Source organism: Salvelinus alpinus, chromosome 3 (assembly GCF_045679555.1).
Source record: "Salvelinus alpinus chromosome 3, SLU_Salpinus.1, whole genome shotgun sequence".
NCBI lineage: Eukaryota > Metazoa > Chordata > Actinopteri > Salmoniformes > Salmonidae > Salvelinus > Salvelinus alpinus.
The window spans coordinates 45,421,959-45,566,137 of record NC_092088.1 but is presented as its reverse complement, the minus strand read 5'-3'; the positions used below and the strand labels follow the sequence as shown (position 1 = coordinate 45,566,137).

At 43.0% G+C, this 144,179-nt stretch overlaps 4 protein-coding genes across 7 annotated transcripts in view; 2 read left to right on the top strand and 2 right to left on the bottom strand.

The window, feature by feature from the left end:
* Positions 1-13,051: 13,051 nt before the first annotated feature.
* On the bottom strand, positions 13,052-14,803 carry LOC139570815 (putative nuclease HARBI1). Of its 2 annotated transcripts, XM_071393014.1 has the most exons (4): positions 14,309-14,803; positions 14,126-14,239; positions 13,918-14,029; positions 13,052-13,823 (listed from the first exon to the last, which is right to left on the bottom strand). In XM_071393014.1, the coding sequence occupies exons 1-4, from the start codon at positions 14,375-14,377 to the stop codon at positions 13,765-13,767; spliced, it is 354 nt and encodes a 117-aa protein (XP_071249115.1). In that variant the 5' UTR covers positions 14,378-14,803; the 3' UTR covers positions 13,052-13,764. The 2 variants fall into 2 exon arrangements, 1 of the variants encoding a protein (XP_071249115.1); XR_011674171.1 differs by lacking the exon at positions 14,126-14,239 and having other exon boundaries at positions 14,309-14,779.
* A 2-nt stretch (positions 14,804-14,805) lies between these two features.
* LOC139570814 (myb/SANT-like DNA-binding domain-containing protein 4) lies at positions 14,806-17,035 on the bottom strand. Of its 3 annotated transcripts, XM_071393012.1 has the most exons (9): positions 16,635-17,035; positions 16,031-16,101; positions 15,767-15,943; positions 15,615-15,676; positions 15,446-15,532; positions 15,317-15,358; positions 15,074-15,248; positions 14,959-14,994; positions 14,806-14,855 (listed from the first exon to the last, which is right to left on the bottom strand). In XM_071393012.1, exons 1-7 carry the CDS (start codon positions 16,790-16,792, stop codon positions 15,081-15,083), a joined length of 765 nt encoding a protein of 254 aa, XP_071249113.1. In that variant the 5' UTR covers positions 16,793-17,035; the 3' UTR covers positions 14,806-14,855; positions 14,959-14,994; positions 15,074-15,080. The 3 variants fall into 3 exon arrangements, with proteins under 3 accessions (XP_071249113.1, XP_071249112.1, XP_071249114.1); XM_071393011.1 differs by lacking the exon at positions 14,806-14,855 and having other exon boundaries at positions 14,876-14,994; positions 16,635-17,034; XM_071393013.1 differs by lacking the exons at positions 14,806-14,855; positions 16,635-17,035 and having other exon boundaries at positions 14,876-14,994; positions 16,031-16,206.
* A 54,918-nt stretch (positions 17,036-71,953) lies between these two features.
* On the top strand, positions 71,954-128,087 carry LOC139570816 (collagen alpha-1(XIII) chain-like). The gene is made up of 39 exons (XM_071393015.1): positions 71,954-72,012; positions 74,822-74,857; positions 76,494-76,520; positions 86,740-86,790; positions 89,135-89,170; positions 89,806-89,832; positions 90,133-90,159; positions 92,942-92,968; positions 93,114-93,140; positions 93,230-93,256; positions 96,832-96,897; positions 98,735-98,827; positions 98,986-99,027; positions 99,150-99,167; positions 99,750-99,776; positions 100,287-100,322; positions 102,073-102,099; positions 106,201-106,245; positions 107,639-107,674; positions 107,762-107,815; positions 108,473-108,559; positions 108,667-108,693; positions 108,884-108,919; positions 109,025-109,081; positions 109,188-109,211; positions 109,829-109,918; positions 110,068-110,202; positions 110,898-110,969; positions 111,161-111,205; positions 111,354-111,404; positions 111,539-111,565; positions 111,724-111,810; positions 114,373-114,408; positions 115,742-115,795; positions 115,952-116,005; positions 116,310-116,345; positions 120,910-120,996; positions 126,454-126,492; positions 126,739-128,087. The coding sequence occupies exons 2-39, from the start codon at positions 74,837-74,839 to the stop codon at positions 126,739-126,741; spliced, it is 1,761 nt and encodes a 586-aa protein (XP_071249116.1). The 5' UTR covers positions 71,954-72,012; positions 74,822-74,836; the 3' UTR covers positions 126,742-128,087.
* Positions 128,088-134,004: 5,917 nt separating this feature from the next.
* Positions 134,005-144,179, top strand: part of LOC139570813 (cGMP-dependent protein kinase 2-like) — a 19,997-nt gene continuing 9,822 nt past the window's right edge. Inside the window, exons 1-12 of the mRNA XM_071393010.1 lie at positions 134,005-134,184; positions 136,170-136,734; positions 138,273-138,439; positions 138,520-138,633; positions 139,053-139,158; positions 140,334-140,397; positions 140,485-140,562; positions 140,757-140,851; positions 141,223-141,291; positions 141,384-141,482; positions 141,669-141,819; positions 141,951-142,087. Of these exons, the coding sequence (XP_071249111.1) occupies positions 136,238-136,734; positions 138,273-138,439; positions 138,520-138,633; positions 139,053-139,158; positions 140,334-140,397; positions 140,485-140,562; positions 140,757-140,851; positions 141,223-141,291; positions 141,384-141,482; positions 141,669-141,819; positions 141,951-142,087 (1,577 nt within the window). The 5' untranslated portion in view covers positions 134,005-134,184; positions 136,170-136,237. The remainder of the gene's footprint in view (positions 134,185-136,169; positions 136,735-138,272; positions 138,440-138,519; positions 138,634-139,052; positions 139,159-140,333; positions 140,398-140,484; positions 140,563-140,756; positions 140,852-141,222; positions 141,292-141,383; positions 141,483-141,668; positions 141,820-141,950; positions 142,088-144,179) is intronic.

The following is a 144,179-nucleotide window of genomic DNA, read 5'->3' as shown; positions in this document are numbered from 1 at the left end:
TGGTTGAAGTCATCCATCTTGACTCAGGTGGCCGACGAGATTCATCTGCGCTCGAAGCCACAGTGGTAGTTGAGTGGTAGTTGCTACAGACAGTTGCTACAGCGCAACAGCAAACAAATGCTCCCGTTATTAAAACAGACGTGCTCTGCAATTGGAAGGATTAATCAATATCCAGTGGATATGATTAGAGAACGCAATATTTAGGGGGACATATTCCTAAATTTGAACCTGTCTCACAAAAGAATGGAAACATATGGTTTTACTTTTGAAAGACTGCTTACCTAGTAAACATGCACTCTGGTGAGGCTAATCTGGAAAATTATTTGACATAAATTACAATAAACACTGACCAATAACTAAATCACAAGACATTTTTCAATGTGTTGTGGCATTAATCAAGATACTCTTGCTGCAGTATGTTCGCTAAGGGCTGGATTCAATCTGTATTGCAGAAGTATCGTGGAAGATCCGCGTTATAGCTTGATTGAAATTGAAAGGCAATGTTCCCGCGTTCGCGGAGACTGCATTCACGGTAAACGCTGCATATGTTGGCTCAATCGGAAATTACCTTTACATTATTACGCAGATACGGCCCAAGTGACAATGGCTATGTACAACTGACTACAATTCCTGGCAGGCATTGGAAAGTGCTAACACACCCCACAAATGCCCTCACCAAACTTAGGCACACACACACACACACACACACACACACACACACACACACACACACACACACACACACACACACACACACACACACACACACACACACACACACACACACACACACACACGCACACGCATACTCACACTTCTATGCTCTTCCTCTCTCTCTCTCCAATAATTTCAGTGTCTGATTCAGATGCAGTTCTGCTCCTCTCCTGCTCCTTGGCTGTGCCAAATACTGTCCTGGGTGCCATCTTTCACATGCACTCTGCATCCAGGGGACAAGTGTCCTTTTGTCCTCAGGCTAACAGGGAGCACTGCTACTCTCTGTGCCCTGTTAGAGATACTGCAAATAAGGGTCCCAATTTGGATTTAACTTAATGGCATCTCCGATGGATATTGAAAATGGTTGCATAGGGTCAGGTCCCCATAGCACATGCACTACCTGATCAAACAAAGTGGCACAAACAGAACCCAGCTCAGCAATATTATTTTGCCTCTGGCTGGATAGTCATTTTAATGCGGTGGGAGCCCTCAAAGAGCCCTCAGACTGAACTAAACACTATTATTTGGCTGTGGGTGAAACAATGAATGCAAACTAGTCAAAGGGGGAGGGATGTTTGTCTTTCTCTGACAGGGCAACCAGATCCATGAGGTATTCATACCTACTCTCAACTTGCTCAATTTCCACATTATTTATTACAAGATTTAGTTGAGGTTTAGGGTTTAGTGAATGATTTGTCCCAAATACAATGCTTTTAGTTTTAGAAATATGTAGGACTGACTTATTCCTTGCCCCCCACTCTGAAACTAACTGCAGCTCTTTGTTAAGTGTTGCCGTCATTGCCGTCACTGTAGTAGCTGACATGTATAGTGTTGAGTCATCCGCTTTACTCAAAGCCAGTGGAATGTCGTTAGTAAAGATTGAAAAAAAAGTAAGGGACCTAGACAGCTGCCCTGGGGAATTCCTGATTCTACATGGATTATGTTGCAGAGGCTTCCATTAAATAACACCCTCTGTGTTCTGTTAGACAGGTAAGTCTTTATCCTCAATATAGCAGGGGGTGTAAAGCCATAACACATACGTTTTTCCAGCAGCAGACTATGATCGATAATGTCAAAAGCCGCACTGAAGTCTAACAAAACCGCCCCCACAATCTTTTTATAATTTGTGTAAGTGCTGTGCTTGTTGAATATCCTTCCCGATAAGCGTGCTGAAAGTCTGTTTGTTTACTGTAAAATAGCATTGTATCTGGTCAAACACAATTTTTTCAAAAAGATTACTAAGGGTTGGTAACAGGCTGATTGGTCGGCTATTTGAGCCAGTAAAGGGGGCTTTACTATTTTTAGTTTCTTCTTATTTTTATTCAGTTTAGTCACATGATTTCTCAATTTGCAATACATTTGTCAATCGGTTGTGCAACCAGACTTATTTGCCATTCCTTTTGCCTCATCCCTCTCAAACATAAACATTTTAAATTCATCATCAATCCAAGGGGATTTAAACATTTTTACAGTCATTTTCTTAATGGGTGCATGCTTCTTAGTAACTGGAATAAGCAATTTAATAAATGTGTTATGTGCAGCATCTGTTTGCTCCTCATTACACACCAAGGACCAACAAATATTCTTTACATCAACAACATAGGAATCACTACAAATCATATTGTATGACCTCTCATACACTATATTAGGCCCAGATATGGCTAATATATTGTGATCACTACATCCGATGGATCTGGATGCTGCTTTCAAGCAAATTTCTGCAGCGTTAGTAAAGATGTGATCAATACATATTGATGATTTCCTTCCTGTGCTGTTTGTAACTACCCTGGTAGGTTGACTGATAACCTGAACCAGGTTGCAGGCACTGGTTACAGTTTTAAGCTTTTTCTTGAGTGGGCAGCTTTATTGAAAGCCATATGTTAACATGGGCTATTTTGAGCACTTTTCTTTTGGGATTCTTACTTGTTTTCATTGCTTTACTGGGAAGCTTAGCAGAAGTAGATATGCTCATGTTATTTATGTTAGTGCAGGGTGAGCTGCACACAGTGGACTTTCTACTAGGGCACACCGGCTCAATGCTAACAGTATAAATCTGGTTCATAGGCACATAGTTACTGCATACAATAGCTGTAGGATCAGCAGAGGCATTCAGGGCAGTTAGAGGTACATACATTAGGTTACTTACATTGTGTCTACCAACACCCCTGGTATAATGTACATTTGCTGAAGCATCATGACAACACAGCGTCACAATGGTAGTGGTGATTAACTGAGCTGGGCTTGGGTCATTGGTAAGTCATTGTCTCAACACATCCTTATAATGCTGTGAAAAGTGATTTGGGTGGATCCCATCCTCCTTTTAAGACGTGTTTTGTTTCCAAAATGTATCGAAATTGTCCACAAAAGTTACACCCATTGAGCTGCAATAATCACGTAGCCAGTTGTGAAGAGAAAGAATCGTGCTAAAGTGTTCAATGCCACGATTCAGAAAGGGCACAGGGCCAGATATGATGGGTCTTTTATTAGTGTCTAGCAGAGAGTCAATCAGCTCTTTGAAATCCAGTTTCAACTGTTCAGAGCTAATGTCATAACGTCATTAAAACCCACATGGACTACGATAGAATCGCTATTCATGTCCTGACGTAGTGCATTCGGGAGCAGCTTAGTAATGTAATTTACTCGAGCTCTGTGATAGGACATTATTTTTGCACCAGGAATGGTCACATTCCTTACCATGGAGCTCCCCAAAATCATGGCTGGCGAGAAGGATAAGGAAATCCACCCACTCCCACGCTTCACAGGATTCAGAGAACCTTTTATGGATGGGCGAGAGGCAGGATAACTTGAGCTCGTTGCACCTTGTGAAGGCCTCCGACAGATGGAGAAGCCGGGATGGAAGGTTGCCAACATCAACTTCGAAATCGTAGGAGTAGGCACTGCGGCCACAGACACTGGTACCCTCACCGACGAAGGTGCCGGAAGATCAGGCTCCAGGACAGAGAAACTATTTGTTGTTTGTATTCGCTCCGGGCCTCTCGTTAGGAGTGTAGAGTTGCTTTGTGGGAGGCCAGTGTCTTCGCCTTCCACGGCTCGTGACATGCGACCATCGTTGATTACCTTGCTCCTCTTGCTGTGCTCCTTTGACTCTGCTATCAGATGGGGAAGCTCCAGGCAACAACGGCCAGTCGGATAACGACAAACAACAATGCGGAGATGCATCCAACAAGCGTGAACGCCGTCCAGTCACCGGCGTAGAAAAGGTAAGCATTCCACTCTGCGTTTTCCACAGTTTCTTACGTAGGCTGGCGACCTGCGTGATCAAGGGAGCCACCTCAAGCCTATAATCCTCGGCAAGCAAACAGTTTTGAAACTTTAAGTGATCCGGTTTGTCCCGAAACAAAGCGTAGTAGATACAGCTCCTACATCGCTGGAACCGTTCATTTATTTCTCCAGAAAAAGAGGGCTCCATTGCAAAACTCATCTGGGACTAACTTCGTTAGTTTGATGGCTAGCAGCTTAGCGGCTCTGTCAAGCAGGCGTCAAACTGTCTGTTATACGGGATTCCGGGACAAGAAATAGCGGTCCTAGCTGTTAAAAGATAACATGTCAAGGAATCCACGCAAAAACAAGTTTGGTATTTATATTTAATGTTTTAGTCAAAAATAACCAGCCAAGTGTTTCCAGCATACAGTGTTCAGCTGCCGATGACGTCACAAGGGAGAGCCAACTGCCAAAGCACTCTTCATGAGAGTTTGACTGTTACGTCCGTCGTTAGAAGGAGACCAAGATGCAACGTGGTAGGCGTACATCTTACTTTTATTTAAAATGACACCAAAAAAACAAACGTAAAGCTCTGTACCACTAGACAGCAACTATACAAAGATAAGATCCCACAAACTAGGGTGGAAAACAGGCTGCCTAAGCATGATTCCCAATCAGAGATAACGATAGACAGCTGCCTCTGATTGGGAACCATACCCGGTGTAACGGCAGTCTATTTCTTCCTCCTCCTCGGACGAGGAGAGGCGAGAAGGATCGGAGGACCAATGTGCAGAGTGGTAAGTTTCCATGATTTTAATATGCACGAAAACAAGACACGATACAAAATAACAAACGAACTAACCGTAACAGTCCCGTGTGGCACAAACACTGACACAGGAAACAAACACCCACAAACACAAACCCCGGCTGCCTAAGTATGATTCTCAATCAGGGACAACGATTGACAGCTGCCTCTGATTGAGAATCATACCAGGCCGAACACAAAATCCCAACATAGATAAACACACAAAGACAACCCACCGCAACTCACGCCCTGACCACACTAAATAAATACAAAACAAGGGAAATAAGGTCAGGAACGTGACACCCGGCCAACAAAGAAATAGAAAACTAGAATGCCCACCCAAATCACACCCTGACCTAACCAAATAGATAAATAAAAAGGCTCTCTAAGGTCAGGGCGACATGGACTTAATGTTTAAGCCTAAGGATGAGTCTGAGTTGCATTTCACAGTTAGTTTTACCCAAAATAATTGTACATTTTCAGTTAATAAAATTGACAATTGTTTATTTTAGATGATGGGTGTACTTTTGCTTGTATGCGTTGTATGCGTGTGCTTACTCTGACTGTCACCCTGATATTGGCTACACTATAGCCCAGCTACTTCAGTTTTTGATGAGCTGGAGCGAAGATACTGTGTCCCGGTGTTGTTGCCATTCAGATGGTTATCAATATAAGTCATTTATTGTGTAGGATACTTTCCTACTTGAAATAAAATCAAGGGAGGGAAAAATTGACCATGTTAGCTAACACCGGCGATACCATGAATACAGTGAATGCGCCAAGTCGCTGTCTGGCTTCATAACGTCCAAACTCTTGTGGTATTTCAATGGTAAATCTCGTCCCTAGCTGTATTCCAAAATAGTTTTGTATAGGCTATACTATATATGGTGTAGTGTGGCTATACTATACTTTGTATCGTGTGGGTATAGCCACACCTGTAACTACAAGTATAATTGTCTGAAATGTTTTGGTTAAATCACATTAGCTGGTGTTACAATCTGTAGCTTGTGTTGATGGTGTTGGAATTCCTCTTCATTTTAATCAAACATAGGGTCAGGCATAAGCTATGCATTGTTCAACAAAATCACTATTCAGTTAACCGTATAGGCCTATTTCCTACTCTTCGATGTTATCAGAAACTGACTAGTCATCAGTGGTGTAAAGTACTTAAGTAAAAATACTTTAAAGTACTACTTAAGTCGTTTTTGGGGGTATATTTACTTTACTATTTATATTTTTGCCAACGTTTACTTTTACATTCCTAAAGAAAATAATGTACTTTTTACTCCATAGATTTTCCCTGACACCCAAAAGTACTCGTTACATTTTGACTGGAATATGGTCCAATTCACACACTTATGAAGAGAACATCCCTGGTCGTCCCTACTGCCTCAGATCTGGCTGACTCACTAAACACAATTGCTTCTTGTTTGTAAATTATGTCTGAGTGTTGGAGCGTGTCCCTGGCTATCTGTTAATAAAAATAACAAGAAAATGGTGCAGTCTGGTTTGCTTAATATAAGGAATTTGAAACGATTTATACTTTTACTTTTGATACTTAAGTACATTTCAGCAATTCCATTTACTTCTAATACGTAAGTGTATTTAAAACCAAATACTTTTAGACTTTTACTCAAGCAGTATTTTACTGGGTGACTTTAACTTTTACTTGAGTCATTTTCACTTCGGTTAGCAAGGGGTTACCATGTTCCCTTTCTCATCTCAACTGTGCTCACCTAAAAATATCCTCCGCTGGTACTGGATCAAAGGGGGCAGCAACACCGACGTGAATCCCGCCCCGCGATTTAGCCTAATAGGAGGAGCATGTAGGCAACTCGACAGTGGAGCAGAAGGCCCATGGTAACCACTTTAGCACAGAGGCGAGTGAGTGGGTAGGGTTTCAACCGTTCAGCGAGTGCTCTCTGGTGATCTCGCAGAGATAGTAGTCTAGAGCCGGTCGTCTAGGACACTGCAGGGCCGCTTTGAAGAGCTCACCAAATGGCAACGCTGAACCACACGGCAACTGAATAGAGCTCCCTTTCAAATAGGAAATGACTTATTGATTTATCCAAATCTACAGAATGCCTCACATGACTTTGATATAGACACTCACCTGAAGATAGTAAGGTGGTTGGAGAAGAAGACAGTTGCAACTTGCCCGAGGCAACCCCCCCCCCTGTCAAAAGTTAGGTCGTAAGGATTTTTATACCTTACGATTCGCTTTTCATCGTTCTCCCGATGAATATTGGAATTTCGTAGTGGATAAAAATCGAATAGACACTTACAACAAAAATGGAAGAAGATCAAAAGTGGGGAGTTGTTGATAAAAGTGTGCGGAGGACTTGCAGTGACCACCCTTGCAAAAAGCGCTTTTGGACGAATTGGAAAGATTTGTCCGGTATAACTGTCTGCATCGCATTATCTTTATTGTCTCTTGGATTTTGCGTTCTCGTTTACCTGAGGACCTCGGAGCTGAAGTCCAGGATACTAAACCTGGAAAAACAGAGAGATACGCAGCTCTCCGCGTGGATCACACCCGAGCAGGTGGAACCCGTTGTCTTTGGACGAATAGATCAGATTCTGGAAGAGGTAAGGGTTATGGACACATTATTCCATATGAAACACGTATTTATCCATATTCTTACTTTTTGTTCAAATGATACATTGAAAGTAGGCCTACTGTGTTGTTCAAATGATAATAGGTTATGGGAATTAAAAAAAAAAATACACACCTGTGGGGAAACAAGCTATTTAAAATGTATAGCCTATTTAATCATTCCGTTGGCTACGCTAATGAAAATATAAATTAAGCTACTTAAAAAATGTAGAATATGTATTTTGTTTACATGTCTTATTTTAAAGGGCATGGATAGGATGTGTAGCCTACCCCGCATATCGATGTCTCTCACTCATTCCACAAGTGTTTGAAGCAGCGGCAGTTCCGATTGGTATTAGACCAGCTGCTCATGTTAACATGCACGAGAATATAATATCCAAAGTTCAAATAAGTTTGTTTATAATAGCCTACGTTTCAATTAAGAATTTAGTCTAATATATATTTGATATTTTATTTAATCACGTGCACTCTCAGTCTACCTGTGTTACCTTAATATCTTTCTTTTAACTTTTTGGATTGGATGTATTGTTTTGTATTGCTTAATGTACTGTTTGAGCTAGAAACACAAGCATTTCTCTGCACCTGCGATAACATCTGCAAATCTGTGTACGCGACCAATAAACTTTGATTTTATTTTGATTTTATTTGTATATTCCATGGATGAAAACGTGTATGGGCCGCGCGCGTCACGTCCATAGCACGCTGGCTTTAGTTCAAAGTCTATTTTTATCCCCAAATGTAAACCGAATGGCAGGATGATTTTCGTCTGTCTTTGCGGCATCGTCATGGTTTAGATAACAGGACTGTGAATGGCCCTGGGATCAAATCTGTTGTTTTAAAATGTGCTTTTCAACGCGCCCTTGCGCTGGCCACTTCCAGTCATACCAACAACCTCTTCTCTTGTGATTGAAGTCCCGCAGGGCCCCCTATCCCCCCCCTGTTTACTTTAGGCTACCTTTGTTGCATATCCCCCCCCCAGCCCTCCACTTTTACTCGGGACATCATTGTAAATGCACTTATTGTAGGGACAGCAGTGCACCTCAAAGGGGTGCGTCAGAAGACTCCCTTTTCACTGCAATCATGGTCGCCACACTATTTTTAGGATGTTCTTATACAAAATGTACATAGGTTTGTCTTTTGTTCATCGCGGATTTCAAGAATGTATCTGTGTTGTTTCTTTATCAGTTATTATCAGAATATGATCAGACTTGACATTTTGCATGTCTCAAACAGCTATGGAATCGTATATGTTTGATACCTTCCTTGTCCTTATTGCAGTTATTGAATATCTGCTATTGAGCATGGAGCTAGTGGGGTCCTATAAACAAGCTTACTCCAGTCTTGCTGGAGGTATTGTGATTCACCCCTTTGTTTAGATCTGTTTATATATATGGCCATTATTAATATGACGCAACAGCAGATGTGGCCGCTTCTAGCTGACTGCCTTCGCGTGTTTCTGTCCAGAACCTCCAACACGTTCTATTCATTTACTGCAAGTTGGAATCCTCTCTGGAAAATGTAAGCTGCAGAGGCCTAAATTATTTCCCACTATTCACATTCTGATTTGTAGGAAATATCTCATACATTTGTTGGATAATGTTTGTGGTTCATGTTTTTGTACTCTAATCTTTGTTGCCTGAATATATATGTTCTGCTCTCCATCTCTCTATTTCTCTGAAAAAGCACAGTACCTGTACACTAAATACAACAATTGATCAAGTATTCTCCCACCTGGATAATGGCAAGAAAAAAATACAGTACAGAGTGCTGATGCCCTTGAATCTCAGCAGTCACATGTGACACGAAAAGGCTGCTGAAACCACATCCATGGTCCGGTTGACAACCACAGACACGTTACATCTCACTGAATAGAGAAGTCTGCTGGGAGGAGGAACATAGGTAACGAAAGGACTTCAAACGATCAATATTAACCCAACTTGTACCATCACAGACATATTATTTCTTTAGTCTAGGAATTAATATAGTGGTGTCTTTACTAGCAGACTGACTTGAGAGTGATAACAGGTATCATGATGTGGATGGATGGATGGTGAGGAGTCCGACTCAGTTATAGTCCATACATGGCAGCTCAGGCTCTCGCTCCTTTTTGGTTTAGGGGACAGAGAAAGGGAGGGTAAAGAGGGGGGTACATTCTCCGCCTCTCTGCCTCCCCACTTTAATGGTAACCCGATGCCAGAGTTTTTGATCTGGTTTTAACATTCTATTTTAAAAGGATGACAAAACATTTTACAGTCCCAAAGTCAGATTAATACTAAGACCCTCTGACTTTGCTGCCCAGGGGCCCTGCTATGGAGGCACTATAGTGAGCGCTGTCCCATTGCCCTGTCCTGTGGCTACATCTCTGTTACTGGACTGAGGGCCTTTGGGGCGTATTCTCCAAAATTCTGCTGTGAAACCTATACCCCACCTCACATCTCGCTGATTTCTCTAACAGACGTGCCACTAACACATGGGTATCATCAATCACATGGTCTTGAATCATTTAACACCAGGACATAAAATACATGATTGATCCTTTTGTTCTCATCAACAATCGACGTGTTGTTTCCATGTGTCATTAAGAGATTCGCCTCCACACTCTTGTTTGGCCTCTGTGAATTCTGATCCACCCCGGACCCAACGGACACACCAAATACCCGCTGGCATTGATTGCTAAATCAGCTGTACAGGAACTTGGCCCTTGCCTTCTTTGCTTTCCGAGGGGCCCTAAATCAATTCACATCTACAAATCAAATTGTATTCGTCACATGCGCCGAATACAACAGGTGTAGTAGACCTTACAGTGAAATGCTTAATTACAAGCCCTTAAACAATAATGCAGTTAAGAAGAAAAAAAGTGTAAAGAAAGTATTTACTAAATAAACTGAAGTAATCAATAAATAAATACAAATGAAAAAAAAATAAGAAAATGGGAAAAATAACTAATAATTAAAGAGCAACAATAAAATAACAGGATCGACACATCATCTGAGGCTGTGGTTGTTTTGAAATGACTTGGTTTCCGAAAGATTGAGATACAGTACAAGAGGAGAACTGTAAGGTGGTTCCATCATGCAAAAAGTTGGAGATCTCGTTCTTATCCACTTGTGTTCCACAGACCTCTCAGCCCTGATCCTTCCTGAGAACTGAACCTCTCACTGCTAAATCACTGTGAGAGGTTGAGCTCTGGTCTTGGCCTCAGCCCTACGGTGCCTGGCTTTGACTCTACCAGATAACTTTACTCTGACAGAGCACAAAGGCGTCTCTGGCACTTCTAGAGTGTGTTGTTTTAATTTCCCTGATTTATTAGCACATGTTGCGTTTATCCCCACTACTCCGCTGGTGCTTTCTGCTCTCTTGAACTGCAGCATTAGGTAACATGCAAAGAGATGGCGGGTGGCTGTGTGCTCAGCGATGGTCTGGCTGCCCAGAAAACCACATCTAGTTTACACACTGTGTGGTGACAGACCAGCAGGGACCAGAGCGAGGAAACCGGGGCAAGTGGAACCCCAGAATCTGGACTGAAACTCACACGAGCTTGAACAGGGAGAAATGTGCGCTAGGCCTCTGTCAAGCCTGCGGAGGCCACTTTGTGGTTAATTGTTCACGTTAAACAGGCCAGTTTTAAGGTGACATAATGATGTGTTCAGGGGAAGTCAGAGAAATTTCAAAGAATTAATGTCTCTCAAGACTTTTGATTTTGCTACATTCGATTTGACACCTGAGGTGTATTGTTGAAAGGTCAGCATCTGGGTTTTATGAGTAGGGAATGCTAGGCACTGAAAAGAAGAGTGTTTCAATCAGTGGAAGTGTCACACCTGCTCCCGCTCTTCCCCCCTGGTGCTCGAGGGCGCCAGGCTCCCCAGCATTGCGCACTCCTGCCACCATCATTACGCACACCTGCCTTCCCCCCGTCACGCGCGTTAGTGATTTTTGGACTGACCTGGACTCAATCACCTCTGTCATTATATGTCTGGTTCCCCGCTCTGTACCCTGCTTCAGTAATTGTCGTTTGTCTTTGTTTACCCGTGTGCTGACACTGTTTCTGTTCTGTTACCTGTCTGTTCCTGATTAAATGTTGACTCCCCGTACCTCCTTCTCATCTCCGGCGTCGGTCCTTACAGGAAGACATTTTCTATTTCTACATGAGTGGCTTAAACTGCATAGAAATAGCAGCTCACAAGTCATTTTTACTGTACAGCTACTGTGCTTTTCCAGAGCAATACAGAGAGATACAGAGCAGGAAATATGTATTCGGACAACAAAGCTTAGAGTACAAAAACATGAACCACAAACATTATCCAACAAATGTATGAGATATTTCCTAAAAATCAGAATGTGAACAGTGGGAAATAATTTAGCCCTCTGCAGCTTACATTTTCCAGAGAGGATTCCAACTTGCAGTAAATGAATAGAACGTGTTGGAGGTTCTGGACAGAAACACGCGAAGGCAGTCAGCTAGAAGCGGCCACATCTGCTGGACGTTTTTAGAAAGTTCTTGGGACGTTGTGTCATGGTCCCCAGGAGGTTTTTGTCACGTGATAGTCCCAGGTGTCCCAAGTAAAAGTAAAGTAATACAATGTAATGGGGGTTTTAAGGTAAGTGGTACGCTGTTCAGCTAAAATTGTGTAAAAGTCTTTCATCAATGACCATATGATTACATTTGACATGATCAGTTTGTACTGACTTTTCAATATGACCCCACCTGGGATTTTAATTAAAAAACTCTGGATTTGGGGTATAATGATATTTCTGCTGCGCCACAAAGTCTGTAGAATTTCAGAAGTCTCCTACACGTTCATTACTGTAACGGGTGTTCTCCTCCTCTTCGCTTGAAGAGGAGGAGTAGGGATTGGACCAAAGCGCAGCGTTGTTATAGGACATAACGATGTTTATTAAAGATAAAGACGAACACGAAAAAACTCTTAAACAAACTACAAAACAACAAACGATGTAGACAGACCTGGGGCCTGTTGCACAAAACTAGGATAAGGGATTAAGCCAGGATATCTTGGTGATCCTGGCTCAATTGATCCGTAATCCGGTTGCACTAAAGATGGATAGGGGGCAGGAGGATATGTTATGGTATAAATTACCATGGAGATTTATTCTGTGGAGCTAGCCTGCTCCAGACCAGGCTAAATTCCAGGATCTATTTAATCTCATCCCTAATGTCAGTCAGCAGTCACCACAAATGGAAACCAATAGTTATTTCACTGCTCACTATACATTGTTATCACATATAACTAGACCCACTGTTATTATTTAAACGTTTGTGATCATTAATTTCAATGATTTTGGATAAAAAATGATTTTTAGATGATGTTGCTATCATTAGATAATTTACAGTTTCCCATAGACTATAAGGCTATATATAAAATGATAGAATATTAGGGCCACAGAGGGGAAAAAAAACACAAGTCATAATATTGTAACCAGTTGTTTTAAAGGAGGACAGTTGTTAAAATGACAGATGTGGGGCATTTCGTGAAATTGTACTTCAGTATGGTTTCATAAACAAAGACATGCTGATGTGCCAGAATATTAAGTATCACATTGTCATAAGTATCAAAACTGTAAAAACAATATGTAGCTTTTCTGCAGAAAGAACCAGCCTCATAAATTTATGACTTTATCCTTTTTCTTCAGTGTGGCCCTAGTACTCTGTCATATAAACAAATACACATTCCATATGAATATAAAAACACAATGTGTAACATTATGTTCCTTTATTGAATAAGGACAAAACAAAGCAGGTAAACCATCAGCTCCTTTCGAAACTGAAGTCACAGTGACTCTACAAGATGGAAAGCACAGAATCCAAGCATATTATACAAAATGATACATACACATTCAAAGGTCTGTATATAACACACCCTGCATGTCTGCACACTAAAATAAATGCAGGACAAATCCATACACATCAACTGAACAGACAAATGAATGGATGCAGTAGCCTCCCTGCAGCCTTGTATTACACACAGTATACCGCACAAACATCATAAGAGGCCAAATTCGTCAAAAAACGAACCCAAAAAAAACCAAATTCCTCTGCCACCGCAGGACATATTTAACCAAAATTGAAAGCACACATACTAACTAAAATAATTCAACACATATTGGTCCCTCAGCAGCCGACCACTGTCGTCATCAGGGAAGATTGCCGGATTGTCCCAGTCCATGGCTGGTGGCACTCTGGGGGCCCTCTCCTTCCTCAGGCAGGCCACATTGTGGAGGACAGCACAAGCCACAGTAATATCACATGCCCTAACAGGGCTGACCCTTAATTTGTGAAGGCAGTGAAAGCGTGCCTTCAGGAGGCCAAAGGTCATTTCAACTCTGGCCCTTGTCCTGGCATGGGCATGGTTGTAGGCCTGCTGTGCTTCCTGGGGGTCTGTGAAAGGTGTCAGAGAAAAGGCTGGCAGCCATACCCCCTGTCTCCCAGCAACACACCAGAGAATTCACCTGTCAACACAAAATCTCATCATTACTACCTCATAAACACAGTGATATTCTTGACACAGCCATGATGGTTATAAATAGGGGTTGTGTGGCTTACCTTGTGATAGGCACTGATAGATTTCAGAGGCCCGAAAGATTCTGGAGTCATGGACTGAGCCAGGCCATTTTGCCACAACATTGCTGATCACACAGTCAGCATTGCAGACCATCTGAAATCATAAGATGAGGAATATTACACCAATCAATGCACATCACTGGCAATGCAGAGTGTTCGTCAATGGACAATATCAAAAAGTTATGTTCACCTGAACATTAATGCTGTGAAAGGATTTCCTATTCACAAAATCGGCCTCATGGGCACCTGAGGGGGCTTTTATCCTTGTGTGTGCAGTCCACTGCACCAATGACATTGGGGAAACCTGTCACACAAAGTAATGAGTATCCTACTATGTGTTAACAGTTGTCCTGTAATTTGTAGATCCTCTTACCTGCAATCCTATAGAACTCCTCTTTGATGTCACAGAGTCTTCTGTGGCCAGGGAAGGAGATGAAGACATCTGCTAATGCTTTGATAGCCAGACACACACTCCTTATTGTGCGGCAAATTGTGGCCTTGTTCAGCTGTTCTGCATCCCCCACTGAGTACAGGAAGGCTCCACTAGCAAAAAAGCGCAAGGCCACACAAACCATTTGCTCCACACTCAGTGCATGGCTCCGTGCAGTGCGGTGCTTAATCCTGGGACCCAGTAGTCTGCATAGATACCTGATGCCATCTGCAGAAAACCTGTATCTTTCATATAGATGGTCATCAGGGAAGGCCAGTGGGTCCAACCGGTCCCTGAAGACCCTTTCTCGCCTGAAGGCTCTCCTCAGCACAAGTGCTTCTTCATCCACCACATCTCGCACGAATGGGCATGCCATTGTCAGAGCAGAAAGGAACACACAATTTTGGGCCTTCATATAGGCTAGTGGCCACACCTGGTGCTGGGCAAAAGAGGGCGATGCCTTATAACGATGACTTGGTTGTACTGATTGCTGGGAAAATACCTTAGAAAAAACCTTAGAAAGATGCCACCGTCCTGTGTGCTCACAATAAGAGCTCATATGTCATGGCTCACTTGACTTTACGAGAATATACCTAATTTTTATTTTGAGCTGTGTCATCTTCTTGGAGCTGGGGGAGGAAATAAAAATAATGATTAATACATTTGTGTTACAGTTAGCATACAGTGTACATTGAAGGCATATCTCACCTCCCTCTCAAGTTTTTTTTATTTCAAGGTCCAGTTTCCTAATTGTCCTCTTTTTTATTTCGGACTCCAGTGCAAGATTTTCCATCTTTTTCTTCTTGTACTGAATGTCTATGTCTGCCAGTTCTATTTGGCGCCGGAGGTGGTTGCCATACAACTTTCTGATAGCTTGTGAGCTCTGTGAACACAATACAATTAGCGCAGCTGGAATTTGGCAGGATGTGGTGTCCTTTTATTAATACGCACTATGTTGCCAGGCTGGTTTTCCCACTGTATAGCATCTGGGTCCTGTAAAAGAAATTAGATTTTTTGATTTTGATGAGGACTCCTCACCATTGTAGAGTAAATAGTACTTTCACAGTCTTAACATGATACCTCATGCCTTCTGGAATCCAGAGAGATGGTCTCCTCCTCATCATCGTCTCCATCATGTGCTGTTGCTGCTGCACTGGGGCCTTCACCCTATCACATTTAATCGGATTCATATTGAAGCTAGTAGACAAGACATGCCAGGCCTACAGTATGCCTTTGATGGAGTACTCACTGGATCAGCATCGTCTGGTGCTTGTGCTGGTGGCTCTAACAGGAACACAGTGCTGCCAGACACTGCAAGGCAATAGGTAAACCAAAGTCAGACAGTCCAAATTGATTCAATATGAATGTGGTTGTATCCCATGTAGAGATGGAAGGACATACCTTGAATGAAGCGGGTGGCATCTTGGGAGGAACCTATGCTCGTCTCTTTCCCCCCAGGGATCCCCTCTAAGACGGGCCTGCCTTTATTTAGCTCCAAGGCCATGTCCTCTGCTGGGGTAAGGTCAGCCTTTGGTGACCCACCACCCGTGCCTTGTCTGTGGGTATTCTTTTTCACTGCTAAAACAGTACAGACAATGTGTGAGCAGGCACCTTCTGGGTACAATATATGCTTGTGCTTTGTTAAATATTAGTCAGGGACCATACCATTCTGCAGAATGTTCTTGTATTTGATTTTGACCTGCTGCCATGTCCGTTTTGGCCCGTTCATGTTTAATCTACACACACACACACACACACACACACACACACACACACACACACACACACACACACACACACACACACACACACACACACACACACACACACACACACACACACACACACACACACACACACACACACACACACACACACACACACACACACACACACACACACACACACACACACACACACACACACACACACACACACACACACACACACACACACACACACACACACACACACACACACACACACACACACACACACACACACACATTTAATGGAGTCACACTGCAAAAAATTACTTGGTATTTTTGTCTTGTTTTCAGTAAAAATATCAAAAAATGTATCATAGCTTTATACAGTGTGATGGAGTTACTTTACACAATTTCACTCATATCTGCAGTGCATTTCAATAAAAAATGTAACCGTTTCATAATTACAGTACAACTGCATTTTTGGAGATGTGAATTAAATATTTGAATTGTAATTGTGATGTTTCAGCGGAGCGGTGAGTGTGTAATTGTGCACTACTTACGCATTCAGGCGGTCTGCAATACTTTGCCACGCTTTTTCTCTTTGCTTTATCACTGTGGCGGTGTTGCCTTTCTTCTTAATTATATCTTTTACCTCCTCGTATGCCTCCATGAGGATTTGTGCTTCCGACGGGGAAAAGTACGCGGCTCTAGTTGCCATGGTAAATCAGTTAATCTGTGATCTGTGGCGGGGTCTATTTGAGTGAGCCGTGAGCGCGCACCTATCCAGGATTGGTTTCACCTGGCTTAATGAATCCGTGTCTGCTCATCCTGGCTTGGTCTTTGTGCAACCAATTAAGCCTGGACGCACATGTTTTGGCTTCATTGAGCTCAGCTGAGTCATTTATCCCGGATGTCTTAATTCTACTTTTGTGCAACAGGCCCCTGGACTTAGAACTTACATAACACGAAGAACGCACAAACAGGAAAATAGACTACACAAAACGAACAAACGAAACAGTCCCGTGTGGTGCAAACATACACAGACACGGAAGACAACCACCCACAACAAACAATGTGAAACAACCTACCTTAATATGGTTCTCAATCAGAGGAAACGTAAAACACCTGCCTCTAATTGAGAACCATATCAGGCAACCCATTAACCAACATAGAAACACATAACATAGAATGCCCACCCCAACTCACGCCCTGACCAACTAAACACATACAAAAACAACAGAAAACAGGTCAGGAACGTGACAATTACCTATGATGCATCTCTGCACTTAGCAAAATAGTGCCACCTGCCCTGCTATTTAAGTTATCAGTTAATCTGACTATTCTCTTATTGAGTTAATTTACTTCTTTCAGCAATTTGAGTTTGGATTTTCAGTCTAGTTGTCTAATGTTGTTGGGGTATATTATTCTGTTTTAATGTTACTCCTGATGTCATGTTCATTGAAAGGATCGGACCAAGGCACAGCGTGCGTAGAGTTCCACATTCTTTAATAGTGAAACTTACAACAAAGAATCTAACAAATGTGCAGTATTGCAGTGCACAAGGCAACTATACAAAAACAAGATCCCACAACACAAATGAGGGAAATGGCTACCTAAATATGATCCCCAATCAGAGAAAACGATAAACAGCTGTCTCTGATTTGGAACCATATCAGGCCAAGATAGACATACAAAACCCCCTAGACATACAAAAACCCTAGACATACATAAACTAGCGTACCCACCCTAGTCACACCCTGACCTAGCCAAAATATATAGAAAACAGAGATATCTAAGGTCAGGGCGTGACACCTGAATTACTATGATAAATATACTATTTTTTTTTCTGTGTATTTTTAACAGAGCTGAGATTTACTTTGAACAGCAAAGTGTAGGAATAAGCCTACAGGTGAAATCAGTCATTGATGCAGATATGGTGGCGTAGCAGGAAGTTTGTAAGGCTGTCAACAAAGAGGTTGTGAGTTCAAATCCCAGGTGAGAACATGTAAAATAAGAAATAATGTTTAAACGAACATACACAATTTAATCATGTACAGTACCAGTCGAAAGTTTGGACACACCTACTCATTCAAGGTTTTTTCTTTATTTTGACTATTTTCTACATTGTAGAATTATATTGAAGACAGCAAAACTATGAGATAACACATGGAATCATGTCTTAACCAAAAAAGCGTTAAACAAATGTTTTATATTTGTGATTCTTCAAAGTAGCCACCCTGTGTAAAACTATTATTTTTTTGAGGGGGAGACGGTTTCTTTGCGACCACCAGGTGCCGTCCCCGGTATAAACCGGAAACTAGACAAAACCTCCAGGGGACCACCACACAACGTCCTGACGACTTCAGGCGACCATTTCGTTCTAACGACTCATTATTGTTTGCAGGGGCTAGAACATATCCATTCATTTTAAGTTGTTGAATTAAAGTTGATACCAAGACTTTTCCATGACCAGTTTGCTCCATTCCCGAGTCTGTAGTGCAGTATCTTGGTTAGAGACCAGATAGGAACATTGAGCTAACATACACCGTTCCTTTATTGTACCCGATGCTTAGAATTACTGAACACTCATAACTATAACATGTCAACTCCAGCACCTGTTTGAGGCCTTTAAACAGCACACTGACATGCCTCTGATAGTAAGTACTATGAATTGTCTTGACTGCTATGCAGTGGGACAGTACTGGAAATTCTTTCTGGGTTCAGGGTTGAAAAGCTATACTCTGAATTCATCACAGACTAATATTATCTTCCGTTTTTTACCCACGTGCAGAAATTGGCGGCTCGACTTCCCAAAACACGAGAGACCAGAGAAGCGCCGCATAGCTGTGTCTGTCCACCAGGTAAGCCTCTGTCCCACCCACTTCTCACCTCTTACCCAACACCCACACTTTTGACTGATTCTAGCACACCCCTGCAGCTGTGCTCAGGTTTAATCAAGGGTTTTATCCACCGCGACTAATCTGTGCTGCTCAAATCCTGCTTTGGTTTCACCCCTCTGGGTGAGCTCAGTTTGCGCTGTTTAAATGGGTCACTACCCTGAGTACGTAAGCGTGGGAGGAGTGTAGGGTAGACGGTTGAGTACTGATAGTGAGATCCTCTCCTCAAGCCATTAGCTACCTGAGACTACCATAAAAGTAGCCAGGGTGCCTGTTTTTTTCTGCTTTCTTGTCAACTTCTTATGAAAATGTATTTGTATTTATTATGGCAGCAGCTACTCTTCCTGGGGTCCGGCAAAATTAAGGCAGTTATACAGAATTCACAACACACTAAGTGTGTGCCCTAAGGCCCATACTCCACTACCACATATCTACAACGCAAAATCCATATGTACGTGTGTGTATAGTGCATATGTTATCATGTGTGTGTATGCATGTGTCTGTGCCTATGTTTGTGTTACTTCACAGTCCCGCTGTTCCATAAGGTGTATTTTTACCTGCTTTTTGGAATCTGATTCTACTGCTTGCATCAATTACCTGATGTGGAATAGAGTTCAATGTAGTCATGGCTCTATGTAGTACTTTGCACCTCCCATAGTCTGTTCTGGACTTGGGGACTGTGAAGAGACCTCTGGTGGCATGTCTTGTGGGGTATGCATGGGAGTCCAAGCTGTGTGCTAGTATTTTAAACAGACAGCTCGGTACCTTCAGCTTATCAACACCTCTTACAAAAACAAGTAGTGTTGAAGTCAATCTCTCCTCCACTTTGAGCCATGAGAGATTGACATGCATGTCATTAATGTTAGCTCTCTGTGTACTTTTAAGGGTCAGCCGTGTTGCCCTGTTCTGAGCCAACTGCAATGTTCCCAAGTCCCTCTTTGTGGCACCTGACCACACTACTGAACAGTAGTCCCGATGCGACAAAACCAGGGCCTGTAGGACCTACCTTGTTGATAGCGTTGTTAAGAAGGCAGAGCAGCGCTTTATTATGGACAGACTTCTCCCCATCTTAGCTACTGTTGTATCAATAGTTTTTGACCATGACAGTTTACAATCCAGGGTAACTCCAAGCAGTTTAGTCACCTCAACATGCTCAATTTTCACATTATTCATTACGAGATGTAGTTGAGGTTTAGGGTTTAATGAATGATTTGCCCCAAATACAATGCTTTTAGTTTTGGAAATATTTAGGACTAACTTTTTCCTTGCTACCCATTCCGAAAACTAACTGCAGCTCTTTGTTAAGTGTTGCAGTCATTTCAGTCGCTGTAGTAGCTGACGTGTATAGTGTTGAGTCATCCGCATACAAAGACACACTGGCCTTACTCAAAGCCAGTGGCATGTTGTTAGTAAAGATAGAAAAAACAAGGGGCCTAAACAGCTACCCTGGGGAATTCCTGCTTCTACCTGGATTATGTTTGAGAGGCTTCCATTGAAGAACACCCTGTGTGTTCTTTTAGACAAGTAACTCTTTATCCACATTATAGCAGGGGGTGTAAAGCCATAACACATAAATTTTTCCAGCAGAAGAATATGATCAATAATGTCTAAAGCTTCACTGAAGTCTAACAAGACAGCCCCCACAATCATTTTATCATCAATTTCTCTCAGCCAATCATCAGTCATTTGTGTAAGTGCCGTGCTTGTTGAGTGTCCTTCCCTATAAGTGTGCTGAAAGTCTGTTGTCAATTTGTTTACTGTGAAATAGCATTGTATCTGGTCAAACACATTTTTTCCCAGAAGTTTACTAAGGGTTGATAACAGGCTGATTGGTCAGGTATTTGAGCCAGTAAAGGGGGCTTTACTATTCTTGGGTAGCGAAATGACTTTAGCTTCCCTCCAGGCCTAAGGGCACACACTTTCTAGTAGGCTTAAATTGAAGATGTGGCAGTATCGTCCGCTATTATCCTCAGTAATTTTCCATCCAGATTGTCAGACCCCGGTGGCTTGTCATTGTTGATAGACAACAATCCATTTTTCACCTCTTCCATACTGACTTTACGGAATTCAAAAGTACAATTCTTGTCTTTCATAATTTGGTCAGATATACTTGGATGTGTAGTGTCAGTACTTGTTGCTGGCATGTCATCTCTAAGTTTGTTTATCTTGCCAATGAAAAAGTAATCAAAGAAGTTGTCAATATCAGTGGGTTTTGTGATAAATGAGCAATCTGATTCAATGAATGATGGAGCCGAGTTGTCTTTTTTCCACAAAAAATTGAATTTAAGGTGCTACCAATCTTTTTACTATCATTCTTTATATCATTTATCTTTGTTTCATAGTATAATTTATTTTTATTTAGCTAAGGCAAATTATTTCTTAATTTGCACTACATTTGCCAATCAGTTGGGTTGCCAGACTTATTTGCCATATCTTTTGCCTCATCCCTCTCAACCATGCAATTTTTCAATTCCTCATCAATCCAAGGGGATTTAACAGTTTTTACAGTCATTTTCTTAATGGGTGCATGCTTATTAGTAACTGGAATAAGGAATTTCATAAATATGTCAAGTGCAGCATCTGGTTGCTCCTCATTACGCACCACAGACCAGCAAAGATTCTTTACAACATATGAATCACTACAAAACTTCTTGTATGACCTCTTATACACTATATTTGGCCCAGCCTTTAGAACTTTGGTTTTCCTAGATATGGCTATTATATTGTGATCACTACATCCTATGGATTTGGATACTGCTTTAAATCAAATTTATGCGGCATTAGTAAAGGTGTGATCAGTACATGTTGATGATTTCATTCCTGTGCTGTTTGTAAATACCCTGGTAGGTTGACTGACAACCTGCACCAGGTTGCAGCCACTGGTTATAATTAGATTTTTTGTTGTTGAGATCCAGTCAATATTGACATCACCCAGAAAATATACTTCTCTGTTGATATCACATACATTATCTAGCATATCACACATATTATCCAGACTACTGACTGTTGGCACTAGCAGCTTCCCACAAGAATGGGCTTTAGGTGAGGCAGATGAACCTGTAGCCATACTACTTCAACAGTATTTAACATTAGATCGTCTCTAATCTTAACAGGAATGTGGTTCTTTATATAGATCACAACACCGCCCCTGTTGGCATTTCTGTCTTTTCGGTAAACGTTATAACCATGTATTGCTACCACTGTATTATCTAAGTGAGTTTCAGAGATAGTCAGAATATGAATGTCATCTGTTACAAGCAAGTTATTGACTTCATGGACCTTGTTTTTCAGGCTGCATATGTTAATATGGTCTATTTTTAGCACTTTTATGGGTTACTTGATTGTTTTTAATGGTTTACTGGGAAGCTTATCAGAAGATGACTTGATAGTGCAGGGTGAGCTGCACAAAGTGATCTTCCTACTAGGGCACACCGCCTCAGTGCTAACAGTGTAACTCTGGTTCATAGACTCATGATTACTGCTTACAATAGCTGTAAGATTAACAAACGTATTCGGGATATTAGGGGGACATAAATTAAGTTACTTACATTGTGTCTGCCAATGCCCTTAGGATAATGTACATTTAATGCAGCATTATGATGACGCATTGACACAATGGTAGGGATTAACTGAGCTGGACTTGGGTCATTGATAAGTCATTGTTTCAACGCAGCTTTAGGGAGCACCCCCCTATCCACATCGACGGGACAGTAGTGGAGAGGGTAGTAAGTTCTAAGTTCCTCGGCGTACACATCACGGACAAACTGAATTGGTCCACCCACACAGACAGCGTTGTGAAGAAGGCGCAGCTGCGCCTCTTCAACCTCAGGAGGCTGAAGAAATTCGGCTTGTCACCAAAAGCACTCTTCTACAGATGCACAATCGAGAGCATCCTGTCGGGCTGTATCACCGCCTGGTACGGCAACTGCTCCGCCCACAACCGTAAGGCTCTCCAGAGGGTAGTGAGGTCTGCACAACGCATCAATGGGGGCAAACTACCTGGCCTCCAGGACACCTACACCACCCGATGTCACAGGAAGGCCATGAAGATCATCAAGGACAACAACCACCCGAGCCACTGCCTGTTCACCCCGCTATCATCCAGAAGGCGAGGTCAGTACAGGTGCATCAAAGCAGGGGACGAGAGACTGAAAAACAGCTTCTATCTCAAGACCATCAGACTGTTAAACAGCCACCACTAACATTGAGTGGCTGCTGCCAACATACTGACTCAACTCCAACTCACTTTAATAATGGAAATTGATGGGAATTGATCAAAAATGTATCACTAGCCACTTTAAACAATGCCACTTAATATAATGTATATGTATATACTGTACTCTATATCATCTACTGCATCTTGCCATCTTTATGTAATACATGTATCACTAGCCACTTTAAACTATGCCACTTTTATGTTTACATACCCTACATTACTCATCTCATATGTATATACTGTACTCGATACCATCTACTGCATCTTGCCTATGCCGTTTTGTACCATCACTTATTCATATATCTTTATGTACATATTCCTATCCCTTTACACTTGTGTGTATAAGTAGTTGTAGTTGTGGAACTGTTAGGTTAGATTACTCGTTGGTTATTACTGCATTGTCAGAACTAGAAGCACAAGCATTTCGCTACACTCGCATTAACATCTGCTAACCATGTGTATGTGACAAATACAATTTCATTTGATTTGATTTGATTTAAAATGCCAAGATGATTTGGATGGACTCCGTCATTCCTGTAGAGTATCTTCTGTTTCCAGAAGGTGTCAAAGTTATCTATAAAAGTGACTCCAGCAGAGCTACAATAATCTTTTAGCTAGATGTGTAAGGCCAGTAGCCTGCTGAATCTTTCACACCCGCGGCCCAACGATGGTACTGCACCTGGAATGATTAGCCGTTATTTTTGGAGTCTTTTAATGCTAAAATCAGTTCTTTAAAATCCATTTTCAGATGTTCCGAGCTAGCCCTCCTGATGTCGTTTGACCCCACATGGACAACGACAGTGTCAGCTCCCGGCATCTGTGGTAGAACGTTCGTTAGCAGCCTTGTGATGTCCTGTACTCGTGCTCCTGGGTAGCACAGGGTTTTTGCCTTGGGAACCGAGATGTTTCTCACCATAGAGCTGCCTATGATGACAGCTGGCGATGTCAAATGGGCCGGTCTTTGGCTTGACAATGACAATGAAGTAGTCAAAAGCACAAACAGATCTGGAACCAGGCTACCATATATGGATCTTTAAAGGCCCAGTGCATTTAAAGTTCTGTTTTACCTTTGTATCATATTGTACAACAGCTGATGAGGCTAACACTGTAAAAGTGTGAAAAAAAGTTAGCAGTGTTACATCCTGATAGTTGCTGGTTGAAAATGCAATCGAAAGACCTTCTAATCAGCGTGTTTCCATGGGCCGAAGTTTAGACTTTCCTGGTGACATCACCAGTTAAGATCACTTTATTGGCCAATTGCAGACAAAGTCCAACTGAAATTTGACTTCTGCTTTTAACCCCTCCAAAAGACACACATGCATAGGTTTTGGAGAGGTGCAGGGGGCTGCCACACTGGGAGCTGTTATTGTGGGGGGTTACGTGCCTTGCTCAAGGGAACAACGGCAGGCAATGGCCTCTAGGATTTGATACCAGCAACCCTCCGGTTGCCAGCTCACTTCCCGCCACTTCCCGAATTGTCAACTCTCCGGTTGCTGGCTCGCCTCTCTCCAACCTCTCGACTACAGTACCTGCCGCTTCTCTTGAATATTGGTTAATAGACCAATAACAAAGAGAGTTCCAAACCTCTCTGCCAATAAAAGCAAGTTTTAAGTTTCCCCTCCCCACTCAGACCACTCGCAGACAGTCCTAGCAAAACTTTTGCCTGAGAAATAGTTTTTTGATAAAAAGCAATTTTTGTCCAGAAATTATTTGATATTGATATAAAAATGGCTGCATTGGACCTTTAAAGTTCTCTAAAAGCATAATACTGCAGTGAGGCTTTTTGCATAATGGTGTTGCTATAGCAACGTTTCATTCAACGTTTCTCTTTCTAAGTGTGGTATTGAATTGAATTACTTTCTTTTTTCCAGAAGGATGACAAGTTGGATAAGATAAAGAGAACAAGAGTAAACACATGAACAGCAACATTCACACATGACAGATGCAAATGCTTACAAGGTATAGACAAGATCATTTCCTTAAAGAAATATGTTTATCTCGTGCTATACGAGATAAACATATATATATATATATATATATAAATATGTATATAAATATATTTGATTGCGGTCATTCACTGTACTTTGGTTGTCAATGGGACCAGTGTGCAACACCCATGCCATAAACGGATGATGAGAGAAGGACTTTAAATTAGGTTGCTCTCAGCTGCTTCATAACACCCTGTGAATGTAATGACACTTTCGTGATTCACTGGTGATTGATGTTGGGTACTGATAACTTGTTTGTATGGGCTTCTGCTGTTGAAATTGTGTAACCGACAGCCATTAACGATACAAAGCAAACGAAACAAACACTAAAGACGTCACGGCAAGGTTGGAGGGGGAAAAAACAAACATGATCAAAGCAAGTAAGGGAAGATTGTATTGATGCAGTAGCTGTGGCACTGCCGCACAATACAGGATTCCTTGTCTGAGTTTTAGGAGGGGCGACAGATGCAAGGATCCAACAGTTTTCACTGGTATATACTATGTGTACACTTGATCCTGTACATGCCAAATATTGCCCTCCTTTTGCACTTGTGCCCTCAGGCTAGCTTCATAATGACGACAGGTGTAGGTGTATTTCGGGCACAGTTGGCGGTGGTCGGCAGCGCAGGCGTTTTGTATCACATTGGGTAATGGTGCAAGCTGGTGTGACGAGGTACCATCATCAAGGCATTCCTAGGCAGGGACGACAGGGCACGACAGCCCACTGATAACTAGCCACATCCGCTACACAACTAACCCTGTAGTTAAAGTATGAGCGGATTGAAATGAACAGCAATGAACTGGCAACAAATCGTGTCTGTCTTTGTTCCATTAGAAAAAGTATGCCACAGAGAGCTTGCACCTTTGGCGCCAGTATGTTAGATTAATACCACATATTCTGGAACATACATTATCTTGGGCTGTCGGGCAAGCATGAAGCATTGTGTCTGACAATGAAAACGTGTGTCTGAAAAGGCTTTTCAGTCACCAAGCCCACCTGTTTCTCAGCTGTCAGTCATTAAGTAATTAGGTAGTGAAGAGTGTATCTGTGTGTTTGTGTTTGTGTGTGTGCGTGCCTGCATGTGTGTGAGTGGGCCTAAGCGGAACAGGCCTGTGAGAACCAGTGGAGGTGAGAGCGTACACACATTAGTGCTAATTTGTCTTGTCTGTAGGATGTCAGGGTCTTAACTGTCTTTGGAGGTCCCGTAAAAACCAGTTAAGGTGGACCTGCTGTCAGAGCTTCTGAGAGGAACCCTTTCTTTTCAGGTGTGAGAGCCTTCTAACTGGGAGACTGTTTTGGTAGTTCCTGGTCACACACCTCAGAAACAGGCTCTTAAAATGTACATCTGAGGCCTCGTTTCATTTTTTAGAATTTCTCTAAATGTATGTTTTCTAAATATTTCAGGCTAACCTTTCCTGAATATACTTCATGAAACAATTTGCCTTCGGTTTTTGGCTGTCAGGTTATGAAGACGACAGTTCCAAATGCCATCTTAGCCTGAAGAACTCAAGTTTTCCTTAGGGCAGGATCCATACTGTTCATCAACTGTCCCCCCAACATGCACCTCTCTATAAATAGCCCCTTAACAATGACAGAGGTCCCGGTTCGGTTCAGCATGGCAGGCTGCCCTCAGGACAATGAAGCAGTGCATTGTCGGATATGTGTATGTATATATGGCTATACAGTGCTCCCAGTGTCTACCTGGCCTCTGCCAATCAAGGCGGAACACAGTGTTAGCATGGCTCCGATTAATTTGTTTATTTTCAGTTCCCGGCGACAAGGTATAGTAAGCCCTCCCCTGTTCCTCAAGAGTCCCTGTACAGACACAGGAACCTAGGCACCTATTGTTCAATAAAACAGAGGAGGCGTTAGATGTTGAAAGGCTGGTTTACGTAATGGTCGCTGTAATGCCTTAAGAGGAACGCTTTTGTCCTGAAGAGCTTTCCAATTGTCCCTCAAAAATCAACAGATGTAGTATTTGATTGATTTCGACCTTGTCAGCTTTGCTTGACTGAAATGAACTACGGTTGGAACATTGTAAGTCTGCATAGTGTGGTGTTGAGTGGATGTTTTTATCTAGGGTCGGTGTGTGTGTTTCACTTGAAGGACATTAGGTATTATTCTGAGCTTGACATGTTTCATGAGAAGCTGTGAAAATGTACCTCTCTCTAGGACATGCTAAACAGAGCTGGGTAGTTAGCTAGCATGCGTTTACACATTTCAGTTTTCCTTTACACTGTGTCATGATTATAGACATATTTTTATAACAATTTGTGACACAACTCAATGCCGTTATAACACTGATGACTCTCTAATGTTGTTTCATAGCAAGTTGCCAGATATAAAAAGTCAGACATGGTCGTTGGTTGAGTTGTGCTTTTACAGCTGCATTGCTTGCTGTTTGGGGTTTTAGCCTGGGTTTCTGTACAGCACTTTGATATATCAGCTGATGTAAGAAGGGCTATATAAATGAATTTGATTTGATTTGTGCCCATGAACCGTCTGGGTATGCAGAGATGTGTACTGTACATCCCTGAGTTTGTAATAAGCGTCACATGCTGCCATAGCTAAACATGGCGAGGGGGTGAGTAAGACCCTCTATGTGTCACCATTCAATTACCTCATGTTAATGGTCACATGTTGACCAATGCCAAATAGAACGACAGTCATATTCTTAGCAGCATGGATTATAGTATTTCACAAAGCCTTGGGCTCGAGGACTGTTGTTTTGGTTGGCTGGAAATCAGACATGCTTAATGGCTTGGATGTTTGTGGTTTTTATCGAGAGGTGAACCATATGTAATAGATATTGAAAATGTGTTAGCTGAACTGTTGTTCATAACTCTGGTGAATTGATTATCACATTAAAGTCCACAGTTGCATAAATCAGGGATTCTTGAAAGATGGGAAAATCTTCTACTTTTCTTCACACTATTTAAAAAAAAAATGTATCTTTCGAAAGAACAAAGTATCAGCTATCACACCATGTAAAGTAATTGTAAAAAAAAAAAAAAAAAAAAGATAAAATGCAACCAACTGGATTTATGTAAACTCCGTCAGACACCATAAAAGGCATTTAATTTGAACATGTATTGTCCAACGAGTGTTTAAACGCTTTGATTGTTTATTTCTAATATTAGATTATTCAAATATTTAATACAAATCTCTCAAACTTATTTTTGTTTTATTTCACAGCACTATATAATGCTCCACATAATGCTAATTTCGTTAGCATTTTGCTATGTTTTTTAAGATACAGAACATAAAAAAAAATATATAAAGAAAACATTATCCCTTTGATCAGCAAATACGTCAATAGTTTAAGCATACAGTATGTTGCAGAACGGTGATTAAAATGTTTTTTTTCAGAATATTTACCAAAAGAAAATACATTTTAAGGAGGTTAGTTTATTTTAATGCATTTTTGTCAACTCCCTAAAATATCAACTTCATCATCTTTTTGTCTAACGTCAACTCCATCAGAGTGCTGAAAGAAAGGTTATATTTTTATTGGGGATTTTCAAATGAATCATTTTCTATATTTTAAAAATGTTTGTGCTGAACAAAAATATGTGTGTTTTGAGTACTTGTTGTCAGTATTTGGATATCCTATTTTAATCTATCGGGGAGATGGAGTTGACAGTTCACGGCTGTGACCCTAGTGATTTCAATATCGTTTGTTTAAATCTATCGACGCTACAGTTGTACTTTTGTTGTACTACATGTAATGAAGACATGAAGAAGGGGTCCTCATGGTGTGACTGACCCTGTTCATTCCTGATTCATTTAGGATTGTATACAAATCCGATGCAATTGACCAAATCTCTGGACATATTCTTTTGGAATCAGTTGAGAGATATATTCTTCAAAGTCAGAGAGGGCAATTGAAAGAAACTACATACGATCCTTTTCAGTTAATATTCATTATTGCCCATTTATTTTTATTTTTAAAAACTCATTTTTGGAGAGTTTGAAATTGGGATCCTTTGCTCCGGACAAGAGCATTTCCGGGCATAGAGCCGACATGGAAATTAATAATATTGAGAGAAAAAAATGAAAGTTCCAAAAGCAAATCGTTCCCCTTATAACATTCCCCTAAATGTAATCTTTAAACTCAAATAATGCAACCCCCCACCAAAAAAATGTCAACTATGAAAATAAAGTTTCCCTGCTGGACTAGGATTGTCCCGACTTTCAAGACTCCCTGAAATAAGATTTTTTTTATATGAAAATAAAACTTTCTCAAAGGTATAGGTAATTCAAGGAGAGATGGTCATAAACATGACTATACTGTGAGATGATCTTGGTAACAATGAGAGGGACATCGGGAAGAAACTTTCATTAACAGTGCTTACATTGATATCTATGCCATCAGAGGAGGCACGGATAGAGAAATTGTGGCTTTGTGCATATTTGTAGCAAATTAATGACATTCATATAAAGGCCTATTCATATTTTGCACCAAATTAATACAAGTAACTAATAATCTGTCAAAGTGTTGGGAAAATGTATGTGACAGGGAGATTGATCCAGGCCCATGTTGCCAGAGTTCGACTCCAGAGTTGACTTCAATCAACACATTATTGGCCGACAAGCTGAGTGGCACTTTCTTGGATCTAACATCAGGAAAAGAGAAAAGAGAGCGAGTCCACCCCCCTCTTGTCAATTGCATTTCCGCTTCACCAAAGAAGATAACTCCCTGGATTTAGCTGCTTTGTGGCCTGATATCACAGTAGTGACCAACATTGAGCTAGGAGGGAGGGGAAGAGTGAATGGGAGGCTAAAGGGGGATGCGGGGGGGGGTCTATCTTTGGAAGAGCATGTCACTGGCACTGGTTGGACAACTTCCTGGGACAGTTAGGCCAGAGTGGATCTATCCTCTCCACATTGCTTTGGAAAAGGGCAGGGTGCGAGCTCACATCCCATCCATCTGGGAGGATTAATCCCGGGGAATGGGGGATAGCAGGTAGGGGGCAGGGGATAAAGGCCTTTAATACCTGCTGCCCGAGAGGGAGGAAGAGGGCTTTGACAGTTTACCTGGCAGGGGTCCGAGGGGAAGCCATATGCAGGGACAGAGGAGAGTGTAATCAGAACCCCCTGCCAAAGAGCTGGCAGCTTTGCATGGTTGGCAAAGCGGACCCCTACTCTACCCCCTCTGCCCACGCTACCCACAGAATACTGGGCAATGAAGGAGCCAGCCAGGCAGGCAGGCGCTGCCACCCACAGGCCCTCACACAGCCACCATCTGGCCTGAGGCTGGGCATGTGGACAGACACACAGCACTGCATGACACAGGCAGAACTCTCTCCAACAACGATTGTTCTCCATACGCACAATAGCCTAATGCATAATTGGAATTCTTTATTTCCCTTCAAATATTATTATTTTGTTTTACAATATTTAGAGATGGTGTATTTGAATGAATGCATTTTAAAGTACAGTTTTAAATACAGATTTTAAATGCACATCTTGTGTATCAAAATGTGTCAGTGTTATGAAGACAATCCATTCCCTACATTAGCAGTGAAAGAGTTAATCCCGTGCTTGTCCATCAATCTAAATTGGACCTGGTTCGAGGAGATGGACCACTTGAGGAGACTACGCTATGTGTAAACATTATGACTTTTTTATTGCCCAAGGTACAAACACTTGTCAGAGTGGCTCCAGTGCTGGTTTCCCTTTGAGGATTGTGGCGCTCATTGGCCAACTGGCACGCTGGGCACTCAGAGCATAACCATAGCCTGCTTGCTGACAGATCGATGCATCACCTAGCATCGGATCAAAAGAGAGCTGGGACTGGGATGTTTGTGCGTGTGTGTGTATGTGAGAGGGAGAGAGGGAGACAGAAAGCAAGCAAGAGAAAGTAGGAGAGAGAGAGAGGAGAGACAGGGAGTGAGCACACACACACACACACACAGCAGCTAAATTAACCCAGTGCAGTAAAGCCAGTTAATCCAGAGCCTCTTTTTTTATAAATACTCTCCCTGCAGATGATAATGTAGTTCAACAAGATCCCTGTTGCCCTTGTAAACTGAGGTGGGGGTGAAGAGGTTGTGGGGCTGGTTATTTAAGGAGTCCCCAAGTTCACCTTGACATCTCTGCTGACAGGAAGAGGGGCTGGCGGATCCCCTTTCTTCGCCCATGATTAATTTTCAGCACAGCTGCCAGTGTGTGGCCATACTTGGAGAGGGCTGTTGCCTGCTGCAGACAGAGAAAGAGAGAGAGAAAGAGAGAACTGGGGAGTGGTCTTATGGGCACAGAAAGAAAGAGAGGAAGAAGAGAGGTGATGACTTAATAAGGTAGATGAGGTAGAGCACAGTAGAGCTAGCTGGCCATCTGGTTTCTAACAGTCTGGTCCTGACCAAAGAGCTTGCTGCCACCTGATCCCCCTCCCACTGGTCCAGCTACAACATAATTCACATCCTAAACGTGTTAGCATCTTGTTTGTTGAACTTACACAGCTAACTATTCACGTTCCACAAAAAAAAGAAAAAAAAAGAACAAGAAACGCCTTTATGGGCATTTGCCTTCCTTCCTGTTGTTTCCGTTTTGAATTTGAGAAAAGGTTGCGCTAATATAGAGAGTATGTTGTCTGCAATGTGTATACTGGATGCAATATCGAAAGTTTTTCTTCTGATATACAGTGCCTTCAGAAACTTTTCACACCCCTTGACTTTTTTTTCCACATTTTGTGTTACAGCCTGAATAAAAAAATTTATTCAATTGAGATGTTGTGTCACTGATCTAACACTTTACTCCAGAATGTCAATGTGGAATTCTGTTTGTAGAAAATGTTAGAAATGAATACAAAATGAAAAAGCTGAAATGCCTTGAGTCAATAAGTATTCAACCCCTTTGTTCTGGCAAGCATAAATAGGTTCAGGAGTGAAATGTGCTTAGCGCATCACATAATAAGTTGCATGGACTCATTATGTGTTCAATAATAGTGGTTAACATCGGCAAGGACTATGGAGTTTTTTATGATAAAAAGAAATGGAATAGAGCTAAGCACAGGCAAAAATCCTAGATGAAAACCTGGTTCAGTCTTCTTTCCGACAGATACTGGGAGACGAATTCACTCTTGCAGGACAATAACCTAAAACACAAGGCCAAATCTACACTGGAGTTGCTTACCAAAACAACATTGAATGTTCCTGAGTGTGCTAGTTACAGTTTTGACTTAAATCTGTTTGAAAATCTATGGTAAGACTTGAAAATGGCTTTCTAGCAATGATCAACAATCAATTTGACAGAGCTTGAAGAATTTTAAAAAGAATAATGGGAAAATATTGTACAATCCAGGTATGCAAAGCTCTTAAAGACTTACCCCCCAAAAGACTCACAGCTGTAATCGCTGCCAAGGGTGTTTCTAATATATGGGGGGCGGTATTTTCTGTAGAACAACAATTACATTCATTTTAATCTCACTTTGTAACACAACAAAATGTGGAAAAATTCAAGGGGTGAGAATACTTTCTGAAGGGCACTGTAAATACCAGTGAATCAGACACGTACTGAATTAGGACTTGTGCTATGTACATATAGATATATACATATTACAGTATGTATCCACGTTCACATTGTGTTTTCAGTCGGGCATGTTGTGTGAATTGGCTTTAGGAAATGCATGGTCATGAGTTGGCCTCCAGTGAGCACTAATTTGTGCTTTTACAAATACGAGCATGATAGTGAGTACATAGAGGTGAAATGAGATGTAATTCAAACTGGCCTCCAGGTTCCACCTATGAGCCACCAGAACAATTATAGTTAGCCTGCTTTGGATGGAATGCAGTGGAGTATGTCTGACTGTCTTGGCATGGAGAAGTTTAATCATGGGTAGAAAACCCAATACAGTACAATGCCATCCTGCTGCGGTGACCCTAGAGGATTGAGGAATTGTTTACATGAATGTATCTCTATGTTTTCTTGGAACATGCCAAGGGCTCTAGACTGTAGACGTACAATTGAAGTCGGAAGTTTACATACACTTGGAGTCATTAAAACTCGTTTTTCAACCACTCCACAAATTTCTTGTTAACAAACTATAGTTTTGTCAAGTTGGTTAGGACATCAACTTTGTGCATGACACAAGTCATTTTTCCAACAATTGTTTACAGACAGATTATTTCACTGTATCATAATTCCAGTGGGTCAGAAGATTACATACACTAAGTTGATTGTGCCTTTAAACAGCTTGGAAAATTCCAGAAAATGATGTCATGGCTTTAGAAGCTTATGATAGGCTAATTGACATAATTTGAGTCAATTGGAAGTGTACCTGTGGATGTATTTCAAGGCCGACCTTCAAACTCAGTGCCTCTTTGCTTGACATCATGAGAAAATCAAAAGAAATCAGCCAAGACCTCAGAAAAAGAATTGTAGACCTCCACAAGTCTGGTTCATCCTTGGGAGCAATTTACAAACGCCTGAAGGTGCCACGTTCATCTGTACAAACAATAGTACGCATGTATAAACACCATGGGACCACGCAGCTGTCATACTGCTCAGGAAGGAGACGCCTTCTGTCTCCTAGAGATGAATGTACTGGTGCGAAATTGCAAATCAATCGCAGAACAACAGCATAGGACCTTGTGAAGATGCTGGAGGAAACAGGTACAAAAGTATCTATATCCACAGTCAAAATGAGTCCTATATCGACATAACCTGAAAGGCCGCTCAGCAAGGAAGAAGCCACTGCTCCAAAACCGCCATAAAAAAGCCAGACTACGGTTTGCAACTGCACATGGGGACGAAGATCGTACTTTTTGGAGAAATGTCCTCTGGTCTGATGAAACAAAAATAGAACTGTTTGGCCATAATGACCATCGTTATGTTTGGAGGAAAAAGGGGGAGGCTTGCAAGCCGAAGAACACCATCCCAACCGTGAAGCACGGGGGTGGCAGCATCATGTTGTGGGGGTGCTTTGCTACAGGAGTGACTGGTGCACGTCACAAAATAGATGGCATCATGAAGTAGGAAAATGATGTGGATATATTGAAGCAACATCTCAAGACATCAGTCAGGAAGTTAAAGCTTGGCCGCAAATGGTTCTTCCAAATGGACAATGACCCCAAGCATACTTCCAAAGTTGTGCAAAATGGCTTAAGGACAACAAAGTCAAGGTATTGGAGTGGCCATCACAAAGCCCTGACCTCAATCCTATAGAAAATGTGTGGGCAGAACTGAAAACGAGTGTGTGCGAGCAAGGAGGCCTACACACCTGACTCAGTTACACCAGCTCTGTCAGGAGGAATGAGCCAAAATTCACCGACTTATTGTGGGAAGCTTGTGGAAGGCTACCCGAAACGTTTGACCCAAGTTAAACAATTTAAAGGCAGTGCTACCAAATGCTAATTTAGTGTATGTTAACTTCTCACCCACTGGGAATGTGATGAAAGAAATAAAAGCTGAAATAAATCATTCTCTCTACTATTATTCTGACATTTCACATTCTTAAAATAAAGTAGTGATCCTAACTGACCTAAGACAGGGAATTTTTACTAGGATTAAATGTCAGGAATTGTGAAAAACTGAGTTTAAATGTATTTGGCTAAGGTGTATGTAAACTTCCGACTCCAACTGTAAATGAGCTTGATAGCCAAGTCTGGTGCAGTGTGCATATTTTGCATGACAAATAAACAAAGAAAAGGAGGTGCCATTAGAAATGCAAAAACAGGTAGGGTTTAAGACCTAGCAGTAAAAAAAAAACGGTAACATTTGTGGTGAATTATGCCAAAATAAATTGCTCCTTTCCCAGTATCAATTATACTTGACAAAACGTTTTTCAAACTCCTGAGTCCTGCATTCTCAGAGGATTCACTGGAATACCAGGGCTATTTTCCAGTGTTCTGGAGAACATCACAGAAGTTTGGCCTATGAACATTCATGCACTGATGTATGTGACGATCTAAAAAACGTAAAACTTAGCAAGAGCAAAGAATTGATCATTTTCTTTGGATGGAGACCATCAAATACAAACATCTATGCTACAATTTCAAATTCACACGTGGGGGTTTGGAGAGGGTTGAGTAGTTCTGCAGATGGCACAGAAATTGGGAGAAACTCCTACCAGTTCAATACAATGGGACTCCAGTCTAAACAGAGGGGAGATATCGGATCGAAACGCTGCAAGATTTGTTCCATTGATTGTGAAGCAGAGATCTCAGTCATGTTTGAATGCCAGTATCGCAAAATAGCTGGCACTGGTCTGAGCTGAACCCACTGGGCACAAACAGGTCGAATCAACAATGTTTCGTGATGTGGAATCTACATTGAAAATATATTCGATTTGAACAAAGTCATCAACTGTTGTTTTGAGGGTGAAATTTCAACCACAGGATTATTTTATCATGGTAACCAAATTTCAACATAGACAAATAAAATACACTACCAAAAGTATGTGGACACCTGCTTGTCTAACATCTCATTCCAAAATGGGCATTAATATGGAGTTGGGCCCCTCTTTGCTGCTATAACAGCCTCCGATCTTCTGGGAAGGCTTCCAATTCATCCCAAAGGTGTTTGATGGGGTCTGTGCTGGCCAGTCAAGTTCTTCCACACCGATCTCGACAAGCCATTTCTGTATGGACCTCGCTTTGTGCACGGGGGCATAGTCACGCTGAAAAAGGAAAGGGCCTTCCCCAAACTGTTGCCACAAAGTTGTAAACACAGAACCATCTTGAATCTCATTGTGCACCTGTATTTGGGTAGTTTCTCCCATTCTTCTCTGCAGATCCTCTCAAGCTCTTTCAGGTTGGATGGGGAGCTTTGCTGCACAGCTATTGTCAGGTCTCTTCAGAGATGTTCGATTGGGTTCAAGTCCGGGCTCTGGCTGGGCCACTCAAGGACATTCAGAGACTTGTCCCGAAGCCACTCCTGTGTTGTGTTGTTGTGTCTGTGTGCTTAGGGTCGTTGTCCTGTTGGAAGGTGAACCTTTCCCCCAGTCTGAGGTCCTTCATCAGGCCAGAGAATCGTGTTTCTCATGGTCTGAGAGTCCTTTAGGTGCCTTTTGGAAAACTCCAAGGGGGCTGTCATGTTCCTTTTACTGAGGAGTGGCTTGCGTCTGGCCACTCTAGCATAAAGGCCTGATTGGTGGAGTGCTGCAGAGATGGTTGTCCTTCTGGAAGGTTCTCCCATCTCCACAGAGGAACTCTAGAGCTCTGTCAGAGCGACCAACGGGTTCTTGGTCACCTCCCTGACCAAAGCCTTTTTCCCCTGATTGCTCAGTTTGGCCAGGCAGCTAGCTCTAGGAAGAGTCTTGGTCGTTCCAAACTTCTTCCATTTAAGAATGATGAAGGCCACTGTGTTCTTGGAGACCTTCAATGTTGCAGATATGTGTATTTACCCTTCCCCAGATCTGTGATTCGACACAATCCTGTCTCAGAGCTCTACGGACAATTCCTTCAACCTCATGACTTGGTTTTTGCTCTGACATACACTGCCAACTGTGGGACCTTATGTAGACAGGTGTGTGCCTTTCCAAATCACGTCCAATCAATTGAATTTACCACAGGTGGACTCCAATTACGTTGTTGAAACGTCTGAAGGATGATCAATGGGAACAGGATGCACCCGAGCTAAATGTTTTGTCTCACAGCAAAGGGTCTGAGTACTTATGTAAATAAGGTATTTCTGTTTTTTTTGTTTATAAATGTGCAAACATTTCTAAAAACCTTTTTTCATTTTGTCATTATGGGATATTGTGTGTAGATTGCTTAGGATATTTAAAATTAATAATAATAATTTTAAAATAAGGCTGTAATGTAACAAAGTGTGGAAAAAGTCAAGGGGTCTGAATACTTTCCGATGGCACTGTATACAAATAACTATTAATAGAAAACAGGTCCAACGAAATGAATTGCACTTAGTTTGCGGTTTTCCAAGTTTCAGTTTGAAGTGATTTTGTTAGTTGTGTTGTTGGCCATCTCCTCTGAACAACAGTATCCTGAAGACAGAGCACATTTTCTATGCCAGGCGAAATCGTGCATCATTTGCTCATTGTTTTGCTGCTTGTTGCTTTTGGCAGCTTTGATACTTCAGAGAATTTTTTGTGTCGTGATTGGAAAGTATCAACTAGCCACCTCAACAGAGTTACTTCAACGTGGCATATACTGTACAGTTGCTTTCAACAATAACAACAGAATATGCCCCTTGTGCCTGTGTAGACAGGTTGATTATACTTACCTAATTTGTCATATTAAGATACTTATTAAGACACTGTGCTTACAGGAAACATGGGCCAAAACATGATACCAGGTGTCATGTGAGTGTGTGGCCCCGGGCCCTAGGGGGCCAGCTATAAGTTGACACCGTCCACAGCGGCCTCCTCGCTCGCTCCAGACTTCCTGTGGGCATCAGAGCAGACCACAGCCAGCGTACCACATGGACCACGCTCTTATGTTAACAGAGCTGGGACCCCTGCCAACAGCAACACATTTCATTGAAATTTAGCGGGGAAACAGTATTTTTGTGTACCTCCCGTCGGCTATGGAGGGCAACGGTAGTTGGAATTGCAGTAGCTCATTTGCTAAGGTCACGTATTACCTTTAGGAGTTCAGGCGTAATTAGGGAGTTGAAAGCTTTTGGGCAAGAAGAGACACCGTACACCGTAGAATGGCTCCCTGCCACCTCCCGCAGACGGATTGCGTAAATGTACGTGTTTAGCTCGCTAGCAGATTGGCCAAATGACAGCACTTCATTGCTGATTGTTAATAAGGGCTATTAGGAGCGTGGATGAGTATTCCTCTCGTCTAATGGGGCTGAAGAAGTGGGCCATCTGCTTCACATCACACTCTGATTGGGCGAAGGAGTGGAACCTTGAATAATATTATGTTCTGGGGGGAAAAAATATCTCTCCAGGACTATCCTCCAAGACCTCTGTGTTTGCCAGTTTCTCTCCAGCTGAAACATCAACATCCAATCGGAGGGGAATGAGTTTATTTAGCGTTGTGACCATGATGGATGTTGCCCTTCTCGTGAGGCATGGAGGAGTTTCGCTCGAGACGTTTCTGTTTTACACTCTCTTGCCTGACACGTCTTGCTAATGATAGTAGGCTAATATACAGGATGATAAGGCTGTGCCGGTGATTCTATTGAAGTGGTTTTGACCATATTATAACTGGGTTCTATTGACATGTGTAGGCCTATGGTTCATTACACATTCACATCAAACCATCAAAAAGTACTGTACTTTTTTGCAAAACAACCTCTGGAGTACTGGATATGATGTACAGGATATGATGCTACATCTGGGCCAAAAGTACATGTCGTGACGACTGTTGTCCGTAATGCTTTCCCCTCAACAAACAAGAGATCTAATGGTTGCAAATTTGCACCATGCAGTCAATACGTACCGATTATTTTTTAACCCTCTCTCTACTTGTTTTCAGTCCGTGGTACAGGAGGGCCTAAGAAAGCTATCAGTCAGCACTGGGAGTTCTTTATTTCCATATTCCCGAAGATGAAGGCTTTTGAGGGGAGCTTGCTCTTATGTTGGAGTGGAAACTCGGTGGAAATGTAACTCTTCAACAAATGTGACGTGACAACCTAATACCCTATGTTGACTGCACATTAAAGGGATCCGAATCAGTGTGCTCCCTCTCATTTTAGGATTATGTGTCTTTTGACTGACTTATTCCTGTGTCTGGTGCTGCAAATGCTCCATATAAGCATACAGGCAAATGGTTTTCAAAATCTATAAGTGGCCAAACGTATAGGCAATGGTGGTCACATCAGAGAGCGCTCTTTACCTTTCTGAAATATCAGACATTTTAAATCAAGGTCAAATCAATGAAGGGATCATTCTTTCTTAATAAAAGCCTGGCTTTCCTCCTGTCTTTATACCAATGAGGACTTTTCCAGATGTCAAATCCGAGAAAGGGCTCCCATAGATGGGTTACCTGTTGCTTTTGTGTTAACATCAGGCATTGATTTCGTAGACTTAGGCCTTGGGGCTTGGCTTATGCTATTCCCTCTTATGTTCAATTGCCTTTTCATATGAAACCATTACCCACAGGTTCTATGACGCACACAGCCACTTTATAGGGGTCACTTTTTAAACAGTGACATTGCCTGGTAAAAATGTGGATTTCTTAATATTACTTTAATTGCAGGACTGCGTATTTAAAAAAAAGAAAAAAAAAAGTTAAGGAAACGATTGCCCGCGTTACCTGATTTGACTTGAATGAGTATTACATACTTATTGCAGCTCAGTCCCAGTCTTTGTAAAGGCCAGTAATGTATTTCAGTCGAGTAGAGCAGGTATCGACAGAGTTCTCCCCCATACTGTACCTTTATATTCACAGTGACACATTGTGTCAGGAATACCAGTGACTTAAGGAGTGTCTCTCCTAGGAGTTTTAGTGGCCAGCCTATCACAGTCATACAAGGGTTCCTCTCAGAACACAGGCTTTTCCTGGAACATAGTAACTAGCTAGCAGGGCCCTGCTCCTGGAGGAGTTAAGTTGCATCACAAACAGACACCAAAGGGCTGCCGCCAGTCGAGGGGAGCGGGATCCATTTCAGGCCCAAGAATCTCTTACAGGTCGCTTTGACCTCTGCCCCTGCCCACCCCCCAGTTGCCTAAAATTACTCCCCATCACTTTGCAGAGTACACACACATTCTCTCTCTCTCTCTCTCTCTCTCTCTCTCTCTCTCTCTCTCTCTCTCTCTCTCTCTCTCTCTCTCTCTCTCTCTCTCTCTCTCTCTCTCTCTCTCTCTCAAACCCTCTCTATCTCTCACGTGTAGACATGTGTCTACATTTTCATTTGAGTCATTTAGCAGACGCTCTTATCCAGAGCGCACATTGACAGATTTTTCACCTAGTCGGCTCGGAGATTCAAGCGGTATGCAGGCCTGCTCTGCTCTGCTGGGAACGGATGTTTTTGTGCTCAGGCTGACCCCCATCAGCGCTTTCCACCTCCTTCCTTCCTCCCTCCATGCTTTGCCCCCCTTCCCGTAACCCCTTACACCCCTCTTCTGAACCCTTTAAGAGCTAATTAGGCCCATTAAACAGATAGGCTGCATTTCTTTCTTCTTTGTTTATGTTGGCCGCACTGCCAAAACTGTCACCCTCCACCTTGTCAGTTTGGTTTACTGCTTTTAACTCACCAGGACCCCCTCAACACACACACACAGAGAGACACACACACAGAGACAGACACGGACGCTTACATTAACGATATCTGAAGGGAATTATATGATGGTTATGCAAGTGTACCTTTGGGATGATACATGTACCAAAATATAAAATATATTGTAATTGCAGAATTCAATCAAGTTGAAAATAGCTTGTTTTGTTGGTGATCTAAACCACTTGTGATGGTAAGTTGGGACAACTTGATACTGTCTCCAAGCTGTTTTGTAAAAAACATCTGAAACAGACTTCTCTAAATGCTGGAAACGGTGTTGTTTTAGGGTGAACTGTAGCTCAGTTGGCCTATCCATGGACTTCCTAGGGCACAGTATTAATATTTCATTTTTTTTGGAGTGGAGGAGACTGGAGGAAAAGGTCAGGTCTTCATATTTCTCTCTAATTTGGTTTACTCTGCAGGTCTGTCACCCTTGCTCTTGACAGTTGATCCTTTCTGGAGTTCGTCATTGCTGGAACAGAGGAAGGAAAAGGACACGGATGTGCACACGTTTTCTAACATTTGTCCTGCAATCATAATACACGGAATTGTTGTTACATTCTGAAGTACACCTATGAGGTACCATACTTAATCCAACTGAAGAGCGCTTCTCGGAGTACTCGAAGTAGAGAGGTTAAGTTGTGTGACAACTTCAACACAAATAAATCATTGTAAGTAATTGGGTTTGATTCACAACACTCAATTGACTTCAAAAAATAAATATTGAAAGGTTCGTACACAAAAAAATAAATGGTTTCCTTAATTAAGGAAACAATCAGATCTCCACCTTCAATGGAAGCTTTGCTGCTGTTTTTGACGTGGAAGTAAGTCCAGAGTGCTTTGGATTCCTCTCGAGTCAAAGAATGCTCCTGCTCCCACGTAGGAGCTCCTTTTCCACTTTTCGCTTGTAAAGACGTTAGAGCCTCAATTCTCTGAGGTGAGGAGAAAAATGTGGAGGAGCTCTATACATTTAACAGGGACACTGGGTCCTGGCCTGGTTGTCGGTCCACCACAAGCCCAAAGCGGGGGACCCTGGTTGACTTACAGGGTTAACTGAGAAACAGTGAGAGAGGCTTTTAAATTGCTCGGATTCCATTGTTACATGAGATGCCAGTTACCTCAGAATTCTGCTCAGGCACCATTGGAGACAGACAGTTCATTCACACCTTACATATTGAGTATGGCTTATCATTGTCACCTCTGCATCATCAGAGGACCTGTTAAGGCCATTCCTGGTGCGGTCTGAGTCCATCCATCCACTTGTCTGTTAACGAACTCAACGGGAGCCATTTGGAAAGAGGAGAGGATGGGCTGTGCGGCCGAGGTCTGGGAAAGTGTATCGCGGGAGACGAGGGTAGAGGTCAGAAACGTAGTGCGAGGCTAATCATTTGCCCCTCTCACACACAGCAGAACGTATAATGGGCACTTTTCAATTACAGGGCCTAGGAGCCCTAACCCTGGGAAGGGTTTGACTGTCAGAGTTGCAGGCCTGTCAACACGGCTTCCCAGAGTCCTGCCATCAAAGGAAGGAGAAAATGTCTACCCACACTCCTTGTTGGGAAATTACATGAAACAATTTGTGAGATGGGGAGGTCATAATTGGCTTGGCGATTCCAGTAAAAGTTACTCGATGACTATGTTGACTGATCTCATAAAATGTGTCTATTTCCCATTACAAAGTAATTGGAAAGACATTGGTCTGCTTTTTAGCATGACAGTAGTATTTTATGACTGCAATATGTATATTTTGACGTCTTGTTACCTACGTTTTATTACGGTGCAATAATTGAAATCTGGTGGAACGAGACAACAACGACAAAGAGACTTCCTACTGTGGTTCCTAGTAGTCATAATGTCACATTCCATCAGATATCAGAGGGCATTGTCAGTTGTTGTCAATGAAGGTTATCTGGCTCCGTATTTCTGGTACCCGACGGCCCTTATCGAGGGGTGAGAGGTCAGGCCTGTTGCTGTGTCCCCCTGGGGCTGTGATAGAGGGGAGACGATGACACCAGCCCGTCACAATGACTTCCCCAGCTGTGAAATGAGAGAGCCTGTGGACCAAGAGAAGGGGGGGTGGGGGGGGGGGGGGTGAGGGAGTGGTGAGAGGGGCGATCCAACAGAGAGCCGTGCCAGGGGTTGGGAGAAAAAGGCCCCAATCCAGACAGTTGGTTTGCTCATCTAGCCGTTAAACAGACGTTTGATGCCCCCAAGATAAACAAGGTTATTTACAGTGCTGGAGAGCTGTGACAAGCCAGCAACGGTGGCCTCTCTTTACATAACAGCCCATCAGTGGGTTGTCAGGCAGACGTGTGTTTAAATGTTTGTACTATCAGTGTGTGTGTGTGTGTGTGTGTGTGTGTGTGTGTGTGTGTGTGTGTGTGTGTGTGTGTGTGTGTGTGTGTGTGTGTGTGTGTGTGTGTGTGTGTGTGTGTGTGTGTGTGTGTGTGTGTGTGTATATGTGTGTGTATATGTGTGTGTATATGTGTGTGTATATGTGTGTTATCTGAGAGCAGGGTTTAGTGTACAGGTCACATACGCTGTGTAAATTAGTTCTGTGTAAATTGGTTTGGTGTAAATTAGTGCGGTGACCTGAGTCTGCCCTTTTGACCTCGGGAGCCTCTGTCCCATTGTACTTCCGACAGGCCACTCTCCCAAAACAGTCATGTTCAGAGTAGTGAATGAGAGGGTAGCTAGCTGCTTAATTGTTAGAAGTCCCCTTTAATCTGAATGATAAGGAAGTCTCTGCCCCAAAATCTGTGACTGGGATAGTAAACGCATAAATAAGGACTTGAAGGTCCATGTTTATTCCCCTTTCTATGTGTGGGTCTTTTCCCAACAGTGAAGTGCCAGTGTGATGGCTCTTTAGTTGACATGGCCAGTGCTTTCCCCCTCCATGTTTTGGTGCCAAGAGCTGGGCCTCCCGGTGAAATCTAAAAGACCCTCCTGAGAAAGCACCCCCTCTGCTCTCCCAGGCACAGACCCACCAAACCTGATACCATCATTTACTGTAGTGCTGCACCCCCCCAGCTCCGGGCCAGGCCAGGAGGGGTAGACAGGCTTTCACAGCCAGGTCGAGGTGGTGATGGTGGGGACGGGGGGCGCAGGGCAGGGGGGAAAGTAGTGTTTTCAGCCGGTCAAGGCCCTTCATAGTAATCCTGGATTAGATCCCTCTGCGTGTGTGTGTGTGCGTGTGTGTGCGCGTGTGTGTGTGCACGCGTGTGTGTGTGTGTGTGCGTGTGCGTGTGCGTGTGCGTGCGTGTGTGTGCACGTGTGCGCGCAGCACTACAGGGAACTCATGAACTCATACAGGGAACTCATGATGGAGTCTAATCCAGGACTGGGTGTTGGTCGTAGAGGGGAGGGGAGAAGCGAAAAAGTCACAAATGATGTTTCTCTCTCGCCCATGGTAACAGTGGCCATCTAGAATACATTGAACACATTCAATTACCTAAGATGCCTAGATGGTAGAGACATCCCAAAGACAGGTATACCGTCAGATTTCTGTGTTTGAAATCGTGAACTCTCCATAAATTATAGAAAGATGTTGAGAAAAAAGGATGCTCTACTTTTTCAAAACTGAGGCATCATCATCAGCCCCTGTGGGCTATGTGACGAGAGGGCAATGGAGGCAGCAGGGAACAGTCTCAGGGCCTTTGTCCCAGGCCTGTCGGAAATGTTTGGCTGCAGTTCATGGGTGTCCATGACTCTGGAATGGAATGGACTGGGGAGATGTGAGAAATACGCAAACACCTGTGTTTGGCAACAGGTTCATCTCCCTGGCCCAACTTGGGATGTCAGCTCTGACCTAGTTACCAAAGTTTCTGTTTCCTTTTGTGAAACAGCCCTACACTGCCACCATAATATTTACTGTGTGTCTAAGAGATAACTACAAAACCAGTTATTTCAGTGAATTGGGAAGCTTAATAAAGATAGGCCTCTTTATCTGTCTTTGCTGTTCAGTATTTACGCTTGACCCTCCTGTGATTACTTATGCGTGGTGACATGGATATCCCAGATTACGAGGGATAACAGAGAGCTGGGTTGGACACTACTGTGTATCCATGGTGAATCGGTCTCGCTCCAGTGAGCCAAAATGGATTTCATGACTCCCTGGCAGCACTATTTCTATGTGGCAGTAGTTTGAGTGGAGGTAGGCACTGCAGTAGTGATGGCGGGCGTTTGGTCAAGGGTTCTGCTTGGCCGGTCTGAGATGCAGGGCTGAAGAGTGGGCGGGTGTTGCGTACAGAATTGTTTTGTTCCCGGGGATAACAATCGAACAGCAGATGGTTTGTGAGCCAATGTGGCCACCAGCGCCAGCCAGCACCATCAGAGAGAGGACCACTTCTATATCCTGGAGCTTCCTTTGTTCCGGAAACCTCCAGATTTGAGTTATCACCCCAAGGATTGCAATTTGGGATTGTTTTATTGGCGTCCACGTCAGGCCTGGGGTCCCGTGTTTCATGCTTTGAAGTCTATAATTCCTGGAAGTGCATGGCCAGTGACCGCCCTGCAGCCATTTACCCCCACCCCTTTCAGATCATGGATGGTTTACATTGAAAGGCCTTATTTTCCACAGTCAGGGATGATGACTGTGGTAAGATGAATGGTAGCCATGGATACAGCAGACAATTGTCATAATTTGGATCTGGTGAAGTAGGGAGAAGTAGCTGGAGACTGATTGGATGGTCTTGGTGCAAATGTGAATGATGTAATTCTACTATTGCATGTCTAGAAAGTGGGGAGGCTGTTTTTGAGTGTAATCAAACACCAATGTATGTTCAAGTTAAACTAAGAATGAAATGATTCTCAATACCCTCATAATACACAATAGGTAACATTGTTGGGGGGGAAATGACAACATCTAGATGTTCTCAGCCCAATTCCCTTTTTGACTGACCGACCTTTTCACATGGGCCATCAATTCAGAATTCCCTGAGCTTTCCCTCCTGTTCTGTGAAAGGAGATTCCTTTTCCTAGCCTAGCCTGAGGCTGTACCAACCTGAAGTTGATCTCTTTGGCTTTTGAGTGGAGCCTGTTCAGCCTTTAGAGGAGAGTGTAAGAGAGGGTCTGGACATATTTTCTCCGAAGAGCTGACTTTCCCCCTGTTTTAGAATGCCCTGTTGTTCCGTAGGGGAGTGTTCCCCCGAAACGAGACGTGCCTAATTTCTTCTGTGGACTGTGAGAGAGTCCACATGCTCCAGTTAAACGGTTGGAGGACAAATAAGGTGATGTAGTATAAGGATTTTTGAGTGTGTGTGTACATAAAGGTCACTACGCTACAGAGGTTTATTAGGGTCTGTGTACCGTGACGGGTCTTTTCACACTGGTGGGTATGTGTAAAGACATGGTATGTGCATCCATACAAACCTACTAGTTGGGTATTTCGACACTGTTTGGGCATCGATTTCATCCACTTTAGAACATCATGACGCACTTTCGATCGAATCGATATGTGCAAAGCATTGACGCTTTGTGGAGAAGCTGTAAACGGGTGTGGGTCTGTGTTTTAAGGGAGCCGTTCCAGTCCGTTTCCCGTTCTCTGGCCTTTTTGTCCACTTTGCATTCGTCCTACAGTGGAATGGGTTCCCAGGAGCAAAATGATCTGGGTCCTGTCTCCCAAAATGAGGGTGAGCTGGAGTCTATGCACCTTGTATTGACTCTCCTGGAATGCAATATCTGATTCAAACGTCTCCACCCCTTTGTCCATGTCACCCGTATCCATGGAGCACAACTGCTGTTGGCAGGGCAGGCCCAGAGGCCCATAGCAGCTCTATCTGCCAGTCTGAGCCCAGCGTCAGCAGTGTCTTTGAGAGAGACCAGTAGGCAGGTTTAGGGCATGTTTGGTTTATGGGAGAGATGCACTCTCAGGGGGACCCCTGGAATAGAACTGGTTTGGGTTTCAGGGGTTCACAGCTGGGGTTATAGGGTGACTTTATACCCAGCAGAGTGGTGAAGTTGTTTATATGTGTGTGTGTGTTCGGTTGGGGGTTTGGTCGGGTGAAGGGGGGGGGGTTGTGGTTTGCAGAGGTTTCTGTCTGAGCATTCAGTGGATGTGTAGGACATCTCTTGAAGATCACAGCAGGTCTGTCATCAAGGTAGCAGGGGAAGACATCTGGAAAGAGAGAAAAAGAGTGAGAGTGAGTGGTGAATGTCTGTGTTGACTGAGCAGGTTCTGGGAACTGACTCTGGTCAGTGTTGTCTGTAGTTACGGCCAGACAGGGACAGATGAGACTGAGACAAGATGTTCAGCTTTCTCCAAATCTCTACAGATTTAGAATGAATGCTGCCTCCCCTTTGGCATCCCCGTGGCAACGTGACGCAAATATAGGACAAACACAGAGATACTCAAAAAGATTCTGCCGTGCTCAGAAGTATGAACACACTACCATCCCATTTTAATTGAGTCCTCAAACTCAGATTTTTTTTCCCACCTCAAATATTTAATCCAATAATAACCGGATCATTTCTTCAGACACCTTTTCAAATCAAAAATCGAATCAAATCAAATTGTATTTGTCACATGCGCCGAATCCAACAGTGAAATGCTTACTTACAAGCCCTTAACCAACAATGCTTTAAGAAGTTTTAAGAAAAGTTAGGGGATCCTACCCCCCTTCATGTTGACCAGGTCACCAGCCATATAACTCACTGAAAATGTCAGTTTTATTTGGTCACACAGCTCAGAGATCATTACTGTGGTCCTTTACTCCAGTGTGGTTGTATAGAGTTTTATTTAGAGATGTAACGGAGAGCGGTGAAGAAAATGTTCTCATGTCCCCGGCAACAGTCCTTAACTAAGCCGTAGGGATCAGTGCACATAGCAGTAACAATTTACAAGCAGCATTATGCATGGTTCATGATTATTTTTGTTTTCTTGTTCAGTTTTCAGAGACAAATCTCAGAGCTTCTGTTTCTGGTTGAATGGGGAAGCGAGGAGGGAGGAAGGGAAGGGGGAAATGGGGTTCAAGGGGGTTGTGAGTTGAAGGTATGTGAGAATGTCTTGTCAGTCATAACTCCACTCTGCTGGACGTACGCTTGTGTTCGCGGCCAAGTCTGTTTTTCCCATTTAGGCTTCCACCTTCTCAAGGAAGAAACCCGATACTTTCATGTGATTTGGGTTTTCACTTTGTTTGTCTTTGCAGTGGATATGTCATTCTTCAACAGGCCTGTGTTTACTTTTGATATCCTGTTTTGGGGGAACAGAAATAAACAATTAATTGGGACACACGCTTTGATATTTCTCACGGGAGAGGCTATATGGACACGCCTGGTGCCCAAATTGATGACGTATGCCGTGCAGCTGAGAGTCGAGTGGAGACGAATCGATTCGTTTCAGTCAGTCGTCCTGATGAGCCCTTCCCAGCTAGCTAATTTATGCTGGCTAGCTGGCAACAACAGCAGCATGGCACTAGTTAAAACTTGTAAAAGAAAGTGATGCTTATTTCGATGGGCATGGGAGAAATAACTTGTAGTATTGGTCACCAGCTGGAATCTGGATGTCACCATGACATGTCAATTAGCTAACGTAACGACAAGCCAGTGTGAACGACCAGTGCAACGATGTTGTATCGAGGCCACTGTTGCTTCCCACTGGGCAGCAGTTGCTTCACCGTGCAGCTGTATCACATGTCGCTGGCGGTAGCTAACGTGGCCAATTCGTTCCATCCCACTTGATTATATCTCGAGGAAGGTAGCAGCCTACACAATAAATAACTTGTAATATTGGTAGTAGCCATCTGGATGCCACCATGACAGTCTACTGACTACTCAATGGGGAGAGTTGGCACTGCATGCCGGAAACACAATAACATGGGGGCACAGTGTGTCCTGAGTCCCGCTTGCCAAGCACTGCTGTCCTGTAGTAGTTTAGAGGGAAGTAGCTAGATATTGTAGCTAATACCTGGGCAGGGTGACAGCTAAAGCACATTTGTTGCTTTTGTAGTCTGATAAAAATGGAATGATTCTGAACATGTCCCAACTTCGGCAGACAAGTTTCACATTTTTCTGAAGTTTCTTGCCACAAGCATATCAGGGCTCATTGGGACAATTGACTGAACCGAATCCGTTTGTCCCCATTCAACTGGGGACATACTGTACGTCATACATTTTGGGCACCAGGCATGTCTGTATAGACTCTCCCATTTCTCAGAGGAAGTGCAGTGATATCCTGTGGTCTGAAGTCCTTCCTCTTGGTCTGAATGTGCTTCGTCATAATTTGTCAAAAATTATATAGCGGTACTAATGAAAAAAATATATATACAGTGGGGAGAACAAGTATTTGATACACTGCCGATTTTGCAGGTTTTCCTACTTACAAAGCATGTAGAGGTCTGTCATTTTTATCATAGGTACACTTCAACTGTGAGAGACGGAATCTAAAACAAAAATCCAGAAAATCACATTGTATGATTTTTAAGTAATTAATTTGCATTTTATTGCATGACATAAGTATTTGAACACCTACCAACCAGTAAGAATTCCGGCTCTCACAGACCTGTTAGTTTTTCTTTAAGAAGCCCTCCTGTTCTCCACTCATTACCTGTATTAACTGCACCTGTTTGAACTCGTTACCTGTATAAAAGACACCTGTCCACACACTCAATCAAACAGACTCCAACCTCTCCACAATGGCCAAGACCAGAGAGCTGTGTAAGGACATCAGGGATAAATTGTAGACCTGTACAAGGCTGGGATGGGCTACAGGACAATAGCCAAGCAGCTTGGTGAGAAGGCAACAACTGTTGGCACAATTATTAGAAAATGGAAGAAGTTCAAGATGACGGTCAATCACCCTCGGTCTGGGGCTCCATGCAAGATCTCACCTCGTGGGGCATCAATGATCATGAGGAATGTGAGGGATCAGCCCAGAACTACACGGCAGGACCTGGTCAATGACCTGAAGAGAGCTGGGACCACAGTCTCAAAGAAAACCATTAGTAACACACTACGCCGTCATGGATTAAAATCCTGCAGCGCACGCAAGGTCCCCCTGCTCAAGCCAGCGCATGTCCAGGCCCGTCTGAAGTTTGCCAATGACCATCTGGATGATCCAGAGGAGGAATGGGAGAAGGTCATGTGGTCTGATGAGACAAAAATAGAGCTTTTTGCTCTAAACTCCACTCGCCGTGTTTGGAGGAATAGAAGGATGAGTACAACCCCAAGAACACCATCCCAACCGTGAAGCATGGAGGTGGAAAGATCATTCTTTGGGGATGCTTTTCTGCAAAGGGGACAGGACGACTGCACCGTATTGAAGGGAGGATGGATGGGGCCATGTATCGCGAGATCTTGACCAACAACCTCCTTCCCTCAGTAAGAGCATTGAAGATGGGTCGTGGCTGGGTCTTCCAGCATGACAACGACCCGAAACACACAGCCAGGGCAACTAAGGAGTGGCTCCGTAAGAAGCATCTCAAGGTCCTGGAGTGGCCTAGCCAGTCTCCAGACCTGAACCCAATAGAAAATCTTTGGAGGGAGCCGAAAGTCCGCATTGCCCAGCGACAGCCCCGAAACCTGAAGGATCTGGAGAAGGTCTGTATGGAGGAGTGGGCCAAAATCCCTGCTGCAGTGTGTGCAAACCTGGTCAAGAACTACAGGAAACGTATGATCTCTGTAATTGCAAACTAAGGTTTCTGTACCAAATATTCAGTTCTGCTTTTCTGATGTATCAAATACTTATGTCATGCAATAAAATGCAAATTAATTAATTAAAAATCATACAATGTGATTTTCTGGATTTTTGTTTTAGATTCCTTCTCTCACAGTTGAAGTGTACCTATGATAAAAATTACAGACCTCTACATGCTTTGTAAGTAGGAAAACCTGCAAAATTGTCAGTGTATCAAATACTTGTTCTCCCCACTGTATATGGAAAAAATACAGAGTGACTGAGCAAGATTGTGATTCGTAGACAGACAGGACATATTTCTTTATTTCTCTGAAACCACACTAGACCCCTCTTTTTGCACAGTTCCTATTTTCATTCACTCGCTGATTATGTCTCAAACTCAGCAACACTTCGCATCTCAAATTAAGAGGTGTTGCTGCATTGTTTTGAAACGTTAGTAGATTGTTTACAGCCATCCCAGCTCAGTGTATTTGATTAATTTGTTTGGCCACAGGATCCGCTGCTTTGACTAATGTTTCAGTGTTCAACATTTTCCAACACATTGAGGTGCCCATGCTAATGACAAACAGCAGACTTAGTGCAATGGAACTTTTCCCAGCTCCTGACATTGCAACAGAAATGTGGCTGCATACCTGTGGCTTTACCATTGGATGCTTTCCTAATTCTAGGTCCTCTCTGACTTTCAGGGGTCTCAGATAAGGTGAGGCATGAGGTAGGAATGAGGGAGGTAGAGGGAAAGGGGGATACCTAGTCAGTTGTACAACTGAACGCATTCAACTGAAATGTGTCTTCCGCATTTAACCCAACCCCTCTGAAATCAGAGAGACAGGGCAGTTTGTAGACAGGGTGTTATTTCAGAGTGTCTGAAACTCAAGCTTCGCGGCGGTTCTTCTGTGAGGCAAATAGGCCCGGCAGGAGTTTAGATAGAATCACAATCTCATCTTTCTGTTCTCCGGGCTGCAGGAACACTTCAAGGACTCCAGCATCAGTGCCTGGATACATTCTGTTATATGTGAAGTCTACCCCAGTCAGTGGCAGTTAGCTTGATCACCACTGACAGTCTTTTCTGCTCAAATATCCAAGTGGCAAGAAAAAGTATGTGAACCCTGCTTAAAGAACAGTCTGCTTAAACTAATAACACACAAACAATTATACATTTTCATATCTTTATTGAACACACCGTGTAAACATTCACAGTGCAGAGTGGGAAAAGTATGTGAACCCTTGGATTTAATAACTGGTTGACCCTCCTTTGGCAGCAATACCCTCAACCAAACGTTTTCTGTAGTTGCGGTCAGAAGGAATTTTGGACCATTCCTCTTTCAAAACTGTTGAGCTTCAATTGGTGGACAGACATTCTCCTGCGAATGTATTGATAAACTTGGGAATTCATTTTTCTGTTGATGATAGCAAGCTGTCCAGGCCCTGAGGCAGCAAAGCAGCCCCAAACCATGATGCTCCCTCCACCATACTTTACAGTTGGGATGAGGTTTTGATGCTGGTGTGCTGCTTTTTTCTCCACACATAGTGTTGTGTGTTCCTTCCAAATAACTCAACTTTAGTTTCATCTGTCCACAGAATATTTTGCCAGTAGCGCTGTGGAACATCCAGGTGCTCTTTTGTGAACTTCAGACGTGCAGCAATGTTTTTTTTTTCTTCCGTGGTGTCCTCCCATGAACACCATTCTTGTTTAGTGTTTTACGTATTGTAGACTCGTCAACAGAGATGTTAGCATGTTCCAGAGATTTCTGTAAGTCTTTAGCTGACACTCTAGGATTCTTCTTAACCTCATTGAGCATTCTGCGCTGTGCTCTTGCAGTCATCTTTGCAGGATGGCCACTCCTAGGGAGCGTAGCAACAGTGCTGAACTTTTTTCATTTATAGACAGTTTGTCTTACCGTGGACTGATGAACATCAAGGCTTTTAGAAATACTTTTGTAACCCTTTCCAGCTTTATGCAAGTCAACAATTCTTAATCTTAGGTCTTCTGAGATCTCTTTTGTTGGAGACATGGTTCACATCAGGCAATGCTTCTTGTGAATTTTGTGAGTGTTTTTTAAATGGAAGGGCAGCTCTAACCAACATCTCCAATCTCGTCTCATTGATTGGACTCCAGGTTAGCTGACTCCTGACTCCAATTAGCTTTTGGAGAAGTCATTAGCCTAGGGGTTCACATACTTTTTCCAACCTACACTGTGAATGTTTTAATGATGTATTCAATATAGACAAGAAAAATAAATTGGTTTCTGTGCTATTAGTTTAAGCACACTGTGATAGTCTAATGTTGTGACAAATTTTACAACCAATTTATGCAGAAATCCGAAGGGTTCACATACTTTTTCTTGCCACTGTAGAGATAAGACAAGGTAAAATATTGTTTGCTCATACAATGTTTTCCCTTTCCAGATTCATTGGCCTACAATTCGGGGTTGTTCCTCTTATAATCAAACCCAGGCTGTGTTTTGGTCCCTTTAAGCTGATAGGTTAAAGACCCAAACTGTTACAGACCTATATCCATCCTGCCCTGCCTTTCTAAAGTCTTTGAAAGCCAAGTTAACAAACAGATCACTGACCATTTCGAATCCCACCGTACCTTCTCTGCTGTGCAATCCGGTTTCCGAGCTGGTCACGGGTGCACCTCAGCCACGCTCAAGGTACTAAACGATATCATAACCGCCATCAATAAAAGACAGTACTGTGCAGGCATCTTCATCGAACTGGCCAAGGCTTTCGACTCTGTCAATCACCGTATTCTTATCGGCAGACTCAACAGCCTTGGCTTCTCAAATGACTGCCTCGCCTGGTTCACCAACTACTTCTCAGACAGAGTTCAGTGTGTCAAATCGGAGGACCTGTTTTCCAGATCTCTGGCAGTCTCTATGGGGGTACCATAGGGTTCAATTCTCGGGCCGACTCTTTTCTCTGTATATATCAATGATGTCGCTCTTGCTGCGGGTGATTCCCTGATCCACCTCTACGCAGACGACACCATTCTGTATACATCTGGCCCTTCTGTGGACACTATGTTAATAAACCTCCAAACGAGCTTAAATGCCATACGACACTCCTTCCGTGGCCTCCAACTGCTCTTAAACGCTAGTAAAACTAAATGCAACCGATCGCTGCCCGCACCCACCCACCCGACTAGCATCACTACTCTGGATGGTTCTGACTTAGAATATGTGGACAACTACAAATACCTAGGTGTCTGGCTAGACTGTAAACTCTCCTTCCAGACTCACATTAAGCATCTCCAATCCAAAATTAAATCTAGAATCGGCTTCCTATTTCGCAACAAAGCCTCCGTCACTCATGCTGCCAACATACCCTCGTAAAACTGACTATCCTACCGATCCTCGATTTTGGCGATGTCATTGACAAAATAGCCTCCAACACTCTACTCAGCAAACTGGATTCAGTCTATCACAGTGCCATCCGTTTCGTCACCAAAGCCCCTACCACCCACCACTGCGTATGCTCTCGTCGGCTGGCCCTCGTTACATATTCGTCGCTAGACCCACTGGCTCCAGGTCATCTATACGTCTTTGCTAGGTTAAGCTCCGCCTCATCTCAGCTCACTGGTCATCATAACAACACCCACCCGTAGCACGCGCTCCAGCAGGTATATCTCACTGGTCATCCCCAAAGCCAACATTACAGTTCTCTGCTGCCAATGACTGGAACGAATTATAAAAATCGCTGAAGTTGGAGACTTATATCTCCCTCTTTAACTTTAAGCATCAGATATCTGAGCAGCTCACCGATCGCTGCATCTGTAAATAGCCAATCCAACTACCTACCTCATCCCCATATTGTTTTTATTTACTTTTTTAAATCTTTTGCACACCAGTATTTCTACTTGCACATCATCATCTGCACATATATCACTCCAGTGTTAATTTGCTAAATTGTAATTACTTGAGCAAACTACAGCTACTATTGGCCTATTTATTGCCTTACCTCCTTACTCCATTTGCACACACTGTATATATATTTTTGTATTGTGTTATTGACTGTACTTTTGTTTATTCCATGTGTAACTCTGTGTTGTTGTTTTTTGTCGCACTGCTTTGCTTTATCTTGGCCAGGTCGCAGTTGTAAATGAGACTGGCCTCAACTGGCCTACCTGGTTAAATAAAGGTGAAATAAAAAAGGTTATGGATTGTTTATGCCACTGGCTCTGTTCTTCAAGTTATCCAAAAGGCAATAATAATTTGATAGCCCCTTTTAACACGACTCAAGGTGTAGTCTGTATCTTTCCAAATGCCAATCCTTTAGCACACATGGTTAAAACATTAAGATCTTCCCTATTTATTTCAGCAATGCAACCAATGTATGCTCTTGGAGCTTCTGTTTTAATGACGTCTAGCACAGCAAGACCCCCCCCCCCCCTTCTTTCTCCTGGTAACCCAATATGAAGAGGTATTGGCTCCACAAATCGACATCGCACCTAATTTTTGCACTTGGCAGCCGAGTGGTTGGTTATGAATTGAAGTGGCGACTGAGCCTCCAACCCGGTGGTCCTAGGGGAGTTCTGATATCTGTGCTTTTTCACATTACCAGTGTGACATAGCTGGCCAAATGCATTTGTCTAACACAGCCGTGAAAGATGAGAGAAGTCCTTATGGAAGGGGGAACATAACACGTTTGTTTTGGTTAGTTTAAGAGCTGGAGGGATTATGAATGTGACTAATTGCCATGTAGAAGTCAAGCTGTTATTTGATTTTGGCCAAATTATGATATATGTCAGCAGCACACTGAGATATATGGACCACTGATGTCATGAACTGTAATATGCTAACTGCAGCAACCCTTTGTGGTCAGAGCCAAGCAAAGGTTATTTGCAGTAAATCCATCATGTAAGCTTAAATGTTTGCATAACACTCATTTGCAGGCATAACAAAATATTCCAAGCCATAGATATAGGGGAAATTATATATACACGATATATACTAAAGTATGTGGACACCCATTCAAATTTGTGAGTTCAGCTATTTCAGCCACACTCATTGCTGACAGGTGTATAAAATCAAGCACCCAGCCATATAATCTCCACAGACAAACATTGGTAGTAGAATGGCCTTACTGAAGAGCTCCGTGACTTTCAACGTGGCACTGTCATAGGATACCACCTTTCCAACAAGTCAGTTCGTCAAATTTCTGCCCTGCAAAAGCCGCGCCGGTCAACTATAAGTGCTGTTATTTTGAAGTGGAAACATCTAGGAGCAACAATGGCTCAGACGCAAAAGGTGTAGGCCACACAAGCTCACAGAACGGGACCGCCGAGGGCATAAAAATTCTCTGTCCTCGGTTGCAACACTCACTACCTACCGAGTTGCAAACTGTCTCCGGAAGTAACGTCAGCACAATAACTGTTTGTCGGGAGCTTCATGAAATAGATTTCCATGGCCGAGCAGCCTCACACAAGCCTAAGATCACCATGCGCAATGCCAAGCGTCGGCTGGAGTGATGTAAAGCTTGCCACCATTGGACTCTGGAGCAGTGGAAACACATTCTCTGGAGTGATGAATCATGCTTCACCATTTGGCAGTCCAATGGAGAAATCTAGGTTTGGCGGATGCCAGCAGAACGCTACCTGCCCGAATGCAAAGTTTGGTGGATGAGGAGGCCCCTTAGTTCCAGTGAAGGGAAATCTTAATGCTACAGCAAGGATGAAATTCTAGACGATTCTGTGCTTCCATCTTTGGGGCAACAGTTGGGGGAAGGCCCTTTCCTGTTTCAGCATGACAATGCCCCCGTTCACAAAGCGAGGTCCATACAGAAATGGTTTGTCGAGATCGGTGTGGAAGAACTTGACTGGCCTGCACAGAGCCCTGATCTCAACCCCATCGAACACCTTCGGGATGAATTGGTACACCGTTGGCGAGCAAGGCCTAATCTCCCAACATCAGTGCCCGACTTCACTAATGCTCTTGTGGCTGAATGGAAGCAAGTCCCCACAGCGATGTTCCAACATCTAGTGGAAAGCCTTCCCAGTAGATCGGAGGCTGTTATAGCAGCAAAAGGGGGGACCAACTCCATATTAATGCCCATGATTTTGGAATAAGATGTTCGACGAGCAGATGTCCACATACCTTTGGCCATGTAATGTATCTTGGCGAACTGTTGACATGATTTACTAACTGTACTCCACCTAGTTTGTTTTTGCAGGTCTGTTTTTACAGGGGTCAACTGTTGGTTCATTCATCAGATTTTGAAAACAATAACACACGCCTAGAGCGTCTCTCAGATCAGTCTCTCAGCAAGGTCGTCAGCGGATATGCATATACATTAGCCCTGAAAGGTTGAAGGAAGGAATGCTAGCTTGCACAATGCGTTTTAGCACAAGTACAGGTTTTCCAATGTCAATGGTGGACTTTTTAGCCCCTCGTTGTAAAGATGTTGTTTTAACCTTACCCACATTGCCATTTGTCTTGGGTAAATAATGTGTTCGTAGGTCAAGAAGTGGTGGGGTTTCCCCTCGGTGACGTCTCCTGTCTGTGCAGTAGCTAACACAGTAGCTACGTGCAGTAGCTAACAGTCGTGTGCTCTATGGCCCACCATACACACATGCCAGGGCTATTATTAGAGGCTGTAAGAGAGGAGGTACTGTAAATGAATGTCATTGTTACTAATCCAAATGTAGGTACTGGTATTGAGGTAACCTTTAGGTGGCAAACCGTTAAGACAGATTGAGTTAAGCTTTCCGAGATGATATCAAGACCGTAGCCTTTTATTTGGGGAAGTGGGCATGGTAAATAATCCAATCGCAATTGCTCCATCAGACAACAGGAAATCATTAGAGCCCTAACACATAGTTTCCCTATCATCTATCATAGGTTGTTTGCTCCATTCATTTTCTGCTAAGCATTGTATTTAGCTGTACCAAGGCCAGATCCCTCCGATTAGACCCCAGCAGACAGAACTCTCCACCTCTGACAACACTAAACCCACGCACCGCTTCGGGCCCCGGTCCAAAAACCACAGGATATGTCCAAATGACTCCTGATGATTTTAAACATAAGCAAATGAAATGTAGCTGCCACGTCCCAGCCACGCATTCAAATCACTCCACTTGGTTGTTTCCTTTGGCTGATGACGAACAGCTTAGGAAGTGCGCAGTGCATGACATATTGGTTTTCATGACAGAGGCCCGTGGACTTGTGAAGGCTATTTAACAGCTACAGTAGGGCTCTCTAGGGTTACAGTGGGAGCATCCTTGAGAAGGCGTTGAGGAGGCTTTTCCGGAGTTTGCTGGTAAAAACTCCTGAATCACAGGACGTATTTGCTCTGTGGATTTTCCCATTTTCCCGCGATCCCTCCCAGTTTTATAGTGAGTTGTAGTCTAATTACTTTAGCGTTTGCCAGATCTGGCAGGTGTTAATACATTCTTCCTCCTTTTAATCATGGATTTATTTGTGAGATGAACTGCAGACCAGTAGATGTGGTGTTTTGAAAAGGTTGAATGTTGGAGACCAGCTGCCCTCTACCTCTCCATTGGCATTCCTGTCTGTTCAAAGGCCTCCTTGTCTGGCAGTGAAGTCAAATAGTTTTTTCCCCCTGTGTCTCTTTTGTGTGCTTTTAATTCATGGCCTTAAAGTCCAACAACAGTTAAATCCGTACAAAAGCGAACCATGCCAGCCTGAATGAAACTTGCAATTTGAACGCAAACCCACTACCAAAGGGATAGTTCGGGATTTTGACAATGAGGCCCTTTATCTACTTCCCCATAGTGTGATAAACTCGTGGATAACTCGTGGATATTATTTGCATGCAGTTTGACGGAAGTTGCTAACTAAAGCAATTGCTAACTAAGGTTAGCTGTTCCTGTAGACTTCCAGTAGCGTTAGAGCACTGGCTCGTAAAATGACCTCTAACTTTCTTCATACTGGACACAGATACATAAAACTTGGATCCATGACATCATCTGACTTTTCTGAAGTATATAAGGGCCTTTTTCTCTCCCTAGTGGCGCAGCAGTCTAAGGCACTTTCATCACAGTGCTTGAGGCGTCACTACAGCCCCGAGTCCGATCTCAGGCTGTGTCACAGCCGGCCGTGACCGGGAGACCCATGAAGCGGCGCACAATTGGCCCAGCATCGTCTGGTTTAGGGGAGGGTTTGACTGGCCGGGATTTCCTTGTCCCATTGTGCTCTAGCGACTCCTTGTGGCGGGCCGGGTGCCTGCAAGCTGACTTCGGTTGGCAGTTTCCTCCGACACATTGGTGCGACTGGCTTCCGGGTTAAGCGAGCAGTGTGTCAAGAAGCAGTGCGGCTTGGCAGGGTCATGTTTCGGAGGATGCAAGGCCCTCAACCTTCGCCTCTCCCGAGTCCGTAAGGAAGTTACATTGATGGGACAAGACTGTAACTAGCAATTGGATATCACGAAATTGGGGAGAAAAAGGGGTAAAAGTAAAACAATTATATGGACTTGGTCTTTTACGAAATAGGGCTATCTTCTGTATACCACCCCTACCTTGTCACAACACAACTGATTGGCTCAATTCGCATTAAGAAGGAAATAAATTCCACAAATTAACTTTTAACAAGACACATCTGTTAATTGTAATGCATTCCAGGTGACTACCTCATGAAGCTGGTTGAGAGAATGACAAGAGTGTACAAAGTTATCAACAAGGTGGTTACTTTGAAGAATCTAAAATATATTCTGATTTTTTAACACTTTTGGTTACTACATGATTCCATCTGTGTTATTTCATAGTTTTGATGTCTTCACTATTATTCTACAATGTAGAAAATAGTACAAATAAAGAAAAACCCTTGAATGAGTAGGCGTGTCCAAACTTTTGACTGGTACTGTATATATACACACAAAAAAGGCCTCATTGCCAAAATGATCCCTTTAACTTTTTTCTTTAACTAGGCAAGATAGTTAAGAACAAATTCTTATTTTCAATGACGGCCTGGGTTAACTGCCTTGTTCAGGGGCAGAACAACAGATTTTTTACCTTGTGAGCTCGGGGAATCGATCTTGCAACATTTTGGTTACTAGTCCAACGCTCTAATCACTAGGCTACCTGCCACCCCAAGTTAATGAAATAGGAGACAGGGTGACCCCTAATTAACCCTATTAGTCCAAGCACAAATCAGCTTTTCATTTATCTGACTTTCATTTATCTTCATATATTTCCTCACAGTGAAGTGGTTTACCAAAACAATTTAACAAACAGTTGCATTCATTCGTTTTATTGACAAATGTCAATTAAAATGTAATGTCCGCCAAAGCAGAAACCTGATAAAAATGAATTTATGTCAATGCGGTAAGTACAGATATTGTTGCTCTGTGGGAAAATAATATCCAACTAGTTAGTGACTGTGAGGTGTTTGGAATTTGTAACAGCAACTACAGTATATAAAAGCCCCTTAGGATCTGTGAGAATATCTAACGGAAAATGCCCCTTTAGATATTAATTTAGAGTCCTCCAATCCTCTAAATGTAATTATTGGCGGAGAGTCACATCATTGACAAAAATATTTTCCGATGTACTCTAGGCCTACCAGGCAAAATGAGTCTCACTAGTGTTGAGTAATGTGCTGTATTATAGACACTATGTCATGGGATTTCCTATGAATTTCTATGTAGAAAAAACCCCTTACCTTCAAATCCAATTTGTATTTGTCACATGCGCCGAATACAATAGGTGTAGACCTTACTGTGAAGTGCTTACTTACAATGCTTCCTTACCCAACAATGCAGAATTTTTTTTTATGTGCGGACGTACAGGTTAGTCGAGGTAATTGAGGTAATATGTACATGTAGGTAGGGGTAAAGTGACTATGCATAGATAGTAAACAGCGAGTAGCAGCAGCGTATAAAAGGGGGTCAATGCAAATAGTCTGGGTAGCCATTTGATTAACTGTTTAGCAGTCTTATGGCTTGGGGGTAGAAGCTGTTAAGGAACTATTTGGACCTTGACTTGGCGCCGAGTGTAAAGCTTGCCATGCGGTAGCAGAGAGAACAGTCTATGACTAGGGTGGCTGGAGTCTTTGACCATTTTTAGTGCCTTCCTCTGACACCGCCTGGTATAGAGGTCCTGTAAGCAGGAAGCTTGGCTCCAGTGATATACTGGGTGGTACTCACTACCCTCTGTAGCGCCTTGTGGTCAGATGCCGAACAGTTACCATACCAAGTGGTGATGCAACTAGTCAGGATGCTCTCGATGGTGCAGCTGTAGAACTTTTTGAGGATCTAAGGACCCATGCCAAATCTTTTCAGTCTCCTGAGGGGGAATAGGTGTTGTCGTGCCCTCTTCACGACTGTCTTGGTCTGTTTGGACCATGATAGTTTGTTAGTAATAACGACTCTTGTGTAGCTTGTGAGCATCATAGAGAAAAACAAAAGTTTGTAACTCAAACTATTTCGGACTCAACAGACGTTTTTGTAAAAAAGACCCGGCCCCGGGCCCTTTCGGGATCCACCCTTGTCTCACAAACACTGCTCTATGTATAAAAGGGGTTAGAAGTCCTAAATCACGCCAGCGTTACAGTGGGACTCGTTGGGTTAAAACCAAAGCCCAGTTCCAAAGGCCTGACAGTGCATTTCCAATGATTATGTGAATGAGCAAATCAGGAAAATGTAACCTAGTATCCTGCAGCACTGCTGTTTAACCTCATTTTTCGAATGATATAGTTTAAACTGTATGTTTCAAATGCTCTGGGTAACGTTTTTGTGACATGGGAACACCAACATTACTGCTGCTCCTTATAATGTACAGCAGCCTACATTTATAGTATATTTTATCACTGGACATGCAAACTCGTTAATATACTGCATGTACGCGCTTAAAAGCAGACGAGTACAGCGAACTGAGGGTGTTCAAATAGATTCTGCTCCAGAACCTGTCATTGGGACTGGATTCCACTGGAGCCACAATTCAATTGTTGCTGTTTCACATCCATGATTTAAATAGAGGAAAATATGTCAGTTGCTAAAAACAAAGGGAGATTTATGCACCCCTCCATTAAACCACTTACTGCAATGGAGTGGAAGAGGAAGCCTTTCTTCTGCCCAGTCTGGAGGGCTGTTCAACTTTTAAATGTGTGCCTCTCCCGCCCGAGAGCAATTAGGGAGAATAATGGTAAAGTCAGGTTAATGGTGGCTTTTCTGGCGCAACCACAATGCCGTCTTTGTGGTGATCTGCTGTAAGAGGCACTGCGTAATTATTTAATCTCAGGGCTTAGTGACGTTCTGTGGTCCAACAGTTGTTTGGAAAAAATATTTCAGTCTCAACCCATTTTCTCTCTTTCAGACATTCCAGGAATGGTACAAAACAGAAACAGGATGGGATCGGGTTGTGAAAGGCTGAACAGAGATGTTTTATTTGTGTGCAGAAAGTGAAAGGCAGGTCTTCTGATTGGTGTTATCCAGCACGGATAACCTGCAACATAAAGTAATGCTTATTACATTGATGATTTACTTACACAGCATTTAATGATTTTCTCCCGATCTGGTATTGCAGTGTGTTTACATTTAGCTGTTCAATGTGGTCACTTCCCTCTGCACATGGCCTCTGAAGCTAGTACAGCATGTAAACCATGGAAGGCGACAGTCGAGGGCATTTGATTCGTGTACAGCATGTGGCGCCCCCACTCCCCCTTAGTTTATTGGCTCTTTACCTAAAGCTCTTTTCCCATGGCCTCCACATCCCATGGTAACTAACTAATGGAGCCAGAGTTTGTCATGCATCGACACCCACCTCTTCGCCATGAACAAGCTTATCCAAGCTAAATGACACCTAGACAATGTGTCTGGATGTGTATGTTTTGTGTTCCATTGAAAGGTATACACAATATTCTGCTTTTGTTTGACGACCAAAGCAATTTCACTCGTGGGGTTTAACGGTTGCCTCTCAGCGGTAGTAAAGAACGTCTTTTCATGAACGTTGGCCTCCCCTCTTTTCACTGTGACATTTTCTCATATCATGACATCAGCGGCTCACGAGCCCCCCAAAAAAATCACTAGCGCCTTTAAAACTATGAGTCATGTTTAACAAGGCAGCAAACCTACAAGGGCTCCTTGTGAACTGGTCTGTGAACTGTCACCTTTGGGTACACTGAGAGGATCGGGGAACCTCTGCATTGGATCTCTGTGGTTAGCATAGGCTCCCTCTGGCTAGCTGTCTACTGTTCTAGACATGCTGTCTTTTCACAAGGACTCTCTCCCCAGGACCAGTTGAAATGAGCAGAGGAAGGGGTGTGTGATGAACTGCTGATTTGTCTAGACGTGACATTTTTGTGGAGCGCTGGGAACCTGATAGGGCCGTTGTTAATCTTTATTGGTTCCCTGTGGACGGCAGAGGTGCAGGGAGAGGCCTATCCCATTCTTTCAAAGAACTAATCTCCCTCGCCTTTTGGACCAGTCACATACTGTAGTCATATTTTTATTTGGTTATGATTTTTCCAGATTTCAATAAGAAGAGGAGGTTTTTCTCTCAGTAGCTAGGTTTCCATCCAATTGGTGACAGATTTCCATACAAATATTCTAAAATCAAATGGAGTTTTTTGCGTGAAAAAATAAACTGGGCATGATGAAGTAGTGCACATAAAAATATATTTTGCGATTAAATTTCCATGTACCAAATAAAAAGTAAATGGGTTTTATCACATTTTCAACTCTACAGATCCTTATGTCACAAAACATGTTTTGTTATATAATGAATGTGCCCTCTCTGGTCTTTGCACGTGCGATCTAGCCAAAAGCTCTCAGATACAGTGTGGGTAGTTTATCTACATGATGAGAATCCTATAATAAACAAAAGAGCAAGATTATTTGTCAAACGGCAGCCAAGCATCGATCATCATGTCACCAGAATAAGACCCTTTTTATTTATTGGAAAGCAGCATCAAGCTCATTACCGTGCACTTTCACCGCCCTTTGAAATTCATCATAATGTATTTCATCTATAGCCTAATAAACTGCATGCTTTCCCGAGTCGTAGTGGGAGGACCACACAACATATAATCGTGTGACTCCAAGTTTACTTCGATATGATGGTTATTATATCAATATTTGCGCATAAAGGCGTTTCCGCCGCCATTGCTCGCATAATACATTTTACAGACTCAAAAAGATCCCACCTTGTCTAATGTATCTTGTTTTGTCGACATTTAAAAAGTTTACCGACGATTTGTTTCCATTAGGCCTGGTGTGACATTTTTTATCCAACATGTACTTTACTCACATGAAAAGGTTGGATGGAGACCTGGTTAATGACAGTAAATCCTGCCCTATGCTTGAACAACTGCAACTGAAAATCCTTTATGTGCAAAAAGGAAATTGGCAGAGAGCAAAATCAATTGATTGTTATTGCAAAGTATTAGTTTCCCCTCAAAATTATTATTATATATTTTTTTTTTTACGTTTCGTAGTATGAGCATTATAGTTCTATGCGGTTTATGCCCTTTAGTACTCGTGGTAGAGCAAGTTCTGTTGATAATGAACATTTTATCATTTTCTGCCTAAAATTGCATCGTTAAATTATCACCTGGCTGTGGCACAGACCCTGTTGTACTATTGGCTATTGAAAGTAGTGCCCCCTACTGGCTCTCCATCACCATTACCGGCAACAACCTGTCCCATGCGATCTTCAGTACAAATACCAACCAACCAACCAACCCAAAGCTGCTTTTAGATACTGGCTTTATGAATCTCAACAACAGGAAGAGAACAAGCGTGTTCTATGTCAGCACTAGCGCCGCTACATTCCATTCAATAGCATGGCTCCAGACTTACCACATCACAAAGCAGACTTTTTGAACGCTGCATGGTTGTCAACCTAAAAATGTCCAATGAGAGTGACCCCTGGGTTCTGGCTCTGTCTTGCTTGTGTTCTGGCACAGCACACTGTAGCCTTTTCCATATAACCCTGTGGTTTCCCCTGTCTGGTCTAGTGTATTGGGAACTCTCCACTACCCCTACAGTACATTTCACATTTGTGCCGGCCACTAGTGTGTGTTTAGAAGGGGAATTGGAGAAGCACGGAATCCAGGAGATTGGCTCAGGAAGAGGGGGTTGGGAGGGTATTTTCAGCACTGAAATTCCATAGGTTATTCCTGGATCTATATCGCAGGACACGGATCGTCTTAAGATGGTAACCCATAAGGCCTCTGATCCAGTGTACTCAACCGACTCAAAAGGTCATGTGAATTTAGCATCAATCCAAGGAAATGACAGCCTTTTTGAAGTTTTGAGTTAGTGTCGATGGTTATAAAATAAAGCCAGGATAAAGTGCTCAATTTACTGTTCACACACAAAAAAAGTTTGGGTTATTGGTGTTGTATGAGGAGGTGATGCTGTTGTGGAGTTCGAAACAGACATACACTACATGGCCAAATGTATGTGAACACCCCTTCAAAATAGTGACCACACAAGCTCACAGAACAGGACCGCCGAGTGCTGCAATTTTTTTTGTCTGTCCTCAGTTCTTTGGAGCAGCAAAGGAGGGACCAACTCCATATTAATGCCATGATTTTGTAACGAAATGTTCCACATACTTTTAACCACGTAGTGTAACTATCGCTCAAACTTAAGCTCAGTGTTGGGTAGATGCTTGCCCTCTGAATTATTATCAGTGGTGAGGGAGGGGGACACGCCCAAGAGTTTGCATGTGTGGCAGGCAACATTAGACCTCCATTTCCGACTGTCACCAGCTCAGGTCCTTACATAAGAAGGACAGCAGGTGTGAGTGGTACTTGGACAGCATTTTGTCCGACTGAGGAGGAGCTCGGCGTTTGGCATGCTCGATATAAATGCGTCAAAACAACTTCCTATTTTATGTGTGTCTGTATACGTGTTGAGTGTGTCGCCTTTGCCCCGTAGAGTGTAAAGCTTTGGCTTCATGGCCCTTGCATTGTACAACTGGAGTCTTGTGGGCGCCATCACATGAGCTATTTTTGCAACGCCATGCCTCCCAACGTGCCTTTGGACCAAGGTTGTCTATAGATGTCCCAGAGCGGCCTGCTGGCCTAGCCAACAGGATGTGATGGTGAGCCCAGAATGCTGTTGGAATCTGAGTCCATGCTTGCTTCCCCGTGCTTACGTGCAAGGGGTTTAGGCTTTCGCTTCTGGAGCTGCTCACCCCCACAAGAATTATTGGAGCACCCCAAAATGTTTTCTCCGCCCATCAGTGACTCAGCCTGCGGTGAGCAGGGTGGGCGTTTTTTGGCGAGCACCCCGTCTCTTAGCGCTGTACATGAGCTTGCAACCCAATGCTTAGTTTCTGGCTTTTTTAAATTTAATTATAATTTTTTGGACTGCATATTGAAGGCTGGCCAGCACTTCCACACATAGCTCAGCACAGTTTCTCTAGTTTCTAGTTTCATAAGCTGCCAATATCCCTTTCCAGGACATTCAGAGCTGCAAATACACAGTCAGCACAGATCTAGAATGACTGTGCAATATGTGAAGATGTTGGCTTGGTACGAGTAGGCCCAGCCTGGGTAAATGGGTATTGCTGAAGTGGGTGTGGAGTGCAACTAACTGCTGGTTGTTTTTCAACCAGGGCCTCCTGGGTCGAGGGGAAAGAGAGGTCACAATGGGGATCCAGGTAGGTTTACTGTACTGTACCTGCCCTCCACTCTGCATTAGACTGTAGGCCTGTAATGGAACAGGTGAAGAAACATCATAAACATAATACATTCAATGGAATCAGTCATCTCCTGTTATATGGCAACTCTGACAATTACCTTATTTGAGAAAGCAATTTAATACGTGTATGGGTGTTTTTTTGGTCGAATTTAGTTGTTTTTTTAGGAATTGAGTTGTTTTTTTAGGAATTGAGTTTAGTGGGGGGGGTTTTCAGAATTGAGTTTAGTGGGGTTTTTTGGAATTAAGTTTAGTGTTTTGATTCTGTATATTGTGATGAAGTGAAAGTAAAACGTATCTGAAAGGAACACATTCACTGCCCATTCTGGTTGGAACCAGACATCTCCTGTGGGTTTGACCCACTCAGGTTTGACATTTGCTTGTACTATAGTCTTTACTATAGGGTCGAGTCCAAAATAGCGCCTTCCCAGTAAGCAGAAGCTTAGGAAAATGCTAGAAATTGCTAGAAAAACAGAAAAGGAAAAATAATGCAACCCTCAAAGGGAAGGTTTTGTCATCCCTGATTGCATCATCTGTTTTTCCTGGATGTTATTGCTCATGTCAGAATGATCACAGGTCTGTAGGAGTGGCCTGACAGTCTCCCTCTGTCCGTTTAGAGAGTAATTCCTTTCAGGGCTGTTTCTCTAATGTCTATGACAGCTTCTTGCAGTATAATAAGTATGTATTAAGAGTGACCTTCAGACTCTGTCCTCCTTCATTACGGTGTGGCTCCATGGGGTTCTCGGTGTCCTGAGCCCACGGGTTTTTTACTCCTCCTCACTGAGCAGACTACTTGTCCAGCTACAGACCATTTAACAGAGAAACCATCATGTGCTTACTTCCATTCCCATTTTTCACGTTGTTTTTAATGCAAACCGTCTGGAAAACCCGTATGATCCAAAATAAATTATCCAGTTCCACTGCTTGGCTTGATTGTTAATGGGAATATTCCCCCCTGAACAAATTGGCCTGACAGCCGTCTTTTTTACTCATAGAGTCCTAAACTAGGACCAGACAAAATAAGCCATTGAGAAGCTAATGCTGGTGATTTGATGTGACGTTAAGGGAAGTGATTTGTCATCAGTAATTTTCCTCACTGTTCTGTGATTGATGTGATGCCATCTTGTGTGACCCTACCTTGGTTGACCCGGTCTTGATTTTGCGGTAATTGATTCTGTCTGGTGACTGAGGTCTTTCTGATGATCCCTCTAAACGGCCAGAGGAAGGTGTGCTCATAATGTAAGACATATACCTGCTCCTACGCTTTGAGTACTGCTGGAGTATTGCCTCTGTACCTGCCTTGTGTTCCTGATGAGAGTTTTAAAGTTTTATGTAACCCATCAGGGTTGTTCTTTATAGAACTTCAACTATCAGTTGTTCTACTTATAGAAAGGATTGATTCCATTAGTATCTCATCACTTCTGGTATTGTGATCTGTAATACAGCTCATGGAGTCCATCGTAGGAGTGAAATAAAATGTTGATTCAGGGAATCATTTTTAAAGAACTAGTTCCCAGGATTCAGTAAGCATGCTGAGAAGAGATACTCCATTGAAAGTGCTTCTTGTTCCAGGAGAAGACTTCATCTGGGTCCTGGAAAACTGCCTGTAATGTCACGTCTGTGTGGATGGTCTCTCCACAATGGAAAAAGTAAATGCAATAAGTAGTGCATTAATCTCAGCTGGGTGTGGAGGAAGCTCTTGAGGAGCGACACCGGTTTGGCGTTGGGCTCAGTCTCATGCTACAGGCGGTGTAGTGTCATCTGGCGTCTCCCTGGCCCGAGTTTCCCTCTCTGCATCCCTGTTCTCATCAATCCAGAAATTGCTAGGCAGACTATTTCCAACACTACCAGGGAGGGGAAAGGTCTCAAGGCCAGGAAGGACCGTCTCATGGGAGGGCTGAGGGAGAGTCCGGCTCCCAAAATGAGTACTTTTATGCACCAAATTTCTTGATGTGAAATATGACCTGCCTATATGCTCAGCGTATTCACAAGTTGTCTCAAGAGTGCTGATCTAGGATCAGTTTGACCTTTTAGATCATAATAAACAAGATTTTTACGGACTGATCCTAGATCAGCACTCCCACTCCGAGACGCTTTTGCGAATACGGGCCCAGTAGTCCCTTCTGTGTCTCTGAAGGTGGTTAGGGACAAAGACAAAGAGCATGAGCGAGGCAAAGAGCTGTCCCTCTGGGCACAAGACGTCAATTCAACGTCTATTCCACGTTGGTTCAGTGTAATTTCATTGAATTGATGTGGAAACAATGTTGATTCAGCCAGTGGGTGCCCAGTGGGGTGGGTCATGATGGTTTGGAAGAACTCCCCTTATCACTGGACTAATAAAGTCTTCTATACTTTCACGGAGCCGGCACCTTTGTGATTTGTGCTTTGTAGATGGAAGTGGTGAAAAACCTCTTCTCCTAACAGCAACAGAGATGTTTTGAGTCATGATTTTGACTGTTCTATAACTCAAAGGCAGGAAGGTTGTCGAGGTGACGCATTGTACCGGTACAGAACAAATCCAAAGCAGACCACCACCGTAAACTGAACTGAAGAACATTTCAAACTTTCCATCTCACATTGTCCTAACTCAATTTCTGTCATGACCTGATCAATGTTTTCCTATACTGAATGACTAATTGAATCTCTCTCTCTCTCTCTTTTGCAGGACCCCCTGTAAGTAGAGCTGATACCTTGTGTGACCATGCAGAGAGTGGTAAAGTGACTGTGTTTTTGTGTTTGGGAGTGTTTTTTTGTTGTGTGCAATGGGTATATGTATGTCCTTAAACGTACAATTCAATTTCAATTCAATTCAATTTTATTTTATATAGCCCTTCGTACATCAGCTAATATCTCGAAGTGCTGTACAGACACCCAGCCTAAAACCCCAAACAGCTAGTAATGCAGGTGTAGAAGCACCTCAGAGATATCACGTACAGTGATATCTCTGTTTGATAGCACCTAATCTTGCCTAAATGCACCCTTTTGGTGCTGCTGTGTGGTGTGTTTGCAGAGACCTTGTAAAGAGCGGCGACATGATGGTTTTGAAGGCATATCATTGAGCATATCAAGGCAATTAGTTAAACGTGGTCATTATAGTCGCTCTTACTTGCGTTGTTTGTGGGGGTGGAAAAACGGTGGATATTCGTCAGTTAGTCAGTTATCCTTATTCAAATGTACATTTTAAGTGAGTCTCCATTTAGTGCTACAGGACATCAATTACAGCTGCTATCAGCTGCTAAGCATTTTAGTGGTTCAGCTCAGTGAAATATCAAGTGGTCTTGACATTATGAATAGTACATTTACACAGGGGTGTGAATGTTATTATGCCTTCAACTTAAAGTCAACTCCTTGGAAAATATGAATCATAGGACCACTGAGGAGTGTTTAAAGGTACTCGCTAAATCAGGAGACCAGGCGTGTTTTCCACTCCCAAACTCCTCCACCGTGTCTCTATTTGACAACTAAGAAGCTTTCGGATGTCTGAGAGCACGTCTTCCCTGTCTCCCTTGTATCCTGCCAATACTCAGGGACCCTTAGCCATGTCAGCGTTAGCCTAGCATCTCTCGGCTTACCTGCTGGTCTTAGCCCAGGTCCTGTGGGAGGGCAGGATGTATGGAACATCTTGGGAATGGGGCTAAAATTGGGCGTAGCTGCGACAGCTGCGTCCTGGTGCTGAGTGGGGGGAGGAAGGTCGATGCCCAGCTATGGGCCATGGCAGTGATTGATTGGTCAGCAGCAGCCAAGCAGGGATGGATAGCCAGACCAGGGCCAGGGATAGCCAGAGACAGAAAGGCAGGCCTGGGAGGACTGGGCTCTGTGGGTTTCCCGGAGAAACACTCACACCTGGGCGGCTGCTTTGCACACTTGATGAAAAGTTCATGGCTGATTTCCAGTCAAGTCAAAAGTAACGACTTAATTATGAAATTGTTAGCTATTACACGAGGATGAAGTTGATAGCTATTTCGTATGATAAAAATAGATGCACGTTTCACAGGGTAGGTGTTCCTGTCACTTCTGCTTTCATTACGTCAACGAAGGAAGGACACTTCCCAAATTATTTAGTGGAGGTTTGAGTTGTGGTTGGAATCCTTTTGGAAGTTAAGTGCCATTATGTACTGTGGTGTCAAACCTCTCCACTTGAAATGCGTTAGCTATTCATACTAGAAGCACTCAGCTATACAGTAGAGACACAATAGCGCTACCACACAGGTCTCCATGAACCTGCAAGTGAACTTTCATGTAAGGAATAGCACTGGAGGTAATTGATCAAGTTACGTTTTAAATCACTGCCTATATATGAAAAGGGTATTTTAAGACAAATAAATCACCAACACATTTTCTTCATCCAGGTCAAGGATTAATTGAGAATCTCTCTCACTGTGACTAAATGCTAGTGTTTGTTTTCAGTAGTAAGAGGGAGCAATATGGCGCTTCCCCTTTTGTTTGATGAATCGCCTCAGCTTTTCTTAACACGCTGGTCCAGACGATCTGTATAAATACTCTTAGCCTCTATTTACATTGGGATATTAAAGCGAACGCAATTACCCCATGTGATTGCAACTGTAAAATGACATGAAATTGGTGCTTTCCTGTTCCCCCCGAAACCGAGGGCTTTGGTCCTTTTAAAAATATAATACTCCATCATTCATCATAGGTCATATCACAGGCGCTTGGCCTCGTGCATTTAACACACTCTAAAACAATCAGTGTTGATGGGAAACTCCTTCAGACTCAAATTAAACTGAACAGCATAAGAGCTCTCCATCGCTCCACCATTCTTAAGCTCAGATTCAGTGTTGCTCAACACACACAGTTGACCGCTATAAGTGTACATTTGTCTGAGAAGGACATATTGTTGAAAATGAATTGCTAACAGACCTGTTTCCAATAAACTAATTTGGTCTCCCCTTTTTGTGGCATTTTTTTGTCTGCCTTTTGGTTAGATTACAATCAGCTCAGATCTACAGTAAACCAAACCACTCTCCCACACCTTCACCCGTACTACTAAAGGTACAGGCGGGCCCCAGGGGCCACGGAAACCCCAAGAGGGGGACCTCTCATTCGTCCACCAGCACTCGGCCCAAATGGGAGCCACATGTGCCTGGCGTAATTCCAATGAGGGGTTCCTTCCGGAGGTAGGGCCCCTGACCCCTGCAGACGGCCCCCAGAGGCCCTGTAGCAGGCAGGCAAGCAGTCAGGCACCCATGTGCAGTATGTTCTCACTCAGCACCTGGCCTTGCACCTCACCTCGGCACTGCCCCAGACCTCCAGGGCCATGCAAGGTGCTCCACAGAAGCGCTGATCATTAGGCTTCCTAACAGCAGCCGCTTGATTCACTCCCCTGGGCTTGAACATCTATAAAATCTAGCTTCACTTAAGTAGATCAAATAGAATTATGATATGAGATGGGGTAGTGTGTTAACATCTTTTTCCTTTAGGATTGTTGATGGACTGTTGATGCAAGATTAATGACTTCCCGGCCAATAGTCGCCCACGCGCTCAGTATAGGAAGCAGACACAACCATTACTCTCGTTGGCTTTTCAGGGGAGATTAGAGTCAACATGTCAGTCTGTAAGCCATATAACTCCCCCGTAGAGATAACATACTCCTCTGTGGACAAACAATGGCCAGTGACTTTGGGAAATGTCAAGGGTTCCTCTTCCCGTTTAACCAGTCATTACCACTGTGTCCTTTACTGATACAGCACGGATAAAAGAGCCGTCGATTTCTGTTCCCTTAGCTCACCGAAAACAAAACACTCAGTGTTGGAGGAAATGTTCCTTTCTCCTTGAACATGGCAATATTGTACACAGTATCGGACATCCTCATGGCTTTGTTGGTTTGTGAAAGGCGCTAAGCCAAAATACGTTTTTTTCATTCGACTTAGTTAGCCACCAGCTGCATAAAGAGCTCTACGTAGATGAATCCATGGCATGCCTTCTCACAAGACCTATCTTTGCATGTATTTACATACTGATTGAAACAAATGGATGTCATTGGATGTTCTTTAATGTTGATGAGAATCTACCGTATGCTACAGATAATTAATAACTTAAACAGCTGTGGTATATGATTGATCCTCGACTTAAGGAAGCATGCTATCGTCTCTTTCATGTCAATGAGGTCTATCAAACCAAATGAAATGATGTAATGTTTTATTCGTTTTCTTATTTTGTTGTGGAATGCGGCCTTTGTTTTCTTTTGTGTCTGCCTGTTTTAACTGAACCTGACAAAATACAATGAGCACAGAAAACGACTTTTTAACATACAGTATTGGATACAATCCAAATACTCTGCATTGAGAAAGTTCAATAATGACATAATACAGTAGAAAACGCTCCAAAATCCATTTTATTCTGGCCTGGCTCAGTGTGATGTGAACTCTCTTTGTAATAATGTCACGTTCACTTTTTATGTTGTACCCATTTCTCTCACCCCTTTTCAGGGTCCGCCCGGACGATCAGGCTTTCCGGTAACTGTCTTTTAACTTCTGTCTGTCTGTCGGTCTGTGTGTTCTGAGATCTCTCTGATCTCTCTACTGAGAAGTTGTTTTTGTCCCACAAACTTTTTCCCCTAATCAACGAATGATCATTGGTAGAAGAAAAAAAATGCATAGTTGGACAATCAACCAATGAGTGAAAATGTGATTATGACAACTTCTCAGCTAAGATACCTCAGAGATATCTCCTTAACAGAGAGACTGAGTGCATTATATGCATACTTTATACACTCCTCTTGTGTGATTGTAATGTCTTTATAGACAAACGGTGCAGCCATTCAATAAGATGTGCAGCAGTCTTTACTAATACATTTTGATTGGACATATCATTTGCATTGAAAAGTTTATGCCCCTTTTCATGAAAGAGTCCATTAGGAACCCAATTTTATAAGAATGAGAGACCTTCACCTAGCATCCCAGACACAAGTGCAGTAGTTTTGTTATCACCTCAGGCCCTCTTTTGCCTCGCTCTTTGCTTTACTGTGTCCCTGTCAGCTTCCTGGTTACCCAGCTCTAACATGACTAACTCCCAACCAGTCAAATCCACATGGTCTCCATCATAGCATGGCAATAGGAGGCCATCTTAGAGCTGACCTTTGATCCCAGCTGCCAGTTCTAACCTGTGAACCCCCCTCAGTCCTGTCAGACTTACTGGTGATACAGGCCCATAAAACAGTTTGAAGCGGAAGGGAAGGCTCACAGGGTGAGATTTTCAAGGGAGATTAGCTGACAGGTTTTTGTCAAAGTACGGACATGATAAGTTCCCGGATTTTTGATTGATAACACTGTCAAAGAACTGGACATTTTATCACACGTGCTCTCCTCTCTTCTTGGAAAGGATGTGGTTTTGGAGGGGGAACGTGTCTGCGTATAAATCAGTAATGCCTCCCCTTTTTCCATAGAGTGTGGTATATCAGATGTGAGTTTTGAACAAAAGAGCAAAACCACCTCGCGTGATGTTGGAACTCTATACGGTCCTGTCACGCTAACACTTCACTATGTTCTACTTTCTACTCCAAGCCTGCTATATATTCATTTCACAATATCTCCATGCAGCTTCCACTAACTCATTCCCAGTGATTCATTATTCTACAATGACAACCGTCACGTAATTATCACATTACGCCACAAACTCTTAAGATGAGTGTTGACTATCATCATACTTTTAAGCCCTATACATCCTCCTTCAGTCATGCCTCATCTAAAGTAATCCACTGGGCTGAGTGTGTGTATACTGAAGCAGCAGCCGTGCTAGCGGTGGTGAGTGGAGCCGGTCCGTGGAGTGAGAGTGTGCTGGGCTCGAGCATATAGTCCAGCTGAGTCTCATTACTCCTGTTAATACACTTGTAAATCCTCCTGCAGGGGTGTGTGTGTCCGTGCGTAAGTGCATGCATGCATGTTTGTTCAGTGGGGGGGGGGGGTCATGGACCAGTGAATTTGAGACTGCCGCAGTCCCAGCAACTCTAAATCCCAGGCTGAGAGTGACAGGTGGGAGGGGGTCAGAGGGGACAGGGGGTGGGAGGTGAGGTGGAAGTGGTCGCCTAAACTCTTGTCTTTTTTAGGGCAACGGACTTCAACAATAGAAGGAAAACACAGTGGGGAATAGAGTGGGGAGTGATCAGATTTCTGTCTGAGATCTCTCGGAATGCTGCCTTGCACAATAACAGACTTGGCTCTGCGCGGGATAAAGGTTAGAGAGCCAGCTGTTCATGTGATGCTCGGGAATCAACAGTTTGAGCGAAAGCTGCATTAAGTGACCATAGGAAATGGCTCGTTCTGCTCCTTATAAAGGCATAAAACTGAATATAGGGGAATGTTGAGCAGGTATGATATTGCAAAGCCTTGTCTTGAATCAGAACCTTGGAGAGGGCATATAGAGCCCTGCCTTAAGCCAGAAAATCTATAGAGACCTGATAGTGATGTTCCAGCATGGGGGTCATTGTTTTTAATCACAGCGAGATTTGAAATAGAGGTTTGGTTTTAATAACAATCTTTTCTTTTTGTTTGTTATTGGGCAACTATTTTTCTTTATTTTCTTAAAAATAGCCATCACCTGTGGGACTCGCTAAAAGATAGTCAGCTTTATATTGATGACCACCCATGTTAGGTTAGTACTTAGGTCCATACTATATTGAGGGGGGTGGAGAGAGAGTGGAAGTCCAACCCAGGCCTCTCCCCCCAACATCCTTCACAGCTTCAGGTATCCAGCACATGTTGTGTCGCTGTGCGTTGTAACGACTTATGGGACTGGCCCCAAACTGGTCAGCTGGCAAACCTCATCTCTGACAAGCATCTGATGTTTAAGGGATTAAGGGAAAGTTACACAGTATATTAGTGAGTTCTGACATAATGTTTACCTTTATGAACCATTTGTTTCAAATCATCTCTGATGAGGCTTGTTTTCTGACCACCGTTGGTTCACTGCTGCACGGACTTATTTCAATGTCTGGCATACTGTAGCTAACCATGAGGGAAGCTACAGTTTTGAGCATGACTGCATCAAAATAGCTCAACCTACCAGAATGTTTGTGAATAGTTCCAAAGCTATACAGTGGTTTAACTTTACCAAAGTTGACCTCTAAAGCCTGACTGTCTGCCATCAATTTAAACACATACATCATCTGTATTTGCTGAGAAGAGCATCATGTAATATTTTGATGGCATGATAGGATGAAAGCTAGCTCAAGGTTGGCAAAGTTAACCTGTTGGCTATGATTGTAGTAGTTCTAGAAGATATCATCATTGTTTACCCCTTTCCTCTTGACTTTGCGTTGCTTATTAGGGTGACAAAGGAACAATGGGAATTCCTGGAAGAATGGTGAGTGACATGAAAATGTGCAACCGAGTAATGTGTAGAAACAGTCAAAGGGACATTGACCAAATAGAGGACACTTGAGTAGTGTCTTTAAACTTTTAAAGAAAAGACTGAAGAGAAAGGGCACCAAACGTCAAGCTATAACCAGATAAAGGTTTTTCTGAAATTTCTGACATTCTTTATTAATTCATATGTTTTGTATATGCATATGTAATTATTATAAACTTTAAAATTGCCCATTGCAGATTGCAACCTTTGGTGCCCGTTCATCAATTATAAAAACGGACATATCACAGAGTATCAAGATATATGAGGATTGGGTTGGGTATATTTTGACATAGCTAAAGATGTGTAGTTGTACTGTAACTTGACATGTTTGCATAATGCTGAAAATTCTACTTCACAAACAAAGCTCTTTTATGCGGTCATGTCATTCATAACCGCTCACATCACCTAATATTTGCACTTATAGTGTGTGGACATGGCCTGCATTTAAAGCGTCACGTCATGCTTAGAAAGTCATTTAACAAACATTGTATCATGTTAATGGAGCTGATCTTGTTAGCTGCGTACAAACATGCCAAATCACTGAAATGTCATACTCAAATATCTCAAAAGTCACAGATCAGAAAATGCTCTATTGTTGTGTAATGCATCATCCAATATTCCATTACTCCCTCTCCCCTTCCCACTCTCTCTCAAACTTGTAGCTTTCAATTTATTCATTAATTTAGTAGAACATAATGATGTTGCTATAAAAGCCAATCATTTTTGTATCTATTTTTTTTGTGTTAGAAACACAGCTTCCCCATATTTCATATTTGTCGCGTTTTTTGGCTTGATACATATTCACATGTTTTTATTATTCCGTGTGTAAACTATATTTTGAGGTTTTTGTCGTTTTTGGAATGTGGAATTGCCAAGAGACATGCACACATTTTTTTATTTAAAGATGAGGAAAACAGTTTGCACTGACAAGTGAAGGCTCTCCCTCATTTTGCGTGCAGACTTTTTATTTTCTCATTTATTTAGATTCGTTTATTTTAGCTCATTTCAAGGCAATCTTAAACCGCAACATCTGGATAACAGTACCTCGGCTCTCTCTGTTTTGCTGAGTCGTCGCACCGGAGGTGAATTTTCACAAATACGACTCCTGTTTGTGGCCTGAAAATTCTGGCTTTAAAAACACTCCCTCTCCAACGTGGGGCTTTCTGCAGCATCGCTCCAGCTGTGAAGCCCATGCAGAGCACTCAATATTTCACACAGTGTAGAGGAGTTAAGCTACTATGTGGTCCTCAAGCACCTCCTCAAAGGAAGTCCTTTTTTTCCCTGGCTTATCCCACGCTCCCAGCTCACTGCCTCTCCCTTTCCTTCAGTCACTACTACTTCTGTGAGAAAAGTACGTCTCGACACTAGACAGCTCCCCGTGGCCCTAGACTTCAGCCCAGCCAAAAGACCAGCCTCCTCTCTTCTCCCCACCCCTCCCTTCCCTTCCCCTCCCCGCCCCTCCCCTTGACCACTTCTGAGGCTGATGCATGCCCCGTGTCTCTCTGTGCCTGTCTAACCCCGGTTCCTCTCCCTCTCTGTCTCTCTCCTCCTTCACACTTTGCATGTGACTGTGTCTGCTGTGACTGACCAGGGGATAAAAGGACACGCAGGGGAGAAGGTAAGTGTATAGGGACGTCAGTAGGAACAGCCAACCTCCAAAGCCTGCAGGAGAGAAGGCAGGGAGAGAGGCTTCAACAGGCTTAGTGGTGATGGTGGTGGTGGTGGTTAGAAGCACACACTTGTTCACTGTACAGTAGTGTATGGAGGTAATAGTTGATTTATTTCAAGGGCCCTGGGCGTTAGGGTCACATTCTGAAAACCATTTCCCACCCTGGTTGGATTACCTGTGTTTTTTCACTCAATGAAACAGAGTAGCAAATAATTGTCACATAAGAGTCTCAGAGTTCTAATTTAAAGAGCGATTGCCCCTGAAAGGCTATTTTCAAAATGAGAAGTTGTTTGTCTGGCATTGATATGAGTCAGAAACATTTTATTCTAGTGTCAAAATTGACAATAATGTGTAAATAGCATAATTTTGGTCATAAAGTAATTATCGTCCCAAACAGAGTTTTGCGAGGTGATAGGGGGGGAAAAGAAGGTTATGGAACAGTTTGCCTTGGGTTGGGTTTATTTCAATCTTGCCTAGATGCACCCAGCTAGATGCGCCCATAATGCCCGTGGTAAATTTGGTTTGACATTCTATAACCCTACGGGGCTAGTTAGGGACTATCAGTAAATTACACAATGTACATGAGAAAATATTTGTTTATGTCAATAGCTCCTAATTTCAACGACTTGAAAACCAAATACAAATATTGAAAGCATTTAATGAGCAGTGGCGATTTAGCAAAATCGTGGGATGCATGTCAGCAAAGCCACTACACAACACTAAACAATACATTAATTGCACTATAACGGTGACAAACGGTGCCCACAAACAGTTAGGGCCTACATAAAGCTGTCCCAACAACAGAGCTTTCCTTTCAGCACCATGGAGTGAATCCTTACCACTGCTACACCTGGCTATCAGCAGAGTCTTGTCTGGCAGCGAAACAGATAATTCAGTCTCATTTACTGCCTTTAAAAAAACATGGCTGACTTGCTAAAACAGATGTGGTTTCTGCTGATAATTGAGATGTACAAATTATGGCATAAGGCACAGAGGAGCAGATATTATATATTACAATATTCAATGATTATATTTCTCTAAAACAAGCTATAGGCTACATGTGCACCACCAAGTCAGAACAGTAGTCTAAGTTATGAGGGGGAAAGGGACCAAATTATTAGGGTGAGGCACATGGGCTACTTACAGCTTACTACACAACATACACTTAGTAATACTTTCTTAGCTACAGTATACATTTTTGGACTCACCTCGTTGGGCTGTGCTCACTTGAACAGGAAGGTTGCATGGTGGTCATCAAACTTTGTCATCAAAGTCTGGCATTCTCTAGATTTATGGTGCTAAAAAGAGACCATGTTTGTACGCGGCTTAATTAACAAACAATGTTTTTTTTTTTTTTTACATTGTTTCATACTGATATGTTACACGTATTAATGCCAAAATAACATGCAAAAAGGCACAAAATATATATAGTATCCCACTATGTCCATGGCGATGCGTTCAAAGGGCAACCCGATGATCGGTAGGGGGACCAGCGGATTTCGGAAGTGTGCTTTTGGGGGCAGTGATTTGACACTCTTGGCAGTTGCGTCAATATTCTTCCACGCCTCTCCTCATCCCGGGCCAGTGGAACCGGGCGGTGATCCGTTCCCGGGTCTTCACCATTCCCAGTTGCGCCCCCAACAGATGGGTGTGGGCCAGTTGAAGAACAGTTCCCACGTACTGTTGGGGCAGCAACAGTACCTTTCAAAGTTCCCCCTGTTGGCGTGACACCTGATACAAAAGGTTATTCTTGATTTGGAAATGGGGGTATTGCCAGTCACTCACCCCTGGAAGTTCGAACTTCTAATTTTAAAAATTAATCTCTCCAGAAATAAGTCTCTCACTGTTGCCGCCTGCTACCGACCCCCCTCAGCTCCCAGCTGTGCCCTGGACACCATCTGTGAATTGATCGCTCCCCATCTAGCTTCAGAGTTTGTTCTGTTAGGTGACCTAAACTGGGATATGCTTAACACCCCGGCAGTCCTACAATCCAAGCTTGATGCCCTCAATCTCACACAAATCATCAAGGAACCCACCAGGTACAACCCTAAATCCGTAAACATGGGCACCCTAATAGACATTATCCTGACCAACCTGCCCTCCAAATACACCTCTGCTGTCTTCAATCAAGATCTCAGTGATCACTGCCTCATTGCCTGTATCCGCCACGGGTCCGCGGTCAAACGACCACCCCTCATCACTGTCAAACGCTCCCTAAAACACTTCTGCGAGCAGGCCTTTCTAATCGACCTGGCCCGGGTACCCTGGAAGGATATTGACCTCATCCCGTCAGTTGAGGATGCCTGGTCATTCTTTAAATGTTACTTCCTCACCATATTAGACAAGCATGCTCCGTTCAAAAAATGCAGAACCAAGAACAGATATAGCCCTTGGTTCACTCCAGACCTGACTGCCCTCGACCAGCACAAAAACATCCTGTGGCGAACTGCAATAGCATCGAAGAGCCCCCGCGATATGCAACTGTTCAGGGAAGTCAGGAACCAATACACGCAGTCAGTCAGGAAAGCAAAGGCCAGCTTTTTCAAGCAGAAATTTGCATCCTGTAGCTCTAACTCCAAAAAGTTCTGGGATACTGTAAAGTCCATGGAGAACAAGAGCACCTCCTCCCAGCTGCCCACTGCACTGAGGCTAGGTAACACGGTCACCACCGATAAATCCGTGATAATCGAAGACTTCAACAAGCATTTCTCAATGGCTGGCCATGCCTTCCTCCTGGCGACTCCAACCTTGGCCAACAGCCCCGCCCCCTCCGCTGCTACTCGCCCAAGCCTCCCCAGCTTCTCCTTTACCCAAATCCAGATAGCAGATGTTCTGAAAGAGCTGGAAAACCTGGACCCATACAAATCAGCTGGGCTTGACAATCTGGACCCCCTATTTCTGAAACTGTCCGCCGCCATTGTCGCACCCCCTATCACCAGCCTGTTCAACCTCTCCTTCGTATCATCTGAGATCCCCAAGGATTGGAAAGCTGCCGCGGTCATCCCCCTCTTCAAAGGGGGAGACACCCTGGACCCAAACTGTTACAGACCTATATCCATCCTGCCCTGCCTATCTAAGGTCTTCGAAAGCCAAGTCAACAAACAGATCACTGACCATCTCGAATCCCACCGTACCTTCTCCGCTGTGCAATCCGGTTTCCGAGCCGGTCATGGGTGCACCTCAGCCACGCTCAAGGTACTAAACGATATCATAACCGCCATCGATAAAAGACATTACTGTGCAGCCGTCTTCATCGACCTGGCCAAGGCTTTCGACTCTGTCAATCACCATATTCTTATCGGCAGACTCAGTAGCCTCGGTTTTTCTAATGACTGCCTTGCCTGGTTCACCAACTACTTTGCAGACAGAGTTCAGTGTGTCAAATCGGAGGGCATGTTGTCCGGTCCTCTGGCAGTCTCTATGGGGGTACCACAGGGTTCAATTCTCGGGCCGACTCTTTTCTCTGTATACATCAATGATGTTGCTCTTGCTGCGGGCGATTCCCTGATCCACCTCTACGCAGACGACACCATTCTATATACTTCCGGCCCTTCCTTGGACACTGTACTATCTAACCTCCAAACGAGCTTCAATGCCATACAACACTCCTTCCGTGGCCTCCAACTGCTCTTAAACGCTAGTAAAACCAAATGCATGCTTTTCAACCGTTCGCTGCCTGCACCCGCACGCCCGACTAGCATCACCACCCTGGACGGTTCCGACCTAGAATATGTGGACATCTATAAGTACCTAGGTGTCTGGCTAGACTGCAAACTCTCCTTCCAGACTCATATCAAACATCTCCAATCCAAAATCAAAGCAAGAATCGGCTTTCTATTCCGCAACAAAGCCTCCTTCACTCACGCCGCCAAACTTACCCTAGTAAAACTGACTATCCTACCGATCCTCGACTTCGGCGATGTCATCTACAAAATAGCTTCCAATACTCTACTCAGCAAACTGGATGCAGTTTATCACAGTGCCATTCGTTTTGTTACTAAAGCACCTTATACGACCCACCACTGCGACCTGTATGCCCTAGTCGGCTGGCCCTCGCTACATGTTCGTCGGCAGACCCACTGGCTCCAGGTCATCTACAAGGCTATGCTAGGTAAAGTGCCGCCTTATCTCAGTTCACTGGTCACGATGGCTACACCCACCCGCAACACGCGCTCCAGCAGGTGTATCTCACTGATCATCCCTAAAGCCAAAACCTCATTTGGACGCCTTTCCTTCCAGTTCTCTGCTGCCTGCGACTGGAACGAATTGCAAAAATCTCTGAAGTTGGAGACTTTTATCTCCCTCAACAACTTTAAAAATCTGCTATCCGAGCAGCTAACCGATCGCTGCAGCTGTACATAGTCCATCTGTAAACTACCCACCCAATTTACCTACCTCACCCCCCATACTGCTTTTATTTATTTACTTTTCTGCTCTTTTGCACACCAGTATCTCTTCTTGCACATGATCATCTGATGATTTATCACTCCAGTGTTAATCTGCTAAATTGTAATTATTCGATTTATTGCCTACCTCATGCCTTTTGCACACATTGTATATAGATTCTCTTTTTTTTTTTTCTACCATGTTATTGACTTGTTTATTGTTTACTCCATGTGTAACTCTGTGTTGTCTGTTCACACTGCTATGCTTTATCTTGGCCAGGTCGCAGTTGCAAATGAGAACTTGTTCTCAACTAGCCTACCTGGTTAAATAAAGGTGAAATAAAATTTAAAAAAATAAAAAATCCACCGCGATCACTTGGGCTGCGGCAGTTTTCAAGTTTGGATCCTCCCACTGAGCAGTCCCGAACTGTCCCCTCAGTTGGCCCATGGCAGGTGTCCCGACTGGTCCCTCGAAATCGATGAGGGGGAGGATGGACTACTCCTCCATTTGTTCACCAGAAGGGTCGGGTTCCGACACCCCCTGGGACTCCGAATCCAGACCCGTAGATACAGGTTTGTCAACCACTTGCTTCCGGGCCGCGCAGGCTACGGGTCGTCCTCGCTCTCGTCTCCCGCCAGCTCATACCATTTTTCCTCAGCTCGTGCCTCCACAGTGCCGCGGACAATCTCGTCCCACGAGAAGGGGTACCGGCAACTCCAGGATGGCACCCACCATCATCTGGCAGCTCCCTTGTGGTGTCACGATGTTGGCCTGTACGGTCAGATACCGCTTGGTGTCACCGTGGACACATGAAATGATCATCTCCCCACCACGTTCGGTCCCCTGGGCCAGCAGGCTCGTGGCTACGAGCGTAATCACACTCCCAGAGTCCAATAGTGCTTCGGTGTCGTGTCTGTTGACTTTCACCGGGACACCTCCTTTGGTCTCCATCTACCTGGGGTCGTCACCGGGGGGTACGCTCTCCCCCGGCCATCTCTCCATAGGTTTGCGGTCTTTTGGCCCCGCAGACTGTCGGTTTAGGGTATACGGCGGTGGGGGTGTTCTTTTGTCCCCTCGGACGGGTCCCCGATTTGGCCCGGCTCCCCTTCAGCAGTGCCCCGGTGTTCTGATGGTTCTCCACTGCTCCCAGGAGTTCCTCCAAGGTCTGGGGCACACGTAGACTCGCTGCACTCTTCATGTCGTGGGGTAGCGCCCGTAAGAAGCGATCCATGACCACTTTGTCTATGATGGAGAGGGTGGATACGTCAGTTAAGAGCCATGTTCTGGTGATGCACAGTAAGTCGCTCATCTAGGGTCGGGGGGAGGCGTCGGCCACGAACCTCCAGTCATCGACCAGTTGGGCTTGGTGGGCCAGGCTGTACCCGTAGCGGCTAAGTATCTCCTATTTGAGACCGTCATAGTTTGCCGCCTGTTCGTCGTTAAGGTCACAATAGAACGGGGCCAGACTTACCCACTTCAGCCTTGGCCATCCTTCCCGTAGCGCTGTCCGTTCAAACGTGCAGAGGTATGTTTCGATGTTGTCGTCCTCCGTTAGCTTGATTAAAAACTGGTTTGGATGTGATTCAGTAGGCGCTCCTCCTTGTAGCTTCCTGATTTCCTCAACTAGGTGGACATTTTGTAGCCTCTGTTCCTCCAGCGTTCGTTCCTGAACCGCCTGTTGTGTTTGTTGGAACTAGATGAACTGAGCTATCTACTTGTCGATGCTGATGCTGCGTAAATGTCAACCCTGATCTGACCACATTATCAGATTGCCACACATTCTCCACCACTTGTGGCAGACCAGGGGGTTTGGTTACTTCCGGGATGTGAACGACATCAGCTTGTTCGATGCCTACCACATGCCGAGGGTGGACGAGCTTATCGACCGATTGGGAAAGGCCCGGTACATCAGCACCCTCGACCTGACCAAAGGATATTGGCAGAAACCGTTGGCAGCATCCTCCCGGGAGAAGACAGCGTTTTTGGCACCGGGCAGCTTATATCAGTACCGGGTGCTCCCATTCGGTCTCCACGGAGCCCCGCCCGCATTCCAGCAGCTGATGGACCGAGTCCTCCGACCCCACCAACAGTATGCAGTTGGCCTATTTCGATGATATCATCATCCACAGCCAAGGTTGGGAAGAGCACCTGACGCACCTCCAGGCGGTGCTGGATGCGCTCAGGCAAGCCGGGTTGACAGCGAACCCCAAGAAATGCAAGCTATGGTTTGAGGAGTTGGAATACCTGGGGTATTTGATCAGACGGGGGAACGTGAAGCCCCAGGAGTGGAAGGTCCAATGTTGGTCCAGACTGACGCATGCAACACGGGACTCGGGGCCATCCTGTCCCACGTACACGATGGGGAGGAGCACCATCATGTACATAAGCCGAAAAAAGTACTTGGTTGTCGAGAAAGAGTGTATAGTGGTGAAGTGGGTGCTAGACACTCTCAAGTATTACCTGTTGGGCACCCACTTCAGCCTGGTCAAAGACCATGCTCCCCTGGTCTGGGTGGCCAGGGGAAGGGACATAAACGATCAGGTCACCAGGTGGTTCTTGTCCCTACAACGCTTCTTTTTTTCTGTTGTGCACAGGTCAGGGGCGAAGCATGGTAACACGGATGCCCTATCGAGAAGTGAGACATATGTCGCACTGACGATAGCCCCCTCCCCGACAGAGCTAGCCACCAGGGATGACTCATCGAGGCCTGGTCTCGACGGGCTCTCTGGCCAGGACTAATTTGGGACTGATTGTGGTTGGTGAGTAATCAAGTGGCTGATTGCTCACCAGCTGGACGAGTCCCATAAAGGCACTAGAAGGGCAGCAGATGGAGGTAGGGACTGGGGAAGAGAGGTTACTCCCGTATAGTTACGCTCAGTACCAGAGATAATGGAGGGACCTCGGTTTTGTTCCCCACAGGATACAGCAAGACCCCGGAGCCCAGAAGACAGTATCCCGTAGGAGGTCTCCTGGAGGAGACCTATTCTTTTCTCTTTGTTTATTATTTAAATAAACACCCTTGAAACCGAGCTAATACAATTCTGTCCGTGTCTGATCTGTGTAAATGTCTTAACCAAACCCCCTGGTCTGCCACAATATATATATTTGTTTTAATTGAACAGGTGCCCCACCTGCCCTGAATGACGGGTCGCCACTGTTAATGAGACAACTAAAAGATGTGCAACATGCAAATATTGTGCCATTTACATTGTGTAATTTATTGACGGTCCCTAACTAGCCCCAGAGATAGGCTATCCAATGTCAAACCAACTTTGCCACGGTCGCAGACCAGCCCAGCTGAAGCTAATTGGCGAAAGAAGTTGGCCTAAGCGGCTTCAAGACACAAGACCTGGTTGGACTGTTTCAAGTTATCTACAAGTGGAGTGACTATAACTGTGTAATTTTTTGGCAGAGTGAATTTACAAACGCTTGCCACGTGCGAACACACACACAAGACACCCACATTAAACCCCCACTATTTTCTGGTTGCTAAAAATTCTAACAGTTTGCCTCACTTCAGTTTATGTGACAAAACAAGCAAGTATAGTGTAGAGAATCATTGTACCATCTAAACCGCTGTGAAATATATTTTCCATAACCCAAAATACAGTATTTTCAGCTGTTTAAAGCTGGTGTACAAAACTGAAGGTAAAAGAGCAAAAATTAAAGAATGGCAAGCATAGAAATAGAGCATATAGAACAGATCTACTGCTCCTTAGACTTGCTTTCGATGCAAATGACAGATCTATAACACACACTTCTATGTGAATTTGGTCAGGTTGCCCAAAAAGTTACATATTACAGCTTTAAGGCTCCCTCTAGAAAGTTGAGAGACATTTATTGAGATCATGGTATACTCCAGATACACTAAGCAGATTCCACTAAGATGTAGGTTTCAGAACCCTACCTGAAATTATATACACTGATGACCAATCTGCGTTGGTGGTGGTGCATTGCATCACCATGAAATCTTATTTCCACCTCGAAGTTCTCAATATGTGTTCATTCCCTCAGATGGCCTATAGTAATCTGACCATGCAGACTTTTCCAGTCCACTAAATGGCCACAGTTGCAAAAGCGATCAGATCTGCCCTCTCTTTTATTCCAATCAAAGCCAGAGGCAACAGCTTTTTGGATTCACTTTCATCAAACCTGAGGTGATATGGGATGTGCAGAGCTGAATGTGCTGCTAGAGGAGAAACATGCGTTGCATTCTTCACTGTCATACTGTAGAGCGAGGCAAGCTAGCCAAACAACTTCAATATGGCTCAGCTAGTCCGCCTGCCGGTGGAGAACCTCAGGAGTTATGGGTGGACTTGTGAGGAAACAGAAATAGTAACCAAGACTGTAAATGTAGAACCAGACAACGGCACTGGCTTTGGGTGCTCTCAACAGATCTGGGTCCAAAACAATCCAATAGCTTAGCTCATATTTCTCTGCACCAATTGTTTTAGGAGTGTAATATTGTGGCCTGTATCCCCATGTGTGGTTAGCTCTGGCTGCCAGGAGAGAGGATGAAGAAACACAGGGGTTAGACAGGGAGGCTTGACTGCAAATCCTCATTAAATATGAAAACATCCTCTCCAGAACAAAGACAGAGAGCCAACACAAGGGGAACCTTAAAACAAATGAGTTCTGCGGGTTTGTGGGTGGGCCGTACTGTATGGGGCAAGTGACTGACAGAAGACCAGAGAAAAGGAAAACCACAATGAATCGGTTAAGCAGAGAGAGAAGCATTCACCCAAAGAACACTGACTTCATGGGTATGGGAAGATTTAATATTGGAGGAAATGAAATCTCAAAAGGCTGTCTCTATTCTTGGTGTTTCATAGTCCTGGGTTGTAAATGTGTGTGTTTGTTTTGAGATGTTTCTGTTCTTAGTCATGATTTTGGGCCTCTTGAGATTGACCCTTTCCAACACCAGTAATCTGACCGCTCTAGAAGGGCATCTGTAGATCTTCACTTGTCCAGTCTGTTGGATCGCTGTATCATGGGAGGAACTGTAAAACCCCTGAACTATAGTAGATTCGAAGACCATTTTTCTCAGTGGTTTGCCTTTTGGCCACTGTGAGGCACAGGCACCATCAATCCATCTTCTCCAGTAGCGCTGCGAGGCGACAGCACCTAACCAGAGTGTGAAAACAAATACTTCCCGTCCCAAAGTAGGCATTTGTTGAGAAACATTAAAATCACCTGCATTTGTGATGGATGGTTGGGCCATCAAAGATGTCCCAGTGATAGGGTTTCTGGGGCGAAAGCTAATTAGGGAAAGTGCTGGAAACCCGAGCCGGCCCTGTCTGGCCCAAGTAGTTTCTGGGATTGTGCTGCGAGGGTCCGTAGGTCTGTATGGACGGGGCTGACACTGTGCAAATCACCCACTTTGTGCCAGAGGAGCCCAGTGAGTTTTCTTGTGTTTGTACAGCAGTGCTGCTGACCTTCTGAGCGAGCACTGCTGTCGAAGGTTTAAAGTATGCTTCTGAAATTTGAACTTTTGACTTTGCTGAAAACGTATAGAAATATGTTCTTAAGCCTCTTCGCCTGAAACGTGGGAAAGACTAGGTGTGCGTGTGTAGGAACTAGACTAACTGTATGTGTTACAGATGTTAGTGGCTAATTTGAAATAATTTCTCTCATTTACCATTTTATTCATGTACAGTACATATTATACAGAATTACTAGGCAGAACATCTGGTTAGCTGGATAGGACTAGGAGAGAGGTATTATTCCATTATTTTGTTCCACTGTTGGTGCGTCTTCTCACATTCTGTTTATCTGTCCATAGGGAGTGCCAGGGGAGCCAGGCCTGTCTATCATTGGGCCACGAGGACCTCCTGTAAGTGTCTTCACCTCGTCTTACACCTAATAAACCTGTGCATTACCTGTACTGTTAACTGCTGCTTTCAATTCTCCTTTTCAATTCTCCTTACTAAGTCATAAGTCTTCAGTTCAATGACTCATGGCCTGCTACTGAATAAGCCTGGCATGATTGCAATGTCATGAATTTGTCAACAGCAGTTATAAAAGAAGTTATCTTGTGAACCCCAGACTCTTGACCACATAGCAGAAATGTCAGAGATTCTACATGTCTGCCTGTCAGGACTTTCCAGACCAAGTTGCTGAGCTAGTCCACCACAGAGCTAATGGAGATTGAAGACCGATAATTACAGGTTGTGTGGGAGTACTTTGGCATTGTCTGAGGATGCCATAGCTTTGATTTGCCTGTAATCTGGATCATTCTGTATTTCATCAGGATGAGAAGTGAAGACATTCCTCTACCTCTTATACTGTATCCCAGACACCAGAACCCAATGGGACCTATTGTATTAAATCATTTATTTTCCTGAGGTGAAATAAGACTTCATCCTGCTTCAACAGCTTTCTTCCCCCTGTTTCTCTTCTTTTTTATCAGTAGACAGACAATAGAGGTACTGCGTTGCAACTCAGTTGTGCAATATCCTGATTATGCTGTGAAGAATTGGACATGTTTTAATTTGAGGTTTTCTTGTTCCGCTGTGGTTTTTGGACAGCAAGGTTAAGAGTACCTTGTTGTGGAGCCAATAGACTGGCTGCTCATGAGGAGTAGACATGTGTTTTCCCAATTGACGATTAGTTACATACACTACCTGTGTTCCCACTCCCCTGGGCGGTAATAAGGCATTTATAATGAACATCAGGCTACTGCGGATGTAAAGCCCAGCAGGAGAGTGAAGGAGTACACAGAGAACCAGAAAAACAGGGGCACTTAAAAGGGGGTTTTCCACAGCAGGTGAGGTCGACACAAGAGGCTCTCTCTTGACCTCAGGAAAGGGTGAGGAAATTGTTTTGGTGGAGAGAAAATAGCAGAAATTAAAGCAAGATAACGGTTATTCGAGGAGGTGCTTATATTCGTCCCGTTAACCACAAGGGTGTAATGGAAATGTGTTTCTTGCGTATCCCTACTCCCTCTGAGACACCTGCAGAGAGTGAGTCATGGCCAGGATCACTATTGTCCAGCACCCCTGGAGCAAGTGCCTTGCTCCAGGGCACATTGGCAAATTGTTTACCTTGTGGGCTCCGGGATTCAAACCAGCACTCTTTTGGTTACTGGCCCAATGCTCTAACTGCCAGGGTTCCTAGCTGACGCCGTAAGGTGGCCCTTCTTATCTGTCCCTATTCTCCACACTGTCATTTTACAGATGAGCGTAGTTTTTCTACTGTAGTTGTTCTACTGCAACCTGACCACAAGGAAACAAAGGAGAAAGGACCCCTATGGTTATATCAGATTAGTTCTCTATGTTGATAGTAATACGCAATGGTCATATTGAATCATACTGTAGACGTATGTTAAGATGTGTTGTCCACATGCAGAATTAGCCCTACTAGTATGAAGAAATAAAACTAAATGTGATAGGTTACTCTTGATAAACCAACGACTGAGTCAGTTGACCATACATACAGCTCAATACTTTTTGCAAGTTCCAGCACAGAAGCACAGCAAGAGAAAAGGGTCCCATATTGTGAATTGTATTTGATCACACTGCATTCTCAGTGTTCCAGATCCTCTGTAAGGCTCATGTACAAGGCATGTACAAGCCACATCCTTTTGCTGTCTTTCCGAAACAGACAATCCCTTTGGGAGGGAAAACATGCATAGCCCCCAATAACTACTCCGGTCCCAGACATTTCATTAGGAACGTTCACCTCTCCCTAATTTTGTCTTTACGGCCCTCCCTCTCTTTTTCCCTGGGATATTGAATGGCCTCCTCTAGTCCCACAGGCCGCGTAGCATATCCAACACCCAGTGCAGAATGTTTTCATCCAAGCATTTTCCCTAATCGTTATTGACTTTTACTCATTCGGCTTGTTTGACTTTCTCTCTTTCGCAGTCAATCTTTATTCGATCGGAAAGCGCCAACCTTTGTCTCTTTCATCCCTCTAAAACTCTTTCCAGTGTTGTGTTTCGCCCTCTTATTCCCTCCTGTTTTGAGAGTCAGTTGGTTTTCCCTCCGCAACCCACACAGAAGGCTCTCCCCGTGGCCTGTGGTATCACTCCCTCTGTCAAGGTCTGTTATAGCTCTGCCCAAATGTATTGCTGTGGAAGAGAAAAAACGGTACCCTCTCACACTGACCCTCTTTCACCAGAGTTTCATGTCATCTTTCAAACGTTTAACTCGACATCTATTTCTGACTCTCTATAGGGACAGCCAGGAACAAGAGGCTTCCCAGGCTTCCCGGTAAGACTTTGCAGCTTCCCCAGTTAAAGTCTTTATAAACAGTGTTATAATGTTAGGGTACTATTTTACAAGTGGAGCTTTATTACATAGTTGGAGCTCCCAAATGTCAGACGGTTAGATGTTTCATGGCTGGCAATCTCCCGTGGGCAGATTCTGCATAATCACGCAGCTGACCAAATTACACGAGAGTTTACTTCTGGGTAACCGAGATTACATGGCTGGTTAAGTGCATAAGTGCCTTGATCATTGGTCTTGTTTTATTCAAATCTATAGCCAGTCTACTGTCTCCTTTATGCCTCCTCATCGGGAATAGAGCCTTGTCCAATAGCAAAGCTGGCCCTTTATGTTTTAACATGGCCGTTTTGAAGTGTGTGTCAAGTTTGCTGCATCTTAAGTCACTATAATTTCCCTTAAAGTCCCTTCAGAAATGTTAATGGTTCTTTGTCACCGGCTAGACTCACCATGCCACTTACACCTGCAGAACACAAAACATCCACTATATCCTCAATTTCCTTGACCTGGAAATACCTTTCTTCCCCTTCATAAGGAGTTTCATGTCATTGCTGTGGTCTGTGCAGCTATATTAGCTGCTATTAACCTGTGTTTAAATGTCTTCCGCTCTCTTTTTATCCTAGGGTCCGATTGGGTTGGATGGCAAGCCCGTGAGTTTCGCCCCATTCCTGACAAATGTTGAATAATTGAGTAATTGAAGTACTTTAAAAGCCCAGAACCCACCACCTTATGATGATGATGATGATGATGATGATGATGATGGGGATAATTAAGTTAATAATGATTAGGGTCATTATTGTAATAAAATCTCTATTAGTAACATTATTGTTATTATAGGAAGGAGGTAATAGTGTTATGGATATTTCTTAAACGTTTTGCCAAGATACTCAAGTAGAGGCTTTTGCTTTGATTATTTTACCACATGCATTCACTCTTTTATGCTCACACAGGGACAGAACGGCTTGAAAGGAGACTTGGTAAGTGGTGTTGTCATTTTGCACACAGTTTTGCAGTTCATGTAAACAGCGTAGGCCTATTGCTGTCTGCACTCCTGTACTTGCAAAGGACGTAAACTCACACTCGTTATGTGTTTCGAATGCCCTACAAAATAAGATCACCATGAACGTGCAGGTCGGTAAATTCTGCCTATGCACCATTTGTTATCCATGTGACCATCTTAGCAAGTTGTTTACCTTGTGCCCTGAGTGAAGCCACAAAACGAATTGGGAAAACACTGTTGTGGCCTGATTTATTTGGATAGTAATGGGATAGAACACATGAATGATCGGCTATGAAAAGTCAAATGACATTTACTCCTGATGTCACGCCCTGGCCTTAGTATTATTATTATTTTTGTATTATTTTAGTTAGGTCAGGGTGTGACATGGGGTATGTGTGTGTTTTGGGTGATTATATGGTATAGGGGGTGTTGGTTGTAGTGTATGGGTTTGTGTTGAGTGTATGTGTCTAGGTATGTCTATGGTTGAGTGTAGGTGTTTAGGAAAGTCTATGGTTGCCTGATTTGGTTCTCAATCAGAGACAGCTGGTTATTGTTGTCTCTGATTGGGAGCCATATTTAAGGTAGCCATAGGCTTTAGGTGTTTGTGGGTAATTGTCTATGTTGAACGTTTGTAGCATGTGTGTGTGCACTACGTTTATAGCTTTACGTTTGTTTTGTTAGTTTTTGTAAGAGTGTTTCTTTTCGTGTTACGTCTTCAAAATAAAAGGAAGATGTATTCATATCCCGCTGCGCCTTGGTCCGTCTCTCCTCCACACGATCGTGACACCTGAGGTGCTGACCTGTTGCACAACCACTGTGTTTATTATTATTTGACCCTGCTGGTCATCTATTAACGTTTGAATATCTTGGCCATGTACTGTTATAATCTCCACCCGGCACAGCCAGAAGAGGACTGGCCACCCCTCAGAGCCTGGTTCCTCTCTAGGTTTCTTCCTAGGTTCTGGCCTTTCTATGGAGTTTTTCCTAGCCACCGTGCTTCTACACCTGCATTGCTTGCTGTTTGGGGTTTTAGGCTGGGTTTCTGTATAACTCTTTGTGACATCGGCTGATGTAAAAAGGGCTTTATAAATACATTTGATTGATTGATTGATTGATTGATTGACAGCAGTGGGCTGTCTGTTTTAGTGACAGGCAGAAGGTATGTCAGTTGATGGGGTCTTCAAATGGGAGTTGGAACTGACTGAGATAAAACACAGAGGAGCAAAGGCAAACAATAGTTAGACTTGTCCGTTTCATGCATATGGTGATACAACTTATTTCGAGAGTCCAATTCAGTGGAGTTTTCCAAGAATACGCTGAAATACACCTCTAAATAAACAGTATAAAAGAACAATGAATGAAACAGACAGACCATAGAAAGCAGGAATGGATAAATGGCAAACCATAAAAACCTCCTCTCCAAAAGAATCACCCAAAAATGACTTATTTTGGCTTCCACTGAGGTGCCAGGGGATTGAGACTTCAATTCCCCCCATAACTCTGACACCTTTATAGGCCCTAATGAATCCTGTGGAGCTCCCTGTGAGGCTTCTGAATATGACACAATGACTGTTGAACGTCCTGTACCCCTTCACCTCCAGCCCTGTGACCGCTGGACCGATCTCATCTAGGACCTTGAATCGCTCTTTTATTGATCACTTTCCTCTCTTTTCTGAAGCCTTGCCTCCTTTTTTTCATTGGCAATAAAGACACATTCACTAAAGACTGTATTCTTCTTGGACGATGGTTGTGGTACCCCTGGAAGCTGTTTCTTCATCTAGTACTCCAGGTCTGACTTTTATCAGGCCAGCTGCCGATTTTAGAGGTCTTTGTGTCTCCGTTAGAAAGCCATTGCTCTTTGTTGGATTTGGAGAGTTATCACGAGGGGCTTTGTTTTATTAGGGGGTTATTCACGTCGGCAGCCTCTCGCTCGGAGCGTGTTTGGAGCGCTGCCTTCCTACAGAAGCTGACATGCAGAGAGGCAGCCTGGGCCAACACAAATGACATGCCTGTCCGGGGCCATGTGGGGTGGATAATTTTCGATGTTGATTAATGTTCATTTAATGAGACCCTTTTCCTCTCCTCCCACTCCCCTTCCCCCAACAACTGTTTTTAAACGTTGTTTCCGTTGAACATGCCATACAAAAAAAAGGGATTTCAATTAACTATATCAAGAGTGCCTGGACCCTCCTTTCTTTTTGATGACCAACTTACCCCTTTTACCAAAGAGAACTTTCTGTCTACCAAGATCTACTAGTGTGTACCTCAGCAGCCTTCCTCCTCCCTTTTTTTCTACAGCTGTCAATCATCATTTTAAAGGGTACTGAAGGCCAGTCTGTTAAATGCACAGATGAAATCTTTCCAGTCTCCACAATGCCTTTATGGAACTCCTATGCACGAGGGTCACAGTCATGGAGTGTGCTTGATGTGTCCAACTGTGTACCACTGGCAGATGTTAGACAGCTCTCCCCAGGCCTCGATGTGTAGTCAAACAGAGCAGAGCAGGCTATGACAAGTGATTGGTACAGTCCTTTGGTTGGTTTGCCTATTGCTTGGATCTACACTTTATTTGAATTCTCCTCAAGTTTGTTTTTATCATTTCCATTGATCCTCTTAAAATATATTTTAATGCATGTGCAGTAAAATGATTAAAGTTGCATTTATAAAACGCAAATGATAGTTTGATGACATGATGTTTTTACATGGTTTTAATCTCTTGATCATAGATTGATATACCGGTACTGTTTATTGCTTTTTAGGGTCAACGTGGTCCTAAAGGAGTTGCAGTAAGTTATTTTTTATTTTCAGGTTTTGACAGGTTTTCTGTTATTTGACATTAGTTGATTAATGCGTCTGTCTCTCTTCACAACAATCTGTTCTCTTCACTCATATCCTTTCTCCTTCTTTGCCATTTTCTTTTTTACTTACTAGGGTGAACCTGGTCTGAAAGGGGAAAAGGTGAGTTTGTGGTATAATCCACTATAACGCACCATAAAAGTGCTCATTACATAATCACTCTAACTCACGATCCATCTCTCTCTCTCTAGAGCGTATGTGGAGACTACATTCACAGGGTAAGTGAGTCATTAACTGTATCTCTGTGTTACTACAGCAACATTAGGGTCATATTGATTCATGTTAAAGGCCCAGTGCAGTCGAAAACGTGATTGTCCTGTGTTTTATACAGTGCATTCGGGAAAGTATTTAGACCTCTTGACTTATTCCACATTTTGTTACGTTACAGCCTTATTCTAAAATGGATTAAAAAGTTTTTTCCCCCCTCATCAATCTACACACAATACCCCATAATGACAAAGCAAACACAGGTTTTTAGAAACGTTTGCACATTATTTTTTTGTACAAAAATAGACAAAACATTTACATAAGTATTCAGGCCCTTTACTCAGTACTTTGTTGAAGCACCGATTACAGCCTCGAGTCTTCTTAGGTATGACGCTACAAGCTTGGCACACCTGTATTTGTGGAGTATCTCCCATTCTTTTCTGCAGATCCTCTCAAGCTCTGTCAGGTTGGATGGGGAGCGTTGCTGCACGGCTATTTTCAGGTCTCTCCAGAGATGAGGAAAATATTTATTTAATCAATTTTAGAACAAGACTGTAAAGTAAACAAAATGTGGAAAAAGTCAAGGGGTCTGAATACTTTCCGAATGTACTGTATATACGCATTTCCACAATATGAGGTTGGAATAATTCTGTGAAAATGATGATAACGCCCTTTTAGTGTAAGAGCTGTTTGAAAAGACTGCCTGAAATCTCTGCCCATTTTGGTGGGAGGGAGTTTTGGCCTGCCTGGTGACATCACCAAGTGATAAATCAGTTAATAAACCAATAAGAAAGAGAGTTCCAAACCTCTCTGCCAATAATAGCTAGTTTTCAGTTTTCCCCTCCCCACTCAGATCACTCCCAGACAGCCCAACAAAATACTTGCTTGAGAAGTTGCTCTTTGCCATTTTTGTTTCTTTTTTACCATTTCAATTGAAAACACTCATAGTACGATACTTAATTGATATTGATATTGAGATAAAACGGCTGCATTGGACCTTTAATAAAGTGACTATATCATCTAGAATGACCATACTGAACTGTAATCATTTTGTTTTTGGAAAAATTGCTCCTCAGTGATCTCTTACAGTAGCACCACAGTGGATGGTGCTAAAATGTGCTTGTATGCTGACTTACATTCTCTTTGGTGTTCTCTGTAGCAAATAACATTGTATTCTTCACAGGTACAGACGTAAAACAAAGTGAATTGTGGGTCTGCGATGTAACATCAGAGTATGTTCAAATGACAGAAAAGAGGCCTGACAAATGAGTCTATGATGGGTAGCACATGCAACACTGAGGCAGGCATCCCCATGAAGCAAATCAGGCCATCTCTCGGGGGCTTGGCTGTTTGAGTTTAAACAAGGCAATTACTGACAGCATGCTGGAGCATACACTACATCATTGTTTCCCAACCCTGGTCCTCCCGTACCCTCAACAGCAGACATTTATATTGTAGCCCTGGACAAGCACGCCTGATTCAACTTGTCAATTAATCATCAAGCCCTCAATGAGTTTAATGAGGTATGTTTGACCAGGGCTACAATGAAAATGTCTACTGTTGGGGGTACTGGAGGACCAGGGTTGGGAAACACTGCACTACAAGATAAGGGTCTATGTGTGGGGATGCCAAGAAAAAATACTCTTCTGTGCGTTAAGGGATTGTTCAGATAGCTCATTCCATGTCCAATGTAATTCAACCTCCCACTATTCAATGGGTGCTATAAAGACTTGTTGTTGTTATAAACTCTTGTTGCCCCAGTAAAGAATATGTATGAAAGACCTCATAACAACAACTCAAAGCATGTGGAAAATAATACTTATTTCATATACTCTGCCAAATGCTTTGGCTAAATAAACAAGTGTAGCAGAGAATGTGTAGTTGAGAGGGAGAAGGTCAGAGCATTTGGGGGTTGTTTAAAACCTTCAACCTGTGCTGTTGACCTCCGCCATGCTGTTCGCCCCCTGGCGCACACTGCATGGGAAGTCCTTGCCAGCGGGTGGTTCCACTCAAGTCCTCCTAGTCCTACAGGGGGAACCAGGAGGGGGGTGTAGGCTCAGGCTGGATGCTGTTCGACAGAGTGGTTTCAGGAGTGAGACGGTATATCAACAGTTATTCTATGTGGGTGTGTGGCCTCTGTACAGGATCTTCCAGTGAAAACCCCGGCTGCTATACGCTCCAGTCAGTTTGCGGGTAACCCCAAAACTGTGTCCCAGTTGTGCTGCAAAGATAGCCAATGCTCCACTCGCAGGTGCTCCTCCGTTCTCCCCTACTCCTCCCCTCCGTTTCTGGAGTCAACAGGCTACAGGAGAGCAGTGCTGTTCTCCAAACCAGGCCTATTTCTCACACTGTCCACTGACTATCTATCTTCAGATTGGACATATTATGACAGACTTCAGGCTTCAACTTTCAACTCTTTTTTTTTTCTCAATTCGTTCTATTTCTGATTGCCAGAAACTGCACCACATGTTGTCATTTACTCTATGACCACTGTATGTGGTAAACATGTTTTTTTGTGTCAAATAAGTGGCACTCTAAAGCTATTTTACTTCTTCGGTCAAATTTTTGGTATAAGTTTAACTTGGTGCATCTTGGGTGTGTGGGTGTGTATGGTGGATAGCTCTGATAGCGGTGGGGGGGATAACAACACACTTGTCTACTTTTCATGTATTTCCTCCTTCTCCCTGTCTCTACTTCTCAGTAATGACATACAGTACTGTATATATTTCCTCATTGATACCTCAGCATACAATTTTACTTGATACATTTTATGTTAACTTTAGTTTCAAACGTCATTGCCACTGAAACATTGCTTTGGCAAGGTCTGAGGACATTATTTTTATTTATTTTTACCAAAACCTCAAGTTGGAAATGTATACCGTATGTAAAAAAAAAAAAAAATAAATAAAAAAAGAGGCAAGTTGTACAGTGCAGGTTCTATGCAGAAAGCAATGGGACCATACAGTATTCTTCACCTCTTTTAAAACTGTGCCTGATAATACTGGTGAATCTCAACAGAAGCGGCGTATTGTACAGCCTTGTGTTGGAGGATTGGCCACAGTAAGTCTGTGAACTGTACTCTCTCTCTCTGGCAAGACTGAATCCTACCTGATCTCCACTCAGCTGCAACAGGACAGGGGCCAGGAGTAAAGTTGATCTGGAAGATTGATGTATAAACAACTCAACTGCTGCCCCTATGGTCTTACAAGCACTCAAAAGGGATGCCTGATGTTAAGTAAACTGACAGCATCCAATCTGGTCAAAAACCAATACCTATTCAATTACCAGTAACCAATCTGACCATGGAGGGCACATCAACCCTCCCCTTTGACACCAACTCCTGCCCCCCTAATTTGCCCTGTTGTTACTCTTTCTCTCCCACCGTCTCTCTCTTCTCTCCCTGCCTTGACAATTTCTTGCTTTTCATTCTCATGTTTTGTTTTTATTTCTCTCTTCTTCCCTTCCCAAACCCAACCTCCCCCCCTTCCCTTCAAATTCTGTTCTGTTTCCTTTCCCTGGCCTCCCGGTGAACTTGTTGCCACGTGACTTTCTTACACCGCTGGCCACCTGTGCTTTGTGACCTCAGCAGATGTTGCCCATCCCCATGCGAAACATGCCCCCAATAAACCCTGTAATCCTAAAGCGCCTCAAGGTACATTTCTCTATGCCCCTTCCTGCCCGTTTTCCCTCCTGGATGCTAACCGCCGTCGACTTCCGCCAACCCCCCCATAACCCACCGCTAACCCGTTATGGCACCTGTGTGTCTCAAACCTGAATTCTGTGATAGGAGGAAAAGGACAGAGTCTGAGACACAGTTGGAACAGTTGATAGATGTAGTTGGAATCCTAAAAGAGAAACAAATCAGTAGTATTTACTTTGAACATATTGGTGACTATAGAGGGTTAAGAATAAAAACAGATACATACAGTAGATTAGCCTGGGTTTCAAGGCCCATTTAAATTCCATTAACGTAAATGAAATTTCGAAAGAGCCCAATTTTGCTCTTTCACAAACCCTGCATTGCTGTGGGAAAGAAAGCATTTTTGGGGGGGGGGGGGGGGGGGGCAAAACATTAAAAGCTTCTATGATTTTCATAACCGTAGCAAAGATATGAAAAGAACAGGAAAGAAAAGTTACCTTTTCTGTCAGGAAGTGAGTTTTCTCCAATCCTCTTTGTGGACTTTCACCCTGGCTCTCTGAAAGGTCCTTTGTCCCTCCCTGTGCCCAAAACCCTGCCGGCCCTGTTAGAAAGAGGGCCCCTGGCACAGGTGGACCTCTGTTGGCATCCCTCCGCTATCTTGTTTTGGCCAGGTGTGCAGTCTCGCTGTGCCAGGATAGAGTACCTTGTTTGGAGACAATGCTACACACTGTGGTAGAGCCATCACTAAAGACATAGAGGGGAATTTACCACCCAGACCCAGGCCGAATTGGCTCTGTTTTTTAAATTGAACCCCTGGAATTGGTCCTGTGCAGCATAACGGAATGTGTTCATTTCATGGAAGCACATCCGGATCATAAATCATGGCCAGACACATACTGTAAAGCATGGGATGGATAAAATATGGATCTAATGTGGATGGATGTGTTCCGGATGATCAAGAGCCTCGATGTCTGGCCTGGCAACAGAGGCTCAGCTTGAGCTAAAGATGGGGTCCTTGCAAGCGTTAGTGTAGCCTACTCCACAGTGATTATAGGGAGTGTTTGAATTCAAGGCCAAGATTTTGTATTGTGACTTTTCTAAAGTTAGACCACAAGTACAGTAATACATCATCCGTTTGGGTATTTGTTATGTCATATCTAGTCATTCCTTTGAATAAAAACTAAAGTGACCGTGGAGATATCCAGAAATGTGGTTTTAAAGCCAATAAATACATTTCTAAGAGAGTTCGCCATTGAATATTTTTTGAGTTTGGTCAAATAACGAAATAGATGGTTTGACATAATCATTGGGATGATGGTATAACCATGAGCTCTGCTAGACTCTAGAATGTTAAGACAAGTTGAGGTGTAGGCCTCTTTCCTCTTCTTATCCTCGTTGTAAATACAATATTTGACTTTTTGGATTTTGTTTAGTCTTCTATTTTGTGTTGGATATTCCCCCTGGCTCAGGGTAACAATAAAGAAAGATCAGTTGGAGTTTTTTTTTTTGAAGTAACATGTCACTCAAATATCCTAAGATGCCACAGAAAAGATTACTTGTGCCCTTGTTATGTCAATGAGTTGGTATTGTTAAAAACAAACTGGTTTTGACAGAATAAACATTTGAAGGACACAAAAACACAAAACATATCCTCATTTGAATTCAAAGTGGTATTCTCTCCAAACGTGGTGCTCAATGAAAAGAAACACCCTTAAAACCACCCTATAGGCCTTGATTCCTGCTAATATTGCCCGCCATAAAATTCCCAGCATGTGTAGTGCTGTGATGTGTTGTGTTGGCATGGCCTGGCCTGGCATCAACTGGCAGATGGTAACTGAAGGTCTCTCAGCAGGGCGAGCCTGGAGCTCAGGGCCCACCAGGACCTCCCGGCCCTCCAGGGCCCTCAGGGACCTCTGGACTGAATGGTGCTAGTGGACCGCCGGTGAGTCCCCTCAGCCAGCTGACCACAACCATCAGCACTGGACAAGTGACTGTATTGAGGAAGAGGCTATGGCCATTGAAGTGGAAATGTTATGAGATGTTTGCCCAGAAAATGGTTGTACTGTATCTGTGATGTATTTTTGTGTTAATCTGGTGTAGGGTAAACCTGGTGAACCAGGAAAACCTGGGAAAGATCTAAGGGTGAGTTTGTTTCGCCTCTTGCGTTTGCCGGGACTTATGTATTTTCCTAATAGAAAAAGTCAATGGAAATCTGGTGTTGACATTCTTGTGACTTCTTAATTTTCCTTCCCCATCTTCTCCAGCTCCTACCAGGGATGAAGGTAAACATGATTTGTATTTTCCGTAATCAACACCACTATACATATATACGTATTCACAAATGGACATGTATTGCCACTACTTTTAGCTGCACATCTTTCAATTGTCCAAGTGTAGCTTCCAGACTTCCTGTATCTGCAGACCAATTCATGTTGGGAAGCCTACATTTGTGTTCTCTGCATTGCTATTGGACTAGCGGACTATATTTCCCTTGATTACGTTCATTGCCATGGATTATTAAGAACGGGGAATTTAGATTGTGGGCCATGGAAACAGACAGGGTCTGTAAAGCAGCACGCCCAACCAACTTCTCCATAAAAAATGAAACCAAGTTCATATCACAGCGAGAAGTTGAAAGAAATGTGCCCTGTAACTTCTGATTGGGCTTTCACAGCGAGGAATAGCTTCCCCTCAACTGGGCTGTGGCGAAATATGGCCATCTAGTTGGAAACAAGTCTTTGAACTCCCCAAATTGAATTGAAGTAGTGCATACTCCTTTGTTGACCCTTGCTTGTAATGAAAGAGGCGTAACTACAGTACATGTGTTGTCTGTTACTGTAATATGAATCTTTCTGTCATTTCAGGGTGAGCCAGGCATGGCAGGAATAAAGGTAGGTTGTGGTTCTCAATTAAAGCTTAAATCCATAGTTCAATTGAAATGTGTGGTCTCCGGGAATTCATAAATTGTGCATTGCATGATTTATAGGTATTCACGACATCGGAAAAGTAATGACCGTCTGTTTTTCCTTTAGTAGTGGAATTTTATTTTTGATGAATCCATCTGCTTTCAAGCACCCGAAGCAGAAGGAAGATATATTTCATGTGATCATCCCACGACTTGATTGAAAAATCCGCTGTTTGCGGCTTGTCAGAACTGTTACATTCAGATAATGAATGTGCTGATCACCAATGGGCTGCGTCCTCTAGCAGACGTTGCAGACTACAGATAGGAACTTGCGAAATCCAGTTGAAAAGGAAGAGTTAGGTGGATTATACACAAGTCATTGTGATCTGTCTTGCTGCCGTCTGCAGTTCTACATCGCCTTTTCACGCTTCTATTTTCACCCTCCTCTTTCTCATTCTGTCTGTCTCCGTTTCACCTTTGTGTCTTTCTTCCATAGGGTGATGTTGGCCCCGCTGGTCCTGAAGGCCCCAAGGTATTGTTATGAACAATATTACCTGTTGATCAGTCTCATTTGACCTGTTCCACTCACCACACTATCAGCAGGACCAGGAATCAACACGTAAACATTCCTGTTCCTGTGTCAATGATATAGCACAGGTTTTGTATTTAGAGCTTAAACTGCTCACAGTCAATTCTAAATTCTATTTATAAACTTCAGGCCCGACTGCAGCCTGTCTCGCCCCGAGCCATGGGCCCTCTCTCCCTCTGCTTGTATCATTTCCTTTAGTATTATACTATACTGTATAGGACATCCAGGGATGGTCCCATACCATTATTGATCGAGGGAGCATTCCTCTCCTACATACACACACACACACACGCTCCCATTGGGTGGCTGTTGGAGCTAACATTGGCTTTGAAGTGCTGCAGGGGGCATGAGAGCCGTGACTCTTAAACTCTCCACGTGTCTGTCCTTCTCCACTTTTCCATGGCTTAATGGACTTCCTCTGGTGGGCTCACTCTCACAGCCGCTGCCCTTCACTGAACTTGGTTCAGCCTGCACACAGCGTGACTGCATAGAGAGAGGGGGGGTGGTATGAATGTGGCTCCCGAGTGGCGCAGTGGTCTAAGGCACTGCATCTCAATGCTAGAGGCGTCACTACCGACCCTGGTTCGATCCCAGGCTGTATCACAACCGGCCGTGATCGGGTGTCCCATAGGGCGGTGTACAATTGGCCCAGCGTCCTCCGGGTTAGGGGAGGGTTTGGCTGTGGTAGGCCGTCATTGTAAAATAAGAATTTGTTCTTAACTGACTTGCCTATTTAAATAAAGGTTAAATAAGAAAATGTTTACAGTGAGAGAGAGAAAAGGGGAAAGAGAGAATAGGACAATGGGGTAGAGATAGGGGTTGAAAAGAGAGGTAGAGAGACAACAGCCTGCATGGCTCCCACATCCTCCAACAAAACAGGGTCACATCCACACAAGCCTCTAGAGCAGGTTAAACGTCTTAGCCATCTGGGCATTGTCAAACCGTTTGGCTGCTGCTGTCAGCAAACCACAGCCTCTCTATGACACGATCTCTCAAAGTCATTAGTACACTTCCTCAAGGGAGATATACAGAGTTTGATTCAAACTGTGAGTTTGTTAAAATAGGTATTTCTGTTTGGCAATTGCCATTTAATTTATGTTTGACCCCTATTTTGAGGAACTCTGGAAGAACCAACAGCTTCCAGCTCCAAGTTATATTATTGCCTTGTCAACTCCAGCTTTCCTCCATCTCACTGTTTTCCCATGACAGAGCCCCAAAAAAGTTCAGTCTGGTTTATGAGGAGGTTGGACAACCCTACAGTAGGTTGCTCAGAGGACGACCAAGACCAAGGCTTAACTAAAGCCATGGCCATGTTTTTACGAGAGTAAGTTCACCGCTTTGAAAGTTAGTTTTGCACTAGATGTTCAGAGGTGTGTGACTTCCTCAAATGTGAAGGCATTGAAATACAAACTCTCCCATGTTCCCACTGCACCCTGTTCCTTATGGAGGATCCAATACCTTTTAGTAGCTGCGTCAAGAGTTTGTTCATGGGTCCACTACTATCAGAGTGTATTGCACCATCTGGTGGTGTTCTACAGGGCTGTAACTCCGTTTCCTGAGGCAGAAGGAAAGGCTCTTCCTCTCAACTTTGACTGGCTGTATTTTCATATTTTGAAAAATAAATCATAGGAATGATTTACAATGTGTGACTAAATGTTTTGTGTTTCTCTTGTCTTTCTCTCTCCTTCTGTAGGGACTGAAGGGAGACCTTGGACTGAAGGTAAGAGCCGTGTTATAACTCACCCTCTCTCTGTGTTCTTGGTTCGATAGAAGCAACGGTGTCTCACAGGTTCGATGTGATTTTCTCTGACTGTCGAAAACACGACGTGGGGAGTTTTGGCAGCTTATTGTTTAGCCGACACCCGCTGAAGCACAAACGCACGCCACAGACCCCACACCACTGACTTTGGTCCATTAATGTATTTTCATGAATGGGCTGAATTATTTTCACTGAAAGCCTCAAAGGAGAGGAGCCTCCCAGTGAAACATGCGATAGTGGGTGTGCAGCCACCAGACGGCAGCAGGTTGTAAATAATATGATCTATGATCTATGATCTAGATAATATGATTTATCTGTAGACATAGATCACAGACAAACTCTGGGCTGGTTCCTGAATCTGGCCCAGATATCATCCCAGTTCAAAAAGCCCAAGTGGTGTGGCCTTGTCCTGTGTAATTCCCTCCTGTTTAGTGGGGCTTGATGGAATATTCATTTCCCTCACTAGACCCCCCCACCCCCCACCCCCCCTTCAGTCAAGGGACCACCATGCGAGGCTCAGAGCCCAGAGGTCTAGACGTTGACATGGCTAGGAGACGTTTTTAGGAGATTTATGTAGCCCGCTTTCAGAATGGAAGGCTTATTTCCCTGGGTAGCATTGGTTGTCTTTTGAGTCCCTCTATTTGAGTCTTTCCTCTGATGATGTCTCCATCCACACTGTAGGGAGGTGAGGGGAAGAAAGGCCTCATAGGGGAGAGGGGAGAAAAATACTGGAAGCTATATGTGGAGTGTGCCATCTTAAGTTATTTTAAAGATAAATTGAGCACCGTCTGTGGCTTGATTTTGTTATTGCTTGTTTGAGATAATTACCCTAATATAGTTTGTGCTGTGGAACTAGTTCATTTGAACATTGATGTTTTTTAAAGTAACTGTCCAGTGAAAATCCCACTTTTACGATGTCTTCTTCTGTTAACTCATACCCAAATCATTTTGTTGACTCGCCCTATACCCACCTAAAACTTGTATCTCAAACAAACCATTTAAAAAATGCTTGCTATTTCCTTATAGAGTATGATGTCATGAGCTGGTCAATCAATGGTCTAGAGGAGGATGAGCTGGCCACTCAGCGGTCTACTCCCACACCATTCCAACACAAAAAAGCTGCTTTTTAACATACCTAATTACCATTTTTTGAAAGGAGAACTATTTCACTCATATTCTAAGTAATTACAGGTCATATTTCATACTGCGCTCAGAACAAGTGCATCCACCAAAATAGAACAAAATAGCTGGTCCACACTCAAAAAGGAAATTCAAGGTATCTTTTTAGTATTTATTTAATTCAGGGGTGAGTAGATAGACAAACGTTTTGGCCTTCGTCAGTGTCATCAGTGTCTCCTCTTCAGGTGCGCTTCTTTATTGTGAGCTTGCTAAGGTGTAACGACCGACAGGTGCGTTCGTGTGTGTTTTCCTGGAACAGGCACACATGTCAATAATGCATCACAAATATACAATCTAACCACCCCTGAATGAAATAAATACTCAAAAGAAACCTTGAATCTCTTTTTTTGGAGTGCCGACCAGGTCATATTTCATAGAAATCTGTAAACACTGGAGAAGGCGCCACACGGGGGGTGGGAGGAGCCTTCCAGAAGAAGTGGGGCTGTATTGCCCATCTCTGACCGGAAAGCTTCAATAACAAGCTCTCATCCTCCCATTCACCCCCCTGGGATTTGAACACATGTGATCCCCAGGCCTCTTCAGTCCTTTGACTTAGTCTCTCATAGACAGTGAGCAGCGCCCTCTGTGGGACGTTCTCCAGTGACGCGACTGGATGATGTAGCATAGCCACTTGTTTTCTTACCTGTCAGCTCCCTGTCATACCGACTTTGCCCTCCTTGAGTCTCGGACTCACGGCCCGACCGGTTTCCACGGTGAACATTCCCGCTTCCTCGGCCTGAGCCGCCCGACACAGCAGTAGCAGCTGCCGTGTGTTTTCCCCATTACACTCCACAGACGGAGGGATTGGGAAAGAGAGGGGAAAACACTTCAAGGAAGGGCGCTTTTAGCAGAGACACGGTATCCACAGCAACAGTGGGGCTGTGAGAGGAATGGCTCAAATCGTTTTATAGTAAAGAGAAAGCGCTTTTGCAGGAAAACGTTCCAAAGCTACACTATATTCACCTTAGGATTTGGGATTTGCCTTTGCCCAGGGGAACTTTGTTCTATATTTATACTCCACAATGTTGGATCAGGCTCACAGTATTGTACAACCAGATTGTAATAAAAAGAACAGGTAAAGGATTGTGGCATGGGCCATAATTGTTAATGTCCACATGGTGCCGACCACATGTCTGACCGAGCTACTTCCACATCTCCCGCTCAGCAGGATACAGTCGCCAGGCTACAGTCGCCAGGCTACAGTCAACCAGGCTAGACAAAGAGGAAGTGAACAGGATAGCCATAGACCTCCTCCTCTGCCCTGCTTTCGTAATGGTGAACTAGCTCACCGTTACCGTACAGGGGTTCACCATTAGCCCTGTAATGGCGGATGTCTCTCCCCCGGTCTGGACGACTGGTTGATTTAATGAGCCTGTTAGGCTGTTGGAAAAGCCTGCTTTTGAAATGTCTCCCTTGGGTAAGAGCTGTGTGGGCACTCCCAGACACTCCAGTCAGGAAAGCAGACGACAGAGACGCAGAGACAGTGGATAAGGTGACAGTGGTGCTCAGAACACAGGGGGAAGAGGTGTGTGAGGAGGTAGACTTTGCCAAGCCTAGCGCTTCAGACACCGATCGTCTCTCTGACTGAATGGGGCTCTGCCCTCACGCTCCCTCGAAATCAGAGAGCCCTAGACCAGCACAGCTGGAGAGCACATTAGACCAGAGGGGAAGACAGAAAGTAGGCCTCTCTATTCACCTACCTAGTGCTATTATTCCTTTCACTTGCCTCAGATCCACTCTGGTAGTGGTAGTAGCTGCAGTGGCCATTTTAAGGCCATCTTAAAGTATCTCACACTGTTTACGCCCTCTTTACTGGTGAATCAGAGGGATCATTACAGTTTGTTTTGAACAGATGATGAATCTTTTCTCCTGTGACCATCAGGGCATTTCCTCTGAACTGGAAAGGCCATGACCGCATCGTTTCAATGAAGAGATTAGCCTATTGATAAATCAAGCACCAGGCTTATCAGTCGACAAATTACGCGCGGGCCTACACCCATGGAGTTTCATACACACATGCCGGTGTGAAAATAGAACCAGGGGGTGGGGAGTGACGCTGATGGGAAGGGATGGCTAAGTAGATGGGAGGAATGGTGCGAGCTGATTAGAGAATCAGGAGATCAAAGGGAGCTGTGCTTCCTGTTTCTTTGCTGTGTTTGCTGGGGGCCCCTCCATGCGATTAGAGCCATCGTCGCTCACCTGCCCTGATCCCTCCCTGGCCAGGGGGCCCGCTCGGCGCTTTCATCTTCCCAGAAACGGACGGACACTCTATCCCCACGTGACAACCCCCTGACAGGTTGGTGTGAAAGCCATGGGGCAGTTGGGCATGCTGTGGCTGCGGGGGCTCTGGCTCTGTGCCCCCCCCCCCCCCATTTGTCCAATACAGTCTGCAGTCTACTGGTGCCCCATCTTCCCCCCTCCCACTCTCCTCCCCCCTCCACGGTGAGCCTGAACCACAGCACCTGTCAGAGGCTCCAGCAGAAATGCACTTGCTGAGTGTCTGTCGGTAGGGTGGGGGAGAGGAGAGGAGGGTTGCCAATTTGGGCGATGCTACCTGCCCCTTTGTCAGACCTAGAGGAGTCAGACTGCCGCCTTTGCTCTCTCTGCCAGGGACGTTCCACCACTCCTCCCCATGTCTCTGTTCTTATTTGTTTATGTAATACGCTTTTTCTCCTGAGGATCCTGGTCACGGACATTGATCATTTGTTTTCATTACTTTGAAACATGGCAACAACAAGTTTTGTTTTGGTTGGTTGAATTGTGCCTCCAATTGATGTGTTTTTATTTGAGCTTCAGTGTGTTTCGTCAATACTAACTGTGTGTTGTCCTGCTTGTTTGGGAACACTGTCACTGTAGTTATTGATAATCAATGTCCTCTTTTAGGGGGACTTTGGTATGCCGGGAATGCCAGGGAAACAAGGATTGAAGGTAGTCCACCCATGTGCAACTATCCCCTGACCTTTCACCCTTGTCCTAAACCATCCTGTGCATGCAGTGTTTCTGACAGTGTGCATACTGTGCATCTGAGATGAAATGATGGGAGCAGTCCAGTGTCTTTCTCCCTCCAGATTGTTCCTCTCAGACCTTTGTTTGTCCAAATTTTGGGGGAGAGAATGCCTTGTATCTGTTAACTGGTAGTATACTGTATGCCAGAGGTATTCAAGTCTTACCCTACGAGGTTCGAAGCCTGCTGGTTTTCTGTTCTACCTGATAATTAATTGCACCCACTAAATCAGTCCCTGATTAGAGGGGAACAATGAAAAAGGGCAGTGGAACTGACTTGGAGGTCCAGAGTTGAGTTAGAGGGCTGTATTCCCAGTATGCTGTCTGTTGAACTGCCTGTCAAAGCATTTCCTAATCCAAATGTTCCCCAAAATACAAGTCAAACCAATGATGAATAGTGTATGGCCTTTTTGAGTAATACTTCCAGGTCCATGGTTGTTCTGCATCTTGATTTAAGAACCATATCTTGACATTGATGATTAGCAATCTGAAATGGGGTGTAAATTGTTACGAGAGAAGTCACCCTCGTAACTTTCGGCATAAGACACGGCATTTGAGTCTCAGGAAGTCAAGTAGATACTGTATAAGCAAGCGTGAAGCACAATTTGCATTCCAAATGGCACTCTGTTTCATATCAAGTGCACTACCTTTGACCAGGAATAGGGTGCCATTTGGGACTCGGGCCACAGCCGCCTGCCATAAACCCGTGCAGGTCCTGTGGTCACAGCTGTGACCGTACCTCATCCGCCGTGTGTCTCCTCGTTAATCTAGCCAATTGAAGAGGGGAGCAAACACAGGGATGAATTAAATAACTCTCGTGTGCTCTTTGCTATTTATAGCAACCAATTTCGAGGGTTAACCGGCTGGCGGTGGGCTAGAAGCTCTTGACGGATGACAATCAGCGACAGTTCCGTGGCCAAACCCAGACCAGCTATGTGCAAGCGTAGAATGCACCAACCCAGACATGCCTTTCCAAATATCGACCCCAGTGCATGTTGTTTACTTGCGCTGAGGGAATGATGTTCTTCCAAGAAAACTGACAAACACGTGGGTGTAAACAGGCCCCGCGCTGTTTCCGACTATTAGGAAATGTATAGAAAATGCTTGTTAGGGATATGTGGCATGGCTACTGATTCAAAGAGGCACGGTTACTGAATACCAATTAGCTTACCTCCCTCTGTGTGCATGTGCACGTGTGTGCTTTTTCACGTATTGGTTCATCAATATTTGAAAAAGAAGAGTAGGACTTTCATTCTTTCTTTCTGTCTTCTTTCTTTTCCCCCTACCTTTGACCTTTGTGCCATCTTGGCCACCGTAGGGAGAGACAGGTTTTCCAGGCACTCCTGGAAGAAAGGTAATTTCCTTGGAATGGTGTGGCTAACACAGCTCGTAAAAGCCTATATATATCCAGGGTACTGAAACTCTTCTTTCCACTATAAAGGGTCAAGCTGGTATCCCTGGTACACCTGGTTTTCCTGGAAAGAGGGGCTACAGGGTAGGCCTGGAATGGACATTGTGTTTGTGCTCTGTGTCTGTCAATCATCAGTGTTACCATAACAACAAGAGCTCCATCGAGTCAATCGTCTCACTGTTTGTCTTTGTGACTGACTAGAGCTGCGATTAGAGTCTCGAGTTGCTTCTTTAGCTTTCTCCTCTGTGAGGAGGCTTGGCTTGTGTAGAAGTGCTTTGATCTTTGCATTAGTTATGGACTGAAAAATCTGCTTCCTGAATGACTTTCTTCTTATAGCTGCTTGTACTGCGGTGACGCGGCATAACACGCCTCACGTGACAGCGGGCCATTTCAGGGAAATCATTCACTCACATGACCATGTTTCCATCAAATCACAGAGATTTGCCAAATGTGTGAAAACGTCCTCTTGTTAGAGAATGCTTTTGCAGATTTGAGTTCGTGCCTCTGTGTTGAGGGGTTAAGAACTAAAGCTGTGGACAAGGAGCTGTGCTGTTGGATGTTTTCATGTGATTCACTTTGTGGTTCAGATCCGTATAGATCCGTTGTGACCAACCTTCAGGGCTGTGTTATTCATCTCCCGTTAATGGCACGGTCAATGGGATGGTGTCTCAGTGTTGTACAGTAGAGTCTGTTGTCCTGTACGGTCGTCGATGACACTGTCCATGTCCTGTTCTGTGGCAGGGTGACAAGGGCGAACCCAGCGCAGCAGGAACTGGCATCAAAGGAGAACCAGGGACACCAGGACTCCCAGGCCTATCAGGATCCAAGGTACTAAAAGCTATCCAACAAGAGGCTGTAAACTAGTCAGAAAAAGCTACCTTGGTTTACTAATATCATGCATGCCAATAAAACATTTTTTTTTAAATCTTTCCCAGGGTGACAAAGGCGACCAAGGTCTCAAGGTGAGATGGGAACTTCTTTGTAGCCTTGGGTTGACATTTTGGCCCAACAGGAAACGTATGATCACTTAACATTATCCTCTCATTTTGCCCGAGTAACGTTCACTCCCATCCTGTTAGTGTTGAATGCTGTGTTGAGGTTGATAAATGAAAGGGGAGAGGCTAACTGTCTTAACCTTTGATCATCCCCCAGGGGGAAGCAGGATCTGATGGCCCAGCTGGACCAAGAGTAAGTACAGGCTCTGTCACGCATAAATGCCAGTGGGAGATTTACACAAATGAATGAATATGATTCTTAATATACTTTTTTGTTGTCTATCCCCCAACTTGATAGGGTCCTCCAGGTGCAGCAGGGGAGCCAGGGAAATCAGAAATCATCAACAATGAAAATGTACGTCACCAACTCTTTACTGCTTCCCGTGATGAGCCTGTGTTTGATTCATGAAGTACTGTAAATGGTACCAGGACTTCTAACATTGTGTTTTTTTTCTCCTTAGGATATTCGGAATGTACCTTTGATGGTGAGTGGCGGTTTCTAAAGTCTGTTAATGATGCGTTAGAAATGTATCGGCCTTTATGCAGGTCTGTGTAACAAAAAGACAGCCAGTTGTGATCAGACAGCTAGTTTAAAGGCCTACTCTATTTTGCAACTTTAATTCCAATACAATGTTTGCTATTATGAATACGGTACTAGATATACAGTATATGTTTTCAATAAGTCATTCTGAGTCACTATTATTCTACAATGTAGAAAATAGTCAAAATAAAGAAAAACACTTGAGTGGGTTTGTCCAAACTTTTGCCTGGTACTCTCTATGCATATCTGATATATATATAAATAAACAAAACAATCTTGAACAGGAAGATCTATTTTGTATGCAATTTGAATGGAACTGATGGATAGAGAAATGCTGCGAGAGCGAGCACTGATTTAAAGCAACAATATTCGAGTGATTGGCTGTTTTAAAACTCTGCAGCTGTATAAAAAATTTAAAAAAATCTAAAAAAAAAAATTATGTGACCCCCAAAAGCCAGATGGAGGTGTGTAAATTAGAGGCGCATTCAGACTATGTTACTGTATGCTGCAGAAAATGTAGGCCTAGCAGTTTTCAATGAGTCAGTCTCTTTATCTATCCAGGGCCCACCTGGCCCTCCAGGGGTCTCCGGAACACCAGGAACAAAGGGTGAAGTTGGCCTTCCAGGCCCTTCAGGTCTTGACGGAGAGAAGGTTAGAGCACCCCCTATTGTGTATTGTCCAGTATAAATGTCCATTGTACAGATGTTACGGATGATAAAACACAACATCAACAACAACATGGCAATGATGACGATAAAAGTAAAGACAACAACGACAATGATGTCTGTTTTGTGTGCCAGGGTCCTCGGGGGAAGCCTGGAGAGCCAGGTCCTGTTGGCCCAGCGGGCCCTGAAGGTCCCAGAGGGGAGAGGGGCCTGATGGGTTTCTCAGGACCCAAAGGAGACAAGGGGGACATGGGTCCCTTTGGATCACCTGTGAGTGACTGGGGAACCACAGACCCACACCACACCACTACACACACTCCCACACCAAAGCCAGAGCACTATCATTAACTAGAGGGAAGAGAGGCCCTTAGCTCTTTCTACCACCCACGTATTATCTAATTAGAGACCTTCTATAGGCTACAGTAATATATCAACTCCAGTTCTGACGCTGGAGTGGGCTACACTCATCAGACCATGTAGCCAAAACATACCGCAAGACTACGCCATACTGTGGGAATGGCTTTACCCGTTGTCTTATGGTTATTATGAGGACGCCATGCAGTGTTAATCATATTAACAGATATATGTACTGTATTTTTGTTAACCATGAAAGGATTGTTTGAAAAGAGTTTCATTCAAGCAGTCTGGGTGGTTCGACTCTGAGAAAGGATGGGCAACATTGCGTCCCTCGTTGTGGGCAGTTTCATGTCCTGACAGCCACGAGTTGGAGACTACTACTATTCATTGTAACATTTTGAGGCCTTCAAGATCTATTTTGACCTCGAACATCTGACAAATGAGAGGTCGACATTTTCTATATAAATAAAATGTATATTCAAATATGTAAATTGATTAACAGTTTAATATGAAAATTAACACACAAAACACAAAACAGCAATCCAAAACAACAAAATATTGCCAATATTTTAACGTCTATCACGATCTCCCCTTCCTTTGTTCTGTAGGGTTTAGACGGCCCTACTGGTGAAAAGGGGGTTTCTGGGCCCCCTGGCCCCATTGGATTACCAGGCACAATGGTACGCAATGGTGCCCCTCAGACTGCATCTGACCGTACAGTATGAAGTGTCTGACCTGGCTTTGGGGAGCAGTGAAGTACTGTTCAGAATGCTATTCATTTGTACAGTGCTGATTGGGTGTACTGTAGTGTTTTATGCATGCTAACTATGATGAGAGTAGCCTAAGCTAACCTTGTATCTTGATGCTTCAGGGTCAGAAGGGCGAGTCCGGAGATAAGGGAGGAAGGTCAGACATGGTAAGGCCCCACTGCTGTATATCTCATTGTGTTTAATGACCCATGTGTGTTTGAGTGGACTTGAGAGGGTCAGATTCAGAGGATTTGTTGTTAGAGTGAACCCACTAATGAAGGAGTGTATCATTGATGACCTGGTGTTTGTCTTTAGGTCTATGGGCCCCCAGGGCCTCCAGGGCCCCAAGGACCAGTTGGCCCCGCGGTGAGTACACTACAGTTGGCACGCCATTAAGCAATATAGGCCCTCAGTAATATCTATAAAACCACCTGATAATATGTCGTATTTACGTGAAGTGATTGACATATCCTGACTCGAATTGTGTCTTCACCCCTCAGGGACCTGAAGGACTGGGAGGACCAAAGGTAAGAGTTGGTTGTGGTACAGGACCTCCTGTTGTCTTACTGTACCTCCAGAATCCTTTGATACTGTAGTTAACAGTAGCTATATTTATTGGTTTTAGTAAGTGAGTTTAATGCCTATGTACTAAACATCAGTAATAACTTTTCTGTACCACTTTTAGGGGGAGCATGGCATAGGCATACGGGGAGAGAAGGGAGCATCTGGTTCGAAGGGCGATAGAGGGGACAGGGGCCATCTTGGACTTCCTGTAAGTACACCAATCAAGAGCGACACCATTCAATCCCTATGTAGATTGTATCTGTGCTGTTGTTTGTGTCGTTTTTTTTTCTAATTCCCTTTGACCATTTTGCCATTAGACATTTTATTTAGACCCCTGGAAACCACAGTAGGGTAGGCATACTGTTTGTTCAGACTTTTGTGTATTAGAACCAGGCAGCATGATTGTTCTGATGTTGTCATATGTCGCTTTGAAACTAGGCCTAACTCACCAAGGATGGTTTCCTGGCTCAGCAGTTGCATTCATGTTTTCAAAGTGCATGGATGGATGGTTGCTGCAATCCAATACACAGGGGCAATACAACCATTAATATAAAAACAAACAAATGAAACCTACATGACCCATTGCCATTGTCATATGTTAGAAATAGTTAATGATCATTTTCTTTATTTTGCCAACCTTTTTCTGATAATCTCTCTGAAATGTTGTTAATGTAGTCTCTTGTAGTTCTATTTTTAGTTGCATGTCAAGGAATAAGTTTGATATGTATCACTGGGGGGTCTCTTCTCCTAACTTCTGGTTTACTTCTTGGGTGTCAAAGGTCATTGCTGACAGTCAGTACGTGTACTAGTCACATCATCAATGGCACAGTAACTCCTTTTATATGGAAATGATGAGGACTATTATGTATATATATGCTAATCAATGTTAATACAAGACGTGTTATTTGCAAATCATCAGAGACTCATATCTTCACGCTTCTCTACATACAGTGCCTTCGGAAAGTATTCAGACCCTTTGACTTTTTCCACATTTTGTTACGTTACAGCCTTATTCTAAAATGGCAATCTACACACAATACCCCATAATGGCAGAGCGAAAACCGTTTTTTAGAAATGTTTGCTAATTTATTAAATAAAAAACAGAAATACCTTATTTACATAAGTATTCAGACCCTTTGCTATGAGACTCGAAATTGAGCTCAGGTGCATCCAGTTCCCATTGATTATCTTTGAGATGTTTCTACAACTTGATTGGAGTCCACTTGTGGTAAATTCAATTGATTGGACATGATTTGGAAAGGCACACCTGTATATGGTCCCACAGTTGACAGTGCAAAACCAAGCCATGAGGAATTGTCCGTAGAGACAGGATTGTGTCGAGGCACATATCTGGGGAAGAGTACCAAAACATTTCTGCAGCATTGAAGATCCCCAAGAACACAGTGGCCTCCATCATTCTTAAATGGAAGAAGTTTGGTACCACCAAGACTCTTCCTAGAGCTGGCCGCTCGGCCAAACTGAGCGATCGGGGGAGAAGGGACTTGGTCAGGGAGGTGACCAAGAACCCGATGGTCACTCTGACAGAGCTCTATCGTTCCTCTGTGGAGATGGGAGAACCTTCCAGAAGGACAACAATCTCTGCAGCACTCCACCAATCAGGCCTTTATGGTAGAGTGGCCAGACGCAAGCCACTCCTCAGTAAAAGGCACATGACAGCCCGCTTGGAGTTTTCCCAAAAGGCACCGGTCTGATGAAACAAAGATTGAAGTCTTTGGCCTGAATGCCAAGCATCACGTCTGGAGGAAACCTGGCACCATCACTACGGTCAAGCATGGTGGTGGCAGCATTATGCTGTGGGGATGTTTTTCAGCGGCAGGGACTGGGAGGCTTGTCAGGTTCATGGCAAAGATGAACGGAGCAAAGTACAGAGAGATCCTTGATGAGAACCTGCTCCAGAGCGCTCAGGACCTCAGAATGGGGCGAAGGTTAACCTTCCAACAGGACAACAACCCTAAGCACACAGCCAAGACAACTCAGGAGTGGCTTTGGGACAAGTCTCTGAATGTCATTGAGTGGCCCAGCCAGAGCCCGGACTTGAACCCGATCGAACATCTCTGGAGAGACCTGAAAATAGCTGTGCAGCAACGCACCCCATCCAAACTGACAGAGCTTGAGAGGATCTGCAGAGAATCATGGGAGAAACTCCCCAAATGCAGGTGTGTGAAGCTTGTAGCATCATACCCAAGAAGACTCGATACTGAAATTGCTGCCAAAGGTGCTTCAACAAAGTAATGAGTAAAGGATCTAAATACTTATGAAATGTGATATCTCTGTTTTTTATTTGCAAACATTTCTAAAAAAACTGTTTTTGCTTTGTCATCATGGTGTATTGTGTGTAGATTGATGAGGGGAAGAAACTAATCAATTTTAGAATAAAGCTGTAACGTAACAAAGTGTGGGAAAAGTCAAGGAGTCTGAATACTTTTCAAAAGCACTGTGCATGATTCAAACTGCGTTGAATAGTTGAACCATGCATATGTATCTGAAGGACATTGAAAACTATTTTATCAAAAGTCAGGACTTAATTATTTGATAGAGATAATCAACTGCAGCTATAAAAGGAGTTACTGGCAGTTACTGTTTCTCATGTCATCACAACACCATCACCCTTCATCAACAACTGGATGTGTTTTTTTGAGTCACACGAATCACTGCTTCACTCACCCCCCCCAACCCTCTCCATACCTCCTCCCCCTCTCCCACCACCTCCCTCCCACCTCTGCTCTCTAACTGTTTACACACTGTCCAGGGAGCTCATGGTTTAGACGGCAGGCCTGGTCGAGTGGTGAGTGGCGCAAGTCCTATACCCCCCAACACACACTCCTCCCCTACCCCGCCTCTCCTCCCATATTCTGCTCCCCACACGACTTGCTTGTCTGTCTGTCTGCGCTGGTGTCTTGTCTGTCTGCCTGTCTGCTTGCTTTCCTCCATGCTTGTCCTTTTTTGTTATCTGTCTGATTGTCTGCAGAGAGATCAGTTCTGTTTTTAGGCACTCTTCGAGGATTGCTCTGGCATAGGGATGATATTCACATGACTGTGTCCCATGTTTGTATGGCAATGGAACGTGTTAGGGTACTAAAATGGACCCTTTGATGTGTCTGCTCTCAATACTTATAAGCAGTTAAGAGCAAGAAATAGTCCCCTTGTTCATTACACGTTGAATCCTAGCTTGAGATTTGCATGTATAACCTAGACTTCTGCCTAAATCATGTGTTGATGTCAATGGAAGATTTATAAGGACCTTTGAGTTACGCAATCAGATCTCAAGATTCAGCCTACTTGCATGAAGTCAAACTGTTTGAGTGTCAGAGTTCATGCCATTGCAAATCTTCAAAAACAGGTGTCTTAACAGTGTCTCTCCTGCAGTGTAAAGCTTTGAACTGGCGTTGTGATGTCATACCAGGAGAGCATGCTGGGATGCTCGTGCTGCATGTTGATATGCGTACAGGACAGTATGGCGTTATGGCTCCCGAATGCTATATGCTGTACATACTGTATTATCTGCCTGAGATGCAAGGTCCTCCTGTTGAATCCTGACTTCCACACAGAGAGAGAGCTGCAGCTGAAGTCAATGTTTTTCTCCTTTTTTGTTACTGTTCATTCTTTAGCTCAACAAGCTTGGTATAACATGCACAGTGGGATAACCTAGAGAAGACCACTACCTAATCAATCGGTTATTATTTGATAATGGTCGACCGAAACAAAATTGGATAACTACTCTTTTGGCACTTAAAGACATGCTCCGGTACTTTGGCGACAAAGAAAGTATTTTTTTTTTAAACCCCCTGCTTCGGGCCTGGATGTCTCAATGTGTAGTTCATACATGCATAATCTATGAGCAGAATTACGGTCTTACCTCAATTAGTCACGAAATCCCTAGTTTGAAAGCAACTTTGTGCCAGCCCCCTAGCAATTTTCAGGGACCACTTTTGGATCGTGAGTGCTACTTTTAGAACTACTGGCTAAAAAGTATACAAAGGTACTGGAGAATCTCTTTAAGTGCTCCAGAAGCTTGTTGAGCTATTGATGATGGAAATGAAATAATCCATTTTTATTTTGATGTCCTCCCATTGTAATGTCTGCGTCCACTGAGGGTCTGTCTTGTCCATACCTTACAGGGTCTAATAGGACCAGTTGGTGTGGCAGGGCCAGCAGGACCAAAGGGAGATAGAGTGAGTACTCACATCACTGATCATTATCACACACCGACACATGTACATACACACACACATACACACACAAAAGTAGCACACACATAAGAGCTTTCAGTCAAAACAGCTTATTTATCTATTTGATATGAATGGTGTATTTATTTTTTAAATTTTCAGGGTTTCATGGGAGATTCAGGAGTCCCAGGACCAATTGGTCCTCAAGGCATCCCTGTAAGTAGTTACCTAAGTATCAAGAACATCAAATAAATACAGTATTGCATTTCCAGCATTTCATATATCAAGTGAACAATATCTTGACTATCTGAAAGACAATCAACGGCTACATGTTGAATGAGCTATTTTGAACATTGTATAATATTTCTTTAAAGTGACAGAGAAAACATGAATCTTCTCTTAATCAAGTCTTAAGGGAATGAGTGGATCAAATTGATTGACAGCACAAAGCTGTACCTCACGGTAACATCTCTGATTGCTTGCACAGGAACTCATAATGTGTTTAATTTCCCCTTCTCAGGGTTTAGTAGGACCACAAGGATTCAAAGGGAACCGGGTAAGACAACAGCTGACAATGATGTGTCTTCCGGAGCAAAATATTATTGTTCAAACAACAGGACGAAAACATGTTCTGTGCTAATTAAGTACATTTAGTACTTCTGATAAACTATGGTATTTAAAATGGCTGCTGATCCTCCATGCTCCTACTCAACACTAGATATTATTCTCCCACATATTCTTCCTTGAAAAGCAGTACTCATTTTTCATTTGTCTTTTTGGTTGTTCAAGATCCATAATAGTTGTTAAATTGCAAGCCCATTGGAATGTCAAGCTTAAAAGCATGGTGGGCCTATATTAGGTGATATGAGCAGGACCATGGTGGGCTTGTGATAGGTGATATGAGCAGGACCATGGTGGGCCTGTGATAGGTGATATGAGCAGGACCATGGTGGGCCTGTGATAGGTGATATGAGCAGGACCATGGTGGGACTGTGATAGGTGATATGAGCAGGACCATGGTGGGCTTGTGATAGGTGATATGAGCAGGACCATGGTGGGCTTGTGATAGGTGATATGAGCAGGACCATGGTGGGCCTGTGATAGGTGATATGAGCAGGACCATGGTGGGCCTGTGATAGGTGATATGAGCAGGACCATGGTGGGACTGTGATAGGTGATATGAGCAGGACCATGGTGGGCTTGTGATAGGTGATATGAGCAGGACCATGGTGGGCTTGTGATAGGTGATATGAGCAGGACCATGGTGGGCCTGTGATAGGTGATATGAGCAGGACTATGGTGGGCTTGTGATAGGTGATATGAGCAGGACCATGGTGGGCCTGTGATAGGTGATATGAGCAGGACCATGGTGGGCCTGTGATAGGTGATATGAGCAGGACCATGGTGGGCCTGTGATAGGTGATATGAGCAGGACCATGGTGGGCCTGTGATAGGTGATATGAGCAGGACCATGGTGGGCTTGTGATAGGTGATATGAGCAGGACCATGGTGGGCCTGTGATAGGTGATATGAGCAGGACCATGGTGGGCCTGTGATAGGTGATATGAGCAGGACCATGGTGGGCCTGTGATAGGTGATGTGAGCAGGACCATGGTGGGACTGTGATAGGTGATATGAGCAGGACCATGGTGGGCTTGTGATAGGTGATATGAGCAGAACCATGGTGGGCTTGTGATAGGTGATATGAGCAGGACCATGGTGGGCTTGTGATAGGTGATATGAGCAGGACCATGGTGGGCCTGTGATAGGTGATATGAGCAGGACCATGGTGGGCCTGTGATAGGTGATATGAGCAGGACAATGGTAGGCCTATATTTTCTTAATTCTTAGCTCCTTCTATATTTCTGTGAGTCACTTAAGAGAGACAAAACTGACTGACTGACTGGCTGGACCATGGTACTATAGGCCTGTATTAGGTGATATTAGCAGGACCGTGGTGGGCCTATATTAGGTGATATTAGCAGGACCGTGGTGGGCCTATATTAGGTGATATTAGCAGGACCGTGGTGGGCCTATATTAGGTGATATAAGCAGGACCGTGGTGGGCCTATATTAGGTGATATTAGCAGGACCGTGGTGGGCCTATATTAGGTGATATTAGCAGGACCGTGGTGGGTCTATATTAGGTGATATTAGCAGGACCGTGGTGGACCTATATTAGGTGATATTAGCAGGACCGTGGTGGGCCTATATTAGTTGATATTAGCAGGACCGTGGTGGGCCTATATTAGGTGATATTAGCAGGACCGTGGTGGGCCTATATTAGGTGATATGAGCAGGATCATGGTACTGTAGGCCTGTATTAGGTGATATGAGCAGGACCGTGGTGGGCCTATATTAGGTGATATTAGCAGGACCGTGGTGGGCCTATATTAGGTGATATGAGCAGGATCATGGTACTGTAGGCCTGTATTAGGTGATATGAGCAGGACCATGGTACTGTAGGCTTGTATTAGGTGATATGAGCAGGATCATGGTACTGTAGGCCTGTATTAGGTGATATGAGCAGGACCATGGTACTGTAGGCTTGTATTAGGTGATATGAGCAGGACCATGGTACTGTAGGCTTGTATTAGGTGATATGAGCAGGACCATGGTACTGTAGGCTTGTATTAGGTGATATGAGCAGGATCATGGTACTGTAGGCTTGTATTAGGTGATATGAGCAGGACCATGGTACTGTAGGCTTGTATTAGGTGATATGAGCAGGATCATGGTAGGCCTGTATTAGGTGATATGAGCAGGACCATGGTGGATTCAAAGGCTCTCTTAATTAGGCAAATCTGAATCAAAATGTTAATGTGAATATCAATAGCCTCATCTTCTGAATATCCCATTACTACAGAGGAAAAAAGAGATGTGCTCTTTGATAGTATGTGTGAGTTTATGTGATTCATATAGTGAAAGTGACCTTCAATGGTCTTTTAAGTGATGTTTGAAGAAATTATATTCATATGTCCTTTACCTTTGCAGTGGCCTTTTTACCTCAGAGTTCAATGAATCTTGTTCAAATATGCAAATATGACTGAGGTAGTATAAATTAAGTCAGAGATCAAAAGAGATTGAAGATGTTCAACCTTGATAATGAGATGACTGGAACATGTGAACGGACACATCAAAGAACTTATATTCTATTTACTCTGAAGACCAGTCAAAACGTTGTCTTATAAATTGTCCTTGGTTTACCTTGTGCCGTCGTATCTGAATATTTTGTTCTTACTTCAAGTAATAACAGAATGCTTTACTCTCATTTTGTAAAATAGCCACTGCAAAATAAAATATGAGTATGCACTTTAATTATACCAATGTATTAAATAATATTTGACCCATGTCCCCCTTCCCTTCCCCTTGGAGAATGTTTGTTTCCTTCCTATTAACTTCTGATTTAATATTCTGACTCCCTACTTAAAAGTCACAACATGTCATTGACCCTCCCAGCACTTCCAACTGGGCTCTTGACAGCAGGAAATATATGATATTGACACTTATGTGTACATTCCTATTTGTGGAACAAATTTATTTGCTACATTGGGGTGTAAAGAAGGGATAAGAGATTGATATTATGAGGTATTTTGCTAAACCAGTTGGAGGTGCTGTAGCCGGCTGTGGGATCCTCGTGCTGTTTTTACTTTTGCTCTGTTTTCCTTTGTTTCCGCAGGTCTTCCTATCCCCTTTTCCTCCCCTCCACCCTCCTCTGTTTCCCGTGGCTCTTTTTGCCGGGTCGTGTTGTCCTCTCTCTCCCTCTCACACACCCTGGCAACCTGCTCCTCCTGCACTCTAATGCCGTAGTCTCGGGTTAATCTTCCTCCTTCTCCTCTTCCTCATCCACCTCTTCCTCATCCTCCTCCTTCTCTTGCCATTTACCTTCCCTCCAAGCCTGTAATCTCCTCTCCCTTGGCTGACAAGTAATGTTCCCACAATGTTGCCGCAACGTTAGCCAATGTTGATGGTTTTCAGGCAACATTGAGGCAAAGTTGTGAGAGGGCTTTTACATGTTTGCCAGGGTTTATTATTCTTCCAATTCCAATTCCTTCTTGATAAACTGGTCCAACCCCTAATCCAACCCGTTCAAATGCCTTGATCTTGGTGAGCGGATGTTTGAATGACAATGTGGTCAGATTTTATACATTTTGATCACTATATAGAATAGTTTGCTTTGGTTGGAAATATTTGATCTGCTCCCAGTAGAGAACTAGGTTAATGAATTTAGAATTGATTGTAAACCATACAGTTATACCCGTAAATATAACTGTAACTTCAGCAGTAAAGGAATAACATGTCTTGAAAGAAAAATATTAGCTTTTGAATACTCTTAAGTGGCTTGTTTACTTGTAGCCAGCTAGCAGCCAGTCCAGCCACCTTCAGTGGACACAAACAACAGCGTCTTTCCGTTTCATAATTTAGTTCTCATTTTCGGAGAATGGAAACAGTATTTTTTGGAATTGGAATAGAGCGATACTATTTCTGGTATTTCTATGCCGTATTTTGCACGGTGCTGGCTTTATAGTTGTGCAACTGGACATAATCAATGGTGTCTTTACTCAAAGGAGGTTTGTGGTCATGTTCTTTGTCAGGTCTAGAGTACAGTATGTGCAGTGAAACATGATGAACAGTCACTCGCAGTACAATGCACCGCAGAGAGCCTGCTTTCTAAATGTGATATACGACAATTAAGATATTGTTATGGTACTATGTGGGTCGTCAAGTCTATGTTGTGTTGGGGCTAGTGATACCCTCGTAATAATCTATACAGTGGTAGTTGATGAACCAATAAAGTGTTTTTATTCCTGCAACAAGTCTGTGAAGGTTACATTGGGCATTTAAGGAACCCGCTCACCAATAGCATCGGCCTGTATCCCTACTCCCTAACTCCCTCCACTTACTTTCCCCACCACAAAATTCTTAAACTTCAGTACTCTTCTTCGTAAGCCCAAAAAAGCACATCAATCTTTAAATACCTGTAAAATGTCTAAATTACTTAGGTAAGAATTCAAGCTTCATGATTGTGCTTTAAAAAAAAAAACATATTTGCTTACTGTGTGGATGAGCCAGCCAGGAGGAACTAAAGCCTGTCTCTTTTAATGCAATGTTGTTTTCAGGGAGAGAGGGGCAAGAAAGGCAACAGGGGAACTAAAGGGGATAAGGGAGACCAAGGAGCACCCGGATTAGATGCCCCCTGTCCGTTGGTATGTCCTGCTTTCAATGTGCAGCCAGGAGGCAAAAGGAAGGAGAAGACCCTCAGAATGCCATATAACCTGCAGTGACAATCAGTAGTCTCTGAATTCTGATTCTGACTTCCTTTTGCCTCTGATGATAATCGACTCTAATAGACCCTGAAGTGGTTTTGGTCCAAACGTCCTCTACAGTATTAAGTCCAGCGACACAAACTACAGCAGTGATGATCATTTGGTGTTCAGTGAATGCCTGGATGATTATTAGTTCTGAATAATTACCCCAGGACCAGGGACCATAAACTATCAGAGGGGGTTTTCTTTTCAGGGGTAAGACTAACAGGAACATGGCCCATTCTCTCCATTGAGTATGTTCCTGTCAGTCTCAGGCCGCTTGCATGTTTAAGTGTGTCTGTCGTTACAGGCTTCGGTCTGTTCATGGAGCGGCAGCAGGTCCTCTCATTGGCCAGCAGGGGGTACTGCTCCTAAAGGAGGGGCAATGTGCAAATGTTTACAAAGTTGATTTCACAAACAGGGTTTCCGAGGCTTTAAAGGAGAAAAGGGTGAACCGGGCCTACCTGGCCTGGATGGGCTGGATGCTCCTTGTCCTGTGGTATGCTTCCTCTCTTCCTTCCCTATCCATCACTTTGGCTTCCCTAACCACCCATAGCAATTCCCTTCACTCTCGTATTCGCTTTGCTGCAGGTATGAGTAAAAGCCAATATAACAGGGCTGCGTGAAAATGACATTGAACTAACACATTAGTACCGTTAGTTATGTAACAGGTTATTACCCCGAAAAAGCAACGCCTTTATTAACCAAGTAGGCATGCGCACACTTCAAGTTCTTGATCAAGACGTAGCTATTTACTACAAATACTGCTTAGAACACTTGTTTAGATGAGCTGTGCATCATGATTTTTCACTTTTACTAACATTAATAATTGATTTGCTGAGAATGTTGTTATTTTGGCTTGCAAGGGCAGCAGAACACCTACACTGATTAGTGGTGTGTTACAGAATCTATTTTCTTGATCACAACCCGTGATGCATTCAGTGACTTTTGTTTGAAAATGTCAAGTACTCTTAATAGTTAATGGCTTTACTTTTCGTTATTTGTATCCCTGTCCCACTCGCATGGCACCCTTTTCCCACCTTGTCCCTTACCTTTTTGGCCAACAGAACTGTATTGGGAAAGATTATCTTGGAAAAACCAGGGCCTCCTCATTGATTTTCATCGTTTGTGTATTGAAAAGGAGAAGGGGAATGGAAGGTTTGATTCATTCATAGAAGTTGCCAGATGAAAATAACAGCCCAGTGGCTGGGCTTAAACCTTATTTCTAAATAAAAGTTTGAATGAGGCCTCCCGAGTGGCGCAGTGCCAGAGGCATCACTACAGACCCGGGTTCGATCCCAGGCTGTGTCACGACCGGGAGACTGATGAGGCGGCGCACATTTGGCCCAGCGTAGTCCGGGTTAAGGGGAGGGTTTGGCCAGCCGGGATGTTCTTGTCCCATCGCTCTCTAGCGACTCCTTGTGGCGGGCCGGGCGCATGCACGCTGACTCCGGTAGCCAGTTGTACGGTGTTTCCTCTGACACATTGGTGCGGCTGGCTTCCGGGTTAAGCGAGCAGTGTGTCAAGAAGCAGTGCGGCTTGGCGGGGTCGTGTTTCGGAGTACACATGGCTCTCGACCTTCACCTCTCCCGAGTCCGTACGGGAGTTGCAGAGATGGGACTGGACTGTAACTACCAATTGGATATCACGAAAAAGGGGTAAAAAGTACAGTTTGAAGGAATTTAGACTATTGAGTATTTTCACACATACACATCTACTACTGCGCCTGAGCAATGGAGCAAATGGAGCTGCTGCATCCCCACTTTCTGGTAAAAAAGTGGGGGTGTAAAATTATCATAATCCATTGGGTAATTTCTTATTTTCAATGATTAATAATGTTTTGAGCTAGTATGTATTAAAATAGATGTGTCCATTTGAAATATTATATAATAATGAAGCGATTGTGTCGATTGCACCCTGTCGCCTCAAAATTGATTGTTTTGACCACTCTAAAGATTTGCTTCGCTCCCGTGCGCCACTGTTTTAGTTCAGTGCAGTTAGAAAGCACTAGTTGCACCACTGGTGTATAAAATGAAAAGGCACTTGCAAAAAAATAGTTTATCTATTTTGTTGTGCTGTTGTTACATTTGTTTCGTTGTGTCATATCCGATGGTGTTGGTCCAATGGTGTTACATATCATTTGAGCGGCATGTATCATTTCACTTTGCCTGAACACGGCCTGGGCATGTCTTGGCCCGGGAAGGTCTTGACTTTGCTGTATCGCAGCCTCTGATTCTGAGTAGCCTTCCATCAGCGTATGAAAGGTTGCACCTTTGCAGAAAACTGCATGCCAGGTAGCTTGTGGGCTGTCAATAAGTAGCTCGCAAATTGAGAAATAATCAGTAGGCCTAATATTACATGATTGAATCTGTGAAATAATTTCACCCCCCAAGCTGCTTACAGGCATTTAACACCATTCTGCATTTTGCCATCTATTTTCCCAACATCAATCGGTTAAAATACATTGTTAAAATGTTTTCATTCAGTTACAAAAGCTGCGTTACAAAACGCACCATTGTCGCTTTTCAGTTGCAATGTAGTCAAGCTGTGTAGGCTACATAGAGTGTATTTGAAAAGTATTCAGACCCCTTCACTTTTTCCACATTTTGTTACGTTTACATTTAATCTGAAATTGATTAAATAAATACAAATCCTCATCCTTCTACACACAATACCCCATAATGGCAAAGCGAAAACCTGTTTTAGAAATTTTGTTTCCATAAGTATTCAGACCCTTTGCAATGAGACATCCTTGAGATGTGTCTACAACTTGATTGGAGTCCACCTGTGGTAAATTCAATCGATCGGACATGATTTGGAAAGGCACACACCTGTCTATATAATGTCCCAAAGTTGACAGTGCATGTCAGAGCAAAAACCAACTTTATGGTAGACGGAAGCCACTCCTCAGTAAAAGCATCACGTCTGGAGGAAACCTGGCACCATCACTACGGTGAAGCATGGTTGTGGCAGCATCATGCTGTGGGAATGTTTTTCAGCGGCAGGGACTGGGAGACTAGTCCGGATCGAGGGAAAGATGAACAGAGCAAAGTACAGAGTGTTCCTTGATGAAAACCTGCTCCGGAGCTCTCAGGACCTCAGCATGGGGTGAAGGTTCACCTTCCAACAGGACAACGATCTTAAGCACACAACCAAGACAACGCAGAAGTGGCATCTGGACAAGTCTCTGAATGTCCTTGAGTGGCCCAGCCAGAGCCTGGACTTGATCCCGATCGAACATCTCTGGAGAGACCTGAAAATATCTGTGCAGAGTTTGAGGGGATCTGGAGAGAAGAATGGGAGAAACTCCCTAAATACAGGTGTGCCAGCCTTGTAGCGTCATACCCAAGACGTCTCGAGGCTGTAATCACTGTTAAAGGTGTTTCAACAAACTACTGAGTAAAGGGTCTGAATACTTATGTAAATGTGATATTTAATTTTTTATATTTTTAATACATTTGTAAAAAAATTACAAACGTGTTTTTGCTTTGTCATGATGGGGTATTTATTGTGTGTAGATTGATAAGGGCAATTTGTTTAAATAAATGTTAGAATAAGGTTGTAACGTAACAAAATGTGGAAAAAGTGAAGGGGTCTGAATGCTTTCCGAATGCACTGTACAGTATGTGCCTATGCCCCACAAAGCACAGGATCATTTGTATCTGGATAAAACAAACAGCTCTGCTTGGTAAGTAAAATTTACAAAATAAGCCATTTCTACCCTACTTCCATCAAATATGTATGCTTCTGAGACAAGTTAATTCTAAACATTTTCATGGTGACAATGCTTCAAGAAACGGTGCCAAAGAAAACCCATATTGGAGTAAAAGCGGAACGGTCAATTAATGCACCTTTGTTATTCCTCATACTTTTCATGATTATTCTGTTTCTTCACTTTTTGTTGTCAAATATATAGCCTACTCACTGTGGTTGTCAAAATGACCATTTTAGAATAATTGAAGAATAATCCTGTTACTGCAGGCTACATATTTGTTCAAATGTAAAACCTTTTTATTCTCTCATCATTTTAAAAGGAAAGATTCTCAAGGTAGGCTACAGTAGAATGATTTGTGTGGTTTTAAGAAACAAACACAGTTACGTTATGTATGCTGTGCTGTTCTTTGTTTCTATGTATCAAATTAGGCCTACACAGTAAGAAAACATGCAGGCAGTATATGAGTAGCTCCCCCCCAAAATATTTTTGATTAAGTCGTTTTTATGAAATAAATGGTTGAAGACCCCTGCTCTAGCCCAAACTGTTCAAATATAATCAATATTATCGGAGCTACATTTTATTATTTCTGTTGCAAATTTGGGGCTGCAATTTATGGATATATAGAGCTGCCTCAAAAATTCAAATTTGATCATGATAATGATAAAATAATAATACATTGGCAATATTATTTTTATGTGAGCATAATCAGTGATCACATTTAAATTCAAAACTCCAGTTGGAATTTTTAAGTTGACAGTTCTTGTTCAATGCCCTTCAATGCCCTTCCAGATAACTTTACATTTTTTAAATTTAAAGATAAACCAAAGTTCGCATTTGTAATTGTACTACGTTATTGTGATCGCATTATTTGTGACAAAAAGAAGACGAAAACTCAACGTGCAATTAAACAATGCTTTTTATTAACCTACCAAGTGCAAAATTATAATCAAAATCTTTATTAGGTAAAACAATATTATTAGTCCCAATTTATTTATTTTTTCGTCATTGTCATGTGTTATCCTGGCCACATTCTTAACAGTGTCAGTCGGTAACTGTAGGTGGGATTGTCAAGGGAGGAGCAGGATATTTGTGAGAGTCACCGAGATGGTAGGGTTTCAGATCTGTCAATCAATCACTATGGGTGGGATTTTCACCGAAGGTAGTAGATTAGTAAACAAATAATTAAAAGACTTTTTCAATATCATTTATTGTGACAAAACCTAAGAAAAATAGTTGTGTTCTGTTCATAAATATGGATTTCCCCCTGTTAAGAAACAGCGTTGCAGGAAAATGATTTTAATATTATAAATACTACAACATTTTTGCTCTCCCACTTTCAAAAAAGGTCAGTTGCCAATGTGTACCAGTAGCTGTTTGGCTGGTTGTTACTGCTTTTTAACACAATATGCACAGTACATTGCATAAATATTATACACATATACACACACAATAGTATTATCCTGACCAAAGCATTTTTATTCAACAGTAAACTGCATTGTGTTATACTGTACATTAAGTCACATTCTACAGTCTTGGCAGTGTGGCTAACACATTACCTTAAGTTTATATCTGTGTTAGAACAACTTCATGTAAAGTGTTACCTCAGAGTGTATCTGTATTACTCACTCCCTCTCTTTCCTTAGGGGGATGACGGCCTACCAGTATCAGGGTGTTGGAATAAAGTAAGTGAAAGAGTGTTGGTTTCCTGCTGTGAAAGCACATGATCTGCATCTTGAGGTGATAAAGTACTTGGCAGTTCTGCTATTTAAATGATCCCCATGCTAGTATAATCAACAACATCATCTATCATGTCTTCATTTATACTGTAGAAAAGGGCTTATTATTAACTGTATTCATGTTCATTATGTCCTCGATGAACATCGCATGAACTAATGTGTGGTTTGTTGCCTCTTGTTTTCTCCTTGCAGTGACGATAACTTCGAGGTGGCACGTGTGATTGTACATAGAATATTTATTTTTGTACTTTGTATGTGCTTTCTTATATTGACGGGAGAAAAAGAAAATCATAACAATACGCCAGGAGTTTTGTACAGATTGTTTATTTTTATTACTTGTAATAATGTTTATGTATTGGATTTTATTTTAGAGCTATGCATTATGTCGACATGTTTGAATAAGGAAGAATGACAATGTGGCTACATACAGTATGCATGATATTTGTGCATAATGTGAATGGATATTGCCTATTAACTTATTGTATCATGTGATTTTGTTTTGTTGTGACCATGCTGCACTGAATTGTGGGGCTGGAAAGATGAAGCGTTGGCTTATTGAAATATCTTAGTTGAACCCTCTTTGTAGCGATCAAAACTATCAAAATGAACAGCACCGCAAATAATTCCTGTCTAAATATGTACACAACTCAAGCCACGGTGACAGACAGCACTGTATTTAGTCTGCACTGTACAGTATAGCCATTTGAATCACTCGCACACAGATACTCATGGATCTCATCCGATTTGAACCGTTTAGGATTTCTGATATCACAAACCCATAAAGTATCCTGAATATCCAGCATGCCACACAAGCACATTTTGTCGCTTTCTCTGAAAGGGGATCTCATGAAGGCGGTTTCAACTAAGATTGCCAGACCATTTCAAGCTTTAATTGTTTCCACCATGGCAAAACTGCCATTTTTAAATAGAAAACAAATACTTAGCGTTTGCTGCTTTTTCACTGGCTGAGTAGTTATACAGCCAGAGTGACCAACCATTCTAAGCTATAGCTTCACATATAACCTGACCTCAATTTGTCCAAGTTATCTGTAAATATTTTTGGGGAACCAAATCTAAGGGGCCACCCGTTGCTTTTTCACTATCAGGCTCTCTTTAACCATGGGTGGTTGCCTTTGACAAACCCATGTAACAAGCTTTCTCTTGGATGACTGAAATATTGCTGCTCACCCTTAAGGCATGCTGCTGCAACCGGCCACATAGCCTCTACGGCCAGTGTACCTCATCCATTTATTTATATGAAGAAAGCCATTAATGGACAATAAATATATATTTTTTGATAAGAAAAAAACAGACTTGTTATTTACAGCTGTTTTATAGGATGTAGTAGTCTACGTCTATGTGTTTATGAATCAGTATTGAAGAAATGGATGAAGGGGACTGGAGTAGAGTTGCTCCATTACCGCTGCTCATTGTAAAAAAGCTCTGTGTTCTGCTCTGCCTGGAAATGTATAGCTAGATTAAGAGATTGTCAGATTACCACCCTCAATAAAGTCTTCATCGGGTTCTTATACCTCATACTATGCCTTGTCCCCCTGCCTTGCCCTCCTTGTGTTAGAGTTCAACCCATAGTTCATGGGAAATCATTGAGGATCCGTGTTCAAGTGGACATGTATGTTGGTTGACCTACTATGTTCAAAATGACAATTAGAAATAAACATACAATTTTTACAGTACATACAGTTGTGTGCTTTAAAAATAACACACAGTCAGGTCCATCATTATTGGCACCCTTGATAAAGATGAGCAAAAAATACTGTATAAAATATATAATACAAATACTGAGCCATATTGTACGCTCCAAAAATTGGGAAATTATATTATTTTATACTAATACAATTGCTCAGAGAAAGATATCATAAAAGTATTAGTGGTCAAAAACAGATAGGGGTCAAAATGATTGGCACCCCTGTTTTCAATACTCCAGCACCCTCCCCTTGTGAATATAACAGCACTGAGCCTTTTTCTAAAATGTTTTGTGTGATTAGAACACATTTGGAGGTATCTGAGACCATTCCTCCATACAGAATCTTTCCAGATCCTTGGTATCCTTTGTCTGCTCTTATGGACTGCGCATCTTAAATAATGTATTGTTTCATTTTGCAGTCACTTTTATTGTGAATCAGAATAGAATATGTTTCTGAACAGTTCTACATTAATGTGGATGCATGCTACCATGATTACGGATAATCATGAATAAATCGCAAACAATGATGCGTGAGATCGTTACAGAGGCATTAATATCATACCCCCCCCCAAATAAAATGCTAACCTCCCCTGTTATTGTAATGGTGAGAGGTCAGCATGTCTTTGGGGTATGATATAAAATGCTAACCTCCCCTGTTATTGTAATGGTGAGAGGTTAGCATGTCTTGGGGGTATGATATAAAATGCTAACCTCCCCTGTTATTGTAATGGTGAGAGGTTAGCATGTCTTGGGGGTATGATATAAAATGCTAACCTCCCCTGTTATTGTAATGGTGAGAGGTTAGCATGTCTTGGGGGTATGATCTTTGTGCATCTGTGTCTCTACAATAAAATTGACCCCAAAATGACACAATACATTATTTGCCCTTCATTTATATTGGGCACAGCATAATCCCAAACATAACCAAAACAAACTGCAAATGCATCCAACAAGTTTGTGTAGTCATTGCGTGCTATGAACATGGAACCAAATACTTAATTTTTGACTAAACGTTATTCACTATATGTGAATTTGTCTAAATACTTATGAGACATTAAAATGGGGGGACTAGATACTGTACATAAAGTGCATTCATTTCTAAACAGTAAAACATATGTATGAAAATACCCTCAAAATAAAGGTGACATTCTGTACCGTCACTTCATATAAAACATTTCACCTCAAATCCAAAATGCTGGAATATAGAGCCAAATTAAAGGTGTTGGCTTCACTGTCACAGTAGGGAAGTGAGTGTACCACCTTTTTTGTTGCATCACTTTGCATTGAATACCATGCAGAGTTGTGGATCAGGGGATGCCTTTGTTATGCAAATGTTCCATTTAACATGAATTGTGGGAAGTGTGCATTTAAGTCTCTTAATTTCATTGCTCTGCTCTGGTTTGTAGTGACCTGAATGTGTGTGTGCCAAAAAGCATGGATTGTGCTGTTTGAGGTGAGGTCTTTGAACTGACATGAATGGGGGAAATGGGGGAAAGGCATATGGATTGGTAGTATGGAAATAGTTATCCATTGACATGAACCTCTTTTTCCTTAAAAGGGTCAAAATCCTTTCCAACTGGCCAAGTAGTAGAGGTTCAAGAGATCTGCTCAGTGACATTTCGCTCAAAGCTACAGAATGGAAACTTGAAGACATTTGGAGATATCTTTGAGTTTTGACCCGACCTGTGGTTGCCATTTTACTCAAAGATTTTCCAGCCGACTGAAGACAGAGCCAGTAATGTTGGGGGGGGGGGGGCTCCAGTGGCAGCAATGAGCAGACTGACTTCAGTAAGACTCAGAAACCAACGGATTTCAGTTTCCTTTGCAGTTTTTTGTTGAAGGCCTCTCAGGGTAGAAAAGCCGTCAAAGCCACAGAGAGACACAGATGCATTTCTTTGAGATGAATATGCTTGATTTTCATCTGTCTTTATTCACTATGTGAAAGTAAGACATGAACCTTTTATAGTGTACACTTCCCTGTGTTTTATTTGACACCAACAACTGTGATTCAAGAATTCAGAGCAGCTCACAGAACATACAGAAATATTCTCTCCCTGTTCATGTGTTTCCAAGACAAACCAAAAAAACGAATGGAAACGCTTTTGATGATTCCTGATATCAAACTCACTGCCTTCTCTACTACCCTGGGTGCTGCAGGCGTATAACAAACTGTTTATGTAGCTATGTTGCCTGCCCTGTGCCCAAGGAAGAACTTTAGTACGAGCATTATACTGTTGGTATACATTATATATACTAAAGACATAGTATATTACATTTATTCACATTCTTGTACTGAGGTGTAATACTCACCATATCAATGCTGAAAGAGTAAGTATTGTACAGTAGGAGAGGGTTCACACACTTTATCAAGTGCTCACTCCGTGTTGTTGTATATATATTACATTGATGTGACATGGGAGCCTCTCAAAAAAACGGCGTCGGAACATATCAAGCATATGAATTACTCATCGATATATATATTTTTAGACTGTCTTAGATAATACATGTCAGCAGTCATACTGACAGCTTTCAATGAGTTTTCTAGAATAACTTGATTCATATTCCTGAGAAATGCCATACTAAATAAAATAAATAAATAATAAATAAATGCAAGACATCATGCATCGTTTTGGGAAGCTAATTTCAACTGGAATAATTTGAACACATGTTCATCCTGTCTGTATGAATCAGTGGGCTTTACGGTTACTGTTTGTCGCCCTTAAATATCGATATGAGCCATAAGAAAGTGTATTCCTATTGTAGGCAAATCTTTATGTGAGATTCTAACCTTGAACAGCTCCTCCAAACTATTTTATTCTTGAGTACTGATGAAAGAAAGATCCCCTGATTTTGTTGTTGTGACTGGAGGCACAAGACCCGTTTTTGGAGTTATTGGACAGGTGATAACAGACGCCGAGATTATTTTGAATCTAATGAATTGCTTATTTAGGTCGCCTGTGACGTTTTTATTGGAGCTGATCTACAATTTAACGACGTTCTTGTGTGAAAACAATGTCCGAAGTCTGAACTGCCAGTATGTCCGTCTTGTCAACGACTTTGATGTCTTGTGCCTTTTACTATGTTTAACACAAACTTTCCTGTTTCCTAAAATAATCTAATGCACAGAAGCATTCCTTATGTCATATTGACAACTGTCTTCTACCCTTTCGCACAACTCAATCCAAATGCACGTAAGATAATTATTTGAATATTCAAAGTGGTGAATACAGAACAATGCTTTGCTAGAGTCCATATTCATATCCAAAATGGGTACTGCGAACAAGGGGCAGTTATTGTGGTTGTTCTTTAGATTTCATAAAAGCCACATCAAGTCTGAGAACTAGGCTTACTCTGCACTTGTTGTTCATACTTTACACGAAGTTGATTCTGAATGTATTTAAATTCACATGTAACTACACATGAACTGCTCCTATAAAACCTCTGTGGAACATGGTCCTTATAATAGTGGATCAAGTCAAGTGTTGTTACTGTATTAAAGTAACTACTGTAAATGCCACTTAAAGTCAAGTGTTGTTACTGTATTAAAGTAACTACTGTAAATGTCACTTAAAGTAATGTGCTGTTACTGTATTAAAGTAACTACTGTAAATGTCACTTAAAGTAAAGTGTTGTTACTGTATTAAAGTAACTACTGTAAATGTCACTTAAAGTCAAGTGTTGTTACTGTATTAAAGTAACTACTGTAGATTTCACTTAAAGTAAAGTGTTGCCCACAATTGTTGTGTTTAACAATTGATGATTGTTTCCATTTATTTTGAATGCTCTCAACAAGAAGTTGTCCTCCCAAAGATTCAAATTCTAATTTATTTAGTGGAGCCCGTTTGTGCAATGATACATAATACATGTGTAATTAGGCCATTTGATGCTTTTCATTTGATTAATAGATGATTTAGTTCACCTCAAATATTTTTAACAAGAGAGTCCATCGTCCCCAATACAGCCCACAGTCCTTAATTAACCAGAATAATCCTATGAAGATTGAATATAAATATACTAAGAATCATTCATTATTTTGTAGCAATTCATTCAAAACAGCAGTCACCTTAGTGCATTGACTGTAGGGTCATCTTTGAAAGTTTGTGTGCATTTCATTTCAGCTTTGTCTCACTTATATTTTGCACAATGATGGCAGTACTCTTTAGTTTACCAGATATTTTCTGGACATTATTATTACATGTATTATTTGTATTATGTTTCTTTGGTGTACATTTCCCAATTGGTACAACTTGACTGTGTCTTGATCTTATATTGTGTTAATATATTAAGTGTACTCTTCATGTAATATGCATATAACTATTTAACACATTATATATTAGAACAAGTCATTCATGAAAAACACCTATTAACTGATGATAGGTCATGCGTAATTATTTCTGGAACTGAGCACAAAATTGGTCCTTCGTAAGTATTTTTGTTGTCTACTGCAAAAACTCAAATTAAGTCCTAGAATCATTATTCATTTTTGTCAAAGACAATTTGCAATTAATTCACTCTCACTTTTTATATGAAGAGTACACAGATTTGTTTTAGGACTGGTGTTGTATCAACTGTAAAGTTATGTGGTTCATCACTGGTTGACTTTACCGATATGCTTATGCCAGTCTATGCTCAATGCATTCTGTTTTGTATAAAGTGAATGTAGCTATTCTCGATGCCATCACCATTCTGAGCTTTTAAAGAAATTTAGGAGATTCAGGTTTAGAAACCATTTTAGATAGTATTGTATAGTACTGTATAATAGTTCATCTGCTGTTGACATACATGTTGTTTTCTCTTAACTATCTATACTGTATGTATGCTAGGTAGAAATGAAGATGTATAATATTTTAAAACCAGTTTGTGTGACAATCAGTTTCAGTAGCTAACTGAGAACTGATATGAGGGCATTTATTTCAATGCATTTGATGTCAAAACCATCTGCATGCTGATATTATTGTTTATAAGCACTATTTTACCATTTAATAGCAACAGCGAAATAACTATACACCATATATGGGCATATATTTGATAGGCCAATTCTGCACAAGATGAGGAACTCTGTCAGTTAAGTGACCTTTTATAACTTCCTCTGGTGTTACAGACTCTTGAAAATGAATACAATTTGCAACGTCAACATTAAACTGAGGTTTAAAAATGTTGTTTCTTGAGACTCAATGTGAGTCATCCGTAAACATTTGAATTAAATCAATCTGATCCAGAGTTCAGTATGTTTCAATAACTTCGTTGAGTGTGCTGTCAAAGGTGTTTTAACAGTTGTGGTTTTTTTCAGAAAAGGTTTTTGCTTTTTATAGATCGTAAATGGCAGAGTACGTCACTGATTGCCAATTGTTATTTCACTGTTCAATACATGTCACATTTTGAGAACATTGTCAATAATTCCAAAAATAAAGAATTGAGTTATCGTTTTTTAAATTGTTGTTGCTGGAGGCATCCTCAATTAAACCTTGTGGAAATAACCTGCAGTCGCATAGAGCATCTATTCTGATAAAACTGAGTCAAATATATGCTAATCTACTGAACTTTGAGAGAGGTAATCAAGACATACGCCTGGCCATCATGTAAACGTATAATATACTAATATAATAATATAACGCAAGGTGTGAATATGGCCAGTATTCAACTCCGTTTCTACATCGATAAACACCATGCGACCACCAGGGGTAGCCACCAGAGGTAGCCTTGATTTTTCTTGCGGTCATTGGACCGAGTAAGAGTACCATTATTTCCACATAAGTACTCACATTAACGACAACTAGCGTCTGAGGAGGATGTCACAGATCACAGTCCATTCAAGGGAGATGACCGTCTTTGTTTTTTTTCGCAAGTGTTTGAACATCTGGAGAGGCTCGTTCATTACATTTATGAAATACTGCATTACATTTTGAGAAACCAGGAACGTACTCGACGATATTGTAAGTAATATAGCTACGACTTAGGCTATTGTTGTGACATATTGCAGGCTAGTGCAATTTCATTTAGGCTATGATAGGACAAGTTCTGATGTGTGGCTGTGGCTGTGTGAACTTTTGATTTTACAACATGTATACCATATATACATGGCATTTTTAATCATACTTGTTGTTGTGTTGCTGCAGCATACTGTAATGCATGTCAGTGTTTCAATATCATAAAATTATAATTATTACATTCTCTAGAACAGGGGTCCCCAAACTTTTTTGCATCAGGGGAACCCCTTTGTGATAGCAAATACTTCAGGGACACCCTCATTATATCTGAATACAACTCCTACTTTAGAGTTTGATTAAAAATGGTATACAAGCAGTTGTACTATTACTGTTGCAGTGCATGGCCGGACTAATGAAGTCTTGGGCCCTGGGAAAAATGTCTCTTTGATGCCAAGGGGGGGGGGGGGGGGGCCTTTAAAATATTTTAAAGCCCCCCCCTTGGCATCAAAGGGACATTTTTGCAGAATTGAAGCAAATTTCCTGCAAATCTATACATTTTTCCTTGGGGAAGAGAAAACATTTAGCAGTTTTAGAACTATTTTCGTGCAATTATACACATTTTGCCATGGGGCAAAATATACATACAATTAGATATTTGGGGATGGGAATATTGCTAGCAACAACAGATTAAATACATTTTTGAAGACGTTTAGAGAGTGCAATACAATACAATGTAAGTATATATATATATATATATATATATTAAGATCTGGTCGCAGACTCCCTGCAGTACCTCATCTGCAGACATCACTTTGGGAACCACTGCTCTAGAATAGCATTCTCAAGATATAGTGATACATTGTATCTCAGTTATGTCAACGTTTCCTTTGGAAGATATTGTATCAGTTCCGTGCAATGAATGCAGGAATATAGGCTTCCTTATTTTCACAGTCATTGGCTTGTACAGTATTTTTTCACCAAGTTTCATTCATTGGAGGTTAAACTGAATGCAATTGATGCTTGGAAATTTAGAGGTAGTTTGTCAATTAAATATTATCGTAGGGATGAATCTCCTGTGGATTCAAAATCTATTCAAGATGATCTGTTGCTGATCACATCTATTTTAACATAAAGGGACGGCTCCAGGTATAAGCAGTTGCTTAGGGCCCCAGGCCGCTAGGGAATTACAGGAAATTAGCTGTAAAACAGAAATGTTTTCCCTCTGCCCATGGCAGAATTTGTAGAATTGAATGAAATGTGTTATAAAATTGAGAAATGTTCTCTCCACAAAACTCAGTCGGTGTCTCAAATTACTGTTAAGAGTTAGAATAGGTCTCCCGAGTGGCGCAGCGGCTTCCGGGTTAGGGGAGGGTTTGGCCGGGGGGGCTTTACTTGGCTCATTGCGCTCTAGCGACTCCTCTGGCAGGCCGGGCGCCTGCAGGCTGACTTCGGTCATCAGTTGAACGGTGTTTCCTCCGACACATTGATGCAGCTGGCATCCGGGTTAAGCGGGCGGGTGTTAAGAGGCGCGGTTTGGCGGGTCATGTTTCGGAGGACGCATGACTCGACCTTCACCTCTCCCGAGCCCTTTGGGGAGTTGCAGCGATGAGACAAGATCGAAATTGGATATCACAAAATTGGGGAGAAAAATAAATAGTTAGAATAGTAGAATACACAAGGTGCAAGTTTGAAATTTGTGCATCAGCAATTTGTCTCTTGTTATGTCAGTCACTGACAGTCACTCAATTATCCATGTCAATTATCCATGTTCACTCAATTATCCTACAAGTTAACAATTCTTTAGATTGGTAAATTAGTCTAGCTAGCTATCTAAACTTGTAGTAATCATGGCTAAATACCGACCAGGCACGCAGGGCACGTGCCCAGGTGCCCTGACCTCCAGCCATTGATTTTGTTAGCTACCAAATCTCGATTAGAGCCCCAAAAAGGACAGAGCCGGCCGTAACATAAAGCATAACATTCTTCTCAAGGAGAAAGGAGACTTTTCACCAGACGGAGACCTATCAGTGACAAGACGAGGGTGACCAAGAGCTTTCCTATGGTGGCCAGCCAACAGCTGGCCATGGGCAACGGTTCAATCAAAGCCCCACGGCCAGAGGACAGATGCCTGGCCTTCAGCCTCAAGGTGGAGCCTCAGGGCAGCCCAGTGTGGGACACGGAGCCCCTGAGGCTCAGGATAGCCCACCTGGAAGAGGAGCTGGCCCAGAGGGACCAGGAGTTTAAAGCCCAGGAGCTGCAGCTGCAAAGCCTGCAGAGAGAGCTGGAGGCTAAAGTCTCCCATATAGAAAAGCTCCAGGATGCCATCGGCTACAACAGCCTGGGCCGCTCCACTCCGGCTCCCAACTACCCCAGCCACCGCATGCTCAGTGTCATCAACCAGGGTCCCACCCGCTTCCACAGGGTGGCCGTGGAGGTCCACTGCAGGCTCAAGGCCAAGGAGGGCGTGTCGGCTGAGCCCACCTCAGGGCACTTCTGCGGGGGTTTCAGAGCCCAACATGTGTCCATAGAGAGGGCCCGTGTCCGCAAGGACTCCAGGTGGGTGTCAGACATCAACAGTACCACACAATGTTGTTGAGGATATTGGAAGGGATAATAACTCTAGAAACATTTCCATGTAGTGGTGGACAGCCCAGACTGACTGTCCTCTATTGTACTTGTTCCTATTGTCTCATTCTCCCACATTTAATTACATTCTAACCTATTTCCCAATAGGCTAGAAGCAATCAGCCGGGTCTGTGATGATAAAGCCTGCCTTTAATCATTATTTGTTCTCACTGAGTCCGGTGTCTGGTATAGGCTACATGCACATAAAAAAATAACTATGCCGGGATTCAATCTGATCTCAAATCAAATCACATTTTATTTGTCACATGCGCCGAATACAACAGGCGTAGACCTTACCGTGAAACACTTACTTACAAGCCCTTAACCAACAACGCAGTTTAAGAAAATATTTCCTAAATAAACTAAAGTAAAAAATAAAATAACAATAACGAGGCTATATACAGGGGGTACCGGTACCAAGTCAATGTGCGGGGGTACAGGTTAGTCGAGGTAATATGTACATGTAGGTAGGGGTATCTTGCTTGGGCCGCAATGCACGTTTTAAAGTCAATGTTCCCGTGTTCACGGAGACCACGTTCACAGGAAGAGGTGCATATGTCGGTTTAATTGTAAATGACCTTTTAAACGGCGCATTGTCCAAATCTGTGTTCTGATTGATTCTCGGCCCAAGTGTTCTCAGGAAAACTGTCTGACTCTCTTGAAAGAACAACAGCTCTGGCCAAGCCTTTGTAGTGTCTGCCACTCCAAGGGGATTCGAAATCCTGTATTAGCATTGGGGATAATTGGAAGGCACACGGGGAAACAAAGGCGTTGAGCATCAACATGCAATATGTATGGACTGGATAATTATGGCTTCAATTAAGCAGACCTCGGTTGCCTGCCTCATACTCTCCTGCTTTAGTTCATTCACCAGGTCGATATTACGTTAATGGACTGGCCCTCGGCTGTCTGATGTGAATACATAGGCCTTGTAGTTAAGAGGGATACAGGGGGGAAACTGACAGCACTAACGGTACTACATCAACAGTTTTGTCTTTTATGTGGCTGGTTTAGAGACGAGTGACAACATAGTGCTTTGTCCATCTGTGAAAACATGAATGCTGTAGTATAAATACAGTAGTAACGGCGTCGTTGAAAGTCTCTCGTGACTAAGCGTTTACTCATGGTCGCGCAAACTCAACCACCAGTTAGCAGCCCCTACTGTATGTAGGGCTTAGTGGGCTGTTTAAGGTGAAATAATTCGACTTTTGGTGTGCTATCCTAGTACTTTACTGCAATACATTGAATTCTTTTGTTCAGAAAAGTTATCCAGAGGCAATAAAACCCACATTATTCAAAATAATCTGCCCATTTGTGCTCCAAGTACCAATTTACTTGACTTGCTGTCAAAGCTGATCTTTGACTTCCAACTAAAACGCTGGATGAATATTGATATGGAGGTGAAACAAGCCTTTGACCTCTACAAGTAGAGTGTCCGTGCCTCTTATCTGTGCTCCTCCTGCTCCCAGCACCAAGAAGCTAATCAATGACGCCATCATGAACAATGACTTCCTGAAGAAGCTGGATCCGCAGCACCTGAGGGAGATGGTGGACTGCATGTATGAGAGGATCTACACTGATGGCCAACTGGTCATCCACGAGGGAGAACCAGGGAACTACCTCTATGTGCTGGCAGGTCATATTGACTTTATTATCTTCTCACACAGTATATCTTTGGCTGTTTGTCTATACTCAGGCTAGGTTTTGTCCCTTCAGATGGCCTGCTAAAGGTCACGCAGAATGGCAAATTGCTTGGAGAGATGCGTCCCAGGACTGCCTTTGGAGAGTTGGCTATATTGTACAACTGTAAGAGAACTGCTACAGTGAAAGGTGAGTTTAACTAGTAGAGTCTCTAGAATGAGAGGATTTCCCCTTTGAGATACAATACTGTCCCACCCACATCGTAAACAAAGTGTTCATACTCAAGTGCAACAAACCACGCATGTGACATACATGATTACCAATGTATGACAGAGCAGCATTGCGGCACATGATTTTCTGAGAAGTCACCAAGGGACTATTAAATCGTCATTAGAATGTGCAAAACCATATTTCACACAGGTGCTTTCTCGAATCTTGCATGGAATAGTACTGTAGGAAGCACACACCTTTTTCACATATTGAAAGTATGTTCATGCAATGTTCACGCAATGTTTTGCCAACTCACATAACGTTCTAAGGATACCCGGCCCTGTGAATGTCTGATGTTGTGTGGCGTGTTGATCGGACTTGTGATTTCCAATGGCCAGCTGTATCCCAGGCTCATATCTGGGCTCTGGACCGTCAGACCTTCCAGAGTATTATGATGAAGTCTACACAGGCCACACAAGAAGAGTACTTCAGCTTCCTACGCAGGTACAGCTCGAGGCTTGGTCCTCAACCCTGAAGCAGGCTTTGATGTCTAAGGGAGATGATGCATGAAAGTTTGAGATGCGAACGCATGTACAGTACACTGACGAAGCCAAACATTAGGAACACCTAATGTTTGGCAAATAGAAATCCAATATGGATGGTGTTACTGTAAGAGATAGATGGGTTGAATGGAGCTGAAGGTTGGGAATAATAACAGCTAATAACAGCTAAGATAACTGATATAAAACATACAGTGTCCGTAAAACGTATATAGGTTCAGAACTTTTGTGAAATAAATAAATGGTTGAGGTTAGAGGAAGGACAGGAGAAAAAACAAACAAAATATTCATGTAAAATAGACTGTGCCCGTAAATTGTATATAGTATGTATAAGCTGGAAGTAGAAGCCTAAGTGTTGTTGTTCATTAGTTTACTCCAATTAGCAGTGGTATGGTTAAAAAGTAATAAAGGAAAATATATTTAAATAAAGATGTGTATATATATGTATATGTATGTATTTATGTGTGTATGTATGTATGTGTATGTATGTATATGTATATAAATAAATGCAAAAAATATATATGGGGGATTGGAAGTGATGCAGACAATTACATTGATGGAATTTATCTGCAATATTAAAGCTGATCTACTCCCTAAAAAAAATTGAAATAAACATTTTACATTAGGAACACCTTCCTTATGTTGTGTTGCAATATATGGAATGGCATCAAACCATGTGTTTGATGTATTTGATTCCATTCCATCATTCCGCTCCAGCCATTACCACGAGCGCGTCCTCCCCAATTAAGGTGCCAGCAACCTCCTGTGCTACTACAATACCCCGTTCAAAGGCACTTAAATATTTTGTCTTGCCCGTTCACCCTCTGAATGGCACACACACACAATCCATGTATCAATTGTCTCAAGGCTTAAACATCCTTATTTACGCTGTCTCCCCCCTTCATCTACGCTGATTGAAGTGGATTTATCAAGTGACATCTGTAAGGGATCATAGCTTTCACCTGGTCAGTCTATGTCATGGAAAGAGCAGGTGTTCTTAATGTTTTGTACACTCAGTGTCTACTATTAAGTTTATCTTTGAAGTAGTTGGCAATATGTTGCATTGCTAATTCCAATTTTTTTCCCCAATAACTATCTCTGTGTCCTTATCTTTTACAGTGTATCTCTGCTGAGAGACCTGCCAGGGGAGAAGCTTTCTAAAATCGTTGACTGTCTGGAAATTGTGAGCCTTTTACTTTGTTTCTAATCAGCCTTTTTTTTATAACAGGTGATTTGGGAAGATTGGTTGATTATTTTGTCTCATGCCTAGGACTATTTTGATAAAGGAGAGTATATCATTCGGGAGGGCGAAGAAGGGAACACTTTCTTCATTATAGCTAGAGGAGAGGTAAGACACGAATGACACACGGTTCATGTTTGTAGCTGAAAAGAGTCACTTTCGTATCTGGCGTTACAGAGAAGTTAAAGTGCTTTATACCCGACCGTGATAGATCATGCAATCTTGATTGCAGAAAACGTAGTCTGCCATTTTGGATCGAGGGCAAAAGAGATAGCCCTTAACATGCTGTGGTTTCTGGCCAGGTGTGTGTCACCCAGACCACGGAGGGATGTACTGAGCCGCGGGAGATAAAGACGCTGGGTGTGGGCGACTACTTTGGAGAAAAAGCCCTCATAAGGTAAGAGCTGTTACTGATCGCTTTGACCGACTCAAAATGTTAAATGGGCAAAAGCACTCTGGCCTGGTTTGTTTTGCACCAAGGCAAGTTTCAGACACACTTGTAACACACCGTCGGTTCCCTCGTTCTCCCATGTTAATATGCGTTTGTCCACTTTCTATCAATTGTCATTGCTAGCCCCCTGACTGACAATCCACACATTTTACCCACGCGGTTTCAATCAAATCCTTTCACAATATTGTAGAGTAGTGGGCCTTGGAATGTCTGTCTGACAAAGATATGCATTATCCGGCGGCTATTGCATGATCCTGTGGTGAATTTGATTCAATTGTGTGTAGCTCTGCTGAATACGACTGTCTGTTTCTTTCCAGTGAGGATGTGCGTTCAGCAAACATCATCTCTACTGAGAATGACACACAGTGCTTGGTGGTGGACAGAGAGTGAGTGCGTTCACTGCACACACACTCACACTCACACACACACACACACACTGAAAGGAAACAGCAGTCGTGTGTTTATGCTACCTCTCCAGCAACTTCAACCAGATGGTGGGCACTTATGAGGAACTGCAGGTGTACCTGAAGGATTATGTCGAAGAGCTCTCCCGATGTGACGAGAGGAGAAATGCACTGTAAGTTGTTCCACAAAATTACTGTTTCCACATAACTCAAATAACAAATGGCAGTTACATTGACAAATACCCAACCACCCCAGACATTTTAGGGCCCCACTGTGGGCAGAAACAGAGATTTAGGAGTTGAACCCAAATGGTTCCCCCTCCCTCCCTCCCTCCCTCCCTCCTTCCCTCTTTCCACAGGCCCCATACCCCCGTTATCGACTCGTCCCCAGAGGCCCAGGAAGTGCATCGGCTCAGGGAGAGGATTGCTGTCCTCCCCACCCATGACCCCTTCCAGGACCTGGAGATCATAGCCACACTGGGCATGGGTGGGTTCGGCCGAGTAGAGCTGGTGAGTGGCTTGACGTCTGGGTCACACCACACCATAAAGCAACGGCAAAAACAACAGCATAGGGCATAGGCCTACAGTTGCTATAAAAACGATGTAACATCATGTCAATAATTGTTATGCTTATATTGCAGGTGAAACTGAGAGATGAAGACACCACATTTGCTCTGAAGTGTATTAAAAAGAAGCACATTTTGGACACGAGACAACAGGAGCACATCTACTCTGAGAGGAACATCCTTCAGCTGACCAAGTCACACTTCATAGTCAGGTCTGCGTCACGCGCTCACAATGCTCTCTGGTTGTCCTCACACAACACTGCCTATTGCAGAGTCCGCAAAGCAGTGTAAACATCCATAGCCTTTTATTCAGGCTTTTGTTCAAGCTTTGACAACTGCAATGTTTTCTTAGAGTACTTCACATGATACATGTTTATATCAGTGTAAAGGAGTTCCAATATGAATGGAACATGACCGCTATCACCTGGACCATGTGACAATCAGGTTCAATCTAAAGAGCAAGGACCACTACTCTGTCACTGTAAGGTCTACACCTGTTGTACTCGGCGCACGTGACAAATAAACTTTTATTTGAAGAGGGAGACAAGACATATTGATGTTTGCAAGGCCTCCCATGTGGAAAATCATATACAGTGGGGTCTGAAATGATTGACACCATTGATAAAGATGAGCAATAATGACTGTTTAAAATACTTAGCTATATTGTATGCTCAAATGCTAACTTCCCCTGTTATTGGTAATGGTGAGAGGTTAGCATGTCTTGGGGGTATGAAATGTTGAGCATACAATATAGCTCAGTATTTAAATGATTTATTTCATACAGTCATCTTTTATCAAGGGTGTCAATTTCAGGCCCCACTGTAGATTTTGTACTCTATTTCCAATCATCATTTGCTTTTTGAGGATCCTGTATTGTTTCATAAACAACGTATGGTTATACAACATCATACAATCACAGTAGGTTCATTTATGCAAAGTGGGACCTCGTGTATCCACTGAATGCATAAACAAACAGTTAAGTGAAGGACAAATTCATTGTTCAGATCTATGAAACAGAGAAGAGAGTGTTTGTATTCACCATGGAAATGAATACAGCATGTATTGTATCCATCTAGTCAATGAGTAACGCATGTTTAGAGCGGTTTCAAACAAAAGTCAAACTTGAAATATAAATGAGGCAAATGCTGCCTAGACCAGTCTTACTTTCACATACTTTTGATAGTTTTAAAATTCATGAAACAAATACTGTGATCTAGTATAACTAGGTTTCCATCCAATTGGAGACAGATTTTCATGCCAATATTCTAAAAATCTGCATAAAACAATATGCCCATTTTCACACCAGAGATGTGTCTCCATCAAACTGACTGATTGCGGATAAAAGGCTGTGCTTGATGACATAGTGCGCATAAAAGTAACTTTTTTGCGATTTTAATTCCAATGTACCCGAATAAAAAGTTAAATGGGTTTCAATTGCATTTTTCAACTCGACTGATGGTCTGTCACAAAAAACGTTACGTAATATCGCAAATGTGCCCACTCTGGTCTTGACACGTGCACTATAGCCAACAGCTCACAGATACAGTGTGGGTAGGGCTAACTATACATGGTGAGATTATTATGGATCATTTTGATTTGTCAAAGGGCAGCCAAACATCGATCATCATGTCACCAGAATAAGACCCTCGAAATGTATTGGAAAGGAGCATCAAGCTCACTTTCACCACCCTGTGAAGTTCACATTAATGGATTTAATCTGTAGCCTAATAAACTGCATGCTTTCACGAGTAGTAGTGGGAGAACCACACAACATACAGTACCTGTCAAAAGGTTGGACACCTACTCATTCAAGGGTTTTTCTTTATTTTTTACTATTTGCTTCATTGTAGTATAATAGTGAAGACATCAAAACTATGAAATAACACATGGAATCATAACCAAAAAAGTGTTAAACAAATGTTTTATATTTGAGATTCTTCAAACCCTTTGCCTTATTGACAGCTTTGCACAGTCTTGGGATTCTCTCAAACAGCTTCATGAGGAATGCTTTTCCAATGGTCTTGAAGGAGTTCCCACATATACTGAGCACTTGTTGGCTGCTTTTCCTTCACTCTGCGGTCCAATTCATCCCAAACCATCTCAATTGGGTTGAGGTCAGGTGATTGTGGAGGCCCGGTCATCTGATGTAGCTCTCAAATAGCCCTTACACAGCCTGAAGGTGTGTTTTGGGTCATTGTCCTGTTGAAAACAAATGATAGTCCAACTAAGCGCAAACTAGATGGGATGGCGTATCGCTGCAGAATGCTGTGGTAGCCATGCTGGTTAAGTGTGCCTTGAATTCTA

Coding starts and splice junctions, on each gene's coding strand:
- LOC139570815 (XM_071393014.1), bottom strand. CDS start 14,377: ATGTCTTCATCTCCTTCCCTGGCCACAGAAGACTCTGTGACATCAAAG. Junction 14,240..14,308: donor GGAGTTCTATAGGATTGCAG/GTAAGAGGATCT, acceptor TTTGTGTGACAG/GTTTCCCCAATGTCATTGGT. Junction 14,030..14,125: donor TTCACAGCATTAATGTTCAG/GTGAACATAACT, acceptor TTATGATTTCAG/ATGGTCTGCAATGCTGACTG.
- LOC139570814 (XM_071393012.1), bottom strand. CDS start 16,792: ATGGCAACTAGAGCCGCGTACTTTTCCCCGTCGGAAGCACAAATCCTC. Junction 15,533..15,614: donor CACCAGACGATGCTGATCCA/GTGAGTACTCCA, acceptor TAAATGTGATAG/GGTGAAGGCCCCAGTGCAGC. Junction 15,359..15,445: donor TGGATTCCAGAAGGCATGAG/GTATCATGTTAA, acceptor TTTCTTTTACAG/GACCCAGATGCTATACAGTG.
- LOC139570816 (XM_071393015.1), top strand. CDS start 74,837: ATGGGAATTCCTGGAAGAATG. Junction 108,560..108,666: donor CAGGCCTATCAGGATCCAAG/GTACTAAAAGCT, acceptor AATCTTTCCCAG/GGTGACAAAGGCGACCAAGG. Junction 109,919..110,067: donor CAGGTCTTGACGGAGAGAAG/GTTAGAGCACCC, acceptor TTTGTGTGCCAG/GGTCCTCGGGGGAAGCCTGG.